Source organism: Populus euphratica, unplaced genomic scaffold, assembly GCF_000495115.2.
Source record: "Populus euphratica unplaced genomic scaffold, PopEup_1.0 scaffold61.1, whole genome shotgun sequence".
In the NCBI taxonomy this organism is placed as follows: Eukaryota; Viridiplantae; Streptophyta; class Magnoliopsida; order Malpighiales; family Salicaceae; genus Populus; species Populus euphratica.
In genome coordinates, this window is record NW_011499941.1 from 333,902 (window position 1) to 478,080 (window position 144,179).

The 144,179-nt window shown below is 31.0% G+C and overlaps 13 protein-coding genes and 1 long non-coding RNA gene across 23 annotated transcripts; 7 read left to right on the forward strand and 7 right to left on the reverse strand.

Moving 5' to 3' along the window:
- Positions 1-3,222: 3,222 nt before the first annotated feature.
- Positions 3,223-14,795, reverse strand: LOC105137010 (E3 SUMO-protein ligase SIZ1-like). 5 transcript variants are annotated; one of them, XM_011042568.1, is made up of 18 exons: positions 14,479-14,795; positions 14,237-14,380; positions 13,246-13,326; positions 12,875-12,917; positions 11,912-11,984; positions 11,541-11,703; positions 10,542-10,675; positions 9,404-9,472; positions 8,153-8,240; positions 7,997-8,072; positions 7,618-7,691; positions 7,308-7,415; positions 6,485-6,646; positions 5,529-5,633; positions 5,336-5,416; positions 5,044-5,254; positions 4,042-4,947; positions 3,223-3,901 (listed from the first exon to the last, which is right to left on the reverse strand). In XM_011042568.1, the coding sequence occupies exons 2-18, from the start codon at positions 14,258-14,260 to the stop codon at positions 3,741-3,743; spliced, it is 2,559 nt and encodes an 852-aa protein (XP_011040870.1). In that variant the 5' UTR covers positions 14,261-14,380; positions 14,479-14,795; the 3' UTR covers positions 3,223-3,740. The 5 variants fall into 5 exon arrangements, with proteins under 5 accessions (XP_011040870.1, XP_011040869.1, XP_011040867.1 ...); XM_011042567.1 differs by having other exon boundaries at positions 3,223-3,682; positions 3,810-3,901; positions 4,042-5,254; positions 14,479-14,793; XM_011042565.1 differs by having other exon boundaries at positions 4,042-5,254; positions 14,588-14,793.
- Positions 14,796-23,950: 9,155 nt separating this feature from the next.
- Positions 23,951-24,925, forward strand: LOC105137014 (proline-rich receptor-like protein kinase PERK2). Its single transcript, XM_011042571.1, has one exon. The coding sequence runs from the start codon at positions 24,234-24,236 to the stop codon at positions 24,738-24,740; it is 507 nt and encodes a 168-aa protein (XP_011040873.1). The 5' UTR covers positions 23,951-24,233; the 3' UTR covers positions 24,741-24,925.
- Positions 24,926-25,823: 898 nt separating this feature from the next.
- Positions 25,824-28,025, reverse strand: LOC105137012 (4-hydroxy-3-methylbut-2-en-1-yl diphosphate synthase, chloroplastic-like). The gene is made up of 8 exons (XM_011042570.1): positions 27,937-28,025; positions 27,638-27,782; positions 27,381-27,517; positions 26,930-27,007; positions 26,688-26,847; positions 26,476-26,574; positions 26,269-26,373; positions 25,824-26,029 (listed from the first exon to the last, which is right to left on the reverse strand). The coding sequence occupies exons 2-8, from the start codon at positions 27,698-27,700 to the stop codon at positions 25,928-25,930; spliced, it is 744 nt and encodes a 247-aa protein (XP_011040872.1). The 5' UTR covers positions 27,701-27,782; positions 27,937-28,025; the 3' UTR covers positions 25,824-25,927.
- Positions 28,026-28,768: 743 nt separating this feature from the next.
- LOC105137011 (fasciclin-like arabinogalactan protein 12) lies at positions 28,769-29,783 on the reverse strand. The gene has a single exon (XM_011042569.1). The coding sequence runs from the start codon at positions 29,693-29,695 to the stop codon at positions 28,961-28,963; it is 735 nt and encodes a 244-aa protein (XP_011040871.1). The 5' UTR covers positions 29,696-29,783; the 3' UTR covers positions 28,769-28,960.
- A 3,364-nt stretch (positions 29,784-33,147) lies between these two features.
- On the forward strand, positions 33,148-34,738 carry LOC105137015 (uncharacterized). The gene is made up of 3 exons (XR_844454.1): positions 33,148-33,246; positions 34,339-34,347; positions 34,722-34,738. It is a non-coding gene; the product is annotated as an uncharacterized LOC105137015 (long non-coding RNA).
- Positions 34,739-35,898: 1,160 nt separating this feature from the next.
- Positions 35,899-36,936, reverse strand: LOC105137016 (fasciclin-like arabinogalactan protein 12). Its single transcript, XM_011042572.1, has one exon. It carries the CDS (start codon positions 36,870-36,872, stop codon positions 36,060-36,062), a length of 813 nt encoding a protein of 270 aa, XP_011040874.1. The 5' UTR covers positions 36,873-36,936; the 3' UTR covers positions 35,899-36,059.
- Positions 36,937-41,491: 4,555 nt separating this feature from the next.
- On the reverse strand, positions 41,492-44,282 carry LOC105137017 (zinc finger, C3HC4 type family protein). The gene is made up of 3 exons (XM_011042574.1): positions 44,141-44,282; positions 43,949-44,056; positions 41,492-41,860 (listed from the first exon to the last, which is right to left on the reverse strand). The coding sequence occupies exons 1-3, from the start codon at positions 44,159-44,161 to the stop codon at positions 41,744-41,746; spliced, it is 246 nt and encodes an 81-aa protein (XP_011040876.1). The 5' UTR covers positions 44,162-44,282; the 3' UTR covers positions 41,492-41,743.
- A 6,599-nt stretch (positions 44,283-50,881) lies between these two features.
- Positions 50,882-59,740, forward strand: LOC105137018 (serine/threonine-protein kinase GRIK1-like). 3 transcript variants are annotated; one of them, XM_011042576.1, is made up of 12 exons: positions 50,882-51,239; positions 51,329-51,717; positions 51,917-51,991; positions 52,078-52,122; positions 52,552-52,626; positions 55,565-55,652; positions 55,813-55,937; positions 56,956-57,051; positions 58,755-58,821; positions 58,920-59,035; positions 59,131-59,209; positions 59,337-59,740. In XM_011042576.1, exons 2-12 carry the CDS (start codon positions 51,394-51,396, stop codon positions 59,489-59,491), a joined length of 1,245 nt encoding a protein of 414 aa, XP_011040878.1. In that variant the 5' UTR covers positions 50,882-51,239; positions 51,329-51,393; the 3' UTR covers positions 59,492-59,740. The 3 variants fall into 3 exon arrangements, with proteins under 3 accessions (XP_011040878.1, XP_011040877.1, XP_011040879.1); XM_011042575.1 differs by having other exon boundaries at positions 50,882-51,717; XM_011042577.1 differs by lacking the exon at positions 56,956-57,051 and having other exon boundaries at positions 50,882-51,717.
- Positions 59,741-68,297: 8,557 nt separating this feature from the next.
- LOC105137019 (uncharacterized) lies at positions 68,298-69,133 on the reverse strand. Its single transcript, XM_011042578.1, has one exon. It carries the CDS (start codon positions 68,885-68,887, stop codon positions 68,471-68,473), a length of 417 nt encoding a protein of 138 aa, XP_011040880.1. The 5' UTR covers positions 68,888-69,133; the 3' UTR covers positions 68,298-68,470.
- A 9,133-nt stretch (positions 69,134-78,266) lies between these two features.
- Positions 78,267-79,174, forward strand: LOC105137020 (uncharacterized). The gene has a single exon (XM_011042579.1). The coding sequence runs from the start codon at positions 78,365-78,367 to the stop codon at positions 78,914-78,916; it is 552 nt and encodes a 183-aa protein (XP_011040881.1). The 5' UTR covers positions 78,267-78,364; the 3' UTR covers positions 78,917-79,174.
- Positions 79,175-80,782: 1,608 nt separating this feature from the next.
- On the forward strand, positions 80,783-97,292 carry LOC105137021 (protein SAND). Of its 2 annotated transcripts, XM_011042580.1 has the most exons (14): positions 80,783-81,581; positions 91,073-91,152; positions 91,282-91,353; positions 91,472-91,511; positions 91,965-92,066; positions 92,190-92,311; positions 93,586-93,718; positions 93,868-93,959; positions 94,274-94,355; positions 94,539-94,603; positions 95,407-95,709; positions 95,806-95,897; positions 96,344-96,408; positions 96,916-97,292. In XM_011042580.1, exons 1-14 carry the CDS (start codon positions 81,147-81,149, stop codon positions 97,009-97,011), a joined length of 1,779 nt encoding a protein of 592 aa, XP_011040882.1. In that variant the 5' UTR covers positions 80,783-81,146; the 3' UTR covers positions 97,012-97,292. The 2 variants fall into 2 exon arrangements, with proteins under 2 accessions (XP_011040882.1, XP_011040883.1); XM_011042581.1 differs by lacking the exons at positions 96,344-96,408; positions 96,916-97,292 and having other exon boundaries at positions 95,407-95,741; positions 95,806-95,896.
- A 7,819-nt stretch (positions 97,293-105,111) lies between these two features.
- On the forward strand, positions 105,112-113,685 carry LOC105137023 (homeobox-leucine zipper protein REVOLUTA-like). The gene is given in 19 exon segments (XM_011042582.1): positions 105,112-106,114; positions 106,629-106,788; positions 107,384-107,466; positions 107,580-107,670; positions 107,781-107,876; positions 107,996-108,109; positions 108,195-108,278; positions 108,402-108,503; positions 108,505-108,555; positions 108,627-108,701; positions 109,121-109,227; positions 109,369-109,552; positions 110,387-110,575; positions 111,108-111,188; positions 111,618-111,752; positions 111,943-112,277; positions 112,469-112,574; positions 112,750-112,899; positions 113,356-113,685. Coding segments are annotated over 19 exon segments (2,532 nt in total). The 5' UTR covers positions 105,112-105,875; the 3' UTR covers positions 113,506-113,685.
- Positions 113,686-119,904: 6,219 nt separating this feature from the next.
- Positions 119,905-122,837, reverse strand: LOC105137024 (CASP-like protein 5A2). Its single transcript, XM_011042583.1, has 3 exons — positions 122,136-122,837; positions 121,357-121,489; positions 119,905-120,332 (listed from the first exon to the last, which is right to left on the reverse strand). The coding sequence occupies exons 1-3, from the start codon at positions 122,348-122,350 to the stop codon at positions 120,141-120,143; spliced, it is 540 nt and encodes a 179-aa protein (XP_011040885.1). The 5' UTR covers positions 122,351-122,837; the 3' UTR covers positions 119,905-120,140.
- Positions 122,838-134,267: 11,430 nt separating this feature from the next.
- On the forward strand, positions 134,268-143,481 carry LOC105137025 (serine/threonine-protein phosphatase 6 regulatory subunit 3). Of its 3 annotated transcripts, none has more exons than XM_011042587.1 (19): positions 134,268-134,698; positions 135,378-135,481; positions 135,640-135,726; positions 135,828-135,903; positions 136,003-136,077; positions 136,181-136,234; positions 137,367-137,426; positions 137,522-137,638; positions 137,839-137,933; positions 138,027-138,235; positions 138,594-138,691; positions 138,856-138,959; positions 139,108-139,273; positions 139,515-139,637; positions 140,246-140,328; positions 140,723-140,864; positions 141,644-141,673; positions 141,856-141,926; positions 142,373-143,481. In XM_011042587.1, exons 1-19 carry the CDS (start codon positions 134,660-134,662, stop codon positions 143,163-143,165), a joined length of 2,526 nt encoding a protein of 841 aa, XP_011040889.1. In that variant the 5' UTR covers positions 134,268-134,659; the 3' UTR covers positions 143,166-143,481. The 3 variants fall into 3 exon arrangements, with proteins under 3 accessions (XP_011040889.1, XP_011040886.1, XP_011040887.1); XM_011042584.1 differs by having other exon boundaries at positions 134,269-134,698; positions 142,370-143,481; XM_011042585.1 differs by having other exon boundaries at positions 134,269-134,698; positions 139,108-139,268; positions 139,513-139,637; positions 142,370-143,481.
- The last annotated feature ends 698 nt before the right edge of the window (positions 143,482-144,179 follow it).

Sequence of the window (144,179 nt, forward strand, 5' to 3'; positions counted from 1 at the left end):
CTTTGAAGTATTCCATTTTTTTCTGGGATGATGCAATAGGAGGACACGCTCTTTGTGAGGCATATTGCTCTTGCTAACTAGATGTCTTACTTGTGCTCCCTGGCAAGCAATACTTCCCATTGTCCTTAAAATACTCGTTTGGAAGCATTTAGACGCTTTAGCACTTGCCTAAGTCTGTATTTATTTTGCTGCTGATTCTCATCAATGTTTCCAATATTAACTATCTAGCATAATAGCATTGTCACAGGTAGAGTACACTTCATTTGTTAATTGGCAATGTATTTCTTACAATTCAAACCACCTAAGTTTTATTATTTTTTACATGAGTAAAGTAAATGTTCTGTTCCTTCTCTTTCATTAGGGTGGGTTTAGGCGTCCTCGCAGATATTCTCAATTGAGTAGAATCCTTTGATTTTCGGTTCTGGTAGAGAATTCTTGAAAATGTATCACTTAAGAATTGTTATTGGTTCTGATCAACTCTTCTGCTTGCACGTTTCCTTGTCAGCTAAGATTTGCTTTCAGTGCACGAAGAAACAAATACTTGCTTGAGGATTGAAAGCATAGGGACAAACTATTTGATTTATATTAAATGCTATGATTTTAAAATTTATTCATTTTTTCACGCTTCTGAAAACTCCTTAGGACCAAACTTGCTAATGAAAATGTTGTATGAACTCAGTGGTATGATTCCAATACGAGAATGTGCTAATTTTTCATTATGCTGCTCCTTACTGTGCTTTACTGCTTATGTTTTTACTTTTTTCCCAGATTGCTTCCAGGTGTGTCTTCTTTATCTATAGTCAATGGTCGGGGTGTTTCGTTTCCAGGCCCTCACATCTCTGCCACCCTTGGTTATTGCTTCATCAAATCTACTCAAGTGGGAGTTTTGGACTTCTATCCTTTGCTTGGTTTGGTTTCTAAGCACCCCACTTTGTTGTTTGACAATTGTTTCTTTTAAAACATTGCTCGCTTTTCTTTTTTTCCCCATCTCTGTAGTTTTTTTTTTTCAGTGCAAAACAACTTCTTTTTTTTTGTTTCAACAGTAAAGAATGAGGTGTTACCAACGGTTGAGATCCTTTCTTGCTGTTTGTAATATGATTGCACAACAATAGAGATTAATAGCCTGCCTGGGGTGATTGTTGCCATGACTTGAAGGATATCTTGGAATATAATCCACCCTTGTGCTTGTGGATTACATGCACGTGTAAACGTATTTGGATTTTGCCAATTGATATCTTCTGTATTTGTTGCTATCGTTGCTTTATCATTATCCTATTTGCCTATAAAACTGAACACAGCGAGTCTATGATGATATTTTTATTTGAAAGAATCGAACATTTTAAAAGAGTTCTTGTTTACTTGGCATAGTTTAGCCATTATGTGCAAAATGGTTAATGGTATATTTGGTCCCTATGTTTCTTGCTTTTACTGGTGTGGTCCTTTTAAATAATTTTTATAGAAAAGATGCTTTTTATTGTAGTCAGGGTTCAACTTTTCCTCTCTTATCATTGTCTGAGCCTCCTCTTCTTTTTTTTTTAATCTTTTTTTCTATAGTAAATTTCTTGAGAAGTTTGAAAAAGCCCCTTGTTCATATTGGCTTATATCATCATTGTCTAGGTTGTTTTCATTTACTTCCTTACTGTAAATGACACAAGCTCAAAACAAATGAATCAATGATCTCACCACAAGCTGAGCCCTTTCAGGCTTCAGGCTGTTATTACTCAAAGGAGTATAAATGAATTTTGGCAATTTAAGGAGCTAGGAAACCTCCACAAATACACACGGCAGAATTAGGATTCAAATGATATCCTTTATTTCCAATACTCTAGTCTTTTATTGACTTTTAACAATCTTATAATAAATAATAACTAACTCTCTTAACTAGCCTTTAATAGAAAATAACTAATCCTTTTAACTAGCTTTTAATAGAAATTAAATGATTCATTGTTTCGAAATAATAAATTATACAACAAGATTTAGAGTCATTGAACAGTAGTTTTTTAACTTTTCATAAACTTTTAAATAGTAAAAATAATATTTTTTTTACTTTTATAATAATAAAAATATATATAAGGTTATTGGACAAGGGTTTTTTATGTTTTTCCCTTCCCTATGTATAGTTAAACTATGTATCTGACAAAGATGAAAACAAGGTTTTCACTTTTGGGTATTTTTATTCTTTTACATGGGTTTTTTTAGGTAATTATCAATAATGGGGTGTTTTTGTATTTTTATGTTAACTTTTTTAAATAAAAAAATTGTTGGTGTGTGTTAATCACGTCAATTAATGAGTGGTATTTTTATCTTTTAGACAATACATAAACACTAACCGGTGATCAAACATGACCTTTCATTATCTTTTTTATGTATCATCGTGTCTTTTTCCACATAGTTTTGTGTGTAATAATGTACAGTGATTTTTTTTTTTACTTTCCTCTTTCTTGCCATATAAAATAAATGATTTTTCTGTTTGTTTTTTGTTTTTTCATTTTAATCTTTATTCTCTTAATTTCTTGTTTCATTTTTATTCTTAAATAAAATTTGGTAAATATAAATATTAGTCTAACGAACCTAAAATAAATAAATAACCTTAAGTTTAAAAAATTTACATGTATATTAAGCTAATTATATACTAAATAATTATAAATTATATCATTCAAGTTCAGGTTATAGACCCAACTAGTATCAAAACATTGACAAGTCCGAGTATCAAAAATCCATACCCAGCCTGGTCTGGATAGTTATTTTCAATTTAGATTTAAATATGAATAGGTCAAAACTCAACCCATAGATATTTATTATGATTTGTATTGTTATCCGCTTATCTCCACCATTCATAAGAACCAACCAGACCAAACCATTCGACATTTTGCTTTGTAACAACCTTGGTCCCATCAAAATTCAGGCACACTACGTGCGTTATGCAACTGTAGCATTTACATAAAAGATTTAAAAATTATATAAATTAAAAAATAACCTTTTAATTATATTTTTTTAAAACATGTATTTAAATAAATTATGCTTAGTTAAACATGTTGAAAAATAGATTTTCACATACAAGATAAATAATAAGCAAGTTTTTTCTATGGTTAGATAAAGAAACAAAAACTTCCACAATACATAATACATGTAATATTAGATAAAAATTAGAAGCTACCACAGTATCTGCCCGTCTCCAGCTACGGGTTAGCCAGCAGCTATCGAAAGATGAAAGAGGAAAGAAATCAGGAATTCACCAATTTGAGATCTTGTATTATTTCTATAAATAACTGAATCTGTGCGGTATTTACAGGTTATTTGGCTCTCGTCATTAAACAAGGACCAAGAAAGATTTACTAAATGGCAAACCCCGATCATCCAAGGGTTTGAACCAACGGATTTAATTGGACTTTCAGATTCAATTGATTACTGTACAATTTACCAGCACCTTGAATAAAGCCTTTTTGAAAATTGGCAAGGAGCTTCTGCAAAATAATCAAACATCAGAAACCATGGTGCGCTGCACCAAATTTACAAGATACAGGAGCCCACAGCTCGTCAATTGCAGAACATCTTCACCCCCACGCCAGCCCCCACCGTATGTGAGACTTCATTTGTATGCCGGCAGTCAATTCTCTTCAGATTCTACATACAGGTCTTCAACTTGAAAATCAACATTTCACCCCAGAAAAGGTCTCCTGTCCTAAAAAAATTTCAAATAAAAGCAGCAATTATCTCGGCAAAAAAGGATTCACCTCCCTTCATTCAGAGTCCGAGTCAATAGAAACATTGAAGTCCGAGTCAATAGAAAGATTCAATCGTTGTCTTACAGAACGTTTTTGGCGACGAAATGAGAAGGGGCTGTCTGATCTTTGTCGACTTGCCTTCTCTGATCTGCCATCATTTATACCATGCGAAGAAGCTGCAGAAGTGGGTACAATCAGTTGAAAAACTTAAGAGGAACGTTCAAGCTTAGAAAATGAACATGGGTGTAAGACTTGCACGCTTTCCTCCACAAGAATAAACTAATAATGATAAAGCTTTAAGAAAAAGGAAACAAACCAGTGCCAGCCAAAGAATCCAGAGAAGATGGCATCTGCTGTCTTGAATTCAGTCCATTAGTCGGAGGAACCAAATCACCATGATTGCTGGTAGCACTACCACCAAGCCTAAGAGAGATCCAATCTTCAGAACGGACACCATTTGACACATCAACTTGATCCCTCATATCAGAGTGCATTGATGCATCTGAAGGCCCGGTTGGAAGGAAGATTTGAAGACTGGGATCTTCTCCACCAAAAGCCAAGGGATTATCAAGCAAGCCATCATTCACATCCATGTCTGATCGACCAATAGAAGAGTCCGGGATTAAACATGTAGATCCCATGACAGTTTCAGGAGCTAATGCATAGCCATTCATTGACAAGGGGCAGTTAACAGAACCATGTGGCAAATCAACTAAGGCATCGGAGACATCTGAATTAAATAATTGGAATCCTGGGCCTGCTTGGTTTCCAGAAGGCAGTGACCAGAGGGGCATCCCATATTCGTCATTAGCATTGAAAAGACCCAAGCACGAGTTTCCACCAGTCACAAGTGTAGGATCTTCTGGAAAAGGATCTGCAATTCCAGGAGAGGGCACAGAAAAAGCAGCATCGCCATCATTTTGATTACTCTTGTAGACAGGTCTAGAGGAGATTAGTATATCATTATCGTCATCTGAATCACTAAGAACAATGACTTCTGCATTCCCTAGTGGTACAGGTAAATTTTGGTCAGTGAATCCATATGTCGTATATGCATTCAAAGATAAAGAATCAAGCTCCATTCCATTGTTTGTGAAATCATAATTTCCACCAGCATCTTGATTCACGCTTTGATCTTCCCCGTCACGACCACTAACAGTGGCACTGCTGCTCATAGGAATAACTTTCTGTTCATGGTGTTCAAAGTTTTCTTGAAATCTACCTGAAGAAAAGTTGTTCATATCTTCAGGTTTGCTAACTTCCCAAATGCCATTGCGGTTCTTTCTGATTCCAAGTTTCAAACCAGTACCAGCATTACCTTCTGAAATACCTTCCTGTCTAGTCTGCTTCACTATTTCCACTTTTGGTTTGATTTCTCCACCATCAGGGAAACAAGGAGTACTATCAGGATTGTGCCATTGTGCAAGTTCTCCAACATCCCTACGCTCAGCTTCAGTTTTTGTTTTCACACGCCAGGAACCATCAGGCTTCACCTCAATCTCTGTTATGTCTTCTGAGTAATGTGTCATCTATACCACAAGAACATAATTTTTAATACATGAAGACCCTAAAACTAAGGATTTGGATGAATAGAAAAGGATAAGTGAAACCTTAGATGTGATGCGATTGAAATATGGGTCAATGATTATATTCTCCAGGGAGTAGTTCTTGAGACAGATGGGGCACTGCCACTGCAAAGAGAGCAATAGTAGCACAGATATATAAAACAGATATAACAGGAACCTCCAACCCCATAAAATAAGGTATATATATTTAGAAAAAAAAGATTAGCTGCTTGCTTGCCTTCCGAGAACGCTGGTTCAGCTCCACAAAAACTTCCAGGTCAAAACAGCCCAAGTGTGCACAAGGTTTGAATCTTCCTGCGACCTTCATTCTTGAACCACTCATCTACACATGGAAATCAATTTTAGCGACTAAGCTACTGAATTCATGACAGGACTAACTCAATCCTAGTTTCTTGAAGCTCGCTAAAAATAAAATAAAAATGAAGAATGCTACAATTTAATAAAGCAATTTGAATAATGAGGAAACAATAAACTTTGTTTAGAAAGAAAGCATTGAGTATGTGAGCCACTGGTGCCATTGAACATCTTCAAAAGTGGGACATCCCTAAGAACATAATATCACTAGAGAAAGCGAATTGCATTCAATAATAGGTTCAACATAACCCATATACAAGATAAGTTCTGGAATGGATGTCACAAGCATAACAGCAAAACTCCACATTATAGGTATTTTACTTCCATGAAACATATTGTTGAACATACAAGAAATATTCTAGACTCCAAAACCAAACTCTGGGAACATTATTTTCCTGTCATCCCAGCAGCAATTATCATAAACAGCATGCTTAAGGAAAAGAACTGCATGATCCTTTCCACTGTAGTTTTTGTCACTCCTGTACAGCCATCCCAAACCCTACTAAATGCCTTTATGGTAAATAATACCCTGCCTGCTTGTAGTAACCAAATACTCTCCATGAAAAAAAACAGACAACGACCAATTCCACACACCCAACCCCACCAAGCATTGCAACAAAAGGTGGCTGCATCCCCTATTATCAAGATACAGACATCAGGCAATCAAATTTAGGATACATCAATTCCCAACTACAGCAGAAGGGACCAATATTCAAGATGATGATTATCTGATATTCACCCTGCATAGAACATAGTGCAGTGCAACATGCATGCAAGGAATTATGGACTCGCAACTCGTATTATGTTGATGTAACATACAGGACAACGAAGATTGACACCAAAAGAATCTGCAACAACTTCCAGGTCACTGTCGCTATCAGCAGTGTCTGTTGCAGTCCCCCCACCAACACAACGACAAACACGAGCAAGTGCATCTTCAAAACGCTCACCTTCTGATTCCTTAGGGATCAAGTTGAGTACCTAAAATAAAAAACAGATTATGAAGCATAGAAAGATGATTCCTCAGGCAGAGCAAGAGATGACACATGCTTTTATTGTAGCTCATTATATACAAACGCAAAAATATGTGAACCACAGCCACAAAATTTAGTTGTATTAAACTGACAAGTAACAAAATTGAAATACGCATACACATGTACAGACACATACATATGAGTGCATTATATGCATGTGGGATACATTTATATCTGAATGCATGTATACATATATGCAGCACAAGAAATGACAGTAGAAATAGCATATACACCAACGATGTCTAATCAGTACAACTAACTGTAGTGATTTTTTGATGCATTTCCAACAAGATAAAAAATGACTATTTGTTATCAAGCATAAAATATCTGAAATTTAATGTGTATATTTACCAAGCTTCAAATCAGTTTTTTTTTTTTTCAGAGAGGGAGAGCTGCCAGCAGCCTTTATTTGTGTCATTTCAGGGGAAAAAATGCCTATCAGGATATCAAATTACAAAAGTCCATCTATCTTATAAAATATCTAACATTTATAAATACAGTATTTCAAAATGCTTGAGCCACCTAATTATTTTCCCAATCAACATAAATAAAGAAATAAAAAGTAATGATACCAATTTCAAAATATGATTAAAATTGATTAAATTCACCTGTTGAACTGTTCGACGCTTTACAATTCTAACTCCTAAGCAGAAGATTCGAGCATCACATCCGCTTAACGAAATCTTATTGATTCCATCTTTTACAAATGGTGTGACCTAGTTAAAGAACCCATAAATATAAAATCAGAAAGCAGTCTCAAAGTACAAATCCAACTGAGTCTGCAGATGAGCAATAAAATGATTGAAAAGAGAGGATGTGCCATCACAAAGAACAATATCTATCTAGGAGATAAATTGCATGTGATAAAGGGTATTGATAACTACAAAGAAAATTTGTGTTGTAGAGTCAGAGACTCACAATTGGACCATCATCACGACCATTAGCACCTAGCAATTGCGAGCCAGGTCTATTAATAGCACGAACAGCCAAGCCTGCACATCATACATAATTTTAAGACTTAATATGCAAACACCATTGCCAGAAACTGTGGACCAAAAGAAACATCATAATACATATTTCACAACAGCATAAACATGTGGCGCAAGAGCAAATGTAAAAATGGCTTTTCTAACAATTTTTGTTGGGGGAAAAAGGAAGTTTTTTTCTTTTCTTTTCTTTTCTTTTTTTGGGGAGGGGAGGGGGGGTTCACATAAATGCTTCTAAACAGCTACTGATTTCAACATAAGAAATAAGAGAGACATCAACCGATTAGTGGAAGTAAAATTCAACTTCATACCATTGACCTGGAGATCTGTATCCTGCGGCCATTGCATCCTAAAGGGAACTTTGTCATTCAAAAGCATACACCAGGCCTAGATAGTAACAACATTACCAACAGACCATTAGCACATCAATAACTTACTAAAATATGAAACTTTATGCAGCCACCAACCTGAACATCATATTCTTGTTTTGCCAACAGATCCTTGTCTGCCCTAGTGAGCTGAAATGGCTTCTCCACAACCAGCACTGGCTTTGAACTGGAAAATGTTGAATATTAACGTATCAAATCAGGCACAATTATACAAGAATGAGGTCTTCATAGCAGGTTGACCTCCTTAATTCAAGAAAGTTGAGAACAGCCAACTACTCCAACAAGTAAAGTACTATTATTATGGTGCATCTAGCATGCGCGTAGTGTATCATCACATCAAAAAGGTAGCAGCACTGCTCTAATAAAAAAAGGTCTGGCCCAGGAAACAACCATAAGCACAGAACTTGCCGCATCAACAATCTTTTGTAGATACAAACTTTATCAACCAAACACTTATTATTACCAGCATAATACACCAAATATCTCCTCTCTTCCGCATAACTAAACAGAAGCAAAAACTATATCCTCCAGATATTTATATCCTTCCCAATCCCAAAATTAAAAGGGGTAAAAACCACTTCAAGTCATCTAAAATCTTTTTTTCCCGTGTAACCTGATCACAAGTTGTTCCTGGTAAGTCGCATTCACATGCGAAGAGGTGCTCAAGCTCTTAGAAGTTAGAAGAACTTGAACCTGGTCTTTCCCTACAACCTGGGTCATGGAAGGAACCAATGCTATCATATGTTTGTCTCACAAGCAGGTGCCACGAGGAAGACCATGACTTTCTTGCAATTTACATAAAATTGAGGGCTTGTTTGGAAGACTTGTAGAGATTGCTTTTCAAAGTGTTTTTCGCTTAAAAATGTATCAAATTAATGTTTTTTTTCATTTTTTAAAATTCATTTTTGACATCAGCACATCAAAACTATCCAAGAACACAAAAAAAAAAACTTTTTAGAAGAAAATTTTTTCAAAATTTCATGAAACTATGGTTGCACCACTGCCCCAAACAGGCACTGATATACATACATACATATACGACACCATGATACAGAACATAAATTGTGTTTCAATAATATTCATTGCTAGGGATTCAGCAACCAAACAGTTTAGTGATGAAATCAGGCTCACAAAATAAAAGCATTTGAACGTAATCTCCACATGTTGAATTTACCAAGACAAACAGTAAATGCAAGCTCCAATCATTTTATTGAATATCTTTTCAACAAATTATGTGAACATCAGGTAGTAATTACCTCCAACCCAAACACAAGTGTTAGCACGTCAAATCATTAGTAAGATATAGGATGGCATGTATCATTGACTTACCCATCAGCTGGAACATTTGTAGCAACCAGCTTCACAGGATATAGAGGATGTGCAACTGTAACCCAAAAGCTGAAGATGGAGACAGCCATTAAAAAAAACCTCCAAAAACATTACATAAAAATGCTAAATAGCAGAATTGTAAAGGGATGGATTAATCAGGTCACCAAACAAACAACGATCAACGATTAACAAAAACACATAGATATATTTCAAACAATACCAAGATACATGACAGCGAGAAACCTCATTAAGCTCCAGTTCTTGAATGTCAACCCGCATGCTGGAAGGGGAGACAAGGGCACACACGAGGCGCGCATGCACACAGCATTAATTTGTCTCTTTGGCCCAACAAGGCATTAAACCGCCATTCTTTAAAAGATTTATAGAGGACACCCGTAACACTATCCCAATTACGCTAGACAAATAGCACACTCATCAGGATACTTGTGTTCTGCATAGAACTATCACACTTTTCATGATAATATAGGCAAACATATCATATGTTTTACCAAATCCTTTTCTTTGTCAAAATCTACATCCAAGGTTCTCCACGGACATAAAATCTTATTTCTTCCTACTTCAATCCTTCTTAATTCTAGCCTCTCATTTCCAACTATATGCTATTCACTACTTTTCCCATACCACTTTAGCCCTCACCATCCCTTAACTATGATCAATTTATCCTATCTAATAGCTCATAAGACCAAACAATATACAAAGTAGCTTGTTCTCTTATCCCAGGTTGATGGCATCTCCAACTTGCTTAGAATATCACCATAATTCTCACTTACCTTAGAGGCCTCACCACTCATCTATCCAGACAAATTTATTTCCCGCACTTGGCTAACATTTTTATGCACCAAGGTAGGGAAGCACACTTTGCTTTAAACCAAATTAAAGAATTATGTTGCCAACAAGAATCATTGTGATAGTAAAACAAGTTCAGAAAAATCATGAAAGCATTTAATGGTTTGATGCATAAAACTCAAAAGTTAAATTGTAGCTGAAATGTGATATTACATTGCCAACAAGAAAAAGCATGGAGTCAAAAAAGGTAATCTTGGAGAAGGAAGGGGAACCATTTCATTCCACACATAAAACAGGAAGCAAAAGAGGATAGAATTTATATGATACATACGGGTCAGCCCTGCTTAGTCGACAAATCTCACAATAGAACACATCAGGAAGAACTTGTGGGATGCCCTCCATGGGCTTTTCTGGAATTATAACACAACCAATGTGTTGCCAGAAGTGACATTTCAAATCTTCACACTGTCAATTACAAGAAAATAAAAATTAATGGGGGCAAGGCAGATTGGAAAAGCTTTTAGGATAGAATTAAGTGCAATAGTGAAGAAAAGGGGGGAAAGAAAACAGCTTATGTATCCAAAGAGCAGTGAAGAAAAGGGGGAAAAGAAAACAGCTTATGTATCCATTATTAATGCATGCTTCTTCTTCAAAAATGAATAGAAATAGCACAAAAGAGTAGCAAATCCTGCCATTGTCTACACATGCATAGATGAGAAATATTAAGGTTTCTGCAAATGATGCCTTAGCACTTCCTTTAAACAAAATATTTGCCGATAATTAATGTGATGCACTGAAAACATATATAACAACACCATTCTGCCTCAGCAGTCAGCACTGATTGTGAAAGGTTATTGGAAAAGAATGGTGTAAATATACTTTGGAGCTCAACATAATGTAATAACTCAACAGAAAAATCACACACGGAGAATTAAAGATTCTTTAGAAGCAATCAATTATGTTTGAATTTTGGTGAATAAAATTGTCAAAGGAGCTTGCTATACTGCAATTATTAATTTCCAGTAATTAGAAATGCAAACATAAAAATCCATGGGGATGGTATAGGTATAAGAATGAAGTATAGAGATTAGGCTACATAAAGGATGACATCAATTTAGATCCCACAGTAGCACATCCAATTAAGCAAGAAAGCGATTCATTACATGGAACCTGCAATCCGTATGCTTAAAATGCAGAGCCTTGGTTTTAATAAAACTTAGACCATGCCTCAGATGCTTAAGAAGTAAAAGAACTTCCAGCAAATCATCCATCGGGCATACACTACAGCTTATAAAGAATGGAAATTTACTAGAGAGAAGGATCTTGTAACCTTAATCATTGACTCTGTCTCCAATGAGCTTCCACATGGACAGCGAACTTTTGTATCTGAGTGAGATGGATCATCCATTTCACCATTAAACTTTGAATTACTGCAATCAGAAGCAACCTGTCCCCGTGATGCTAAATCAGTGGCCCCGGACACTTGCATTTTCCTGGAGATGAGATCAGAAGGTGTAAGTCAACAAACAGCATAAAAGCAAGACCTCCAAGGGCATTAATGGTTGTCCAGAAAGAAAAAAGTTTGCTAGAGGGCTTCATGAAGCATGCAAATACCAAAAAAAATATTAACAAGTTAAACAGAAAAGAGAAGACAAGATCTAACTGCAGACTCTAATCATGGAGTTGCAAGCAATGATGAACCTGTAAGTGTCATCGACTAGCTTTGCCACCTCTTCCTTTCCAATGGCACTCTTCTTTGCCCATAACTTGGAAACTACAGATAAAATAAAAACTCAAGTTTATTATTCCAAAACTATCACAAAGTCAAAGCCATGCACGAGAAAGAGTTTGAACATGTTGATCATCAACTGGATGCTCAAAAACCCATTAGAAACTCTATGATTATCAACCATTCATATCCACACACAATCATCAAGAACAAAAAAAAAGAGAGGGAGGGAGGGGGAGAAGATCCCATGAAATTGAAATCTGAGACGGACCATTGATGGGGATTTGGGATCACACCTCTCACATAAAAAAGTTAATGAAAATGAAAGAAAATCATAGCTATGGATATTAGATCCACACCATCAATAAAAACAGTTACCTAAATTTGGGGGAATAATAATCGGAGAAATCTCATTGCTCAACCCCAAAAATTCAAATTGAGAGTTATTTGCACATTATTTCCATTTAACATGTATCAATAAATTCCTAGAGTTCGCAAAACATCCATTAAAGCCTGCTGAATTAAGATTATGTGACACCAGAGTTATGAGCATTCCATTTTATTCAGCATGAAGAAGTTATTGGCAGAGATCGAATCCAAGAATCCCCTAGTGGTGGTATTACAAGTTTCCTAGCTGGTAGTCCCCATTAATTATGTAGCATATGTAAAAGATAACTATACGCGTATCACACAGATAGAGATAATAAACATTGCAAAAAACAAAAACAGAGAATCAAACACTAAAATCAAAAGCATTGAGTTGGTAGCAGGGGAAAAAGCAATGATGATAGAATACAAAGATAAAATATTTCTCAAATGGCCTTCAATAAAGGGTTTCATGTCTCTAGAAACCTGTGAGATAGAGTCTACATGTTCAAAATTATAAAAACTGTCTCTATTACAAACAACAATATTGCAAAGTGGGAGTAATTTACCTTGTTCTTCAGAGAGAATAGCTAATATCCGGTCAACAAGGTCCTGCAAATTTAAAATTATACACAATCATATACACGAGTCATAAGCAGTACATACCACATACAGTCAAAGGCATATAGAGTTTATGAAGAAATCATTATTTCGCGGGCAATGAGAACACAAAACCATCACGTGCACCCAAAGGCAAGGGATGGTCTTGTGAATCTTAAGACAGCATATAGACACAATTATTCTATTTTTTCACAGTCCAATTCAATATACTGATCATCAATACAACAGAAGCTTAATGTTTATCCAGTACCATTACGTAATGGCAATTTCAAGCATCATATACGAGAAAATTAAGCCAAAGACAAGATGCGCCATTTACCTGCTTCTTCCCCTGCTTTGAAAGACCTAACTGAGTCAGGACATCCTTGAGCTCTTTAATTCGAAAAAATGCCAATTTATCCTAGAGAGAGAGAGTAAAAAAAAGTGTTTCATAATCTCTTCGCTAAAACAACACGGAAAAAGACAGAAACTGCTTGATTACAGGATATTCTGATGCCTAAACAGCATGAGAAGGGAGCAGAGCCACAAAGAAAGACCAATGACTCCAATTCTGAGTTCAATAGTATAGGGGGCAAACTCTTATTAATTTACTCAATGACTCCAGTGATAGGAAGGACCATTGCAAGGTGCATTGATGGAGTAGCAAGTTTTTAGGCCAAAACAAAATTATATAGAATTAATATTAGAGACTTTTTGAAACAGAGTAGCACCTTTTGGAATTAATATTAGAGAATTTTAGCATAGAGAAAGCCTCTTGCAAATGAAGTGGTTTCCCTAACTTCTATAGGAAATATCATTTCATACACAGGCCACACGGAGTCTTGGACTGACAACCACAAAAACAAAGGTTCAAGTTGTGAGGGCTGCAACCTGATATTCAAAAGCACATGAGAGGTGATTTGAAGATGCAGCCCAAATCAATCAATAATATTCAGTAGAAATCATTTCAAACTTGCTTTGCTTTTGTAACAATGATGCGAGGAAGTGATATATAGATAAAGCACCCACTTGATAAATTCAAATGTGATTTCCATTATCAGACGGGCGAAGAATTAGAGCCATTTCAGCATATACCAACAAATCTAGGAGTTGCACCACCGTAAGGTATGTTTAGTGGTAGGCACATGGAAATTAATAAATAAAAATTAAGTTAATTCAACCATGACTAATGGACAAATATCATTCCTCTTCTGCTAACTGATATTTACCATTTACACTAGTACTGGTAGAAGAAACCAAATCAAAACCAACGACAGCACAGTAAAGTCAATTTCAATAGAACAAATGAATTTGTAGAGCTGCTAAATTACCTTGCAACTAGCAACTAAATCCATCTTTCAACGTCCAAAAAACCAAAATTAGACCGCGGATTAGTAGATAAGCAAAGCAAGCACACCACCTTGTACAGTCACGGAACAGCGATCGATCTATTGAAAAATAAACCTACCACGCAACTTGAATAATCGGAATTATCAATCTTAGATGCATCATCATTTAATTACAAAAACGAACAGAGTAGAAAATCAAATCAAATCAAATAAAAAACACTTACGTATTTTGATGATAAAATTCAGTAAAAACGATACAGACTGGGGATGTACTAGGGTTTCAAACGCGTTTTGCTTGTTTCGAGAAGGAAAAAACAACACACCAACACCTACCTTCTAATTACAAAAGGTCCCGGACCTATCGGCGATTATCAAATCCGGTTTTTTTAACGGGAACGCGTCCGGGTTTCGTTTCTCTACTTTTCGCGTTTTGCTCTGCCTGCGTGTCGTGCGATGATGCACGCCCTTACGTTGTCTCTCTCTCTCTCTCACACGTGCGAATTTCTAGAGGGGAATGGTTACCATTAACAAATAACAAACCCTTGATCATCTGCGGGCTCTTGACATTTCACTGTTCACGTTACTGTTAGGAGTCAATTTTTTCCTTCTAGATTTCTTTCCGTATACAGTTCATTCACTTAACCTTATACCTTTTGATTTCATCGCCGACGCAGTTCTATATACTGATGTTTATTTTAATTTGTATGATCTCGTTACCTTATATTTTATTAAATATTTCTACGTCAAATTAAAAATCAGTTTTACAAAATTAAATTTTAAATTGTTCTTAAATAGTTTTCAATTCCATGTTTCACACATTTAGTTTTTTTTATTTTTATATTTTAATCCTGAAATTTTATTTATTTCTCATTTCAATCTATAAACATTGAAGGAAACAGAAAATCATGGAGAAAAAAGAAGAGCAAAAACTTTCAAGTGACCACATTTTACCCATCAATAACTATGATTTTGATATCTTTAATATTTTAAAAAAATAACTTAATGAAGATGATCTGCCTTCAATGATGTCTAATAATGTAGATCAGTGTTTGATAATTGTTTTATTTGATTTAATTTTAAATTATTAGTTTGATTAAAATATATTTTATGGTTATAAATGAGGTTTCAAAGCCCCGTGTCATGTTTTATTTTTGTATTTTTTAGTTAAAAATCATAAAAATTTACGCTTTTAGGATAAAAAACTTGGACCTGATTTTTTATTTACTGAGCAAGCAACGTGTTATCCATTCAATTTTAAAAAACAAAGGTGGATAACGTATCCACCCTCTAAGAAACATAGGAGCGCGGGATTGGGATTTTTATTTATAGACATTTGGCCTTTTTTGTAATGTAAACACCTATTAAAAAAATAAAATGAAAATAAAAAAAATAAATTTTATGTAAGGTGTAGAAATTTAAATATACATTTGTGCAAACACGAAACAATCACAATGACAAATGGTAAGTGAAAATATTTGCGATTAAAAATTTATTTAAGAGAGTGGCATTTTTGTAAATAAAACAAAAACAACCCCTCCCTCTTTTAAATAATGAGCCAGCTACAACTAAAAGAAAAGAGGGAGATTTATTTATTTCTTATTATTTTTTCTTTCGCTCTTTCCAATTAAAAGGTCTAAGTTGTTTCATAAAGGTGTTGAGCTCGAATTTAACCAACCAAATAAGTTCAAAAGAAATAGAGTGATATGAACAATGGAGATAGAGAGAGAAAAGGTGAAGAAATCTTTGAAAGAGATTGCAAAAGGAACTGGACAAACTTAATTAATTGATGGAGGTAAAGTATCTTTCTTGATTTGATTTTATTTATGTTGTTAAATTTTCATAAGGATTGAAAATCCCTAGTAATATATAAATAAGAGTGTGTGTTGAAATAGTGTTAGGAGAGATTTTGCATATTGATAAATTTATATTGGTTTAAATAATGAGATTAAGGGTGGAAATGAAAGGGAAAAAAAATCAAATGAAATGAGGTAAATTGTGTGCTTGCGTGGCTGGCCAAGGATAAAGGAAAATAGTAGGGTTGTGACATAAGCTAGATGATGTTAACATTATTGATTTAATTGTGTTATTAGAAATGTTTGGTTGGGTTATGGTGTTTTATAAATTGTTAAGAATATGTCAGCAAAGACTTATTTCAGTGAGATTGCAAGAATGAATAGTGTAAGTACAAATTTATATAGGTAAATTGGAATTTAATTTACAAGGAGTATATGAGTGTAAATATGTATGTTAGATTGTAAGAAAAGTTAGTGTAAATGTTTAAATGAATGCTTAAATTCAAGAAAAGATTAATTAAAAAAATTGAAAATTTGACTAGTGAGAAGTTGGTGTTATTAGGGTTCATTTAGAGTGGAGTTGATATTTTTTGGAGCACATGTCTCAAGAGCTTCAAGTAAGGAATTGTCCCTACTCCTTAAATAATTTTATTTTTTCAAATTGATGAAAGGTTATAATTTATGATTAATTATTGGTTTTAAAACAATGCAAGTCCTCCAACATGATAGTAGATTCTAAGAATTGAATTGCATCATGGCAAGAAAATACAATTTGAGAATTGAATTGTCTTTAGGGAAAAAAATAAAATTTGAGAATTGAATTGCCTTCTGGGCAAGATAATAAATTCAAGAGTGAATTTCTTTTAGGAGGGGATAATAAATTTCAAGAATTGGTTTGCTTATAAGATAAGACGAGGAAATTGAAGAATTGATTTATCTTTAGAGGCAGGATAAAGTATTTAGAGATTTGAATTGTTTGTTGACGAGATAATATACTATAAGGATTTATCCATTTTTAAGGTAAGACATTAAAATCCTAAGAATCCAGTCGTTTGCTGGAAGACTATTGAGAATGTTGTGAAGATCAATAATATATGTTGTTAAACTAAGGATATAGTCATATAAATTAAATCTAACATTTTCTAAAACAATGATTATTTTTATGTTTGAAGGAAACCAAGGGTATCAAGTAGAAATAAAAATTGCATATTGTGAATGGTAAGGAATGATAAATTTGATAGTCGATATAAAGGCTGGAGATCTAAGAGATTAAAATGTTCCAAACATGTAATTATAATAGTATATGCATACTTATATTTTGTAATTTAATTATATTTTACAAATACTTCACATGCATCCCTTAATAGTACTTGGATCATCAAATCTTTATTTTCTTCTGTATTATATGAATTGTATAGGATGTGTATTATGAAAATATTGAGAATTAAAAATATATTTTGATGAGACATGAGCCTAAGGCCACCTTGAATGATTTGAAAGGAATACAAATACTGTTTTTTTTTTTTATAGGATTTAATATAGAAACCAAAATTATTTTGGTAGTGTTTCAAGTAGAAAAAATACTACAAAAATCTTTTTAGAAATAAATAAATTTAGCAATTATATAATTTTTTGCATGATGATTAGTTCGTATAATAAACTAATATGGTTATCTTTACATACTACTCCTATTTTTTATTTTTTTAAAATTGATGTTTCTTTAAACTGAGAATATAAATTAAGGGTCGTTCTACATAATGATCTTTATATTTTTTTTTATTTACTAATAAGATTCTCTTTAGATAAATTTATGATAATAATATTTAAATAATTATCCAATTATTCTATTTTTTCAAGTAATATTAATTCTTGTTATGATAATATTACCAATTTCTTTTTGAGTAGTTATCTATAAACCTAATATATAAAAATTTCTACAAACTTTACTTATGAATATTCAACAAGATTGAAATATTCATTTTATTGCTTTTTTTATTGTATTTTTTTTATTTTTTTCTCAAATTTTTTTATATTTTTTATACATTTATATTAAATTTATCAAATCATGATTTTTTATTAAAACTTTCTTTTATGATAATAAGAATTTTTTATTTAAATAACAATACTTCAAATAAAAAAATATATGTTTTTGTCAATAAAACATTTGAATAAAGGAACAGGTTTTTGGTCAAAGAGATACATTTTTTTTCTTAACTAAGATTATTTAATTTTTTAAATAATTTTTTTATTTGCTTTCAATTTTTATTCAATAAAAAACATAACTGCATTTTTTTTTTGTAAAAAAAGAGGAGAATTTAGCCTAAAAATCACATTTTTTCTATGGAATTGAAATCATTATTTTTCTTAATTACATAAATCTATTGTTATTGTCAAATAATTAAATGAAAAGAAATTTTAAAAACACTCAACAACACGAGATAAAATATATGCATATGCATTTATATTTTTCCCCTTGTAAAAAATATCAACTTTATATTTTATTTTTAAATTAATGCTAATAATTTTTTATAATTTATTTATTTATTTATTTTATTGAGAATAGATATCAACTTGAAGATAGATATCAACGTTTCAACTGTCAACTGAAATTTTTCATTATATTGGAAAATATATTCACAACACGAGTGCATTCTTTTCTTACATTAACAATTAACTTCAAATTATACCCACAGGCCACAGCATGGTATGATTACTGTAGATAATACTAAATATTGCAATATTGCGTCCTGCGCATCATTATTGTCCCAACTAGTATTCCCTATAAGTATCAGTTCTCAAGAAGGTTCACAATTCAGCAGGGAGGTTGGTCCCATATATATATATAATTTTTAAAAAATATTATTTTAAATATTTTAAAATAAAAAATATTTTAAAAAATAACTTACACCATCTTTGTTTTAAATCGCAACGCACCATAATCATCAACATGTAAAACAGTCCACAGCTCTTCGTATTATTTTTTGAAAGGAACAAGAGCCTTCTCTTCCATCTATCAAGGGCAACCAAGATAAACAAAACCCCCAGTTCATCAAAACCAATGCAACTACTGAAAGTCAAATCATAATGGCCAGTTGCATGCTAGCTAGTTGTTGGGCTCATCTAAGTTCTTATGCATTAGCAAATCTGAAAGGGAAAACCAAAGACGCGTGCGGGGGACAATCCAAGATTCTTGTAAATATTTATTACAAGCCAACATGAAGGCAGTGATAGTGACAAGCATTATAAGAATATGCAGCGACAATCAAGCGAAGCAGAGGAGAAGTTGCACTAGTTGTTGGTAATTCAGTCACGTAGGGTTATGAATAACAACAGTCGTTAAGAGTTTAATTGATGAATTAGAACATGTGTAATATCCGGGAAATAGTTATAAAAACAAAACAAATAATAATTAAAAGAATAATAATCAAATCTTATATACAAACTAAATGAAATAAAATAGTGAGGGAAAAAATTAAAAATAAATAAAAAAATAAAACAATAGCAATCAAGAGAATTAGGACTAAATTAGATAAAAAAATTATATGAAATAAAATATTGAGAGATGAAATTGGAAAAAAACAATAAAATGATTTTAAAAATCACAATCAAAAGAATAAGGACTAAATTGATACAAACACTAAATGAAATAAAATACTAAGGGACAGAATTGAAAATAAAAAACAACTTAAAAAAATTATTACAAATATAAAAATATAAAAAATAAATTCCAAACTAATAAAAATAGAAATAGAAATGACACATCTAATTTTTAAAAGGGTTAACACAAAACCTATAGCAAGGAGAGAGAAAGTGGAGAGAAAAAAAAGGTTCATCAAAGCTCAACCACTGTGTTGTCGTATATATGGTCTTGACCATCAAAAAAAGTATTTCATGACGCTTTTAATACATTGTCATAAAAAGTGGTGTTTAACCCTTAAAAGACAGTGCATATGTTGTTCAAAGAATGAGTGTCTCATATTTACTAGTGTAGGCATTACATGCCTCCTAAAACTTTTACTTTCACAGTTATATTTATATTTTTTAAAATATTAAATTGCTCCTTATTTACATTGATTATAACTAAATAATCATGATAAAAATATAACAAATCCACTGGATGTCGATTTTAGATTCATGCTATCAAAATGTTGAAAGATTGAAAACTTCCTAGACCTTGTTTGTATTTAAATTATTTTATTATGCATCTGAAATATAAAAAGACTAATTTATTCTTAATCAATATGATAATGACGTAGCTTATATGGAAAAAATTGTATTATCCATAGTAACGAATTAACTGATTTTGTTTAAGAAGGGTATAATGATCATTTTATTATTCCAATATATAATAACACGTGTTTTGGTGTAATACGAATGACTAATGGCTTTTAGTTTTTTTTTTAATTTAATCTCTTGAGAATAAAGATAAATAAACAAAAAAATCATTATAAGTTCTAAAATAATAAATTTATCTCCAAAATGCAGACACACACATGCATATTAAAATCTACAAGTGAGAATCTTATGCATGCTTCATTTATAAATTTTTAGTGTATGAACTATTTAACTTGTAATATCATTAGTTTTATTAAAATTAAAATAAAAGAGAGGGAATTTGTTTTCAAATTTTATTTTGTGTACATGACATGTCACACTTCTTAAATTAAAAAACGAAAGAAAATGATGTAATGGAAGGGCCATATTTTTAATGGGTGAACTATGGTGTATTTTTTTTTTTTTTTGCACAATAACATTATTTAAGTAAAAATTTAGCAAAATAATACTTGCTAATTTTTTTTGAAAAGTAGTATAATTTGAAAAAAGACGTGATTTTAAATCATGTCTTTATTTAATGACATGATTTTGAATCATTTTTACATAACAAAATCAACATTTAGAATCGCATGTTTGATTATTATAAAAACCTAGCTTCTTCTTCTTTTTCTTTCTATAGTCGACACTCATCACCCGTCAAAACCTAAAACACTCAGCCTCTCCTGCTTCAAATTATCAAGAACAACTACCTATCATTTACCAAAACACTGAAATTTTCTTTCCCTCGTCTCCTCTATCTTTTCTAGTGTTTTTTCAACAAACTCTGTTAGCCTAATATCCTCATTTAGTCTTTCTGCCATAACCATTGATCGAACCACCATAAGTTATCGATAAATTACTATATTTCTCATAATTTTATGGGTGTCATTTTTAAATTATGATATTCTTATTTTTTATTTAATATTGTTTGTGTAGTGTTTGATAATTGAATATTTTGTTTTAATTGAGATAATTTAGAGTTTGATTCAAGCAATTAGGTATGTTTTTATGCAATTGATGTTATTTATGAAATCAATTAGGTTCAAATTAGATAAATTAAGGTTTGTAAAATAAAGAAATTAGGGTTTGTATTGAGTTTTGAGATAAATTGAAATGATTGGATATTTTGTTTGAATTGAGATAATTTAGATTTTAATTTATACGATTAGGTATGTTTTCATGCAAGCAGTGTTATGAATGTCAAAATAATGACAATTAGGTTTTGCATTAGGTTTTGGGATAAATTATTGTAATTGAATATTTTATTAGAGTTGAGATAATTAAGCTAATTTAGGTTTTAATTGATGCAATTGAGTATGGTTTCCATGCAATTGATGTTATGAATGTCGATATATGAACAATAATGGTCTTACTCATCTGTTTTTAGAATGTTGAGTTGATTGCCCGAGTCGTATAATGCTATTGGTATAGATACAAGCAACACATCGCATGCTATTAATTAACGGGATAAACATGATAATTATAATTGGATGACCCATAATCTCCATTACATAGTGCAGTGGGATGCACGAAGAGATGCAATCTTTATAGAGGTGCAATCTATTATTTCATATGATGAATTCATAGAGTGTTATTGGTGTATAATGCTACATTTTATCACACCAAACTCGGTGCAAGTTCCTTTATGTGAGAATATGGAGTATGAGTCATTTGAACCATAGATGCAAAATGTTATAAGTACTTCATACATTTTATAATTAATATGTGAAGTTAAATGTGTTTTATTTATGAATTAATAACTATATTTGCTGAAAATCTAGTTGACAATTTTTTATGAGATGGTTGAGAAACTGTTAGTGATCTTTGTGAGATTAAGATAACACTCTTGCTCGTTATTATGCATCTCGTTAGTTTAACTCATATCGCACTACATTTCAGATACTTGGAGAGATAATGTTATGTCGGTGTATGAGATGAATCAAACACTAGAAAGTCATGTTATTGATAAAGTTGACCCATTAGCTCATCATTGTAGACATAGACAAACTAGGATATATGTACAATAGAATTATGTTGTGTTATTTTCTTAGACTCTGTTTATTTTTGTATTTCAAAAGTATTTTTTAAAAATTTAATTTAATTTAATTTTTCTTTGTTTCAATTTTTTTTTGTTTCCAGATTATTTTGATGCACTAATGTTAAAAATATTTTTTTAAATAAAATTATTTCATTACATTTCTAAATAAAAAATACTTTAAAAAACGACTATTAACAAAATACCAAATGAACTCTTAGTTACGCATTTGTATTTCATTATTTTTTTATAATTGTTTTGGACTTGTCAAGGCGAGATTTTAATATTGTCTTTTATATTATGATATTTTAAATTTATTTTTGACAAGTAGATATAATATAAAATCATAAATTTATAAGTGAGCATACAATCAGGGACAACAAGTTGTTTATAATTGCCAAAAAAAAATTATAAATTAATTAATATGATGACATTTACAAATGAATAAATATGACATATTGTAATGCTATGTTATTACAAAGATCAATTAACTAATATTATAATGAACAAATGAAAACAACGTTAACATATTACATGAATGTAAATAAATTTTAATGTGGTTTTTTATGATTTTTTAAACCTAATAATATGTTGTCCATTTTTATTCCTTGTATTTTTGGGTTTGAATTTCGTATTAGTAGTGTTTAAGAATTACAGGTTTGTATTTAGAGTTTAAGGTTTAGATTTAAAAATTTCAGATGTAAGGTTAGAGATTATCTGTCTAAATTTTTGAATTAAGAGTTTACAATTTATTGTTAGAAATTATGACTTTAAAGTTTGAGTTTAAGAATTTATAGTTTAAAACTAGGAATTATGGATTTTAGGTTTGGATTCAAGAATTTAGGGTTTATGATTACAAGTTATAATTCTGGGGTATGAATTTATAAGTTTAGAGTTTAGATTCAAAAGTTTGGAAAGATTATAAGTTTAGAAGAGATTTGAAATTAGAGTTAGTATTTATAGTTAAGGATTAGGAATTTGAGATTTATATTTAAAATTAATTTAGAGTTATAATAGTTTAAGTTATGTATTTGAAATTAAGATAGTTTAAAGTTTATATTTTAGATTAAATTATAGTTAATTCAAGGTTATACCAGGTTAGAGCATATTTAAAATTTTAAATAAAAGTGTGAATCTCAAATGCCATTGGTATGTTTAAAAGCTTGTCTAGGAATGTGATGTTTAGGAGTGTAATTATAATTATTTTTTAAATAATTTTTTATGATAATATAGATTAGTAATTTTTTTTATTTTTAAATTTTTTTTTATTATTTATATATAAAAATGATTTTAAAACATATTAATTTAAAATAAATAAATAAAATTTAATTTTTTTTTAAAATATTTTTAAAATATAAAAACAATCAATCCGTAAATCGCGCAAATGAGTTTTCTCCGCAAATGACGCAAACGAGTTTCGTGCCTTTGACTTGTAAATTTTGCTGTTTCCTAGTACTTTTTTCCGCAATGCTAATTTACCAATTTTTTTTTGGCCTGGGTGTGTAATAAAAAGGAAATATGCCTGGACTATACGATAAAAGGAAGAACTTAAAAAACAAATTAAAGTACAAGGACAAGATTAAAAACAATTAAAAAGTAGAGGGAGGTACAAAGGATTTGAGCTCTTTACAGTTTACACCCACACGAACTCGACTCCACTTCCTTGAGGCTTGAGGTTGAGGATCTCTCTCTCTCTCTCTCGTCTCAAAAACCATCACCTTGAACTTCCTTACCCTATCTGATAGATACACATTTACTGCTACACTTCACACACACACGTACCTAAAGTCAGTATCCCTCTCTCTCTCTCTCTGAGTCTCGCCGTTTGGATTCAATTATGGCTACTACCACCGCCATTAGAAGAACACCAATTGTTTACGCCCTTTTAGCCTTCTTGTTGTTACGATTCTCCTCCTCCACGGATACCCCTCCTGAACAATCACCATCTCCATCTCCTCAGCAATCCGATTCACCATTACTATCTCCTCCTCCTCTTCTTCCACCCCCCCCTCTCTCACCAGAAACCGGATCTCCCTCACCGACGACATTGGCATCCCCACCAGCATCACCTCCTTCAGATCTGACGGTTCATGTGCCCGCACCGGCTGAGAATGTTCCAGATCCGTCGGTGGCGAGCGATATAAATGTGAAAGCAGGAAGTGGGAGTGAAGACGATGAAGAAGAAGAGTCCGAGGGAATGAGTGGAGGGAAGAAGGCGGGGATAGCAGCAGCAGTTATAGGGGCAGCTTGTTTGGTTGGACTTGGAGGATTGGTTTATAAGAAGAGACAGGATAATATTCGAAGGTCTGCTTATGGTTATGCTGCTAGAAGAGAGCTTCTTTGAATTTTATTTTATTTTATTTTTTTCACTCAAGATTTCTGCATACGACGACGATTCCATTTTAATCATTATTTAGGTGACCAAGTTAATGCGATATATTTCTTTGTTTTCTTTTCCAACAAAAAAAAAATCAAATATAAAATTAGCAGTGAAAAATGTAATGTTCCGCAAATTATTTTGGAGGTTAATGTTTTTGCAGTATACTCCTACTATATTGGTTTGGATAGATTGCGTATGTTTGATTTTAGTCTGGAAGATAATGATAATTAAAAAGCGCAGAAGAAAAATTAAACTGAAGGGAAAAAAATGCATTTTTTAAATATATTAATGCAAAAAAAAAAAATATTTTTTAAAAATATACAATGATCAAAATTCCAAATATATATATTTCGTTCACTTCCCTTTTCTTATTAATTTGAATGGAAAATACGCTTCAAAAAGAAAAGTAAAAAGATTTATTTTCCCCTCTCCTTTCGTTTATAGTCATAATTTTAGCATAAAAAATTAAGCGTAATCTCATCTCCATTTTCATTATACACTCTAGATTTACAATTTTTATTTTACCGTAATTAAAAATAAAAATTTGATAAATTATATTTTATTAACTTATAAAGTTTAAATTATTAGATATTATTTAATAAAAATTAAATATAAAATAATAAAATTCTTTTCAAGCAGTTTAAGAATTTAAGATAGTGTTTTAAAAAAATTATATAAATTATATTTTAGAATTTTATTTAGTATAGATTATTAAATTGGATATCAAAGTTTTATTCATTAAGTTTATTTTATTTAATAAAAATTAAATATAAAATAATATAAATATTAAAATGTAAAGATTTTCACTTAAAGAACTCCATTCTATTTAATAAAAAATAAATAAAAGATAAAACAAATCCATATTAGAAATATGATAAAGCATTATATAAATTATATTATAAAACCTTATTAAAAAGGTTGAGTTATTGATTGGATGTAATAGAAAGATTTAATAACTGATATGCTTACTATACTGAGGAATCATGTAATTGTTGAGAGAGTATGCAGTACAGATTGAGGATGGGATACAACATAAATAATAAATTACATTGACAGGTATATTTTCCGATGTAGTGATTGACTGTTGTGCTGTATCATGGATTTCTGCCTTTGTTTATTCTAAGATTGTGGAACTGGAACTATCTATCAGTTTACCCTTCAGCAGGAGGATCTACCCAGCAGCCATTATCTTTAATCAGCTGGATCAAGGCGCCAGTGGCATGCTCCATTTCAATTCCACGCTTTACCACCGTCTGACACAACAGATTCCAACTTACCATCAATGTCACCCACCCATCAATCACTCGTTGAAGATGATAAACAATAAACATGGACATACTTCCTAAATCTCTCTGTAATCTCTCTGTGAGCATGTCTACTCGAAATTCATCCTCATATCCTAACATAAATCGGCTAAGGACTAATAGGAGAGCCTAAACAGTCACTGAAACATAAACTATAGAGCATTATTAGCACGAACAATATTCATTACCTTTCCAACATAAAGGTCAATCTTTCCAGGGGCACCACCGACGTACCCAAAATCTGCATCAGCCATCTCCCCAGGGCCATTCACAATGCAACCCATGATTGCGATCTATGACAGGAAATGTATGAAGACAAATTACATTTTTTACTGGGAAATGACAAGGCTAAATGAATTAAATCGAACAATAATGCAAAAGTATTAGGGGATCACCGAGACACCAGGCAAATGTGATGTCTTTTCCCGTATTTCTGCACTTATCTCTTGAAGATCAAACAAAGTTCTTCCGCATGAAGGGCATGAGACATATTCCTGATGAGGTTTCAGCAATTCTAGTAATCAATGAAGACCTTAATCTGTGTAAGTGTGTCAACTCGTGTTTTTTATGTTTTTTTTTTTTTTCATTTTGAAAACAAACTTCATACCGTCTTTGTATTTCTCATCCTGCAACCTTGTAGTAAGTTGAAAGATGTATTCCTGAGAAAATCAAAATCCTGGTCTGGGGCTTCTACTAGGACACCATCTCCTAGACCATCTACTAAAAAAGCTCCAGCATCTGTACCAGCACCAATGACCAGCTCATCCCTGCAAAGAGAAGAAAATAGTATAAGCTAAAACAACTGATACATGCATCGCATTCAATGAATATTACATGTTTCATGATCACCTGCGAACCCCTTTTGGAAACTGAATATGGTGAATCACAGGGACACTCAAAGCCTTGTCTGCAAGATACTCAAATAATCTGCAGCCAAGATAGAGTTCGAACTGTCAAGACTAAGGGAGTGTTCACAAGACAGCGAAAAACCCTGTTGCAGATAGGAAATAACACGAAAAACAAATGAACAATTAATAGAGGACTCATTTTTATCATGTTGAGTCACTAGGTACACCCTAGGCATTAGCATGGATCTACTCAGCAGCATAGTTAACACTCCTGCCATAAATGCCTAACAGGCCATGGTAGCTGAAGCTTGACACAATCAACAACAAAATGGTTTGAAAAAGAAAGACTTTTCTCAGGCATACATTATCTACATGTGGATGTACTGATGGTTTGGTATTACCTTTTCAATTAAAGACCATATTATAAAAATTCAAGTGAGCAGCGGAAATACCTCCTTGCTGCATGCACTCTGCCAATCTTATCCTCTGAAAGGGGTAGAACATGAAGAATCATTGTGGCATCAACATGTTTGAGAATTTCCAATTCTTCACAGGGCCCATCGCCACGTAAAGACAACCAAGCGTGTACCTGAGAGGTAAAAATTGAATGGCTCAAAGTTCTCAATAAAATTCAGCACAGAAAATAGAAGAAATGAAGACATTGAGCATAAGGACCCAACATAATATGGCAATTTTTGAAAAGTTGTACCTTCTGGCAAAAGCTTGTAAGCACCAGTAGACAGCTCCTTAAGGTTGACAAGAAACATGGCATTGGGTAATGGCTTCTTTAGCTGCTCTGATAAAGGAGCTATTACTCCCATACTAACTTCTATCAACCTTTTGAGAGCTAGCCGCTAGTCATGATACAGAGTATAAACATCTAGTTATCCTGATTCTTTAGTAAATTTGTCTAATTCTGAAATGAGGCATAACAAATCAACGATGAGATTTTGGGGCGGGGGTTGTTTTTCCCAATCAAATGAAGCAAGAGACAGTTAGGATTCTTACAGCATCGTTATCATCCACTGGTGGGAGCTCTCTCAAAAATATTGAGTTAACTGTTGCCAGATCCTTAGATGCAATTCTTTTTCTTAGTATTTTTAATTATTTTAATATGTTGATGTTAAAAATAAAAAAATATAAAAAAATATTTTTATATATTTTTATAAAAAATACTTTTAAAAAACACCATATACATTAATAACAAACACACGTAAGTAGGATTAAAAATATAAACTTGTTGTTAGCATTGTTAATTGACAACTTTTTTTTAACCAATTTTTTTCTCAGTAATAATAATAATAATTAACAAAAGTTAATTAAAAAGGGAAAAAAAATGTTTATTATGAGATGATTCTTATTTATTAAAATAGTGTAATGATTATCCATATTTAAAACACACTAGTATGCTTAAACATTATGTTTTTTGATATAATAAAAAAATTAACCCTGCGGGTGATGGATGGCGGTGCATTTAGCTAGTAAAACAACTAAAAGGGGTTACATATTTTTTTACTTCTATCACGTTAGTATTTGGTTTGTTGGTCACTATCATTAAAACTATTTTGGGTAATCTCAAGAAAAGAAATAAAAACAATTTTTCTACCATATATATACATATATGGAATCTTTACGTACGTGACGCATGTAATTGATGCAGGACAGCCATTAATAAAAAACTCACCAAACCAATGCCAACTTATGATCGTGCTTTGCAACCAAACACATTTCAGTTTTTTATGAGCGCGCGCATTGGCAAATGATTTCAGTTTTTCCACTTTCTTTTTGTGTCTTAAATATGTTACAGATCAATTGTCAAGATATAGAAGTAGTAGGAATGGAGTTTGTGTGCATGTGTGAAAGAGTGGCGATTCGGGAATTCAATCTTAAATTTTTAATGACAAACTCGAATCACAAAAATGACAATTATTGGAAAGGTGTCACCATGTTGATGATCGGCACAGGCATACGTTCAAATTCAGGTCGACCTATCAGCAATGTCTCACTCCCACACATACAATTAATTGATGTGTCACAAGGTAAACACCAGAGCTGCCATATGTATGCCAACCCCAAAGAGTACAAGATTATGATGCAAAACAACAATTACCCCGTCAGAAGCATCCTTGGGAGCAACAGGAGACTCTGCAACAGGCTTTGCTGGTGCTGGAGCTGGAGGAGCCGGTGGAAAAAGATCTTTAGGAACTAGCACTCTGTCAACCTCATAAATAGCAACCTGTTTGTCCGTGTATATAGTATTTGATATGCTTGTTTTGGTTAGCCCTGAACTTATTTTCACTGAATTATCACTGGTGCTTATCGTGAGCGGGAACTTACTATCTGATCCTGCCAGTGTTTTTACAGGGTTACTTAGAGTCTGGAAATCGGAAGTTGAAAGAAATCTCGGTAGTATGTGAAATTGCACAAACTCGAGCTTTTCTCTATCGTTTAAGGAGCCTACAGCTCCAGCAACTTGGCTTGAAAATGCATTATCATTTGGTGCAAAGATGGTTATGCCATCGGTTGAGCTGTTAAGCTGGGAGAATAACTGGGTATCCACATGGGTAGCTTTCATCAGGCGGACAAAGGATAAGAAGCGGCCAGCTTTTAAGAGGATGCTGATGGTGTCCGTCGGGACAGCTGTGGGTGGCGGTGGCACTGGTGCCTTTGTCGGAGTCGCTATTGGTGACTGGGCTGATGATTGGCAAAACGTTTTGCTGCAATTATGGAGGAAGAGGAGTGACAATAATAAAATAAATTGTTGCATCTTTGGACAGCGGTGCTGTGGCCTGTGCTGTATAAGAAGAAGAAAATATATATGAAAATAGAAGAGTATATATTATAATTGATGTTTTGTTTCTTCGAGGGTTTGAATTGCAAAGAGCTAGGGAGGGTGTTCTATATATATAGTAGCAAGCTAGCCAAGAAAAGGCGTTGTATGCTCTTTAGTTTAAAGCCAGTAGCTAATCTTTGTCAAGAAAAGGTGCGAGGTATCCACTTGCTAAAACCTTTGCTAGTTATACATTATCTAATTACTTTGAGAGGTGACGAATCCTAATATCAAAACATATTAATAATGACGATCAATTGCTATACATTACCTAATCTCTGTAAGCAACTGGTTTGCTTGCGAAGGCAGCAAAACCATGATGATGTTTACAGGGGGTGTAATGCGAAACAAAACGGCTCTGAGGTCTGTCTGCATCAAAAAGAAACTCTTAACTTTAGCTGCTGGGAAGAGAAATGGTAAATTTAATTTAATTTTTTTAAGTTTTAAGGATTATCTGAAATTTAGGTATATATATATATTATTCAAAGATTAGATATTTTTCTCAATTTTGAATAATTACATTAAAGCTGAGTTGTCGTAAATAAATTATTTAAGTGTTCGGCTTTTAATCATAATCCACGTAAGTTATTAATAAGAAATTTCATAAATCTTTTTAGAAAAAAGATTTTTATACTTTAAAGTGCTAACTTTTTTCTTTTGTGTCTTAGCTATTTTTGTATTGTACTTATTTTCTCATTGAAAATGAGATGCATAACATTTTATTTATAGAAAAACCTAAAAATTTTATAAATAATAAAATATTATTTTTTCTCTTGAATAATATCATATATATTATTTCAGGATAATTTTAGAAAATTATTCAATCACATCCCTACTTGATCTTTCTAGGTCTAGAATTGTAATCCCTTGTGTCAATTACAATATAATCCTTAATTTCTAAAACTTATTTACAATTAAGTCACATTTGATTAATCATCTCATTTTAATTTTTAACTAGTGATTCTTATTTGTGTGACCCATTTTATTTTCTAATAAGTTAACCCAAATATAAATTATAATATTAAATAAATTAAATAATTTAATAATTGATTGATATATATTTTAAGATCAAGTACAATGTCTAACAGTCTGTCATGATCATCAAAATATAAAAAAATTTATAAGTGATTTGATTTGACACTTCAATAACCAACTTCTCCATGTAATTATTATTCCTTTATCATGAATATTTTTATTTAAATATTATAACATAGATCATGTCTGCTTTGTTAGATTATATTAGTTCTTAATATAATAATTATCAATTATTTAAATAAAATTTTAAAACTCCTTTTAATACTCATTTCATATCAGTCAAGGATTTTACAATGCTTTTCTAGAACAAATAAAATATTTTTTTTAATTTACCTAGTGTGATGCACCATCTCTTAATTATCCAAATATCTTCATATTATTTATGTTACACCAAATATCTATCCATTTGTTACTCTTGATTAAGATGAAAAAGTTCATGTTGCTTAGGAAGTAACAAGTGATATCCTATTAGTTATTTCTTGTATTCACCTTTTAAAAATAATTGATACAACTAGGAGAGAAAAATTTTAAGTGGATATATTTCTATAATTTTTTATGGGTCATGGAGTAATGAGTTTTATTTTTCCTTTTTTCTTCATGTTCATCTATTTCTTTAAAGAGAGCTAGAGAGTAATTAATAGGATATCAATAGTTATTCTCTAAGCACCATAAATTTTATTAATGAGGACATCATTTAATCAGAATCAAATTATAATCCATTCCTTAGTCACCACGTCCATAGTGAATAAATATCCCTTTATACTAAGTCCTTAGTTACCTTCTTCAGGAACTAAATACGCAATTTATGTTATATCCTTAGCTACTAAAATTTTATAGCGACTAAGTATCAAAACCATATTATAATCATAGTTGCCATTACTATAGTTGTTAAGTAATATCGTAAAATGATAATACTAACAAAATTTACAAAATATAAAAGTGATACTAATATAGTTTTATCAAATAACAATAATAAACTGTATTTGAATCATAAACCAAAAACTCAAAACAAAACCTAACTAAAACTAAAACTTAAAATATCCAATAAGTCTTAAACAATAACTAATGGGCTGCCCATTAACCCAATTTAAAAATAGAATCCAAACTAAAATTAACAAGTTCAAAATTAATGAAAAATAATTAAAAAAAAACAAAAAACCTAAATACTAACATAATTCAACATGAAACAACTTAAATAGCCCAAAATAAATGCCTTCCTTGTTTTAAAACCCTTTATAGCTTAAATTAGTACCCTAAAAGGTCAAAGATTGTTCTAGCCACCTTTAATTTCCCAAATAGACAAGGAAAAATCATGTTTTAATTTCTGAATTAATTTCTTAATAATTCAGAATCCTTGTAAAATATAAAAAAATAATAACAAAAAATGTTTCATTTTTCTTACCGTCTTTATTGCTCTACCACATGGAAACTCCTAAAACATAAGCATATAAACATTATCATCAGCCCCCCTTTTTTTTTATGTAGTTAGGATATTTAAGAAATCCTTATAATAAAAAGAATTTAAAACAGTAATTACTCCTTACTAAACTAAGAATATTGGCTGCCAAAACCCATATAAATAATTAAGCCTTATAACTAACTCAATAGAATGCCCAAACATGCCTTCCAAACTGTCACCATGCAAACTTAATGAGCCTTGAACCAAACTAAAGCTAGGCTGGCTTGATTGGGCTGAGAACATCATCAATTTTGTTGGGCCGAATGGAGCTTTAATTTGTACCATATTACATTGATTACAATGATTACAAGGGTAAGGTGATAATTGCATTCCACTATGCAAAACACTATTTTAAAATTAAGTTAATCAGCTAAAACGATTAACATTTCAAACATGCTTCAAAACATAGTTAATAGTGGTGGATGAACTTGCCACGTTATATTTAGGTCAATTCAAATGATCAATTTCATAGGGAAATATTTCTTCATGTGAGAAATCAATAAATATAAGGTTATTTACTTTAAAAATAAATGTCCAATAAAAATAGTTATTGTTGTCATACAAATAAAAATAAGCTAAAATTAATTGTAAATAGCATGATAGACCAATAAATTCATTAAAAAAAACTAAAACTGCTAAGCCTTTCACTGTAGCAATCCACAATGAAAGACTGAGTTGTTTTTTTTTTTTGAGCTGCTTTTTTATTTAAAAAATTGTTTATTTTTTTTTTTTTGTTTTTTATGCCTTTCAATTTGTTTTTCTTTTTTTTTAATATTTTTTTTAATTTAGTTTGTTAATGTTAATTTTTTTATTTAGTTATCAAACTTTCATGACACTGATCCCGAGTTTAAAAGGTTAACTTGATTTAACGAGTTAACTCAGATTTTTTTTTAATTAATTTTTTTTGTTTACTTTAGTTTGTTAATGTTAAATTTCTTTTTATTTAGTTATTAGACTTTCATGACACATATTTCAAGTTTCACGGGTTAACCCGGTTAATTTTGGGTTAACCCGTCCATTTTTTTTCTTTTGTTAATGTTATTTTTTTTATTTAATTATTAGATTTTTATTACACGAATCTCGGGTTTAACGGATTAACCTGGTTTAACAAGTTAACCCAGAAGTTTTTTCTGTTTTTTCTTTTTAATTAATTTTCTTTGTTCAGTTTAGTTTGTTAATATTAAATTTTTTTATATTTAGTTATCAAACTTTCATGATACATATCTCAAGTTTTACGAATTAACCTTGTTTTACATGTTAAACCTGTTATATGGGTTAACCCATCCATTCTTTTTTCTTTTGTTAATACTAAAAAAAATTTTATTTAGTTATCAGACTTTCATAACATGAATCCTGGGTAAACAAGTTAACCTGGTTTAACAAGGTAATCAAAAGTTTTTTTTTTCTTTTTTTTAATTAATTTTTTTCGTTTAGTTTAGTTTGTTAATGTTAAATTTTTTTCTATTTAATTATCAGACTTTCATGACACATATTCCGAGTTTGACAGGTTAACTAAGTTAATTCTAGGTTAACCAGTTTATTTTTTTTCTATTTAATTATCATACTTTCATGACGTGAATTCTAGGTTTGATGAGTTAACCTGATTTGAAGGGTTAAACCAGTTAATTTAGATTTTTTTTCTTTTTATTCATTAGTTTTTTCCTCTTATTTTTTTATTTTTAATTAATATTTTTTGTTTAGTTTAGTTCATCAATATTAAATTTTTTTCTATTTAGTTATCAATTGATGCCTTTAATTTTTTCATTTTTTCATTTTTATGTCTTTGACTCTGGACTGCACAGTGCAGTCCACAGTAAAAAGTCTAATGCGTTTTTTTTTTAATTTTTAAAAAAATTTTGGTTTGTTTATGTTAAATTTTTTTCTATCTTGTTATAAGATTTTCAAGACATGGATCTCATGTTTAACAAGTTAGCCCAGTTAATTCATATTTTTTTTTCATTAGTTTTTTCTCTGTATAGGTTTTTTCTTCTTTGTTTTTCACTTTTTAACTAAATTTTTTAAATTTATTTTGTTGATATTAAATTCTTTCTATTTAATTATCAGACTTTCATGGCACAGATCTCAGGTTTGACGGGTTACCTAGTTAATTTAGATTTTTTTTTTATTTTTCTTCATTTGATTTTTTCTTCCTATAGGTTTTTTTTCTTTTTATCCAATTAGTTTTTTTATTTTTATTTTTTAATTTTACTTTGTTGCCTTTTTTATGCCATTGACAGACTATAATGAAAACCGATGCCTTTTGTTTTTTTGTTTTCATTTTTAATTAATTATTTTTGTTTATTAATGTTAAAAATTTTTATATTTAGTTATCAAACTTTCATGAAATGGATCTCGGGTTTAACAGGTTAGCCTAGTTAATTCTGGGCTAACACGTCAATTCTTTTTTATTTAGTTACCAAACTTTCACGACATAAATCTAATGTTTGATGGGTTAACTTGGTTTGAAAGGTTAACCCAGTTAATTCATATTTTTTTCCTTCTTCTTCATTAGTTATTTTCTTCATGTTGATTTTTTTTTCTATGTTTTTTTTCCCTAATCTATTTAATTATCACACTTTTATAATATGACTTTGCAACTAGACCCACATCCAAGGTTATTGGGTTTGATATTGCAGTGAAACACACTTAAACTTGAATCATGCAAGTTTATTATTATTATTAATATAATAAATATTACTCTTATGTCAGGCGTTGTAGCCAAACCTAAAACTCTTAAATATAGCTTTGTAAAAAGATTAAATATTTTTAAATTTTAATTTTTTTTATATTTTTTATATAAAAAAATTAACTTACAATATTACGCTAGTCATCTAACTAGTTATAGACTAAAATCAATAGGTTCAATGTAGGTCAGAAGGAAGGAAAGAAAAGGCAGTGATCGGCTAAGAGAACGATCAACCACAGGCAAATAGTCCATGTAATCAACCAAGATGAAGTAATCAACCATAAAGAAAAGACTCAAGTGATTGGCTATAATATCTAAACCCATATAAAACATGTAGAAAGTTAGTGTACATAATAGGCTGTGATATATGCATTAATAAAAAAAAAAAAGAGATAAGCTTTAGTTAGAATATACTCTTTTTTTTCAATATTTTTTCCAATACTTCTATATTTTTGTTGTTTAATGTGATATTTTAATAAATAAAAAATATCACTCATTTAGATTTTCTTTCCATAGGTTTTAGTAATATTTTTCTTTTCTTTTGAAGAAAAAACTCCAAGGTCGAGAAGAGAGAGTCGTGTATTGATAAATAGATTGTCCGTGATTTTAACTTACATGAGATTAAAAAATCGTACTTTATGTTTTCTTGACTTTCCCTTTAAACGAATTTCAAATCTTCTAAAACTTCACTATGCCTCTTTTCTATCTTTATTTTCAATTTGAGATATTCTATATGAAAAAAAAAACCTCAAACTTCTAAAATCCGAATGCTGGGATTTGCTTGATGTTATTTGACTTTGAAACACACCACAGCACATGAATTTCGTTTTCTTTTTTCTTTCTTTTTAGCTTAATGAAATTCTCAAAATACTTACTCGTATAAAACATGATAGTAAAATTAAGGGAGAATATGAGCAAAATTAAATCCATTCTTAGTTCATTAATCGCAAACTTGAATGTTACAAATTAATGTTACTGACAGGAAATTGTCAATTATTCAAAAAGCAGTACTGATCACCATAGATCTTTATCACCAGCACCATTGCAAACTCCATGAAATCATAGTATAGTAATAAAAACAAGAAAAGGGATCCATGTTACCCCTCTCGGGGGTATATATCTCATGAAAAGATTGCAGCAACCATACAGCTGACTGCAAGGAGCAAGGCATTATTATGCAGAATAAGTGGTGTTAGAGCACCAGAAATATCCTTAGGAGCGGTAGGACTTTCTACATCGGGAGCTGCCTTCCTTGGCTTTCCCAGTTCGGGTGCAGGAGCAGGAGCAGGAGCAGGAGGCTTAGGAGCAAAAATGTCCAAAGGAAATAGCACCTTTTCAATTTGATAAATAGCAAGCTGGTTATCAGTGTACACGGTGCCGGATATGCTCGTATTTGTCAGCCCTGTAGTTATGTTCACGAAATTCCCTGTGGTGGTAACATTCAGTGTTACCCTGGGACCGGTTCCCGCCTGTGTCCTTACAGGATTACTGACAGTCTGGAATTGGGAAGATGGTATAAATGCAGGTAGTACATGAAACTTCACCAACTCAGTCTTGTCTTCATCGTTCAGAGAGTTTAGAAAGCCTGCTTTGAGGCTTGAAAATGCGCTGTCACTTGGTGCAAAGATTGTTATTCCATTGTTTGTCTTGTTCAGCTCCTTGTTTAACTCAGTGTCTTCTGTTGTAGCTTGCATTAGGCGGACGAAGAGAGTGAAGTGGCCAGCCTTTTGCAGGATTTTAATGACGTCAACGGGGCCAGGTGATGTTGCTACCTGTGCAGATGGTGCCTGTGAAGGGGCCGTAGGGGGTGCCTTCACTGGGGTCGCAGGTGGTGGCATTACCGGGGCTGCCGCCGGTGACTGACCTAACGTTTTTGTACAATGGAGAAAGAAAAGGATAAGAGAGAATAATAAGCTTAAAGATTGTTGCCTCATCCTACACTCCTTGGGAAGAATGCGAAAATGTTCCAAATCTTAATTGGATTGCTACAAGCAAAAATGTTTGATGGTGTGATTTAAGGAGGACGTAGAGGGTTGGTTTTAATATTGGTGGAGAGAGAATCAAGTTAGGTGTAGTGTATAATGTCAGTTACACAATCACAGAAACTAGTTATCCTTATGCTAAAGGTACAGAGCATCACTTCGAGAGAGAGTACTGGCAGCTTGTAGTTAGCATGACAAATCAGGAAAACTAAGAGGATGTTTCAAGCAGGTGTGCAGACAAACAATTTAAACATGAATCTAGACGGAGATTGTCTTGTCCGTGTCAAACAGGAACCATAGCTATATTATTCACATAATCTTATGGCCATGATTTAATTAATTACCTGAAGAAAGTGCACACTTCACTTCATTTTACCTAATCAACAATTTGCTTGCTCAAAAATTTCAAGGGTAATCGTTACTAACGTTAGACACATGCATGGAAGAGTGTAACAATGGAAGAAAATTTAAACACAGTCTGATATTGGAGTGCGTGTCGAAAATGAATGAGAAACAAAAAAAAAACTATGTTGTTCTCACAAGTAAAAACTATGTCAATCCTCATGGGTAAAAGGGTTTTGCATCATAGATTTAGGAAATATATTCATGCACAAATCATTTAATGATAAATGGATTCCACAATGATCGTGACGCATACAGTGCATGCAGGTTCCTTTTTTAAGATTCTGAAATTAACAATTATATAAATATCTAGTAATCATTATATTAATATTCACAAGACTTGAATTGAAAAAGAAAAAAAAACTTTATGATCTCAATCTTTTATCATTATACCTGCTAAATCAAGTTTTTATTTATATATATATTGACATACTTTTCGGTAGACCTTTTGTCACTTTTGAAAACGAAGCTGCTCCTCAACGTACATATATTAAAATTAAATTGGAAGAGAAGAAGTATAGAAAAGAAGGGAAAAAACTTGAAAACAAAAAAATAACCTTACATTAAAAAAAATTCTGGAAGGATTTCAATGAATTTGTTTCTAAGAAAATAAAAAGAACAAAATTAAAACAAAGACTGACTTGGATACTAATTGATTCGAAGTCAAGATCAATACTCAATACTTCTTGACTTGCGCCTAGGATAATATTTAAGACTTCTAAATTTTTATATAGCTTAATTTAATATTGAAATTTTATTTGGAACGGATTCTTATTTTATCATGTGTAGCTTTACTGTATATTTGATAATGTGATATAAAATATTTTTTCTCAAAAAAAAATAAATTTAATATCTTTTTAAACCAAAAACACTTACAAAATATTTTAAAAAATATGAAAATAAAATGCAATACAGACTCTTACTTAATTATGTGTAGCTTTATTGTATATTTAATAATAAATTTAATATTTTTTTAAACCAAAAATAATTAAAAAGTATTTAATATCACGCTCTCATCGGATCATGAATTTAGTATACCAACTAAATTTAAGTTTTTCCATCCCTTTTTTAAAATTATTTTTTTTAAGTCACCCTTTGATATTTTATTTATTTGTTATTTAGCTTATATATGTATATATATGGATTATGAGGCTTTCTTATTCTTATTTAGTTTTTTGTTATTAAATAATATCACTGAGATTTTTTTAAAAATATTTATAGAGTATTTTTTTGTTATATTGATAAGTATTTATTTTTTTATTAGTTATTATCATTATTTTTTAATTTTTTATTGTTACTGACTTTTTTAAAAATTATATTATTAAATTTACCAAATTTATTTAAACTATTTGAATCAATAACTTAAATTTCAAATTTTTTTTATTCTATTGAAAATAGTATTATTATCTGGGCATTATTTTATACTAAAAAAAAAATTAACCCCATACATAATCAGCATCAGCCCAAGTAGTATGAATACACAGCAATTGATATAAACACGATTTCATCTCATTGGCAACAAGTCGGAGGACGAGGTATAGAAAAAGTTGGATAAATTGCATGTTTTATATTCTGACAATTTTTAATATTTTCCCGTTATTTTGTTTTAAATTTATTAGGTTCCTTAATATAAAAATTCATTTAGTATAGTCTCTCCATTGTAATTCTATCAACTTTCCGTTAAATGTGAACGTGTGTCAAAAATATAAAAAATTTTGCTCAAATTTTATTTAAAAAGAAATGAAATTAAAAACAAATTGGAAAAATTATAATTAATATAAAAATTAAAAAAAATTTAGAGCATGATAAAATATTTAGATATTATAAAATTAAATGACCCGTCTAAGAGTTTGAATATTGATAAAAATATCTTGCACGTTTTAAAAAATATTTTTTTTATTTCCCATGTTTTCTTAATATTTTTAAAATCATCCTCTTAAATAAAGAGAAAAATTTTGAGTAAAAAAAAAAATTGTAGCTTATAAAGACGGTTTTTCATATACATTAATGGGTTATTTAATTTACCCTTAAAAGTTTTATACAAATTAACTATAGAAAGACTAGCAAATAAAAAAACTATTTTTTAAAAATAAATATTAGAAAAGAATAATAATGTTTTTACCATATTTATATAATAGAATGCTTAACTGTATTTCCTAATTCCTGTACTAATCAATCGAGGCTCAAGAAAACATAGTTAATGGTAGTTATTTGTTTAAGAAAATTTAGTGAAAAGTAACATTAAAAAAAATATTTTTTTTTCCAAAAATATGTGTAACATATATTTTCTTAATTTACCAAGATTGTATGGTGGAGTCCAATAATGAAAGTGAGACTAATTTTAGTATAATTCAAAATTATTTATTATTTCAAAAAATTATTGACTATTACTGTTAAATATTTGTTTTTTATATATGAAAAGCTTAGTTATTTTATATGAATTTATAAAAGCTTAGTTTTTAATTTTAAAAGTTTAGCATTCTTGAATTTTTAAATTATCATAAGGATACAAGATTAAATTATTTCATATCCAATTGTGTTACAAGAATATCTTAGATTTAATTTAATTATTGATGATTGAAATTATATATTATGTGTACATGTTTTTTTTGTTTTAAATTTATTGCTAGTTGCATGTCTGATTAATTTAAGTAGCAGAAGCCCGCATTTGATTATTTGTTACTTGAAAAGCTTAAGTCTTGATTAAATTAATTCTTTATAATTATTTAATTATTATGAATCAATTGCACTTATTTTGATCCCAATGTTGTTATTATATGTTTATGATTAATTAATGTATGGATACTAAGTTAACTAAAAAGTAAAGATATGTAGAAAAAACAGTTGTTTTTTATTGTTGATTTATTAATTATCACGAACTAGATTAGAAAACATAATTATATTTAATTATTGATGTTTAATTAAGAATCATCTGTAGGTTAAAAAAACTTTTAGAGAGAGAAGGCATGAAGAGAGATTAGTAAGGGAAATACGTTGCTTTATAAGTCTGCCATCCACTGTTGGATCCGTTTGGGTTCTCAGTATGTTGTGTGCCCAGTTATACTCTACAAATTGACCTTTCAGATTTTGCTAATTTGTTGCAATTTAAGATATCTCACCGCCATACTATTTCCAGAAAACTGAGTTCAGGAGAACTATAGCCTCTAGTTTGGTTCTCGTTTGTTCCCCTCGGATCGGTTTCAGATTTCTTAAGGGGGTTTGCCTAGGTGTCTTCTTCTTTTTTTTCCCTGAACGGTGGACATCAGATTTGAACAGCCCTAACAAATTATGTTCTCCTGGGACCACATTCTATCAGTTTTAGACATGATTACCAGTTACCTGGAAACCGATTGACTAGTTTAGCAAACCCAGAAATTAGTCAACTGGTTTACCATAGCTGCTGAAAAAGCCTCCAGCACCATTGCCACCACCATAGCTATCAGTAAGAGTGAAAAATATAACTTTATATAACTATATTATGATATTTTTTATATATATATATATATTTTATTTTCTAATTATCTAATCCTAATTGGAATAGATTTTAGATTTACATATCATAATATATATTATATTACATGTAATTTTTCATACACAAGTTCAGCATCTTGGTTCATTCGGGAATGCTCCTAGCACATCAAGTATTCTCTGGGCTTGGCTTTTTTTAGTGGCTTTCACCTTTAACAACACTGCTGCAAGGCATATAGTGTATACACTAATAGGTAAATCCACAGCCAAGAACAGAACAAGTAAAACAGTTCTATCAAATTTGAAATCTTTATCACAATGAACGATTCACTTATTTGATCTACCATGAAACCAGATCGAAAGGAAGAGAGTATTTCCTGTGAACCAGATCTTATGGAGAAGCACTAGATTCTCCATGCAGACACTCATATCAAGGGACATCCAGGTTTTGAAGGTGGAATAGGGTGCGATTGGGAAGGGTTTTTACCGGTTTGCCATGTCCCAGAAACAATACCTTGTGGACTTCAGTATAAAAATTCTCTGTCAGACTAGGTCTAAGCAAACAGCCCCCTAAAAATTATACAGACTAAAGCAATGGATACACTTAATATCAAAAAGGATAGTAACAGTCTCATGTTGAGATCCTAGAGCAAATCAGCAGGTTCAGATTACATCGAGGATAAAGAGAAAATTCCAAAATATTACAAGAAAATAAGCCATGCCATGCAGCTTGTTTAAAATTCCAAAATATTACAAAAAAATAAGCCAGGCCATGCAGCTTGTTTAGAATTCCAAAATATTACAAGAAAATAAGTGAGGTAATATATTATTTGAGTTTCAATCATGGTCAGCCTCAGAACACGTCCCATAAAATGATTTAGAACTATTGCATGTACATGGCTCAAAACTTGATATAAATGTTCAATCAATAGCAATGAAACTAATCCAAAGTCTTAATGCCTACGTGAATTAAGGGAAGCAACCAGAGGTCCAAATGTCTGGTCCACAGCTTTGTTCCAAGCAAGTTCGAACTCTGAACGAAATTGCTTTCCAAATATGGGCTCTCCCAACTGTCAGAAAATCAAAGTTAAGACTATTAGAAATTTATGAACACAAAGGTTTGACTTTTCAAAGGGAATACGTTTGAATTGAGCTTTTATGATCGCTAAAATGTTTAATGGTCAAAAGTTTCCATTATCATATGGGAAGGAAGACCACACCAGATATGAAAACACAGAAGTATCCATGGCAGGTTACAACATATGAAAGCACAGATCTCTTCTAGTAGATAAATTTTCAATCACAGTTCAGTGAAAAACTCTGTTAAGAGACAAGTGTGCCATATGACTAAAGACAGAGTCGAAGAAAACATCTTCAATCAATGGCATGGGTACAATTGTTGTCTATTGATGATGAAAGAGGTCTGTAAATCATTTTAAACACCAAATGTGACAGAAATACCAGACTCTAATGCCATTTGTGACCCCCAGAATCCTTGTATCTCACTTGACAAGGAGCTCAATCACATCAGCAAAACACCTCACACATCTAGATAATTATCTCCCTCAACATGTTGGTAAGAGCCAAAGATTTTCTTAAAAAATCATTACCGTTAGAAAAAACAAATTGGCAAAATACCACAGATTAAAAAGTCGAGGTTGGAAAAAGCATTGTCCAAAGGCGATGGGTGGCTCACTTGCCTTTGAATGTCATGAGCAGCCCACTGCAATCACTATTGATGACCTTTTTAGCGACGACGAATTCATTCGTCGACATTTTTCCATGGGTACCAAGGTGTCATCATCAAAGCTTTAATGCTTCATAACTCCATTCTTTCCATTTATTTTCTCTCACTTTGGAATTAATGTCAACCTATTTTAACCATTTCTTTTCCAAAAGCAACTATTTAAAATATTGTTATTCTCAACCGTGATATTTACCAAACTGTGTTATTTGCCAAAACTTTTCTATCTATATTATTTTGCCAATATTTTTTCCAAACTATGATAGAAAGAAAATTTACTCAGGGACAGGATGTCAACTTTTGACAAATTTAAGCTTGCAGATGGCGCTTTGGGTTCATATAGACAGCTCAGCCCTGAAATTGTCATGATGGTTCCAAGGAACACAATTACTAAAATCTAATTAAATTTCTTCCCACTTTTAGTTCACAGAAGGAGATGACAGAAAAATTGACATTTTTGGGCCATGGGAAAAAGCTTATTTCTCCATGAGCTAGTCTACTTAATATAAAGCAACGATGAGAAACGAGTGAAATGTTGAGTTTGTCATATGGGCAATAAATTTTAAAGAGACATCTGATTGGTTCCATGAGTTGATTGAACATCTCAAAAACCTGAGAAGCAACAAAAAATACTCCAGTAATGAGCAACCTTCCCTTCTAAACGAAACAAGCTGAAATTCCAATCAGGTTATATATAAAAGGTGCGATGATACACAAGATCTGTAGGTCTTAATAATTTCTGTTTATGCACTGAAATGCCTTCCTTGGCACAGCTCAATGCTGGGTTCTTAGTTAGTGTGTTTGAAGGTCCAAAATGCACAGTAGTAATTCTAAAGTATCAATAAGGACCATATTTCAATTCTAGCAACCAAAAGTCTCGTGCATCATAGAACTGAAATCCAGATTTTGATGACGATATGCATATAATAAAAATGCACTCGTAACAGATTATTATGTTATTTATGTAAGTATCAAACCCTCCGTAATCCAACTAATAAAATGAAAACAAACAAAGTCTCTTCTGGCATTAATATTACCAAACAACTTTGTGTTGCATCAGACAATTCTAGATGGTCTTATTGTCTGTGTAAACTACTAACCTATCTCTTGAAGAGAATGATTGGGGAGGACCAGATGTGGAAGTATTTCAGACACTTCAACAAGCCCATCTCATTAATAAATTTAACAGAAGAAATTGTATGTCCTAATCCAGATAACTCTCTCATTTTGCAACTCATTTAAAGACACACTGCCCCTCCCTCCCATGAATGGAAATAATAAGGAATTGGGTTATCCAATTTCTCAGAGATTGATTATTCACATAAACAAGATTATTGATAAAAATAAAATTCAAGCAAATGGCGAAAGAATCTACTAGGGTTTCCATTTTCAAGAAAATAATTTCTAAAACAACCTGGGATTGAGGATGTTCGGGTGAAATGGATTGGTAGATGCGCTTTCGTTGCTCATAAACAATGAAACCCGCAAACGCAGCTCCCAATGCGGCGCCCAGCAGACGCTCCTGCCAATCCCCAACAACAACAATATATTATTATATGAGCATAACAATTTGTTTATTTAGAAGAAAGAAAGAGTGGATGATTACTTGAGCTAGGATGCTGATCATGGCGATGCTGTATTGTAGTAATGATTTGTTAGATTTTGATTTTGCAGAAAGAAAGAATGGGTTGTCTGCCCTGTTCTGCTTGTTCGGGTCGACAAAAACACAACACAGAAGCTGCACCCCCTATCCCATTGACTTGTACACTATGGGCCTTGTTTTGCTTTGAATACTTGGTCCAGCCTCCTTCCCACAACTATGGAAATAATGTTTCCCTTCTTTTCTTTCTTTTTTCCTTTTTTCCCCTCCTCTTTTATCTTACTTGAAGATAGATGAATATCGTGTAATTAAGATTTTGTTTGTTTTTTATTTTAAAAATATCTTTATTTTATTTTTTTACTTTATATAAAAAAAATTTATTTTAAAATATTTTAAAAAACAATTATTATCACGGGTTTTAAATCTACTTCACCCTACAAGTTATATAACAAAATTTAGAATGTAAAAACAAAATATTCAGGTTACATAATTCTTTTAATAATGTCATTAAATTTAGTCTAGTGTCACAAGTTTCAAATAAAATTTTGTAAAAGTTACTACAATGTGAACTAATTAATTTGACATATTCAAAAATAACTAAATAATTAGTAAAAACTTGATTTGGCTTTAAAAAAAAATTAAGATGATATTTCTTTTTTAAAATATAATATTGAGTCGGCAACTTGTTGGATTGACATGAGTTTCAAAACTTAATTCTCCAAACCTGCAACCTAATTCTTGGACTCTATTAGATTTAATAACTTTATTTTTTAAAATTATTTTTTATTTAATTATGTGATAGAAAAAATAAATATTCACAAAATCAAGCACTGGCTCAACATCAAAAAATTTATTAGAAACTATGATAACCTCATTGAAAGAAAAATAAAATAATTATAAAGTTTAATTCTCAATCAACACAAGTTAACTTACCAAACTCATGGTCTAGATTATGGAATTAAAAGGGTTTAATAACTCTGTTTTTTTGAAATATTTTTTTATTTAATTATATAATAATAAAAATAGACGCTTATAAAATTAAACATCAATCAAATATTGGAATGTTTTTTTAAGACCATAATAAATAAATAAATTATGAAGCCCAATTAAAAATTAACCAAGTGTTAAAGAAATAAATTGAAACAAAAATTTAAAAATTGAACAGAGGAAAAATAAAAGACTAGGCCCTAGGTGCCTAGGCTATTTATATTTTAAAGGTTGGATGACCTATTGTCCACTTTTTATTTAAAAAAATAAATAAAAAAAGATGCATAATTTCTGTAACAAATGATTCGTTGTTTATTACCTAAAATCTACCCATGACAATAATAGCTAGAATGTTGAAGGAATTCATGGGGTTTTTTTTCTTCTAATAATCTATTTTTCAACTCATTTTCGGCCATGTTTGTTTCTCGGAAAATAATTTCCGGAAAACCACTTTTCAAACTTTCCTGTGTTTATTTGTCATTAGGAAAGTTGGTCAACAGAAAACATTTTTCGGTCAACAAAAAACACTTTCCAGTCAACAAAAAACACTTTCCGGTCAACGAAAAATACTTTCTGGTCAACGAAAATATTTTTTAGTCAAAAAAATTGACTTGGTTTTCAAGAAAGTGTTTTTTTTTTAGCTGTGTTTGTTTTCCGGAAAGTGGTTTCCGGGAAAACATTTTCCAAACTTTCTTATGTTTGTTTTTCAAAAAGTGATTTCTGGGAAGTCACTTTCCAAACTTTCTTGTGTTTGTTTGTTGTTAGAAAAGTTGGTAAACGAAAAACACTTTCCAGTCAAAGGAAAATTTGACTTGATTTTCAGGAAAATGTTTTCCTGAAAAATTTGGGAGGAAAACACTTTTCGGAAGTTGTAAAAATTTAAAAATATCATTATTTGCTGATTATATCAAATTTGATCCTCAAACTTTTGATTGCTATATATATTTTGTTTTGAATATTTATTTTTCAATTTCATTTTTCATTTTCCATAATACTACCAAACATTGGAAAATACTTTACTTTTCAGGAATTCATTTTCTCCGGAATTCACTTTCTAAAAGGAAACAACTTTCCTGCAAACAACTTCCCTGGCTCCGTTTGTTTGCAGGAAAGTTGTTCCTTTTGGAAAGTGAATTCCGAGAGATATGGTATAGAGCGATGATTCCAACTTTACAGGTCAAAGGTTTCATTCTCATCCATGGAGAACTCCTTCCTTTTCTTTATATAAAACTAGATATGAGTTGTTGGCGGACTTAACGAGTCCGAATCCCTAGTATGGACACAAGAATAGTCTTGATTCGGCGTTAACATAGCCAAAAAATGGTGGAATTGCTACGCGCAGCTATGGATATTGTGATAATTTAATTTTAGATCTTTAAAAAGTTCTTTTATATTTTACATTTTTTTATTTAAAAAACATTATAAATTGCAAATCCAAAACTAATTTTGCAACACAAATAAATTAGTTTTTGAATTGCAACAAGTCAAAATACTAAAAATATAATTAAATTATAATATTATTAACTAGATAAGTCGAAGAATGATTTAACGAAAGTAAAATTAAATTTGAAAATCAATTTAACAAAATTTAAAAGAATTAATTAACTTCAAGGGATCATAGGTCAATCAGGCTAGTCAATCAGGTTTTGTTAAATTTTTATTTATCTTAATTTTTAATTTTATCCGGATAAGTTCAACCATCAAATTAGTTAGATCTCAAGTTAATCTACCAAACCGGTCCTAATTAAAGATTCATGGGTGTGACCATAGGGAGTTCTAGAATTTAAAGGGATATTGATGGGATGTTGTCTTGGTAATTAGAGAAGAGGCTTTCATTAAAAAAAAGATGGATGTTGGTAGGAACCTGCACGCAAAGAAAATGACATTGCAATGTCGACTTGTTGTAATTCAAAATGGGATCTTCAATCTTTTTGGCTTATGGTGGACCTAAGAAGAGTTTCTAGTAGATGAATGATGGGTCAAGGTAAATGAAAAAGAATAATGATAAATATTGAAGAATTTAATGAATAACATTATTAAATAGGCTAAGGAAATGAAGGGCTGTAGCCAAGCGGGTAAATAGAATAACTTGAAGCGATCGATAATGGCAACGTAAACTCTCTTTCTCGTATAATAGATATAACTAGTTTATTAGCTATCACTACGCTGGGGTTTCAAACAAAAAAATTTAAAGTGCAAAAAAATAATGTACAAGTATTTGTAAAGTGTCTTCTTGACAAAGAAATAGATTTTAATCATGAATTGAAATATATTTTTATCTAATATTAACTTGCGAATCCGTAGGGGTAACCTTAAAAATAATAAATTCAAAAATCAATAAAAATATAATTTAATTAAAAAAATTTAGTGAATTAAAATTAACCAAGCAAACTTGCAACATAAGTCATGTACATCATTATATTAAATGGATATTATATTTTAAAAATTATTTTTTATTTAATTATATAACAATAAAGTATATAATTTTTTTTATAAAATATTTTTTTAAAGTAAAAAAACCGTGATAAGCACATGACATCGAGATAATAAAAGTAGATCATTGATAACAAATGATGAAATTGCATTATTTTAGTTTTGAGTTAAATAAAAAAATAAATTATTGATAACAAATAATAAAATTATTTAAAAAAAAAATAAGGGGTAGAAAAGTACTAAACAAAAAACAAGAAAAAAAAAATAATAATTTACCTATTGTGATTAACAGGTAAATCTATAACTTAACTCATGGACTTAATTAAGTTCAATGATTTTTTGATCATTTATTTTTACTCAAACATAAAATAATAAAAAATAAAAACTAAAAGGAGCTTAGATGCATAGGCCACTGGCCTATCATAGCTGGAAATTAAATAAAAATAATCTAAATAAAAATAATCCAAGTGTGTAGGCTTTTCGGCCTAGCCTGCATAGACAGGCTTATCTTTACTTTTTGTAATTTTTTAAAAAGGCAAATATTAAAAAAAAATATAATAGACAATGCACTGTTTGCTTTCTACAGAATCCAACGACTAGATGTTGCTAGAAAAACATGGTCTTGATTTTTTTGACTAAAAATATATTTTAAACTTATTTTTAATCTAAAAAACCTAGAATCCACCTTAAAAATACTTTGATAAACTTATCAATGGCTTCAAAAAATCAAAATCAACCCGAATATAAAAATGTCCCTGCGATTAGATCTGCCTCCTCAGACAAGTAAAAGGAAAAAAACATCTAAATAAAACTACTCTCATGAAATGGAACCCATTGTCATTGATTTGAACCTATTTTACCTGCTATTTTTACTATGGTCTCATGACTTTTAATCCAACCTTTTTTTAAAAAAAAAATATATAATTATATATTGATTTGGACTCAAAATATCTCAATTATATAAAAAAATAATAATTAAGAACTAAACTAAAATTCTTTTAAAAAAGCACGACATGTGAGGGAATAAATAATGAAAAATGCTACGGTGGTTTCTAGATATGGCTTAGTTTCTTTTAAGAAGTGTAATCGAATTCTGGCATTAGGGGAGAGTAAAAAAAACTGAAAAACCAATTAAACCAAGATAATTAAAAAAATCGAATCATGAAAAAAATCTATTAGAAAAATTAAAAAACAATTTATTTAGTTCGGTTTTGGTTTTAAAATGCTGAAACTGAATAAACCAAGCCGTCGCTGCCCTACTCCATCTTGTTCATCTCTCTATCAGAATCTAGGAAAACCTTCTTCGGATCTTAGCCAGCTAGCCCCCCCCCACACCCCGCTCTCCACATATGCATAGGCGCACACACCTACTCGAAAAACCTTGCAGACTCCTTCTCGACTATTTTTTTCTTTATCAAACTCGAATACACTAACTTTTTGACTCAAATGAGCCATGACTCACTTGTAGGGAGCCTTTTCAATTGCTATTGAAGCTTTAATGGGAAAGAAGACAAGCTTGTAACCCCAACAAGTTGATGAAGCTAGTTACTATTAAATGGAATACTCCAAGCACAACAAAGAAGAGATGTTGTGGCAGCAAAAAAAAAAGGCAGTCCTCTACGTGCAAAAGCTTATGCCATGGTTGATGTGTTAAGGAACTTAATTTATGGCATTGTATCTGCTTTTCATGATAAGATGCTCATGAGCACCAAAGCAGGTCTTTTTGAAAAGGATTGTGTTACTAAAAGCAAACCTTTTTTTTTTGAAAACTATGAGCTACTTATATAGAAATTACATCATTTCTTAAATTTCTAAGCTAGCGAATCGAATTGAAAAAGTTTGGAAAGGAAAAAACTGAACCGAATTGAAAGTGGAAGATTCAAACCGATTTTCATTTTTGATTCGATTTAAAAACTTGAAAACAAATAATTTTAATTTAATTATTTATTTTGATTCAAAACCTGATTGAACAAAAAATACTCAGCTCCACCTAACACCTTAGCTCCACCTTACACCATGTTAGAGTCTTTTGCTTTTAAACAACTAATTCTTAGCTTAAATGTTTTTTCAATTGTCACTCTTACTTTCAACAAATAGATAAGTTCAATCATTGTCTTAACTCACCTCTAAATTATTTGTCCAGATGGATTCTTTTTAACATAAAATAAAATAACTCACATTTAGAAAGAAAAAAATGATGAGTAATGACAAAATAAATTATCTGTCCTTAAACAAGTTCAGATTTAGATATAAACTACTTACACTTGGAAACAAGAAAGGAAAATGATCCGAACATTCATGATTAAAAAAAAAAAAAGGAGTGAAGTTGTCTTATCTAAAATTGACATTTTGCATTGTTCTGTTTATTGAAACTTGAAAATGTGGTTGTTGTTATTTTTTAAAATAGTTTTAATTTAGAAATATATTAAAATAATATTTTTTTTTTATTTTTAAAAATTATTTTTGAAATTAATATTTCAAAATAATTTAAAAATATCAAAAATATTAATTTGAAGTAAAAAATAAAAAAAAATATTTTTTTTTTAAAATATTTTTAAAATACAAAAATAAATAAGTTACAATTCCTTTGGCAATTATTTAATGGACCGGTGACCAAAAACAAAGAGGATGGTCCTTCGCGTGTTTAATGAGAAGTAACTCGTACTTGTGCCGCTTTGGAATATACATGACCAGTAGAGAATGCCTGAAAGACTTTGTATGTTATGCTGTAATTGTTATTTTTTAAGTTGTTTTTTATTTAAAATATATTAAAATAATATTTTTTATTTTTTAAATTAATATATTAAAATAATATTAAAATATTAATTTAAAATAAAAATTCAAAAATAGTTTTAAAACATAAAAAGAAACAGAACCAAAACCAATAAAAAAAAATTTACAAAACAAGAGTGCAAAGGAAAAAAAAAAACAAAACAGAACATCAACAACAACGACCAATCTAACTCAATACACTACCCTTTCAAGTTTCAAGCTTATTGAAACTGTAGCGTGTAGTTGTAGGGGGGTAATCTTTTACTCTATGGAGGAAACTCATAAGCAACGATTAGGAGAAATTTATTTATTTATTTTAAAAAATAGTAAGAAACTTGTAAAAACAATCATGGAGAACTTCTAAAATGTGTTTACAAAGATAGTACAAAAATGAAAAATTAGCTTTTCAATTTTATTAAATGAAAAGATATTCTGTTTAAATAAAAAGTTTTAATTTTAATTTTTCTAATTTTTAATTTTTGAAAAAGATTGAAACTGAAATATTATTAGAAATAGATTATAAGATTCAGTGCAGTCGGGACATGCTTTAAAAAAACAGAAAATTGACAAAGGAAACATCCTATTTTTGTCTCCAACAGCCTAAAACATCACTTTCAGCTCCTTCAGTCTCTCTCTCTTTCTCTCTATCTGGTGTTTTTTTTTATATTTAATGCGGTAAATATTAGTATTATTAATCTTCACCAAATCAGTGTTTCAAACCCCAAATCCCATCTTCTTCGACCCGAAATTAGGGTTTTGTATTAAAAAATTCCTTAGTGATGCTGTGTTCGATAGTGAGAAATAAACACAAGTTTTGTCTGTGTTTTTATTGTTAATTATTTTATTGGAGAAAATGTCAACTTTGTTGAGTGTAATCAAAATCAGGAGGATGTTTGGTTGGTTATTGAATAATGTTAGTATAAGCTATCTTTTGGTATCCTTTGGAAGAATACCAAATCTGATCTGAAATTTATTTCCAGCTTCTCAATTCTTATCTTACAGGTTCTGAAACTTGTTTTTTCTGATGAGAATCAAAGTTTCGTAAGAGCTATTCCTTTGCTAGAGCAATGGATTGTTGTAGCTGTTTTGGTTTCCTCAGGAAGCCCAAGCAAAGACCCATGCCCATTTCTAGCGGCGGGAGGAGTTATAATCACAACAATATCAATAATCTCTCCCAGGAACTTTTGTTAAATGGTGAAATTGATGATAATGATGATGGGGAGGATGATGCTTCTTTTAATGGTGATATTACTGGCACTAGTTATTGTGATAATGCTGAGGTGCCCAATGGTGCCAAGCGCTCTGAAGAGATTTTAAGACTTAGGGAGCTGAATGGATTGGTTTGCAGGCAATATCCTGTCAAGGAAACCCATCTACTTGTTCCCTCTGAGGTAATCATATTTCATTTGAATTTGCTTTTTATTTATTTTGCACCAATTCCCTCTTTTTCCCCACCTTGCTTAATGTGGAATTGCTTATAATCTTGTGACTGTGCATGCATGTGTAGCTTGTAGGTGTTATTACCGCGCATATGACTTGCATTTCCAAGACACGGTTCTTGCTTCATTGCTTCCTTAAAATGCTTTTCAGGATGAAAATGGTAATAAGATGGTCAATGAATATGTTCGCGAGTATAAGATTGGTGCTGGTAGCTATGGTAAAGTGGTAAGCATAATGTGGGGAGGCATTCTTTTTTCCCAAATTGGTTTAGAAAGTAGTTTGTTAGCTTTTTAACCTTGTTTTTGCAACAGGTTTTGTATCGAAGCAGTATAGATGGAAAGCATTATGCAATTAAGGTAGTGTTTTTGTTTGAATCTGAACCTGTTTTTTATGGTGGATAAAGTAGTAACAACTATTTATAAAAGCAGTAGTCATGTCTTTTCTTTTGTTAAATTTTGAAAAATTAGTGGTTTTTTTTTTTTGTTAAATTGCGGAAAATTTTCTTTTCTTTTCTTTATTTATTTTTAAGTAAGAAGGTGAGCTTAACTCTCGGTTAATGATGGTTACCAATGACTTTGAGAGAGGGGGGAGAGAGGGAGAGAGATACAGCAGGTCAGGTCTTTTCTAATGAAATTTGGATAAGTTTGTGTTTTTTATTGTTAAATTGTGGAAAATTTTCCTTTCTATTCTTTTGAAGTACGAAAGTGAGCTTAGCTCTGAGTTAATGATGGTATGCAACACCTCTTATTTCTCATGGATATATGTATTTTTTCTGCTAATTGCAGGCCTTTCATAAGTCTCATTTGTTGAAGCTGCGGGTTGCTCCTTCAGAGACTGCAATGTCTGATGTACTTCGTGAGGTATTTTCTTACTCGGTTTGTGGTCTCTGGTGTTATTAGAATTTGCATTACCAAAATATCAACCTTTGGGGAAAACGCTTTGGCTTTATCCTAACAAAATTATAGGTTAGGGAGGGAGGGTTGCATCACCTTACTTACCAGACTCATGATAGTATTTACAAAGGTGGTTATTGTAATTTGCACAATAGGTTCCATAAGGCTCTTTATTCTGCATGTAGTCATGTGTTAAAACATATGAAGACCCCCTGAACTATCAACTATTTGGATCGGCACTCATTATTTTTTTTATTTGATTTTAATACCTGAACCATGAGTTGTTTATATTGGGACCCCTCTGTAAGGTTCCGACCACCATTAGCAGCTAGACCACTACCAAATGAAAGGTTTGTTTATTGTGTACATTCTACCAATCTTAAACCCAATTTTCATCGGATTTGAATTTTTTTATACTTGATGTTGCATCACCTTACTTACCAGGTTCATGTTAGTATTTAAAATGGTGTGGTTATTGTAATCTGCACAGTAGGTTGCATAAGGCTCTTTATTTTGCTTGTAATCATGGGCTAAAAACATATAAAGACCCCAGAACTATTGACTGTTTGATTTGGAACTCATAATTTTTTTTTCTTTGATTTTAATACCTGAACCATGAGGTGTTTGGATAGGGGCCTCTTTTTTAGGTTCCAATCACCATTGGCAGCAAGACCACTACCAAATAAAAAAGTTTGGTTTATCAAGTACATTACCAATCTTAAACCTAATTTTCATTGGATTTGAATGTTTTTGATACTTAGGAATTTCTGATAAAAAATTTAAAACTCAAATTCTTGACTTTGATTGGAGTTTAGAAATGGTTTTTGATATTTAAATATTGTTTGTGAGGTTGAAAGGATTATTCGTGTGATTTTTTCGAATGATTTGGTGGTCAAAACAGTGGAGATTCGGTGTTAAACGGTGACAAAGGGAGTCCTAATCCAAACACATTACAGCATGTATTAAAACCAAATTAATAGATATACATATGTCAAACAAAATGGTCAATGATTTAGCCTGTAGTCATGATTGAATCTCGAAGGTTGCAACATGTTTAATTATTACTACTTGATAGTTGACACTCTTAAAGGATGCCTAGCAAAGATATGTAATAAGGAAAAATAATTAACTAATGGAGACTTCAATGGTCATGTGTGAATCATTAACAATGGCATGGAGTGTGCCCAATAGATTCAAGAATGTGAATGATGAAGGCCATGCTATTTTAGAGTTTGTTTTGGCTTATGATGCAGGGATAACATATTTATCTTCTCTTCAATCAACCCAACCCTGTTATATATATTCTTGGCAAACACTTGCTTTACAAAGAGGGAACTTCAATTGGTTGCCTATTCTAACAACCCTTTTTCAAACATGTTTAAAAGCATGGAATTTAATTGGATCGAATTCGATGCAACAAATTATTTTGTTTTGAGCCTCAAAAAGTATTAATTTGAAATCCATACTTTAAGTAATCATCGAACTTTACTCTAAGGTGTGAATGGTTGGAAGTTATTTTAACTGAAGTTATGGACGATTTGGTGGATCTATGCTTTTTCTCATGATATTTTGATAAAAGGTGGGCTATTTGGAAATTCTACTAGATCCCACATAATCAATTCAACTTGTTCTCTCTTCAGAATCTATTCCATGCATAAATGCAATTGATCTAGTTTGTGTCCAAAGAAGCTGCAACCAAGAGACCTTTTTTTCAATTGCATGTACAATTGCTTGTACATTTTGCAATCAGTGTAAGGTTATCCTATGGGAGGGCGCTCCTCGCACAATATAGATTAGTAGTTGTGGATGTGTGTTGTTGTAAACAATGACATGGATAAGAAAGAGTCTATGAGTTACACCTAGAGAATAGAAAAACCTAAGCTTCACATTTAAGGTTTTGTAGGAGTCACATCTAAGGGGAGATTGAGTCACAAAATCAAAACCAGACTGCTGTAATTTAATTCATCGACTGTCATTAGAATACATAATCCTTATATAGACATGCTAGTACTCCTAGTCTAACAAGGACTTATTTCCTAAGTAAGAAATCTATTTAGAATAGAAAAGGCCCAATAAAGCTAATTACTTTGATAGAATGCTAAATATATAACATAAAACCTAGACCTAGACAATTTTTCCAGAATTTCTGGAAATTACAAAACTACCTTGTCAACAAAAAACACATTAACTTCTCTTTGTTGTCTGCATCAAAATGAGTACATCCATGAGAAGTTGGAGGTGGTACCTGATTGAGGATAGTTATTTGACATGGTTTGTCTACTCCAATGTTGACCTATGATGCCCTAGTGAGGAAGAGCAATCAAATTGAACTATTGAGAAAGGCGAGGGTGGTGGACAAAAGAGGTTGAAGTGATGAGAAATGATCCACCATCACAACAGCTTACAAAAAGCTAACAGTACTAGATGTAGCCATTTGATTTAACATTCCATTTTTATTTTTCTAATAGCCTAGTGCTTATCATATTTTTAGGACACCAGGAATGAAGAATCCTAGTATTAGCCATTGACAGTGCAGTATTGGCAAGACAGTTAGCAGAAGAAGAATTGCAGCATGTGCATATAATAAATCCACATGATTGAATGTTAGTTGGAGTTGGTTAGTGACAGCTATCAAGTTATTTAATCTGTTAGTCCGTTTGTACTGTGAAAGCTTAGAGGGGGAGTAATGATTGAATTGCCATTTCTGTAATTGCAGAAGTATTTCTCTCTTTACCTCCTATTCTTTTTATCTTCTCGAACCCCATTCTTGTACTTGTTAAGGAAGATCCTTAACACATATCTGGTTGTTCCTTTGCACGTCTATGCTATTAATTGATCTGCTTAGCTATTTGACATGAAGCACTGTCGAATGAAGTAAAATAAATTATTTCCTTTTTCCTTGCAGGTTCTAATCATGAAAATGGTTGACCATCCTAACATTGTCAATCTCATCGAGGTGATTGATGACCCAACTACAGACCACTTCTACATGGGTATTACATAACTACATTCTTTTTTGTTAACGTTTCCATTTGATTATGCTCGTTATCAGTGTGCTCAATTTCACAATCTTGATTTTGTGTTAAATAAATGTTTATGAAGAAGTAGGATGATATCTTTTTAATTGACTGGAAATGTCTTTTCTTTTCTCAGTTCTGGAATATGTGGATGGAAAACGAGTGTGGGATGGATCTGGTCCTCCTGGTGGAATTGGAGAAGATACTGCTAGAAAGTACCTGAGGGATGTTGTATCTGGGCTTATGTATCTTCATGCCCATGTATGAACTTGATAGCTCACTTTTTTTGGATATTTTTATCAGTATAGGTTTAACTGATTATTCACTGGTCTACTTTATTTTGTGGGTGCATGACTATTAGAATCATTTTTTGTGTTTTGCTCTTCCACTTTTCAGTGTTTCTTATCAAGTAGTTCATTACCAAACGGGCTAGCTTGTGTTCAGACATGTGTGATTTTTCATGTAGCACTATTTAGAATAAAAGCAATTGACATAGAAAAATTGAAAATAATGGTTTAAAGCTCACTGGTATCTCTGTAACTCCCTCTCCCTACTTGTTTGAAGGCTAGAAAGACAGTATGGTTGCTAGTACTACAAGCTTGACGTCATTTAAAGATCTGGTCTCTAAAATTGTTTGTCAATGTCCTACTCATCAAAAAAAGAAAAAGAAAAACAATGTACTGCTAGTCTTGGTGATTATGCAGAATTGTTGCATTCGTATTTGATAGTTGATCTAAGTCTAGATTGTTTCAAATATTTTTTTTGAAACTTCAAACTGCTTCTTGTTAGCTTATCTGTATCCGTAATCTGACTTGCTCACTACTAATAGTTTGAAGATAGTGACTTCAATAAGTAATTTTAGCCAAGACCAACCTTTGAACGATTGTCTTGTTTGTTCCTGTTATATTAATAACACGCTATTTGGGTTCTAGATCTAGTCTTGATCTCCTTTTGATTTGAGCATTCACAGTTAACTGTTTTCATTTCACTGGAACTCTGATGTAATTAAATAGCAACTTTCTTCAGAAAAAAAAAATTGACTGGAAAGTGAGAGGAGAGTCCATGCAGACATTTCCAATGTTTTACTCTTGAACTTGGTTATATGAATGAGTATTTATGGAAGCTATGTGAATTAGCTTAGAAGTTTCTTTGTTTTCTATCAAGATGTTTTGTGGAAGCTGTGTTTGCATTTCCTTTCCGTAGACAAATATCTCTCCCATGGACAGATATGGATTGCTGCATATAATGAACTGTTCTTGTCTTTTCTTCTAAAAAACAGAATATAGTGCATGGAGATATTAAACCTGATAATCTGTTGGTTACTCACTCTGGTACAGTGAAGATAGGAGATTTCAGCATCAGTCAGGTAGTTGAGGTAATGAAATTGCTTCATGGCAGGTTTAGTTCCAGTTAGTTACTTTCATGGAAGAAGAGCTGGTGACAAAATTCTAAGATTTTAAAGTTCAATGTAAAAAGTTCTCTTTTAATGTTATTGTTGTTAATTTTATTTGTTATCTGCTGTGGAGATTATGTTTTTGGGAAACTGAAAAATATATGGAAAATGACACTGACTCACGGGAAAAACATATTCATACACCATTGTAAAAGTACATTTTGGTCCCAAAAGTCTAAGCATATGCAAGAAAGTTCTAAAGTAGTTTAAAATTTAAAATTTCTTTTTTATTATCTTTTGTCCTTTCAGTCTTTCAAGAATGTTGCAAGTCTTAATTATAGCTAGGTCTTTTAATTTTAGGAATGACAATGTATTGGTCCTAAGTGTATTTTTTTTAGTTATAGAGTGAAAATAATTAACCCAAAAATTAAATAAAATATCAACAAATAAGTTACCCAAAAACTACAAGTTCAAGTACTTTTCTGACATAGCAGATGTAAGGTACCTAATGGATCATCAAATCACCATTCTCATTTAATATTTAATATTGTGCAAGCATAATATATCAAAGTACTGAAACATTAGGACTAAATTGGGCTAGAATTAAATGAATATATTGTAAATTTATTAGGGCACTTTTTGAAAAAAAAAATAATTTAGACTATTTTGTATATGTGAAATATTTTGGGAATACATTTTATTGTTTAATTTATTTTCAGGATTGTTTCATATTTGTTAACAGTTTATTTGTGTAAATTATTAGTTTGAGGACTGTTTTGTAATCGGTATTGTAGATTAGAACTAATTTGCAATTGTCAAATAAAAACAAGATAGATGAAAAGGTGGAAATCTGACAGTTCACATTCATTGTATTATGAGTGTGACCATCATGTCAAATCACGTTCCAAAATATGTAAAGGAAAGATTTAAAATAGTTGGCCTTAATGAATGTTTTAAATATCATTTCTATCCTGAACTGTCAGATGTCTGTGCTCGCATTTGCTTGTTTTAATCCCCCTTTCCTCTTCTTGCTTGCTGGGGCACTTTCTGAAGTTCAACTTGTGAAGATGTTGATTAGCTTTTCAGCTGCTTTGTATATCCTAAGATCCTTATGGTGCTTTACTAAAATCACATGAGTTTTTATTTGTATCTAAAGTAGAAAGTAGTTAAATTTATAACTTACAGGGATCTTTTAACATTTAACCTTTAATAGCTACTGTCTTGCGAATTAGATTACATGCATCACTACTATTAGACCACAGGACTCATCTGGAGACCAATTTCATGCTCTCGTTATAGGAATTAGCACGCATCAAGCACAGAGATATGTATTTGGAGTTTTTAATCTTGGATGTTTGAGTTTGGAAGTTGTGCTGCAAGTTGTGTTCCAGCTGGCTTGATCATTGGATTGCTGTATTATGGAGCTGCAGTTTTTCCTACATATGAGCTGATTCTGATTAGCTCATTTGTTGACTTTGGCTCTACACAAGTAGTTTTGGTCATGCAGAAAGAATGAGTACTATCTGGTTTGTGCATATATTCTGGTCCAGCACCTTATTATAGCAAAATTTTTGCTTGCTCTATGCAGACGAGAAATACATATTTTGATATCACAACATTTTCCAGTCTTTTTCTCCATATTGGAAGCTTTTTGGTTCTTACAAGTTTCTGATATGGTTCCCCAGGATGATAATGATGAGCTTCGCAGATCTCCTGGGACTCCTGTTTTCACTGCACCAGAGTGCTGTGTGTGTAGGTGTTTTTATGAGCTGAGAAATCTGTAATGCTTAAGCTAATAGGACATGGGATCTGCTTAAAATCATGCCTGGATTTGACTTCTGACACAACAGGTCTAACCTACCATGGCAAAGCTGCGGACACATGGGCAGTGGGAGTAACTTTGTACTGTATGATACTTGGGCAATACCCATTTCTTGGAGAAACGCTTCACGATACATATGACAAGGCAAGCAAATGAACTTAAATTTCCCTTTTATGCGAGTTTTCTTATTTAAGCCTCTGCTTTTTAAATTTCTAAACAAGTGTTTTCCTCTTTCCCAGATTGTCAACAACCCCTTGGTGCTCCCTGATGAATTGAACGCACAGCTGAAGGACTTACTTGAGGGACTTCTTTGCAAAGGTATGTAAAATCTACTTGTTGTCAGCATTGGCTGTAGACTTTGCAAGATCCTCTACTGGACAAGCATGTTTCCTTTTATTTGTATCCCTCATATGTCCTGTTTTGACTTGAAAATTGTGTTATTAAGACCCAGCTCGGAGGATTACCCTCGCTGCTGTCACAAATCATACCTGGGTTATTGGGGATGAAGGACCAATTCCTCAGTATTTGTGTTGGTGCAAGCATAGTAGCATGCAGAGGGAAGGGAACCGTCTGATGGGAGCAACGACAGCACACGCATAAACCTTACTGAATGAAATGGTAGTGATTTCGATGCTAACATGACTCTTACTGACAAAATTGTTTAATGTATAGTAGAAACTCCAGTTTCTCCTTTCCTTTTGGTTTATCTTTTTCAACTCTCTGTATGGGATAAAGGATGTGAGCAGGTGGTTGGGCTCTTGAAGTAAATAAAAAAGAAAAAGAGTATGGGTGGGACAAACTGTCAGAATTTAATCTCTCCATCTTGAAATAAATAAATAAATTTGTTTATACATAGTAATGTGTTGTTAGGTATAATGGATGATTATTGATATTTAAAAATAAATATAATTGTGTTTTTATAATTGAATAATTATAATATTAAATAGGACCTGCTTGCCTTGTTTTTTCTTTATTTATTTTTTTCATCTAATTTCTCTTTAATGTAATTTGAGGTTTCTTATATAATTATATAAATATTATGTAATTTTTAAATTTAGAAATTTAGATAGAAAAATCTATTTTGTAATCCAAGACAAAGAAAGAACGATAAAAAAACTATAATCATAGTGCTTGCAAAATACTTATAAAAATTTGTTTCAACTATTTAGGTTTTGACAAACTAATTTCCTTTAATAACTTAAGAAAGTTAATTTTGATATGTTATAATAGTACTTGCAAAATACTTATAAAAATTTGTTTCAACTATTTAGGTTTTGACAAACTAATTTCCTTTAATAACTTAAGAAAGTTAATTTTGATATGTTATAATCATCTAATTAGAATAACATGTTAAAAAAACATGTTTATATATAATTGTTATATATGATATATCATTAATGTCATGAAATGAGATTTAATTAAAATAATAAATTTCTGATTAATATAGTGAATACATGTTGAGAATATGATTTGTTGCTTGATTTTGTTGAGTTATTTAAAGTTAACGTTAATCAAATATATTTAATGTTATAAAATTAGATCATATTTAATTAATTTATATGATTCAAATAAGTTATCATGATCATATAAGATTAAAGATAGTAATGAAACATATATGATATTTTTAAATAAAGAATTGTTACCTAACTCATGTACGAGTCACATAAAAATATGATTAATAAGTTATGTTATCTATTTAATTTAATTTATTTTGATTTATTGAGTTACTTGAGGTCATATAATTAAATGGGATCCTAACTCATTATGAATTAATAGTGAGGATTATTAATTTGCAAGAATATAATTGGTGATCAAATTATAATTAAAGATTTTATCTAAATTTGATTATAAATATTTATGAATGAAACTAACACTTGCTATCTTTATAAAAATATGTTGATAGATTACCATGAGTAAAAATAAATATATCTTTTATTAGCATACTCGATGCTAATAAATTAAGTAAACCAGACTTCTTAGACTAGTATTAAAATATAAGAATTGTTCTTAAACAAGAAATAAGATTATATGTTCTTGAAAATTCAATTTCTTTTATCCTCAATCAGAACACTGATAATAAAGTTCAGACTAATTATTAATGTTTTATTGATGATGATGATCATGCTACATGTATGATGTTAGTCATTATATCACTTCAACTTTAAACACAACATGGAAAAATGAATGCTCATATAATAATTATACATCTAAAGAGTTGTTTGATGAAACTAGTAGGACTAGAAAGTATGAGAACTCTAAAGAATTTTTAAGATCTAAATTGATAGAGGGTTCCTCGATGAACACTTATGTGTTAAGAAGATTGACTATTTTAAGAAATTGAGTTAATTAAGCTTTATCATAAATCATGAGTTAAGTGTTGAATCCGTCTTACAATTCAAACGTAAAAGCTTACAGTGGGCATCAAGAACGAAAAGGAGACTTGTCATTATTGTGGAAAGGAAAGCCACCATATGATAAACTACAAAGATTATCTTGCAATCATGAAGGCTGAGCAACTTATTGAAGCTTCTACTTCAAACATGCTTAATTTACTAAATAAAATAAGAATAGACCTATATGTAAGTAATAAAGTAATTGTTGTTACATTAACTTTGTCAAGTGGATTGATACTAGAACCTGATAATTGTTATTTTATTCTAGCACTTTCAAGAAATATTATATCCATGTTTGAATTGATTTATATTTATTATTAAAAGTAAATGTTGTTTCTTCTATAATAATGATATTTATTATGGATATGATATTTACATAAATGATTTGTATATGCCTTATCTCGAGATGCCCAAGTTCAATAAAAATAGCAAGAATAACAGATCAAATAATCAATATACATATTATTTATGGCATTGTAGACTATCTCATATTAACAAAACAAGAATCACTAAGTTATATAAAAAATGATATTTGATCATTTTGATTGAGAATCATATGAACTATGTAAAACTTATTTATTGGGTAAAATGACCAAATCACCCCTTTTTTAAATTAAAAATGTGAAAGATTTAATGAATTATTAGGTCTAATATATACAAATATATATAGACCAATAATGATTTGTGCCAGATGGACATACATGTTTCATAATTGATAACCGTATTGAATATTATCAAGTGTATTTGATGAAAATCTGAATTATTTGGAAGGTTCAAATAATTCAAATACAAAGTTGAAAAATAAAATGAAAATAATATTAATATACTTTAATCGGATCAAGATGGTGAGTACTTCAACTAAAATTTCAAGATTATCTAAAACAAATGAGATTCTCTCATAATGGACATCTTCTGAAAGGAGAAATTGCATCTTATTAGATACAGTGCAATCCATGATGAGCTATATAGACCTTCCACCTTCTTTCTAAGGATATGCCCTATAAACTACTACTTACCTTTCAAAAAGGGTTTTATCTAAATCTATTGATAAAACTTTATATAAAATATGAAAGGGTAAGAGACTAATTTTATTACACTTAAATATTTAAGATGTGATGCTTATATAAAGCGTATTATATCTGAAAAGTTAAGAATTAAGTCAGATAAACATAAGTCTATGAGATATCAAAAGGAAATTATTGAATATTATTTATATCATCATGTTAAGAAAAAAATGTTTGTCTCGAAACATGTTACCTTTCTAGAGAAAAAAAGGCTGTTCATTAAAGGACCAGTAATAAAATAGAACTTGAAAAAGTTCAAGAACCATAAACTTATATCCAAATAGAACCTGAGTCTGAAGCACTAATATTAAATATTCACTCTAAAACTTAATAAACATTATAACTCTATAGATTTGGTAGCATACATCATGCACTAATAAGATATAAACTTCTTATAGAAGCTGAAAATGATGAGTTGCTCATACTTGATGAGCCTACCAATTAAATGGAACCAATATTTGATATTAATTCTAAAAATTGGCTTGAGGAAATGAATTCATGTACACCAACTAGGAATGAACCGTGGTTGATCCACTTGAAATTATAAAACTCATTGGATGTAACTGGGTCTTTAAGAGAATGACTAATATGGAAGGCAATGTACAAATGTATAAAGCTAAAATAGGTTGTTGCCGATAACTATGTTAAAATCAATTAGGATTTTGCTTATTATAGCTACATATCATGATTATGAGATTTTACAAATAAATGTCAAAGTTGTATTCCTAAATGGGAACCTTCAAGAAGATGTGTCTATGACACCGCTTAAAAGTTTTGAATATAAAAAATTTGCTAATAAATTATGCAAGTTATACAAATCCATTTATGAATTTAAGTAAGCTTCAAGGTGTTATGCCCTACATACTAATGCTTACCTTTTAAAAAGGATTCCATCAAAATCTATTGATAAAACTTTATATAAGATATGAAATGGTAAGAGACCAATCTTATCATGCTTTAAGATGTGATGCTTATATGAAGCGTATTATATTTGAAAAGTTAAGAGCTAAGTTAGATGAATATAAGTTTATGGGGGTATCAAAAAGAAAATATTGGATATTATTTATATCATCCTGTTAAGAAAAAAAATGTTTGTCTTGAAACATGTTACATCTCTAGAGAAAGAATTTGTTCTTTAAAGGAGTAGGAAAATAAAACTTGAAAAAGTTCAAGAACCATAAACTTATATTCAAATGGAACCCGAGTATGAGGCGATAATATTGGATGTTCACCCTAAAACTCAATAAACATAAGAATTCTATAGATTTGGTAGTATAAGTCATATACTAATAAGATATAAATTTCTCATAAATGCTGAAAATAACAAGTTGTTCATACTTGATGAGCCTACCAATTATATAAAACCAATATCTGATATTAATTATAAGAAATGACTTGAAGTCATGAAATCTAAAATGAATTTTATGTACACCAACCATATATGCATAATGGTAGATCCACTTGAAGGGATAAAATCATTAGATATAAATTGATCTTTAAGATAATGACTGATATAGAAGGCAATCTAGACTAGTTTTCAAAGATTATAAATAAAACTAAATATTTTGAATTTGATGAAACCTTATTGTTGTTAAGTATTTAAAATCCATAAGGATTTTTCTTGTTATAGCTACAGACCATGATTATATGATTTGAGAAATAAATATCAAAGTTGTAAACCTGACAGAAAACCTTCAAGAAGATTTCTTCGATAAACTAAGAAATTTATCGATAAATTATGCAAGCTATAAAAATTCATTTATAAACTTAAGTAAGCTTCAAGGTGTTGAAATATCTATTTTAATGAGATAATCAAATAATTTGATTTTATATAAAAAAAATATGGATAAGACTTGTGTCTATAAAAAGATTAGTAAGAGTAGAGTGGTTTTTTTAATATTACATGTAAACATCATATTATTAATAAGAAATGACATTTCTAATCCAGGTGAGAATTACTAGAAGATAGTTAAAAATATTTTTAAATACTTAAGATGAATTAAGAATGCTTTTCTGATATATGAAGTATATGAACTAGTAATTAATAGTTATTTGGATACTAGTTTTCAATAAGATATTGAAAATAGAAAATCTAGTCTAGTTTTATTTCACTCTAAATAATGATGTTGAGTTGGAAGAGTTCTAAATAAGAGATCAAAGTAGATTTTACAAATAAAGTTAAGTACACCTTTATATTTAAGGGGACAAAAAAGGTTGTTTGGATAAAAAAATCATTAATAAGCTAGGTGTAGTTCCTAGCATTGCTGATCTAGTAGCCCTGTATAGTGATAATAATAGAGTTATTGCACAAATAAAGGAATCAAGGTCTCATCAATGATATAAAAAAAATATACCTAGACAATTCCAATTGATTAGAGAATTATAAAAAGAAAAGATGTAAAGATAGAAAGAATATATATTGAAGAGAACCTTCTAGATCCTTTTATTAAGCCACCATCCCAGTAAAAGCATTATCGTCAAGTAAAGCAATATGATATTTCATACATAAGTGATTGACATTAGTGCAAGTGAAAGATTGTTAGTGTATATGCTATGAAACCAATCAGTTGGTTACATGTGACATCGACTTTATTTATGTAAACATATTTAGTTTTAATAAAAGCTTGATTTATCTTTAATATTCATCAAATATCTAATTAATGAATCTAATATTTGATTAATGAATCTAGAGAAAAGATAAAGTTATTTGGACAAAAATATTTTACAAAGAAAATTAAAAAGTTGTTATAATGATAGGATTTTTATTGCATCAAAGCATTGTTTCTAAGTATTTCTGGTTAATACTTTATTAAGATTGAATATTAATTAGAGTTGTTAAGACAATTATATATTATATTATTTCTTTTATGAAAAAAAGCAATTGATCTCATAAACTAAGGTATAATGAATATCTAGAACTAATATGTTGGTGCTTGTTAGATGATATGTACACTAAACTGACATGTATGAAAATTTCATATAGAGAGATCATATGTGTTTATGGAAAGACTCACTTGATAGTTGTGTAAGTGATCCTTATACTTAAGATCACCGAGTTATCTATATATAAAATGTTATGCTTTGTTCCTACTACACATTATCCTAATTAAAGGTCATAAATGAGCAGATATTAGGTACAACATGAACTATATTAAGATATTTAAGTAATTAAGAGATGATTCATCACTTTTAGTTTATTAGAGAAAATATTTTATTTGTTCTTGAATAGTATTGATAGTAAATTTTTGCACAATGCAAAATAAAATTTGAATAGAGTTTTAAATCTTATTTAAATAATTAATAACTATAGTGTTGAGAAAAAAACATGATTTTACATAGCAAACACACTCCATGATATAATTTCTAAATCAAAATATTATTGATGAAGAAATAATAATTACACCAAGAAACTAGTAACTGAAAGTTTAAGTCAAACCACTTATGATTTTCTAATATTCTAGAGATAAAGACAAGTTTTTAGATATTATACTTGATCTTCAAATATAAATCACCTAATTATTGCATTGATAATAAATTGAATTATTTAATTTATTTAATCCTATTTTATTTAGAATTATGTTTTATATATGGGTTATTAGCGAATCTAATCAGTCAGATCTACAAGAACCATTGATCAGAAATTAAAATGAAATGATTAATCAAGTATGACATAATTATAAATAAGTTTTATAAATTAAAAATTAGAATATAATTAATATAGAGGATTACAATTCTAGACTTAATAAAAAATCAAGCAGGTACTTGATTGCATAAATTTCTAAAATTATCTTAAAATAATATCTGTGATATTATCTAAGAGGCAAATTGATATTTTTTTTATTTATAAAGTTTTTTTTATTTTTCTATAATTAGGAAGTTATACCTCTTATTTTTTATAAATAGAGTAGAATCCATAGATACATAAAACACAAAAAAAAGGAGAGGTAGCAATTGAAGATATAACAACCATTCTCTCCTAAAAGGTTTAAAAGATTTCTTATTGGGGATTTATATGGATTATTATTAGAGGTTGAACACTTAGAAAACCTATGATTTATGACAACCTAACCTTGAAGAAAATATTCAAAGCAAAAAAATAAAAAAACATCTGATATTCAACTAATCTTTGCATAAACTCTAAACAATTTTAGATTTATCTAACGGGATTTTGGGACTCCTAAAATGTTTTTAAAATTTACTTTTTATGTTGCGTGAATGTGTTTTAAGAAACTTGATACTAAGAACCTCCTGGCCTATGAATTGACATATTCTTTTCCCACAAACTTTAGTTGCTATAATTTAAACTATGCACTGAGTTATTATATGTTTCCTCAAACTTTCTCTAGAAAATAATGTTAATACAATTTAGATTAGAAAACTCCCAAACAGACTCTTTGCTTTGCCCAGGTTTTAAATTAAATCTCATGAAAATTAATTAGGTGTGATTTTATCGACTATACAAGTCCAAAAAAAATCAATGAAAAACAAAAAAAAAATCATCTTATATTAGTCAACTTGTGAAATCTATAACTTGGTTATGAACTTTATTTGACCAAACTAATGTTTTACTTTATTATATGATTATATGATGAAAATAATATAAAAAGTTATTTATTATTAACTTATTACTTAATTACTTAATGATAAAATTAAATTAAAATTCTATATTAAATAATATAATTGAAAAAAAAATAAACGTAAAAATAAGTAAAAAACTCTAATAGAACCTCTCACAATAAAACTCAAGCATGTGGATCATAAACATTTCAGTAGAAATTGTACTCGTGACCGATCATGTTGGAGTGCTTCAACCAACCAAGTTACAACATAAAATTATTATAAAATAACTAAAAAATATATTAACATTGTTGACTTTCATGTAATCATTAAACCAACTCCATAACCATCTAGGTGGTGGCAAAGTGGTAAGGACTTGGGATCAAGAGGTTTGCTCCTTCTGTGGTCTCAGGTTCGAGTCCTTGGTTGCTCATATGATGGCCACTGAAGGCTTATATGGTCGTTAATTTCAGGGCTCGTGGGATTAATCGTGGTGCGCGTAAGCTGGTCCGGACACCCACGTTAATCTAAGAAAACAAAAAAAACTCCATATGTTTTAGGTGGCTTGGTAATTGTTAATGGGACTCTGCACTCTTGCATTCAACTGCACGCGATGTGTATGGAGTTTCACCAGCTGGGTTTCCTGCCAAACCTCTTCTGTGCTGTCCTGTTAACTTGTAATTATACCCAAATGGATCTTCATCTTCTGCAAATAAATGAAGTGGAAGGTAATGACGCTATATGAGATAATGGTTCTTGATTTATAATACTGAATCCATTCTGATCATTATCACAAATAAATGAAAGAAATCAAATGCGTGTAATTCATGCCCCTCAAAATGTGGTGTTCATCCTATCAGCTGTTACACATCTATTCTAACTAAAATTTAGTTATATACGGTAAAGAAATTTGATGTAATATAATGAAAACGGAAATTTGGTAGTGCATGCTTTTTTTCAAGTACTCTGAACAGGAAAAAAAATGAAGGAAATTGTTAAGTGTACATGTGGGTAAACCTTACTTGACCTATAGGAGTCATGATCAACAGGGAGATCTTGTAAAGATTTATTTGTATATTTTCTCCGGAATGGATTATCCAGTCAGATCGTCGAACGATATAGGCAACCATTCCTGTGGATTCATAGAGTTTTATTTTGTTTTTTGTTTTTTGATTTGCTATCCTTATGGTTGCGATGGCAGCATACCCTTTTTCAAGGTGTTTTCATGGTTTCGTTCATGCTTGACTCTGAATTACTTCTCTCTAACCCAACACTTTAAAATTCTGGATCCTGTGAGTGGACTTTTTACGGCTTGGATTGGATGTTATCTTCCCAACCGCACTCATATCATCCGAAGTTGGAAACGAACAACGTTACACACAGACACTAAAAAGATTGAAATGATTAACAACTTGATGACTAGTTATAATTGTAAAATACCACGCAATAATCACTAATGACACAGTAGATATACACTCGATGCCCAAAATCAGAGAGAGAGAGAGAGAGAGAGAGAGAGAGAGAGTTGGTAAGAGTCATTTAGACTTAATTAGGGGATGGCCACATCAAGCGTTAGGTTGATCAGAATTGGCTCGATTTATGTTGGCTTTGCGTGTGAACGTTACATAGTAGACTCCCATAATGAGAAGCACTGCAAATGCCAAACCAAGTATAACGCCAGCAATACCACCAGCCCCCAGCTGATTTCCTCCTCTCTGGGATGTTGAGATTTTACCTTGTGTTTGATCAGTATCTTCTAACTCAGCTGCTAGGGGAAACGGTGAACAACTAGACGATGCAGCGCATGGGTTCTCGGTATTCGGTTCTCGTGTTTTGGGATGGAAGAACTCAACCGCTGAAGGTGAGAAAGCCACGGGTTTCTCATAAACAAGGCCGTGAGGAGCTCTATCCTGGGCTCTGGCGATGAATAGAATGGTTAAGGAGGAGAGGCAGAACAGAAAGAAAGAAGCTTTGGAGACCATACTGTATTGTTTTGTTTGCTTTGAGTATCCAATTCTGAGTCGAAAGTGAAGCAGCTGTGGCCTCTAGCTGAGTGGAAATTGTAGTGTGCTTCGAACAGGCATTTATAAGGTCATTTGAAGGGGTTGTTGCTTGGTATTGAATTTTCGGTGATGAAGATCAACCGGAGAAAGGAGGGAACAAAATGATTTGTGATTATTCCAATCCTTTCCTGGAGTAATATTGCCCTTGTCAGTGTCTACATGTAATCTGTCACAAGCTTGGTCTGTGCATGAGTTGTTGTTCTTGGCGACGTGGCTTTCAAAATCATGTTACTTTGAGTGCCTTTTAATACAAGAACTTAGGAGAGCAGGACAAGCGACGGAAGTCATGATTTCTTTAATTAATTCCTGAAAACTACTCTGATTTTCTTGATATTTAAACATGATAATATTTAGCCTTTATAATTTTAAAAATTATATTTTATATACTGGATCAATATAAGATTTAAATCTCGATAAAAAAAAAAAACTCTTCTATGTAATATTAACTCAATTACTCAAACGATTTGTTAACAAGTCATTATTGCTTTTTTCAAAATTTTCTTTATGTCAGTAGTACTGTTCACATCAATCCTTATTTTGTTAATATATAATTAACTTTGGTTAACTTTTATGCAATATGTAATTATATGCCGACAAAAAGCTCGTTTAACATTAAAAATCCAAAATTTCCTCTGCATTTTACCACGTGTACGCCATTGAACAAAAAGAAGAGAAACAGAGTTCGGCAGCTCATAATGGCACCCCCACCACCAGTTCAAAATTCTACTCCAAAGCCTCCATAGCACAAAGAATTCAAGGAATAGATGAATTATTGTTTCCTCGTGGGAGTGGGAAAAGGGACAAAAGTTTTCTGAAGCAGGAATTACATGTCTCTTGCAAAGAAAATCGCGAGTACATGAGCTGCCACGGACTGCAAGCCGAAGAAAAGATTCCACCTCTGGAGGCGCAATGGAAAGCCACAGGCACTGATTTTGTCACATTAGTATCTTGAGTATAAATGAATGAGCTCTCTAGCAGATTTGACAGAGAAAACACCTATAAGATTGACCGAAGCCAAAGCGAATAGCCGAAGTGGAAAAAGCAGAGCACTTGAATTTGGAAATGAGCTCCAGATATGCTCAAGCTTTCTGGAAGATCTTGCAGACCCAGGACGCATCCTCATGGAGGTAGGCACTGCAATTTAAATTCCCAGGGAACAATGTTCGCTTTAAATATCTGCAAATGTACATAGGCTTGCAAGGGTTTTCATAGACGGGACATCTTCTGGCCCCATACGCAGCTGAAAAGGAATTCAATATCTGGCAAGATTTGATGCATAATCATCCCGTTAAATCAGATTTTATCAAGGAACTATAAAGACAAATGGCATGTAAATCATTATTCAACTTATGCATAAGGGGAGTCTATGATGACAAAGTTATATTTAATTTGTAAAGGTTTTTTAATTATTAATTAAATATAATGATAATTATGCAATATTTTTAAATTTCTTCTTTAATTGAGTTTACGTAAGTAAATTATTATAAACAGTTGTATATAAAGTATAATTTTTAAAATATAAAAAATGCTATCATATTTAAATGTAAGGAGAGTTGAGGTAATTTTATATAATAATAATAAATATACACACATATACAATGGATGTTGATGCCATGTTAATATATATATATATATATATATATATATATATATAAGATTGTAAAGTAGTATTTCTATTTTTGAGCTCCTGATATTTTTTTTAAGTTTAAATAACAATAATAATAAAAAAAAACAATAATAATAATAATAATAATAACTTATTACAAGTACAGATATCATAATTATTAAACTCAACTCATAAGTTGATCCGGTTAAGAGGTCAAGTTCAAAGTCAACTTGAGAAAAATTAAAAAACATTTCAAGCATATATGTGTGTGTTTCATGAAACATTTTATGGGATGCACACTATAAAAAAAAAAAATATATGAAGACAAGTATTTACAGACTAACCATTTGAAACTCGACCAAAACATCAGGTCCTGGATTAACTTGCCAGGCCTCGACTGGGTTTTATATCTATAGCAACACCTCTTTCTATCATTATACCTTAATTCTATCCATTTTATGTTTTGTGTAAGTGATAAAGTTGCAAAAAACTTCTAACATGATTAAGCTTTCATTAGTAGAGTTATAAGGTGGTAATTGCTATACAAAACAAATGTGATACCAGGATTAGGGATTCTCTTATGCTTAACTTAATAAATGTAGGAGGAATATGTAATGAAAATGTGTATATAGAGTAATAAAAAAAATATAACATTAAATATGCTTGGGTGAGTTTGTTTTTGCCTTCCTTCTTAATTGATAACTTGTGATATTTATAGCTACTAAAGATCATATAAGTTCACTTCATGGAGAGAGAAATATAATGGGGAGGATCTATTTTCTTATAAAGTATTTAGCTAGTGTGTCATATTTTTTATTGGTTAATAGATTGGTGCTTGAAAATGAGTTAGTTAAAAAAGTAATAGACTATAAAAGTTGGTATAGAGTTATTGGTGGACAAGTTGACATAATAAAGTTTAAAAGATGTTGTTTATTGGTACGAGAGTGTGGCCTAGGTATAGGGTTTGATTAGGCTAGAACTAGAAAGGAAAATGATAGAAGGGAGGAAATGAAAACCAAGTCTGCTTGCAGGGAGACACGTATAGGCCTGTTATTAAATAACAAGCTTTTTTTATGTATATAGATGCATATGTATGTATTATCATTTTCCCCTTGAGTCTTGTAAATAGACATGTTTGAAAGACTTTAATTAGCAAAAATCAGGGGGAAAAACCTTAGTGAATAAATATTACCTTCATAGGCTATGCTTGTATGAAAGTGTTATTTGCTTTTATTATGTTTCATGTATAACATCTATTCATGTAAATCTTTGTTGGTGTTTGGAAACCAGAGAAGGACCCTTGATCCTTTTCAAGATAAGTTAATAAAAATTAGTTAAATATACAAGATCAAAGGCTAAAAAGATTAAAGATGTATTTAATAGACTTATCAAGGATATTTAGGCTAAGTCAAGCTTTCATACTTCACCAAGAAACGATCATAATTTAATTAATATGATCTATGAAAGAGTTGTCTTTCTCTTTACAATGTTTACGATAGAAAATCTTGTAAAGGACTTTAAATAGTAAGCTTGTATAAAAGAAAAGATGAAAGATTATGGATTTACTAAATTAAGAAACAGTCAATCCTTCCAAAAATGTCAAAAGTGATGGCTTCAAAAGGCACTCAAAAGAAAATAGATAGGGTTAAAAATTGCATTATATAGGATGCGAGGGCTTGCACACTCTGAAGGAAATAAATAAAGCTAAAAAACACATTATCTGGTAGGTGAGGGCTAGAAAACACACTCAGAATGAAAGAGATAAGGATAAAAAAAAAACATATTACCTGGTAGGTAAGGGCTATAAAACACCTTAAGAAAGAAAGAAATAAGGCTAAAAGGTGCATTATCTAAAGGTGTTAAAAATAAAGACTTCTTGATGACAGGGTTAGAACTGAGAATTATTTTTCTGAAGTGGACCTTTTTCTAATTTTTCTTTGAATTATCTATACTAGATTTCTTTTTATTTGTTGGGAGCCTTTTTAAGCTTAGAAACTTGTTAAGTCCTCTTTGTTGGAGTCTTGTTGGACTTTTCTTTTGCTTAAACCTTGTTGGGTCTTCGATTGTTAGGAGCCTTGATAGGCTTAGAACCTTGATGAGTTTTTTTTTTTTTTTTATCAAAACCTTACTAGGTTTTTAATCATTAGGAGTCTTGCTAGACAATAACCATGTCGAATGATACACCCCAATTTATGGTATTCTTCTACTATTATCTACTTATTTATTTTGAGGGAGAAGCAGTGTTCCATTATTCTCACTTCTCTGAAGGAGTTTATCAAATCATATATTGCTAATGCCCATTTCAAATAACTCCCCAGGTAATCTAGTCATTTACATCATTTATTCAAACACACTTATATGATAACATTTTCCAAGTATCATAGTCATCTTTTAAAGGAAAACACAAAATTTTTAGTTATGGAAGATTGCCCCTCAAGTGTAGCATTATTCCTAACCACCGATCGAGTTCATTAAATCATAGACTATCTTTGAACAAAATTTCCCTTGGTTGATTTAGACTTTTATTATTAACAAAATTTTCTTTTTAGCTATCCTCCTCATCTTTAATTTTAGTTACTTGTTATATATTTGCTTGGGTGTCAAAGGTACAAGAGTTATAGGCCTTTCACCCATCTTAAAAGAATATCTATTTGTCAACCCATTATGCGCAGCTCTCCTATCATACTATTATGGTCTACCAAACAACAAATGACTAGCTTGGATTTGCAAAATGCCATATAACACCTCAACATAATATTTACCAATAGAAAAGACAACAAAAATCTATTTATTTACCTTTACCTCACAATTATCATTCAACCATTGTAATTTATAAGGTATGATATGTTTGGTATTGTGCAAGTTCAATTTTTCTACCAATTTAGTAACAATTATATTAGTATAACTACCACCATCTATAATTAAGCTAAATATCATATTATGAACATTACATCTTGTATGAAATATTTTCTCCCTTTGATCTTCTAAATCATCCACTTTGACATACATATTCAGTGCTCTTTTTATCACAAATATATCTCCCTCGACTAGATACTCAACACAAACATCATTAACATCCTCCAATGATGTCATCTTCTCCTCTTCATCCTCCTCATCGATCTTAACTTTATTATTGGTTTTCATAATCATAACTCTTTTGTTTGGACATGTGAAGCAACATGACCAAAACTCAAATAACAAAAGCATTTAATATCATGGTTATAAGAAGTAAAAGTATCATTGTTACCTTTAATAGTAGTCAATATATCTTTATTCTCTCTAAGGTATTTAGACTTACCCTCATCATTCGGTTATAATGGATTAACCTTGGTGTTATCATTACAGTTAGAAGTAAACTCTTTATTTTTCTCAATGTTATCCTGAATCATAACAAGTTTCATTTCATTGAAGTACTTATCAGCACACTTTATACCTTAGCTCAAACTCTGCAGTCTTTAATTAACTCTCTATAATAATAGTTAAGAATAAGTCTCTTTCTCATAATAGGTTTCATCTCATTCCAAGTCTTAATTTTCCACTTATAAATCCTCCTACAATTTATCACTTATTGATCCCACCATATAATGGCATAAAAAGTAAAAGCAATCACAACGAGCTTGATTTTCTAGAGCTTTGGATAATTATGACACTAAAAAATCCACTATACCTTCTTCTCCCATTGTAAATAAATATTTGGATCATTCTTCCCCTAGAAAGTTGATATTTTTGCAACTTAATTGTACCTAAATTTCTACCAAACTTAACATTATGGTCACGATACTTATAATTACCCCTCTAGCTGAAATTATCGTCATATTTATCCCATCTATATCAATAATTCCACTACTATCCAAACTAATCCTCATGCCTATGAACACGCTATTAAAATCAACATCAATCATGTACATATTATCAACCACAAACTTATTAACATTGGTGTTAATTCACTTTACAGAATTAAAAAAAAAAGAGGTAAATGGTTTGATTTTATAGATTTAGGTTACGAAAGCTAAGCTCAAGACTAATGCAAATTTACAAACCTAAATATTTGAAAAATCTAAAAGGTTACCACCAATTAGGAGTTTGTCCCTATTACTATCTATATTTAAAAAAAAATAGAGAGATTAAAATAATATTAAATGAATTATTAGAGTCAAGAACTATTAGATCCAATTAAAGGCCATTTTCATCACTCATTTTATTAGTAAGAAAATCAAATGATTCGTGAAAAATATGTATTAACTATCGAGCTCTCAACAAGAAAACTATTAAGGATAAATTCCATATCTTAATGATGAAAGGGTTATTGAATGAGTTGTGTAGATTTAATTACTTTTCTAAGTTATACTTGATATCAGGATACCACCAAATTAAGATAAGATCAAAGAACATCCCAAATATAACTTTCAAGATATAGCATTATAAGTTCTTTGTCATGCTTTTTTAATTGACTAATGCCCTATCTATATTTCAAGCCTTAATAAATGATGTATTTAAACCTTTACTTTAGGAATCTTTTTAGTTTTTTTTAATTTTTTTATGACTTTTAGTTTACAATAAAATAGAAGATGATCATTTTGATCACTTAAATGCCATCTAGGCTATTATCTATATACAAGTTATATACAAAATATTAAAATATAAGTCTGTTTGTACAAAAGTAGAATACGTGGACCATATAATATTAGAGAAAGGGGTAAAAACTTAGCCAAAAAAGATAGAGACCATGGTTTAGTGGTACAGACCTAAAACTAAATATTTAAAAGACTTTAAGGCTTAACTAGTTATTATAGGAGATTCATCAGGATTGTGTATCCATAGCAAGCCTATGAACTAGGTTTTTATTTAATATGAAAGCTTTTAATTGAGATGAGTTGGCTAACAAGTCCTTTATGAGCTTCAAAAGGGTAGTTTTTAATCTGTTTGTGCTAACCTTACTTGATTTCATTAAACCCTTTATAATTGAGTGTAAAATTATTTATAATAGATAAAAATATCCTAAATAATAATGGAAAAATAATAAAATAGTTCTAAAAAAACAAAAAAAAAACCTTATATCAACTAGAAAACTTATACAACTCTTGAATAATAACTTTTGGACCTTATAACAAGGCCTCATTGATATCCAATTACCATGAAATCTTAACTATATATAAAACAAGATCTCTGAGATTTTTTGGCAACATTTCAACATAATAAAATAATTGGATTGAAAGTTATTTTTATCAATATAAAACTATATATTAGAAAATATAAGTCCAATACTGCTTCTAATGTCCTTCAATGATAAGAAAACATTACTTATGAGAAAATCCACAAAACAAAAAAAAAAACACAAGTTGCTGACATGAAAAACCTTCCTAAAATAATTTCAATTGTTGCCACTTGTATTTTCCTTGTAGAAAATAAATCCTTGCTGAATAAGAAGTCCACAAATCATTAAAAAAGAAATATCAAAACTTGAACAACAACTTTTAGCCTAACTTCAAACACATTATTATCTCTTGTCTTGGTGAATTACTGGTCATATTTCATATCAATGAAAAATTTTCATCTAACTAGAATTGCAACAAAGTTCCACATATAGTTTCAGATATGACCCAAACAGTACATAATATTTAGTTTGACAAATTTACAACATGTTAACCTAAATATACAAAATCAACCTAATCAGTTCATTTTGAATCTTTTTAGTTTTAGATCTTGTAAAAAATCCACTTAGTATCTCTAATAAATTTTTTAGTGATGCTTGTTAAATTATATTAGAAAAAAAATTATTTACTTTTAATTAAATCTAATTTATTTTTAATTCAATAAAACTTTTCAATTTCATTATTAATCAATTTTAAAACTAGCTATAAATCTTCAAATAAAAATATCAATTTCAGTTTTCAAGTATGTTTCTTTCTCTTTCCCAACTTTCTTTTTCATCCAATAAGCAAACATTTATATGCAGCTCAATTTCATTAAAAAAAAAGAAAAGAAAACAAATACATCCCATTAAAATTCAGTTGTCAAGTATCGCTAAGACATAAACAAAAACTGAAATTTCTTATCTGTGAGTGCTTGTTTTAAGTCATCGGATTATGTTACCTAAAAGAGTGGCATCAATTTGAAAAGACACTACACTTCACAAGGGGTGTCGATGGGATTAGGAATAGTTCTGGTTAATCAAAGAACAATTTTTGGACTTAGGATCCACTTTGATGCCAGAAGCTTCCATGTCTATGTCGTCTTCTTGAAGCCCCTTCTGAGCATGTCGATCGTTCTTTTTCAACTCACAAAATCATAATAATACGAGAATAAAAGTTCGTGGCCTGAGTGAAGTCCATGGTGGTGACGACGGATGGTCGTTGCAGTGGATTGTCGTGGGGCTTGGTGATTGTCCATGATAAGGACATCAACACGGCCCGGGCCCCCGCCATCACTTCTTCCTCTCCCCTGCCGTGAAAGTTCGATATTTTCTTTTTTTTTCTTTCTACCCGTTTCCTTCGACTCTGTTAGAAAATAGAGTGCAAACCGTTTTCTCTAAATATTTTTAAAAAATTTATTAAAAATTTATTATTTATATATTTTAATTTTTTTATATGTTATTTTTAAAATAAAAAATATTATTTTAATACATTTTAATATAAAAACATTTTAAAAAATATTCACAACTACATTTCTAAATATATTTAAATTAGAAAATGATCTAAAAATTTGTCTCTATGTTTTGAATTAAAGAGAGAAAAAATAAATTTGAGTTATAAATATACATTAATATTTTTATCTTTTAATTAAAATTTAAAATTAGTTGTTGACTTGATATGTAAAATATAATTTTTTGAATGTGAAAAGGAAAATATTATCATGTTTATTTAAAGCTTAACATGTTTAAGTTTACTTTTTTTTTTTAATTATAATTAATGTATTTGTTTTTTAAAAAAACACGTTTAATGCATTTCCGTTGAAAGATAAATCAAACTAGCAGTAGCATTTAACAAACTTGTTTTCTGTGGTTCTCTCTTGATTTATTTTTGCTTTTCTTTGACTTAAAAACTAATGGTAATAAAAAATGAAAAGCATTCATGATACTCAAGTTTAATAGGTGATGTCCATTTGAATCTATTTAAAAATAAATAAATAAAGAAAAAAATAAAATTCAGGATCCATAAAAAAATAATAAAAATATTTTCACTTAGACCTTATCTTTTTTAATTATAACTATTTTTCGTGTAAAACAAGCATGAATAGCTACTCTATAAATAAGATAAAATTTTCTTGATAAAATATGGATAGAAAAACAAAACCCAAGTTAAAATTATAATAAAAATTGTAAAAAAAATATGAAATTCATTTTTTATCACCTAAGGAATACTATTTACTTAGTAATAAAAGTGAGTAATAAAAGTGATTACAAACTGCTAAAAGATTTTAGAAACATAGAAAATTATTATTTATATTACTATTAAAACGATTTTAGAAACATTAAAAATTATTATCTAGAAACATAGAAAGGGTATCCTGTAATTTTAGAAGAAGAAACAAAGATATAGAGAAGCATAGAAAATAAAAGAGATATCGTTTGGAAACTATTTTTATTAAAATTTCAATTATTATTTATACTACTGTTAAAAATTATTTTTTAAAATTATTTTTAAATAAAAAATAATTTAAAAAACATCTTATACTATATAAAATCCCCCTCTCTCCCTCTCTCTCTCTCTCTCCCTCCCTGTCCATTATTCAACCAAACTTTACAAAAGCAGATCAATATCCCCTAACCCCAACTCCTCCATTCTTTCGAAATGGCCACCAGCAATAGCTATTTTGCCAGACAAAAGTACCGATTCCTTTCAACTGACCTCAACCACCATGCGCAACTCTCTCACGACTCACCTTTCGAACTCGACGAGTCCGACATCTACCACCACACCACTACTCTCTCTATCTCGCCCGACTTCCGCAAGCCAGTCCTCAGTCCGCGACTCGTCAAGAAGTCAACTCCCGCCGCTGCTGCCTGTAGACCGACAGATTCCAGGGAAAAAACAGGCGGAAAACCGTCGTCGCTGCCGGTGAATATACCGGACTGGTCGAGGATATTGAAGAACGAGTACCGAAGGGGATCTGCCGTTGTTGATGATCGTGGTGATGTTGATGATGATGAAGATGACGTCGACGGTGATGATTGTTTTGATCGCGGAGTGAGGGTCCCACCTCACGAGTTATTGGTGAGGCAGATGGCTAGGTCAAGGATCGCATCCTTCTCGGTTCATGAAGGGATAGGGAGGACTTTGAAAGGGAGGGATCTTAGTAGGGTCAGAAATGCAATCTGGGAAAAAACTGGCTTCCAAGACTGAAAAGAGAGGGGGGGAAACAAATTTGAGGTCGTTTCGAGAAAATAACAACGGGGATTTTCATTTTTACACAGAGAGAGAAAGGAATTTCTTACGTTAGAATACGGATGTGATAGATGGAATTGCTCCATTTTTGAATACTCAATTGTAGTGTCTTGTTTTTTGGAGGTCTTCGGTGTGGTAGTTTTTATTTCCTGTCGTGTGCTAACTTCTTCGAGATTGAAAACGAAACTGGAATGAAGAATTGAGATGTTTTTTGTTTTAGGCAATTTTTTTGTGTTTAATTTTTATTTGAACGTTTTGATATATTTTCTTTTGGCCGCCGGGATGTTTATTTTCAGTGTTTCGTCAGTTGAAATTGCCCGGGGAGGGAGCTGGGGACGTTTTGGGAATATTTGGGGTTGGTGAGAAAACCACAGGCAACCACGAGCTGGTCCTTATCCTCGAACATTATATTATATTATTATACAATAAACTTAAAGAAAACAATGAAATGATAAGGTGTTTGAGAGAGTTGTTGATTTTTTTTAAGTGATTTTTATTTTAAAATATATTAAAATAATATTTTTATTTTTTAAAAATAAAAAATATTATTGATATCAATATTTTAAAATGATATAAAAATATAAAACATATTAATTTAAAATAAAATAAAATAAATTTTTTTTAATTTTTTTTTTAAAATGTAAAAATAAATAGTATTTAAGTTGATGCTTTTCTTTTTTTTTCTCAAATAATTATTCATTTTTATTATTTAATTATTTTTCAACGTGGTTCTTCCTTAGTTCTAGATTTTTTTTTTAATTTAGTTTGTCTAGTTCTGAAATAATTCTTTGTTTAGAATATTTAAAAAACTGTTTAATTTTATTTTTTTATAATTTATTTTAATTTATATACTACATCAATAAAAAACCAACTATCGAATAACATCTAAAAAAAATAATTATGAAAGGTTTATAAAAAAAATAATAAAAAATGGTTATGATTTAAAAAAATAAAATCAAAGGTATATAATAAAAAATATTTTAAATTATTTTATAGTTAATCTATTTAAAAAGACTAAAATGTAAAATATAAAATAAAATAAAATAATAAAATAGGCCAAGTAAACGCATGAGTCTAGCATCTGCCCATCAAAAATAGATATGGTCCATGTGCCAAGCTATTTAACTTTTTTTTTATATATATATATATTAAAGGAATGAAAACATGTCGTCTACAATGCTAACATTTGATTGCCAGAGAGCTGTAAAAAAATCATGACATGGTTATTTTATGCATAAAATTTTGATTTTCAATTTATTTTTAATTTAAAATATTTAAAAATATCATAAAAACCTTAATAAATTAATTTATAACCTCAAATAATTTTAAAATTGATTCAAAAACCCAAAATAAATTCAAATAAAAAACTTTCTTGGGTTCAAATTTAACATTTTTCAAGCAACATCATGATCTAAATTAGTATTAGTCAAGGCTTTCTCTCTCTCATTAAAACTTAGTAATTTTCTCTCTTATTTTACAAACCAAGAAGTAAAAAATAAAAAAAATTAAAGTTTCAAACAAAAAAAATTAAAAATATAAAAGATCAAAAATTTATTATTAAAAAAGTTGAGCAATAAAAGCAAACTTTTCATGTCAATTTTTGAAACAGCTACTTATTTTCTTTTTCTTTTTTTAATTTATTTTGATCACCCGTTCTTAAATCTTGCCACATTTCATCAAATTCGCTTAAATTGGCTATCAAATTAGTACTACAAGGGTAAAATAAAAAAATAAAAAAAAAGTCTAGAGTTGAGAAAAACAGAGCATTATTTGCAATCCACGTTAACCCGTGATAATATCAGAGCTTTTCTATGGTTACATCGTTTTTAAGATTACAATAACGCCATTTTTTGGTTTTATCAGAGAATGATCCCGTTCAGGGTGGAGAAGACCCGAGACAAGTAATGTTGGACCCAGGTAGTCCACCTACTGGTCAGAACCTCGTCTCTCTTGTCCCTCGCTCGCGCACCAACGACACTGAATTGCAGAGACATTGAATCAAACCAAAAGAAAGTAAGAAAGACTGGTAGAGGAGCTCAGCTACCAAACAAGCCACACACCCAAAAAGAAAAAAAGAAAAAAAAAATCCATCTCCAGTCTCCTCTCCCTCTTTGGGCAAACAAATATATTTTCTTGTCAAAGCCCCAAGTTTAACTAAAGCCAACTCGCAATTACTGAAATTCCAAATATGTCCACATCCGATTCCACCAGCTCCTCTTACGCTAACGATCCCAGCCCTAACCCTTTTGATAACCAATTCAAATCCCTAAAACGCGAACAAGGATCCGATAGCACCATCATACAAAAGGACGACGCTATAGCACAGGAAGAAGGAGAGCACGAATCGCTGAGTGAAAGCAGCAATAATCACCAAGAAACGAGCCATGATCAAGATGACAGAATTGACGGTGGCGACGTCACCAGTGTTGTGTGGAGGCGGACGAACTCTGAGGTGGAAGTGGACGGGCCTTCCAGCCCTAGCAGCAGTGGATACGCTGGCGAGAGAGGGAGCAGTGGCGCTAGTGATGATGATGAGATACACGAGGTTGCAAATGATGGTGGCATCGATGGGGTTTTTGATTCACAAGCTGCCTGGTTGCCTGGTAAACGACATGTCAATGAGGTACTCTTTTGGTTTTTTACTCTTTGCATTAATATCTGATGATAATTTGAATTTGAATTTATGATAGCTGATTTTTAACTGATTGAACTATGCTTCAGTTCCACGCCTTAAACTGCTAGAATTTTTAAAATTTGATTTGTGAACCTGTTGAAAAAAGAAAAGAAAAATTAGTTATGGGAATTACCAGTTTTTGACATCGAGTATAAGTTTTGTTTTCTATGCATAAGTTTGCACTGACATTGTGGTTAACAGAGTCTCATAATTAAGACTACTGGTCTTTGTTTCTTGACCTCTTTGCATGGCCTGTGTGGAGGCAAAAAATTTAGTCTCCGTTAGGGATGGATATTTTTTTACGTTCAGGTAGATTTGTCGGTCAGTGGTGCTGGCTGCTGGGTGACCTTTGCTTTGCTTTTTTTGTTAGTTTTTACATTTCTAGTTATGGGAAAAAGCATCATAGATACCTTTAAATTTTGGTGATGACATGTAGACCAAAAATCAGTTTTGCGGCCTTTCTTTTTACAAGTCAGTATTGCAAAAAAAAAAAAAAATCATCTTCAAAATATATGTTTTTGCTTGCTTTGCTTAAGATAACAGAAGATTTTATTCAGGAAAAAAAGAAAATGTGCAAATTAGTTTTTGCTTAAGTTGTTTGCCAAACTTGACTGAGTTTGTTCAGCAATGTTCTTTAAAACGAATGCATTTGAAACCATGTAACCTAAATTTGAGGATTCTCTTGTGTTTTAAAATAGTGGGAATATGTTCTAATAGAAGAAGAAATAGAACAGGAACCAAGGGCCACTGAATTTCACTCACCATTGTGATGCAGGACAGCCTAGGGGACTATTCTGGATCTGAAATTAGGGCTGTTTTAGAGGCTGTGAATAGTGATCTTTTGATGGTTAATAATATAGGATTGAATGGACCTAAACGTGTGTATTTTTAGGAATTCAATGGAGGTTAATGTGATGATTGGAACATAGAACTTAAGTTGCTGAAAATTGTAGAAACTATTAGTCATGCAAACGGTTCATTTTTTTTTTTTGGTGGAAAATATTTTCCTATATTAAGAATATTTTTTCCTGAAAAATGAGTTCTTTTTTTGTTGTTTGGATGCATTAAGGAAAATATTATTTTCATTAATGGTAGTAAGATGGGAAAAGCTATGATGCTCGTGATAGAAATAGCGATGATAGTGGTGGTAGTTATGATGGTAGCATTTGTTGTGGTGGTTGTCGTAGTAATAGTATTGGTGGTAGTTGTACAATAGTGGTTTTTGTGGTAGTAGTAATGTTAATGGTGTACATGGAGATGGTGATAGTGGCAATGACAATGACAACAACGATGACTAGTGGTTGTGGTTGGTGGTGTGGCCTACGATGGTGGGGTAGGGTGGTGGTGCAAGTGGTTAAGTGATGTGTATTATAGGTTAGTAGTACCAAGAAGGTATTTTTCCTTCCTTCATGAGGTTAAGTTTTGTTCTTCATATTGGAATTATTGATCCGTTGACTTATCTTTTAATTTTTGTTTCGCTATGGAAATTGGAGGAAAAATTTTATTCGTCACAAATATACCGTAATAGGGTTTCTAGGAGTCACACTTACAGGATAGAAAAACGTAAGCTTCGCACCTAGAGTTCTTAAGAGTCACACCTAAGAGAAGATTGAGTCACAATCAAAAGCAAAGTGCTGTAATTTTATTCATCAAATGTGATTAAGAAATTGATCACATAACCATTATATAAACATGCTAGTACTCCTAATCCAACTAGGTTTTGAAGATATAGAATATTATCAAGAAATCAGTATATTGACTTGAATCAAAATAGTTTCTATAAAGTTTCTATTTAAAAGAGAATACAAGGAATGACGTTAGTAACCAAATCAAATCACACAAGGAATGATGTTAGTAACCAAATCAAATCATATATTCTAATTAGAAGTGACTCTTAATTTATAGGAGTTGACTAATACTACCAAATTTATAGACAACCTTAATATATATATATATATATATATGTATGTATGTATGTATGTGTGTGTGTATATATATATATTATATGTATGTATGTATGTATGTATGTATTTTATTTTACAATACTCCCCTTCAAGTTGGCTTGAAGATATCTTCCATTGTCAGTTTGCTGATTAAGTAGTCAAATTGTTTCTTGTGAAGTCCCTTTGTAAGTATATCAACAACTTGCATGGTGGTTGGAAAATATGACTTGCAAATCATTCCATTGCTGATCTTTTTTTTTTTTTGATAAAGTGCTTGTTAACTTCCACATGCTTTGTTCTATCATGAAAAACCGAATTATGAGCAATTGAGATGGCTACCTTATTCTCACAATGTGATGAGTTAAGAATCTTCAAGTCTTCTAAAAACCTTTTAATCCATATAATTTTACAAATCCTATGTGCATTTGCTCTAAACTTAGCTTTTACACTACTTTCCACAACACTATGGTTTTTGATTTGCCAAGTAACTAAATTCCCTCCAACATAGATATAATAACCAAAAGTTGATATTCTATCGGTTGCACCTCCAGTCAATGTATACTTCTAAATGTAAATGTTCATGTATTTTAAACAACAGACCTCAAGATTCTATTAACAAAATCAAACCGCTCCATGCGAATGCATGAATTGACTGATCATACTTACAACAAAGGCTATGTTCGATTGTGTAGGGGCCAAATAAATTAATATGCCATAAGTCTTTGGTATTGCTCTTGATTCACCACTTTTTTAGTGTTGGCAAGATGGAGCTTCAAGCTGGCTTCAATTAGTGTTTTAACTGCTTTCCATCGCAACAACTAATTTAAGTAGATATTTACGTTGATCGACAAATATACTTTTCTTAGATCTAGCAAAATTCATTCCAAGAAAATATTTTAAAGCATCGAAATCCCTAATCTCAAAATTATCAACAAGTTTCTTCTTAAGTCTTTTTAGCTTGACATTGTCATCACTTGTCAGGAATATGTCATCCATATAAACAATCAATATAGCATTTTTACCTGTTTTTGAATGTTTATAAAACATGGTATGATCTGCTTGACTTTGACATAACCATGATGTCATATAGCCTTTCCAAAGTGCTTAAACCATGCTTTAGGAGATTGCTTGGGGCCATATAAAGACTTTTTTAGTCTATAGGCTTTGTGTGTGTCAATTCCCTCTTTAAACTGTGGTGGTATGCTCATAAAGACTTCCTTTTCGAAGTCTCCATTTAGAAAAGCATTTTTAATGTCTAACTGATGTAAGAGCTAGTTGAAATTGAAACTCACTGCGAAGGATGATAACACCCAAATTAAGTTTATTTTGATTGCTAGAGCAAATGTATCTTGATAGTCATTGACATTTGTTTGTGTTAATTGTTTTGCTACAACCCTTACCTTGTACCTTTATATGCTTCCATTACTTTTGCATTTAATCATAAACATCCTTTTGCACCCTACTTTCTTATTTTTCCTTGGCAAGTCAACTGCTTTCTAAGTGCCATTTTTTTTTGGAGCATTCATTTCTTCCATGACTAATAACTTCTAATTCAGATTACCTAGAGCTTCTTGAATATTTCCTGGAATAAACAATTGAGACATCTTATAAACAATTGAGATATCTTAAAGGTAAAAGCTCTATGATTATTAGAAAGGTTTTGATAAGATAAATATTTAGCAATGGGACGGCTAGTATATGATCAGACTCCTTTCTAATAGCTATGGAAATGTCATGGTCTATAGGCTCATTTAGAAGGAACAATAAAAGTAGAAATAGAAATAGGAATACCTGGAATATTCTTGGGACCGTCTCTTGGTGAATTTGGTTGATCTTGTGTTGGGATGAGAGGTAGGTATTTACTTTTCTCATCAGTTCTTCTTCAAGTATAAACTTGAAGCTTGGTATTTGGATTGGTTTGTTCTGTTTGTAGTACTTCTCCTATTTGCAATACACTTACACTTGACAATGATTTACTTGTATTTTCATTTGCTTCAGTATCATGAACATTATGTTCCTAAGATCGTGATGTTGAAAAAATAGTAATATCCATAATTGTATTGGGTAATGGAACATACATGCCCCTAAAATCGTCATCTTTTAGTTGTTTCTCCCCTCAAATATGATTCTTGGTAAAGTAAGGTTGATTTCTATAAAAGAAACATCAATACTTACATGAAATTTTCTAGTTTGAGGATTGTAACATTTGTATTCTCTTTTGTTTGAGGTTTATATGATGAAAACACATTTTTTAGCTCTAGGATCAAGTTTAGATTTGAATTTGTTTAGTATGTGAACAAAGATTGTGCGACCAAAAACTTTTATTACCAAATTAGATAGTATTCGTGTATCAGGAAAAGATTTTTTTAGGCAATATTAAATAAGATGTCATAAAAAAAACTTCACCCCATAAATATTTTGGAATATTCATAGAAAACATTATGGCGTGAGCTACTTCTAGTAAATGCTTATTTTTTCTCTCAACAATTTCATTTTGTTGAGCGTTACGACATGTAGACTGATGTTGAAACTCCCTTGCCTTAAATTTTTTTCCCAAACACTCATTAAAGTATTTTGTTCCATTACCAAAATGAAGTATGTTAATCCTTTATATGATATTGGTTTTCTATCATTTGGTAAAAATCTTTAAACGTTGTTACTACCTTATATTTTTCCTTTATCAAATAAATTTAAGATAATCTTGTATGATCATCTATAAACGCAACGAATTATATTTTTCTAGATACAATAGTGATCTTTGAAGGGCCTTACACATCACTATGAATTAAATAAATTAATTTTAAAGCATGGAAGGGTTTTGAAGGATATATAGCATGTTGGTTTTTTTAATAAATGACAACTTTCACATTGAAAAGATAAACAGTTTAATTTTTTAAACTCAAGAAATAAATGATTAAGATAGAAATTTGGGATGTCGGTCTAAGATGCCAAAGCATTATTTGTTCATGAATAGAACTTGTACTACTAAAGCCTTGAGCTTTTTTATTATCGAAGAAGTTGTCATTAAGGTGGTAAAGTTCATTGATCATCCTAGCACTACTAATCATCTTCCCTGAGCTCCGACTCTGAAATATACAAATAAAATCATAAAAAATAACAAGCAGTTACAATCTTTGGTTAGTTTACTCATAGACATAAGATTGTGGGCAATTTTAGGAACATAAAGGACAAATTTATGATTTATTCTAAAAAATTGTTATCAACCCTTTCCCTGTATAAGGTGAGAAACTATCATCTATAAATTTGATTTTCTCATTAGCAAGACATGTTAATTAATTTGTAAATGAATGGAAATGACTAGTCATATGATTCGATGCATCCGAATCAATGATCCAAGAAGCAAAATTTTAACAACGAGATAAAGCATGGGGATGACTGCCTATTTAACCAAAGAAACACTAGGAATACCATATGGTGAATTGGACTTTAGTAGTTTCATAATTTGGTCCATCTGCTCTTTACTAAAAGGCTTTTCTTAGCTTCATTTGCTGCAGGAACCACATTGTTGGGTTTGTCATCAGGTCTGCTGCTTTTCCAAGTAGGTGGCTTTCCATGAAGTTTCTTATAGGTTTCCTGTGCATGGCATGACTTAACATAGTAGTCACACTACGTGCAAGATTTGTATTGTTTTGCAATAATCTTGCTCGCATTTACATCAGCGGCAAGTAATGCAGAGTTATCAATAGGATCTCTAGGACAGTTGCCTGTTTTCCAAGCATGACCACCCTGCGTCTCTCTTCTCTTTTAACTTTTGAAAATACCTTGCCAATGAGAGGTAGAGATTTTCTGCGTATTATTCTCCCACTTCATCAAAACTCAATATTGAGTCCAACTAGGAATTTATAAATCTGAAGTCCTTTGTTTTCTTGTAATGGTTGTAGTATGTAGATTTCCATTCATAATCATTGAATAGATCAAGTTCTTGCCACAACTGCTCAATGTATTGAAGTATTTGATGACATTGTTCTCTACTTGTTGTATATCACCAAGTTTTAGAGTCAAGCCGTAAACATGGGACTAATTACCCAAATCAAAATACATATGGTAAACATTATCCCAGAGTTCCTTTGCCATTGAATAACACATATAGTTGGATTTGATGTCTTCATCCATGGATTTCACAAGTTACATCATAACCATGGAGTTTTTAGCATCCCCGGTAGCATATGTTGGGTCCTCCCTTGCTGGTGCCTTCATGTCGCTAGCAAGATAACCTATATTCCCTCGCCCCCAAATATACTTGCACATAGACTAAGACCAGTGCAAAGAGCTGCCACCATTAAGATGGATGGTGGTGATCTAGATTGAGTGTGCCTTGTTATTAGAGGATTGGGTAGCAACAAGTTTTGTTTCATACGTGGTGAACAAGAGCAACAAAGGGATTGAAAAAAATTATAGGGTTTTTATAAAGAGTCAGTGACCTACTCTGATATTATAAAGACAATTTTCTCTGGAATGAGTATATCAACTTGAATTAAATAGTCTATACAAGGCTCCTATTTAAAAGAGAATAGAAGACATGAAATCAAGAATCAAATCAAATCATAAATCTTAATTAGGAGTGATTCGTAATTTATAGAAGTTAATTAATACTATCCAATTTATAGACAATCTAATACAAAATTTTCTATTTTACAATAGTTTTATTTTCTTATATAAGAAATCTATTTAGAATAGGAAAAAGCTAATAAAGCTAATTACTTTAGACCTAATAGAATACAAAATAGATAATCATCTAGATCACATCAACAAGCACTAATTGTTGTGCAAGGAAGTTTAATAGAAAGTTCAGGAAAAGGTGAAAAGTGTCTCCTTTTGTCCTGCAACTTTAAGAATCTTTTCATGCTTGTGTGCTATTATAGTTGCATAATTCCCGAGAGAAGAGAAAGGGTGAAACAAACCCTTATAAGCTAGTCCCGTAATAATTTTGATCTGGTGCTTTTCTATTGAGATCTCAGCAATGGAAAAGATGTGTGATTGAAAACTAAACTCTAGGACAATCTTGGTTGCATACACAAAGCCTTAGGATAGGTCTTTGACACCTTGTCCTCCCTAGGCCAGTTGCACATGCATTTGTGATGCATGAGTTTTTTAATAATTGGGTAAAATTATAGACTATCCAAAAGTTTGAAAACATGACACAAATGCCCTCCACTTCTAAGAAAGCATTATATAAACCCCTTTTTATCCAAAATGCTCTTAATTATTATTAAAAAAAGTAGTTAATTAAGAAATTTCAAAATTAGAGAGAACATAAAGAAAGTGCATATGGATATTGTTTTGGTAAGGTGAAGAACTGTCTGTAATGCTTTCTCAGATGCCCAATATTAGATTCATTCTCCAATTTGTATAAATCATGGCTTTTATTTATTAATATATTTTAATTTAACTATACTTTTTAAGAAAACAATTAAGGACATTTTAGGTACAAAAGAAGGCTTTTATCAAAATCTCAAACTTTTGGGTTGTCTTTGTAATTTCATATTACCTCAAGGTGGTGATTGTAATTTACCCTTAATAATTCTTTTATATTAGTTTTGGTTTTCTTATTTAATTTAAGCATCTTTGTATTAATAGGAGTTTTAGTTGTTACATGAAATGTGACATTATGAGGGTTTTACTAAAATAAATAGGTTGCTAAGGTTATTTTATAGACATTCTTTTTTATTTATCAATATATTCGAACTTTAGAGGTTTCTTAAGAACCTAAGCCCGAAGTCATCTTGTTTAAACTTAATTTTTATTCTAGTTTTAGCTGTTATTATTATGTAATTTATGTTTTCTACCATTTTCACACTATCAAAATGGTAACGAAGCTAAAAGATCCTTCATTTGTGTTGGGATTTCAATCCTTTGACTATGATAGGGCATGTTAGAGGTTGTAGAAGGAGTAATAAGATCATTATGCTATTCATTCTTTGCAACCAATAATATGAACTAGTGGGAACCTCAATAGAGATTTTAGAAGTCGACCACAACCCCTTAAACATATTAGAAAGTATTCATAAAGAGGAAACATTTTTCATAAAGCTAGCGCCATAAACCCTTCACTACGAGGAGGCGGATTGGAAGAATGGAAAGGCACTACTCTTCAATCAAGGAGGAGAATCAAGAAGCAATAAGTAGCAAATAGTCTTGTTGTTGAGAACAAAGTAGTTATAGATTGGAATTCTTCGCCGACCTATGATGAAAAAAATGTGGATTGGGACTTTCCTCCTATCTATGATATTTATTATGATGATGAGTATAATGATAATTCTAACAACAATAAAAGTAGTAATAGAGATTATTTCAACAACGACACCGTCATTCAAAAGCTAGATGCTAAGAGAACACAAGTTGCTCAACAAAAGAAACTCTTGATTTAGGCTTAGTTGATCTTTTTTATTACAAGTTTGATATCATCATAAAGGTAGAATTGTTCAAGGAATATATGGATGCAACAAATGTTGCTGATGCAAGTTTAAGCCTTGCAATTTGGTCCTCTAGAAATCTATGGAAGAACTTTGAGTTACCAATAGATGCTTCTTATGCAACCTTGATTATAGAGGAAATAATTCTAATTGTTATTGGCTTGAAGCAAAGAAAGAAAAGGGGTTGTAGAATCGTGGTTGGACATCCACAAGATTGAGGCAAGAGCAAGTTCAACTCAAGGACAAGTTCCTCCAACCCAAGGAGAATGATGAAGGAGTTTTTTTTAATAATTTCCTTCTTAGTTTTGTTTTTATTTTATTTGATTCAGGAGTCTTTAAATTAGCAAGGGTTTTAGTTGTCTTGTGATTAGCATGTGACATTACTAGGGTTTGACTAATATAAATAGGCTGCTAAAGGTCATTTTATATATGTTCTTTATTTATTTTAGAGGTTTCTTATGAACCCTAAACCCTAATTATCTTGTTCAAACTTCAATTCTATCCTTGTTTAGCCATTATTCTTCTGTAATTTCAGTTTTCTGCTGTTTTCCTCTACCGGTAGATGTTTCTTATGCACCTTTATCATGGAGGAGCTAATTCTAATATCTTGAATTATTATGCCTATTCTTCCTGCATCAATTTTCCTATGTTTTCATCTTCAAATTGAAGTTTCAATATTATTTTAGCCTTATATGAGTCTTCTGAAAAGCCAGTCTTGTGCATTGTGCCAATATGGCAATTATTTATTAAATCAAGGAGAGATTACTTTTAGTATCATGGTACAAAGACAAATGATTTGTAGAGGAAAGAAACAAAGTACCTATCATAAGAAAAGTAGAAGATAGAAAGTAGATAATAGGAGCCTTAGGGACACATGCATGTACTGTGCATTATTTGAATCTTGTTTATCAGACACCAGTGATCGACATTGGAATCATTCAATGGTTAAGCATATTTCGGAATTTTCAACCATTTATGCTTGCTGTTTTTACCTACCATTGTACATGATAAAAAGAGGACTTGTGCAATATTACATCCTGTTTGATTAATAAATGAAGTGCAGGATGATGCTTCCATATCATGGAGGAAAAGGAAGAAGCACTTTTTTATGTTGAGTCATTCTGGAAAACCAATATATTCCAGGTTTGTTCCAAATGTTCACATCAGGAAATATACACAGTTCTTATTCATAGTGATGCAAACAACAATAGTGTAATCTATCTTTTGTTTTAATGCTTGCTTTCTTGATCAAATTCTCTTATTTACCTCCAGATATGGAGATGAACACAAGCTAGCAGGATTTTCAGCTACACTGCAGGCCATAATTTCATTCGTGGAGAATGGGTACATAGATGAGCTTGTGAACTCTCATTTTTTGCCATGAACATCCTTTGAATTGCTATTAATCTGAAGGCAATTCTATTGAGGGCTTTAATAGATTTATTCATTATTTGTCTTTCAGGGGGGATCGTATCAAATTGGTTAGGGCAGGAAAACACCAGGTTTGCTTATATTTTATCATGTGGCCTTAAAAAATTATTCTTATTCTTCATGTTCTAATCAATCCTTTGTTCTTTGCGACCTGGATTATAAAGTAGCACAATTTTTGTTCTCGTGTTATTTTAATTTGGGTAAGCTCATTCAATTTTTTTTTTCCCAATTATTAAGAAAAATAAAAGAAGCCCCTTAATTTTTGGAGATGATTTCAAATAGCTCCAAGTTGAGATGTTACTCCAAGGTTTTCATAGCAGTTTCTATAATCATGCTGGTGTTTTGTGGAAGTATCTTCTCGAAGCTCATTGGTTAGTGAAAAAAGGAAGAGGATCTAATGCAAATGAACCTATTTTATTACTTTTATCTTCCTTTTGGAGTAATAGGATTTCTAATTAGGAGCATGAGAGAGATCTACTGAATCGACCGACTTGCAAACTCTGAATGTTTCATTTTGGGTTCAGGTGGTTTTTCTCGTCAAAGGACCAATTTACCTGGTTTGCATTAGCTGCACGGAGGAGCCATATGAATCGTTGAAGGGGCAATTAGAACTTATTTATGGTCAGGTAGCAATTAATTCCACTACTTCAATGTGTTACCTTTTTTATTATTTTCTGACATTTTCTTAAATAGATCAAAAACTCTCCTGATCTTCATATTTTCACATGTTTTCCTCGAAATGGATGCAGATGATACTCATTTTAACGAAGTCAGTAAATAGATGTTTTGAGAAAAATCCAAAGTTTGATATGACGCCATTGCTTGGAGGAACAGATGTTGTCTTCTCATCTCTCATCCATTCATTAAGTTGGTTCGTTCTCTACTCTTTCCGCATGGCTTCTTTAGCTGCTGTTGGAAAATAAAAAAAAATCTCTGCTTCGTATGGTTGGAGTACTTTTTTTCCTTGGCTTGTTGATTTTGCGAGGGCCTATCCCGTGGATGCAAATTTATTAATTAAGACTTCTCTATTTTTATCCCCATAACCTAAAGAAAAAACACATTGTTGTACATTTTAATGATTAACATGACAAAAATGCAAATCATTCTCTTGTACTTTGTAATCCAAGAAATGTGATAGAGACAAAATATCATCCTTATAAAACTAGTATATATTATACCTACCCAAAAAACTTTGTTAAGAAGAACTAAGTTTGCTAAGTTTAAATAACCTATACTCAAAAGGTATGATTTGTACTTGTTTTGTTCTTTATACTAAATTGACAAATTCTAACATCTATTAATTATTACCATTAAGTAGCTAACAATGAGATTCAGTGGCCTATGGGTTGGGTTTTTAATATATCTATATCCACATCCAGAACCAAGACCAATATCAATACCCCACCCATTACCCCAAATGTAAGGAAATCGGATATCCATACCTAACTCATCGGATTTCAAATACCCGTTACCCCAGCACTATTTATTATCTAATGTGAAAATAAAAAGTGTGTGTGTGTGTGTGTGTGTGTATTTTGGGTGTGTGTTGTATGGTAAAACTGCAAATATCTTTTACATATGTATGCCAATATATTTCAGGTCAGATTCGGATTGGGTTTCAAGTTAGTTTTTAGCAATATTTATACCCTATCCATTACCTAACAAGCATGGATTTCAGGTATCTATGTCTGATATGAAACAACACTATCCTAAAAGAAAACACCCATTTAAGTCGGTTCAGGTGGATTTCCATCGGGTTCAGTTGCCGTCCCTGGTTACTAGCTATGCAGCATTCTTAGTTGAGCTATCCTCTCTATTTTAGTTTGGCAATTTTGCTATATGTAAACTATGATGGAGGTTCTGTTCACCACTAGTTTTCCTTGGTATATGCATGCTTATGGTCATATTTCTTGAGGTTCTCTGATTTCTCTTGTTATTGACCATCAGTGTGTTGAAATTCTTATGCACCTTTTCTTCCCCTTTACAAGATTGTAATTGTCTGATATTTTCTTATTTTTTCTATTGATGAATTATTTAACTGATGTTTTCATTTCCTCTTGTTAAATGAGATACAAAGCGCACGTCTTTATACCTCTATTTTAAACTGGAGGGTCCTGATGGGGTTTTTGTTGTTTCTCTTGTCAGGAATCCAGCAACTTTTCTTCATGCATACACTTGTCTTCCCCTTGCTTATGCAACGAGGCAAGCTGCAGGTGCTATATTGCAAGATGTTGCTGATTCTGGTGTCCTCTTTGCAATATTAATGTGCAAACACAAAGTTAATACCTTCTCTTTTCCCCCATTGTTCTTGTTTCCCCCCTTTTTTTTGGCTTTCAGAAACATCAATCTCTAAAAAACTGCATTTATTTTCCAGTTTGAAATTCCTTTAGATGCTACAGCTGTTTATGACTTGGGGCTTAATTTCAGGTCGTAAGTCTTGTTGGTGCTCAAAAAGCTTCACTTCATCCTGATGACATGCTGTTACTTTCCAACTTTATAATGTCTTCTGAATCATTTAGGCAAGTAAAATTGACTTTCGTTGTTTCATAGTCCTCTCATTGTTAAGAAATCCTTTAGTTAATACATGGTCTTGCAAGTTCCAGCTTTGCTAGGCTATTCTCATTTTCATTGCCATTACAAATGTGCTCTATTTCCTGATGGATGATTGAGCTTAATACTGCTTAATTTTTAGAAAATGCAAGAGTCGCTGCCAAAAAAAGAGGCATAGTTATCTTCTTCATTAATGCTTGTTATTGTTGTCTTAACCTGAAGATGGAATTTCTGAATTCTCTTTTGAAACTGTGGCCTGACATATTCTTTTGACTTTATGCAGGACATCTGAATCTTTCTCGCCAATTTGCCTGCCAAGATATAATCCAATGGCCTTTTTGTATGCTTATGTCCATTATCTTGAAGTGAGTGAAACATGGTTTAGATGAATTTCTGTTTGAGCAAATTCATCATACTCTTGTTTTTCTGGACAGTGATTGTAGAAGACTATCGATGACTGCAATTGTTTGATCCACATTAATAGTGTTTTTATAGTCCTAATTGTATAGCAATTGATGGGAATTGACATGAACTTAATTTTGTGGCAGGTTGACACATACTTGATGCTGCTTACCACTAGTCCAGGTTCCTTTTTTCATCTTAAGGATTGCAGGTAAGATGATTGCCAATTTACTCAATGACTTGTCTATTTTTGTATTGAGAGAAGTGGAGGTGACCTTATTCTGTTATCTGAGTCATGAGAATTGTTGAGAACAGGAAAAAATGATAGATGGTTTGTCTCCCAAAGAGGAAATATATGGAGATGCATGTTTGCTAACTTTTTGTTTTTTTTTTTTTTTGTTTCACATGATCAAAATCTATGTGATATGGAATAATAGCCTAAAATGTAACCTTCTTTTGGACAAGAAAAGTCAACTGATGCATCTTTCAATAAATTCCCAAAGCATCAACTTAAGTGATAACCAGAACAGCTTCTTATTGTCTCCTAAAGACTGAACCTTTATAATACATATTTTCATCATAAATTACACGTTTGCATTTACTCATACTAAAATAAATAAAAATAATTTTGGCTAATGTTTTTTAGTTAATACTAGCTGAAAAGCACATTGCTCATGCTCATTGCAAGTAGAGCCTTAAGGAAACAAGTAATCCCACTAGTGTCAAGTCATTACTATTGTCATCACTTTTTTTAATTTTCTTACCATAAAAATTATGTTGAGATCAATAAAATTTCGCTTCTTATTCATAACTTCATATTTCCAACAATGTTAGGAAATTATTTTATGGGGCATGGAAGGGGTTGAGAATTCGAAATTACCTTGCATTTTCTATCTGAATTTCAGTATGAAATTGGTTTTTCTTCCCCACATGCTTTTTAATGAAATGAGTGAATGATTCTTTTTATTTCTCTTCCATTCTATTTGGGACTCTAAAATTTGACAAATTTTATAGGATTCGTATTGAAATGGTTCTTCTGAAGTCAAATGTTCTTAGTGAAGTTCAGAGATCCATGCTGGATGGTGGGATACATGTTGAGGATTTGCCTGGCGATCCATTTCCTCGTTCTGGATCTGTTTCTCCTCGTTTAGGGCAGCATCAACAGCCAACCGATTCTCCTGGGAGATTCAGGGAACCATCTGTTGGGATTGGTGGTCCTGCCGGACTTTGGCATTTCATATATCGCAGCATCTATCTGGATCAATACATATCTTCTGAGTTTTCAGCACCAATTAACAGTCCAGGACAGCAGAAAAGGTAAAGCTGTGGAACCTTGGGACCTTTTAGAGGTGAGCACTATTCGAAAATTCCGAGTTACCCAAATTAGTTTAAAACTAAAATCCTGTTTTGCAGATTGTACAGAGCTTACCAGAAACTGTATGCTTCAATGCACGATAATGGAAATGAGCCCCACAAAACTCAGTTTAGAAGAGATGAAAACTATGGTAAATTATTTTTTTTAAATTTCGATCATATCAAATAATCACAAAGTACAAAATTTCAATGTGTGTATTTAAATGCTCCATAGTTTATGAAGCCATGGAAGATCCATTAGTAAGCATTTCTCTGTACTAAACTCATATGAAGAATATGTTTCCTCATCTTGTTAGACTAGCTTTTGTATATGCATTTTGCATAGATATTCTTTCAAGTTGACAGTGGTTGTTGGGCCAAGACATTTATTATAGGCACATAACTTAGAATTGGAAAAATAATGCTACGTATCTTGCAAAGTCAAGTTTTATTGTTGTTCTGTTTGTTATTTTGTTAAGCAAATCTCATTTTTCACTATCTGGAATTCTACACCATAATCATGCTCCTTGATGTTTGTTTCAATTTTTAATTGTTTAAAATCCTTTCATGGTGAAATTGTGTCTATTTTGTGTGACAGTTCTTCTCTGTTGGGTCACCCCAGATTTTGAACTTTATGCGGCATTCGATCCACTTGCAGACAAGGTTTGACATTTGCTGAAGTTCTTGGCTTATGCGTTCTAAAAATGAAGTGAATAAACCATCATGTTCATCGAGGCAAGAAACCTTAGGCCCATGCAGCCACATAGCTAAGGCTAGCTTTATACTCCGCTATCAAACAAGATTTTTCTTGGGCATATCAGATAACCTTCTGGGATCACTAATTGTGAAAGGCTAAAGGCCGAGCTTATTATTATTTTGACGTCTTCTTTTGATGTCCTCATAGTGTGGAGGGTGACCTATTCTCCAACTCCAAATAAATTGCATGTTCTCCTCTCTTTTTTTTCACTAATATATATTCTTGTTTCATCTAAAATATCCAATATACACTATCTCAATTATGTTGCCTTCTCATTTGATGAGACTAAATCTTTCTGCTGGCTGCGCTTCTTAAAATAACTCTACAAATGGATTGCATGATCCTTCTTGGTATCTTTTTGGCATATAGTTTACATTTGATGCTGAACTTCTTTTATTGTATTCAATTTGCAGGGTTTGGCAATAAAGACTTGCAACAGGGTCTGTCAATGGGTGAAAGATGTTGAAAATGAGATTTTTTTGCTGGGAGCAAGCACATTTTCATGGTGATATCGCAACAAAGCATGTATACTAGGGTTTGTTCATTCAATAAAAATCCACATTTAGTTTTTTCAATCTCACGCTAATTTAAGCGTGCCAATAGCTTACCAACATTTTGTTTTTTTTTTAAAAAAAAAAACCTTTTATAGGTTTGCTTGCATCCAATCGTAGAGTAGTCATTGCAATCCTTATTAGATTTTGTTCTCGGCAACTCGTGCAATATTAATTTTGATTTATTATCAAACTGGGTGCAAGTTGGGAGGCCAAAACTTCCTCTCTTCTTCTTACAACGTAGGCTTCCAAGCATTGTTTTCTTTGTTCTTGTTCTACCAAGGAGATTAATTGTGAACGTTCGGACATGATTATGAATCTGCCACTTGGTGGTACGGCTGCACAAAGTAATTTGGAATGTCTATTATTGTTTTCCTTGACCTGCTTGTCACAGACGAGTGACTCCACCGTTTGCATCATACGTTATATTTGCTTTGCCCTGCTTTCTGATGATTGTTAGGTTTGCAGAACATGCGCAGATTGCAGCATAAAACCGCTATGATTGGGAGCCTTATGAGTTATGGCTGAAGACTTGCGCGCCCGTCAATCTTCCCTCATGCTATTGGCATGGACTGTTTTTTTTTTTTTCATAAATAATGCTAATTTGTGATAAATGAGAGCAAAAATTAAATTAGAGCAATAAAAAATTCTATATTTTTCCTAGTTTTATTTATCAATAATTAGAGCAAAGCACCCTTTCAGTATAGTTTAAACTTTAAACTAGATAGATGATAAATGTTATATACTGCATGTCGTGTGAGAGTTTTTCTAATGTAAAAAAAAAAAGGAAGAAAAATTCAAGAAATGATAAATTGAGTCAATCTTGAATAGAGTCAAGTTACATGACCTGAGATAAGCCCACAAAAAAAAATGAAAAAAAAATTATAAAGCTAAAAAATCCATAGTAAATTTTGGTTGATTTAACTAACTGAATATTAATATCGGGATAAAAAAATAAATTAAAAAAAATCTTGTAAAAAAAATCAAAGTTAAATATAAAAAAAAAACATAGAAAAAAATCTCAGGATAATTTAGCTAACTTGTGACCTGTGATAAGGATTAAATTTGATGTAAAAATTAAAAGTAAAATTTCTAATTATCAAAATTTTAAAAAAATCAAAATAATGATGATTAACTCAGTATACAAATTAAATAAAAAATAATAATTAAGGACTAAATTAAAAATAAATTAAATTAAAAAAGATAAGAAAATAGAAATAAAAAGAAAAGTTGGATATAAAATTATATCAAATAAAAAATTGAGGAAAAAATTGAAAAATAAATGAAGAAAAGGATAAGAAAACAATAATCAAGAGATTAAGAATCAAACTGAATATAAAAATTTAATTAAATACTTAAAAATAAAATTGAAAAATAAATAAACTATTAAAAAATATTAAAAGCAAAATAAATAGCAATTAAAAAAATAAAAATCAAATCGAATATAAAAAATAAATAAAACAAAACTGGTGTTTTTTCTAAGAGAAGAGAGAAAAAAAGAAGGTAAAGAAGAAAGTCCATTCAAGCCACACAATTAGTCCACCATCGACATGCGCCCATCCAGTAACACGTCCTCGGTGTGCCGCTTCAAATATCATTGTGGAAGATGAAATTTGGCTAACAGAGAAGCCCATGTGCTTTCAAAGGGCATATGCTCCTTCTATTTGTTGGTGTATGTATTGTACGCATTATTTTTTTTTTATTATTTTTTAAAAGACTAAACTGATATTTACTCAACTTGATAATAACAAAAAAAATCATGAGAAAAAGACTAAAAAGCTCCTAAACAACAGCTATAGGATTTTTTTTCTTAAAAGGAAAAATAGTATTGTGCTTTTGAAATTAAAAATTCAAAAAATCCCCTAAAGTCATTTAAAATTTGCTTTTGAGAGTATTTGAGTCCTCACACACAAAGCAAAAATACTTATCTATTCCATTCATTCTTGTAATAACAAATATATCCCACGAAAAAGATCATAGGAGCTCCCAAACCAAGTTATTTAATTTTGTTAATAAATGGCAAAATCATCTAAATTGTGCAAGTTCACAATGAACTGTGAGGGATTCCATAAAATATTAATGAAGTTTAGTTTCTTATACACACATCTAGTAGTTTCTTCTCTCTTTTTTTTCCTTAATTTATTTTCTGTTAGTTTACTAGTGATATTCTAAACCATTACCTAAGAACCTGAACTTTAACATGAAAATCATGCTAAACACTTTTGTAAACATGAACATGAACTTGAAAATTAAAAACCTAAAAATTCGGTTAACCTAGATTCAAGTTCAATTTTTTGGTTAACGTTAACCTATTCCTCAACATTTACATCCTTTCAAAAAAAAAAATTGAAAGTCATTTAGTAAGAGGTTCAGAGTCCCATTAATTATTGCTCTTCACATCATACAATATTTATAATTAATTTATGAAAATCTAAATTTATAATAATTTCTTATATGGCTAATGAAATAACGTATGATTGTATAAGTAAGGGATAACAAATCATTGATATGTATGTAGGAAATTATATGAAGTAAAGTGCAACCTCTATGTAACGTTCATGTGCCTTAATCTTTATACTTAGGTATTATTTATTAAATTTGATTTACGAAAATTTGATTATATTAACAAATATCATCTTGTTATAATATATATATATATATATATATATATATATATTGTTACATTTTGTTTATAGTTAATTGCTGCTTAATTTAATTACAGTAAGAGTGATTTGAAATAGTAATATCATAGCTTCGAATGTCATTAATCCTTATTCAGTAATTAGTATATTCTTATAAATTATCCATTGAAGATCTCTTTTTGTATTTAGTTACTTCGTAATTGATATCAAAATACTAAGGTAATTTAATAAAATAGGATATACCGTAGTTACTCAAGAGGAAGACAAGTTGTACAGTGTTTAATACAGACTTTGAAGAGGACAAGTGTTAGTTTTGAGATGAGGTACGAATCCTTTTCCTGTCCCAAAAAGGTGTCCTGAAGGCAAAACTCATGGGTAAAAATAATCACTTCTCAGATTTTCATCTAATCCATTTGCACTTGTTTATTTTTTAATTTGGTAGGCTAAAAAAACTTGTCCAAGTTTACATATATTTTATTAAAATGAATATTTATATATAGAAACTTAATTAAAAAAAAAACTTTTTAGAGACTAAACTCCGCATATTATACAATTAAAGGATCAAAAAAATTAATCCTAAAAGGTGTAATTCAATTAGCCAAACTCTGAATTTGCTCTTTAAAAATATCATCCGTTTGAGTTTTACAAATTTTATATCCACTAAAAGTTTATATGATCGTTAATTTCAGAGTTCGTTGGATTAGTTGAAATACACACAAGCTAGTTCAGACACACACTTTAATCTAAAAAATAAAAGGACCAAAAAATTTCAAATTAGGACTGAAAAATTAAAAAGAAAATATGGACTAAAATAGATGTTTAAAACTTTAAGGACCAACATAAACTTCTGTAAAAACCTTATTTAATTTCGTTCTGTCTACTTTGCATCGAACCGAGACAATAACATGTAATGACTCAATTATTTATTGTCCGGATCAGTAAAGTCCAACACATTCCATTCTCAGTTGTTCTAACTTATCTAGATTATCAGATTAGTAACACTGAATCCTTTACATAAACTAAATAAGAAAATAAAAATTTCACGTATGCATAAATTAATAAATGTTAGTAATATTTAACAAAAATAACACCTATCTCTTCAAAGAACTTCAACCGTTTTTTTACAAAATTCCATCCACATAAAATTGATCATTTTGTCTCCGAATACTCTACAAATTTTGTCACTGATTGTTTTAGTAAAGTGTCCTTCTCAAATTGTTGAGTTTGGATGTTTATCTATTCAACTTTAATAAAATTGGATACAATTCTAAAAAGAAAAAAAAATTCATTAATATTTTAAAAAATCGGCATAATGATTAATAAAAAGGAATGTCTACTAATGAAATACATAATCATGTATATTAAAGTTTTAAATTTGTTTTATTAACATAGATATTTAGGATAATTTATATATACCTTGATTAATTTTATAAGTTTTGAAATTAACGATCATGTAAATTTCTAGTTATCATTATATTAACAATTATAAGACTCAAATTTAAAATTATAGAAGGAAAAAATTATTTAGTTGCAAGATTTTATTATTGAGTAACCTACTCAATAGTTTTAAAATAATTTTTTTGTAATTTTAGATTTTATGGTGTTAATTTTTTCTTTATTTATTTCTAAAACATACTTCAAGTTCCAAAATAATGCAGTTGTATTTGTTTAAATTATATATATACGCACACAGATGATATTGATTGAAATAATTATATGGTTTTCTATTTTGTTCAAAGGCCATATCCGATTTTAAAGCAGATCTCTCAAATATCACCAACGCTTACTTGAGGCACATCGATTTACATAGAAGGAGTCAATAAATGTTTTATTTTGATTGATTTAATTTTTTTTCCTTAATTATTATCGAATATTTTTTTCAACTGAAAGATCCTTAAATAGGACAGTCTTTTGAATTTGTGTTTGCACAAATGTTGTGGGTTTTTAGTGTCTTGGATTTCAGTTAATTAAAGTTATCAGATTTTTTAGAAAAAGTCTACAAGGCAGTCTAACTTTTGTTACTTTTTGTCTTTTTGAATTTAATTAAAATACTCCAATATTGGGGTCAAATAATAAAACAATAAAGTTTGGGTAGCGATTGAATTACACAGTACTAAAGATTCAGAATGTGTGAGATAATAATTTAAAGTATTTTTATTAAAAAATATTTTAAAATAAAAAAATTTTATTTTTAAAAATTATTTTTAATATTTGCATATTAAAATAAAAAAAAATAAAAAAAAATTATTTTAAAACAAAATAATAAATTTAAAATTTGAGGAAACATGATTTACATTGTATTTCCAAACACAATTTTAATTAAAAAACTATCTATAATTAGTTTAAAAGGATTGTAAATCTCTCTTAAATACATGAAAAATAAAAAAGTCTAATATGATATGCTATAATGCTTGCAATTTAAATTAATCCTTTATGAAAAAAAATTTATAAATTTTCTATTTGAATAAGTTGAAGCATTTTAATTTAAGGTCTACTAAGTAATTTATATAGACTAATTTATCTATCTATCAAAGGTTTCTACTTAATATATGATTTTTCTTTGATTCTTTGGATATATTCCAATTTTAAAGATGTTCTATAAAAGCTATTTGGTATTCTTCCCTGTTAAAATCTTGGATAATTTTAGGATCAAAGAAATATGGATGCATACAGGTATTAGTACTTCAAGGTCTTCATATAGAAAATGATGTAACTAATCTAGACATTATTAAAAAGGATAATTAAAAAAGAAAACTAAAACAACCAAGAGAGAAAAATCCAGAAATAAATTGACAACAAATATTTGAAAAGAGTAAATAGTAATGAATTTTATCAAGGCACATCCAACAATGGGAACGCCGCCCGGGACCACCAAACGCCTAACCTCGGCTACCATGGTTGACCACAACTTACCACCACCGCGACATATACTTCGACAAGGGCTGCGGTGGTTGCAAGTTGAGCTCTTTTTCCTTCCTAATTTACTAAATAAAGTTTTTGACTTTTGGCTTAATTCAAACACAGTTCCACCATTGGAACAGAAGATCCCGTCCTCAAATGATCCATTTTTTTAGTGAGAAGTGACACTACTTTGTAAAAGCCTAAACTTATTTATCATTTGGTCTTCAAAAGCTAAGTGCGATGGCTTTTATCATATATAAATCTCATATGGGAGGACTGTCTTCCATCTAGCCAAACCTACCTCCGGTGGTTCATCAATTGTAGTGTGGTTGTCAAGATATCTGCCATCAGATTGAACTTTCATGCCCTGCTATCAAATATTCACTCGCAGCAATGCTCCTCCAAGTAAAGCTAGGTTGTTGTTCAATCCTATCTCCCATAAAGCTAGTTATAGGGTAGTGCTTGTTAGGTTTTCCCAAATGCACACATGAAATTGAAACGATAAATTGAAAATTAATATCTTGATTGTGCATGGTGTGTACTATCAAAGTTATTGTGTTTCTTGAGTTTGAGGCTAAATATTAAATTTTATAGCCTTGAGCTCTTATTTATTTGAATGTTTGTTTGTGGTTTTTGAATTTTATTAAATTTTATTTTTTCCCATTACTTTTTCAAGAACAAATCTTTTTTCTAGAAATATAGCATATTTTAAGGTAAATATTTTTTCTCCATGATATGAAAAAAATAATATCCAACATACTCTTTTGAATATCATACAAACTTATAATTATCTAACTTAATTTCTTATTTTTTCAAATACTATACGCTTCAGATAAATATTGTATTCTCAAATCTTTAAGTATGATAAGTTTAGTTTTTTACTATTTCATATCTCATAAGAAGTCTCATCAATAGATTTTAATTAAATTCTATTTAAAAAGTAAATAGTAGTTTACAAGGCAAAATGATTAACACTTAAAAGTGTATTTTTATCAAGGTTTTATATTATTATTTTGCATTTGAAGTATTAATAACTCTTTAACTAGAGCATGTTTTATAATAATATAACTAATGATATAAAATACTTTTAATTTATGGTAAATGTTCATTTTAAATGCAAATCTATCACATAAATCAAGGGATTGATTAATGAATTTAACTATTTAAATTAAGAAGACGGAGAGATCTAAGATTAGAAAAGAAATGTTGATTCAGTCCAAACTGGAACACCATTTAGTTATTGGATCATAACTGGAGCTGGAGAACTTGAATTTAGGTCTGCTATACATGAATGAAAAACTAAGACACGGGCCTAAAACGTTCATAAGAGTCTAATATTCATAAAGATCATTTTCAAGTTCAAATTATAGCAACAACGAAGAAATCCAAATCTGTCCTGCAGCTCAGACACTGTTCAGCATTCAACCCATATCTCGAGTTCTAAAAGTCTAAGGGCACAGATTTTTCTTTTGCTAAAAAGCTGAGACAATTTCCTAAAACTTTCATGAGAAAATCTATTCCAATTATGATATTAACAATGACATTTTATTCAGACAAGAAGATAAGGATAATCACCAACTCAAGATGTAGCTACCCTCTCAACAATTAGTTAATAAATAAATAGTTTCTCATTTTGGCCTATAAAAGAAGATATTAATCATACATTTTAAATATCTTGGTTTTTAGATCAAGATCATTTTTTTACTTGCTTTCTTTCCCTATAGCTTTAATATTCTAGTTTTATTTCATGTTATAGTTTCATTATTTTATTTATACATTTCATTTTTTTTACTATATTTATATAATTATGTTCTCATTTTATTTATTTATGTTTCTATTCTTCATGATGTTTAGTTAATTTTAACACGTTAAAGTAAAAAGATTTCATTAATGGTGTTAAAATATATATGATATAAACTTAATATTAATTTTAATGCTTATATTTTAAAAAAATTATTATTGATATATTTTATTATTTTTATCTTATTAATTTTTAATATCTTATCTTTTATTTTTTAACATATTCTTTAAATTATTTTTTCTTGTTAATTTTTTCAATGGTCTAGTTAATTTTACTATGTTAATATAAAAACATTATTATATCATTTAATAAAAGCAACACATTTAAATGGGATAGATACGTAAACATTTCGACTTAGAGAATGTAAATGCGTTAAAATTATATTATATTATAAAAAATATTTCAGCATATTAAAATAATAAAAATATTATATTTTTAAAAATAAAAATTTCAAAACTCACTGTTGACATTGCTAAACGGTGCCAAAGAATAGAAAGAAACCATAGTAATATTTAAGAGTTATTTGAGAATGTGGTATTGTTAAAGTTAAAAATATTTTTAAGTTAAAAATATTTTAAATAATATTTTTTTATTTTTTTTAAAAATATTTTTAATATTAATTTATGATTTGAAAATATAGAAATATTTTTAAATATTTTAGAAAAATATATTTTGAAGCGCATTCACAGATAATGACAGCACGCAACGGAGGCCAAGTTAATTTGTGGGGATGTGTGCAAAATGAAACTGCTCCTTCTCTCGCTTTCCTTTCCATTTCCTTTCCTTGCCTTTTCTCCTTTACCGTTTCAAGCTCTGACTTAGATCACTCACTGTCAGACACGCACACACTAATAAAATCCCTTCAAGTCTCTAGCAAGTAGCAAGGTTTCGTTCGGGTTAGGGTTGCTTTGTTTTTCTTCATTTCTGTAATTTTCATAGCAGCAGCTGCTCTCTAATGTCAAACCCCCTGGGACTGGGAGAGCTCTCCTTCTTGAGGGAGCCCTTTGTTCTTGTTTTCTTTCTTATTGTCTAAAACTTCTTTGATGTGATCACTGTGACACTGATTTGAGATCAAATAATCTGAAGTTTGGATTTTTGCTCTCTTTCAAAGCTGCTGGTTTGGTGGTTTTTTTTTTTTTTTTAAAAAAAGCAGTAGTTGGGGTCTTTTCTTGAAACTAAAAACAAACGCAGAGGATTCTCACAAAATTACACACTCAGATTATGTGTCTGTTCATGGTATTACATATGTATTGTTCTTAAACTCTGCAAAAGAAGAAGAAGAAGAATTCCATCTTTCTTTTTGTTTGAGTTTCAAGATTCTTCTTTGTTAAGCTCAAATCATACTGTTCTTTTCCTTTCTCCTTTTGTTATGTCTTGCAAAGAGGAAGAGAACCAAAGAATCTTAACCCCCATAAAGAAAGCAGACACCTCCTGATTCCTTTATTTATCTGTGTTTGATTATTTATTTTGTGGTGGAAATGGCCATGGAAGTGGCCCCTCTGCACCGAGAGAGCAGCAGTAGTGGGAGCATGAACAAGCACCTTACTGATGATGGGAAGTATGTTCGGTACACAGCAGAGCAAGTGGAGGCTCTTGAAAGAGTTTACGCGGAGTGCCCTAAGCCCAGCTCTTTGCGTAGGCAACAATTGATTAGAGAGTGCCCCATTTTAGCTAACATTGAGCCGAAGCAGATCAAAGTCTGGTTTCAAAATCGCAGGTTAAGATAAAAAGAAACTAAAATTTCTTAAATAATTTACTTTGACTTTTATTTTGATTCAATTTTTGGGGGATCAGGTCTTAGAGGGACTGGATTAACAGCATTTAATAAAGAAGTTTTACACTCTGACATTAAATGCATTGATGCCAAATAATTAAGTTTCATTAAGTATCAGATTGGTAAATTAAAGAGTACTACCAGGGTAGCTTTTTTTTTTAAAAAAAAAATTAGATGGGAGAAACACTACATCTTTTCTGCAATTTGAATTTTGTTTGTTTGCAAGCTTCTTTCCTTTTGCTTTTAGTGTAAACCTTCCTCTATTGGGTCATGATTTCACACTGGATTTATGTGCTTCCATTCATAGGATGCATTAGTTTGTATGGGTTGCTCCAATATGGGTTTTTGATTAGTTGAAGTTGGGATGCGTATAAAGAGATCACAGTCTTAATTTCTTCTGGGGATGAAGGGGTTTCCTGGGACAGTGAGAGAAGTTGGGTCCTGTTTGGATGTGCAGGTGTAGAGAGAAGCAGAGAAAAGAGTCCTCAAGACTCCAGACTGTGAACAGGAAATTGACAGCAATGAATAAACTTTTGATGGAGGAGAATGATCGCCTTCAAAAACAGGTGTCACAGCTGGTGTGCGAAAATGGTTTCATGCAGCAACAACTGCAAACTGTAAGTCTCTGATCGTGGTCTTTTATTTATAAATTGTTGTTTCCATTCATTCGTTACGATGATCCGTGTTGCAAATTGGGTAGTGCTGGGGATGATCTTGGAATATACGTTTGGCATGATGACCCAAAGTAACTTTAACCAACACTTCTGGGTGATTTCAACTTTGATGGTTTTGCCATGTGTCCCAGATTTTGCGGTGTAGAAGGTGCATTTTATCTGTGTTAATGATGTTGTTCTAATCTATGTATGATTTTTGTTACAGCCTGAGGCCCTAGCATTAACTCTAGTCTAAACAAAGCCAACTTCCAGGGGAAGGAAAATTATAGTAACTACATATCATTATTAGCATTATGTACTTTTCCTCATGCCAGCTAGTAATTTTAAACTTATTATGTGCCTCTATTTTCTTGTCACATTTTCTTCCCATGTTTGGTCATGCTCCGCTTGGTGCTTAATTAGTTGTAGCACCAATAGCATGTTTTTGCTGTTTTGTAAATATAGCTCTAACTGAGCTCCATGAATTAAGCATTTGATGCAATCTTATTTGCTTTCCTTCATTCTTGGACATGATTTATTGAAGTTGATATTGGTACAGGCACCAACAGCAAATGATGCAAGCTGTGACTCTGTGGTCGCTACTCCACAACATTCACTAAGAGATGCCAATAACCCTGCTGGGTAATCACAGTTACCTGGATCTCTTATCCATTTTGTTTGTTTGTGGTTAGCTGAATGCTTGTTTGTCGGCGTGCCATCCAACTAATATCGTGGTTTTTTTTTTTTCCTTTCAGACTCCTCTCAATAGCAGAGGAGACCTTGTCAGAGTTCCTTGCAAAGGCCACAGGAACTGCTGTCGAGTGGGTCCAGATGCCTGGAATGAAGGTTTTTTTTTATATATAAATATGTGCGCGCGTGCGCCACTGGTCTTTTAGTTGATAGATGTTCTTTATACACCTTTTCTATCTGAATGAATCATTTAAATTTGTTGGCAGCCTGGTCCGGATTCGATTGGGATTTTTTCCATTTCACAAAGGCGCAGTGGAGTGGCAGCAAGAGCCTGCAGTCTTGTAAGTTTAGAGCCTAAAAAGGTATTCACACTCATATCTGTAAATAATTTAAGTTGTTTCTTGACATTGATTGCTGGCTGCTTGTTTTAACGTGGTATATATATGCTATATGATTTTTTGTTTTTCAAAATATATGACAGATTGCAGAGATCCTTAAAGATCGTCCATCTTGGTTCCGTGATTGTCGGAACCTTGAAGTTTTCACTATGTTTCCTGCTGGAAATGGTGGAACAATTGAACTAGTGTACAGTCAGGTAATCAAGAATGGATAAAGGCTTGATTTCCTCTGCTATTCTTTATGGATTTTACCAGAGCAGCTAAGATTTGAAATTGGTTTAGATATATGCTCCAACTACTCTTGCTCCAGCACGGGATATGTGGACTCTGAGATACACTACAAGTTTAGAGAATGGCAGCCTTGTGGTACACATCTTCTATAGTTCAGCTCATTTGTATAGATTAATTCTTGATTGACAATTCAGCTTTAGTGTCAAGATCAACGCTGTATTCAGCTTTAGATGTCTCATTTGTACGTCTTATATTAAGGTCTGTGAGAGATCACTTTCTGGTTATGGTGCTGGCCCCAATGCAGCTGCCGCTGCCCAGTTTGTGAGGGCTGAAATGCTTCCTAGTGGCGATTTGATAAGGCCCATGTGAAGGAGGGTCAATTATCCACATCGTGGATCACCTGAATCTTCAGGTACAGTTTTAGACAGTTGGCATTACATGTCTCTTCATAAGTCAGAGGTAATTCTTTCATATTTTTTCCAGGCATGGAGCGTGCCTGAGGTGCTTCGACCACTTTATGAATCATCAAAAGCAGTGGCACAGAAAATGACCATTGCGGTGAGTGGGTTCTTACTGCAACCATCTTGATAAAGCAGTATCGGAAGGACTCAATTATCTCTGCTTTTTATTTATTTACTATTATAATAGGACTTACCCTCAATAAGAATTCTTATCTGATCAATTTTTTGCATGGGATGCAGGATGCAATAATTTGAGTTTGTTTTAAATTGTTACTTGATTTGGTTGAGATGCCTTATATGCCTGTGAAATTGGAGGCTATTGCTCTACTAGTAAAAAATTAGGAACGTTTTTCTTTTCCTTTCTTTTTCAAATGTGGGCATAGTTCCTCTCTTGTCAAATGTTATTATATTGATATTTGGAGTGTTTATTTATTGGTCCGCTGTGTATGGAGTTATGGCTTTCATGGATAAGACAAGTTTCAACTCTACAGTACTGATTATCTGGTTGCTTTCAAGGCACTGCGTTATGTCAGGCAAGTAGCTCATGAAACCAGTGGTGAGGTGGTGCATGGTTTGGGCAGGCAACCAGCTGTTCTGAGAACCTTTAACCAAAGATTAAGCAGGTACTATGACAGTGTCTGTCAATTTAAGTGGTTTTCTTGCAAAGACATTCATGTGGACCAAATCAATGTGTATTTGATCATTCAAGGTGTGCATATGGTTGGTTTAATTGTATATTTGTGTTCCATGTCAACTTCATGTAGAGGTTTCAATGATGCCATCAATGGGTTTAATGATGATGGCTGGTCACTGATGAATGCGGATGGAGCTGAGGATGTAATAATTGCAGTTAACTCAACCAAGAATTTGATTGGTGCTAATAATTCTGCTCATTCTCTTTCGTTCTTGGGAGGGATTCTTTGTGCAAAAGCTTCCATGCTACTGCAAGTGAGTTTTGAAACTATGATCACAAATTTTCTATTGCCTATTGAAACAACAAAGAAATATTTTGAGGGTAATTGTTAACTACATTCTTCTGCATTTCCAGCAAACCCTGAATAAGCAAGCTTGTTTACATTTCCATTTTGACTGTTAATTGCAACTGTTTAATAAAGTACATTTTCTGATCAATTTAGTATTTTGCCATGACTTTGACGTTGCTTATAGTTTTCATCATATTTACTTTCACCTTTCTATTTGTTCTTACTTCTGAAATCTGGATTTACAACAGAATTATTTTCAGGATATTCACCTGATGCTCTGTGGCTTTTTAATCTTCTTGCTATGTATGGACACTCTTTGAAGATCAAAATTTCCTTGTCAAAAGATGCCAAATTTTGGTTTACTGGTTTTTGAAAAAGAGGAAATCTTAGTTTGCCGTATGGAGTTAAAAAGTTGGAGGGAAATTGTTAAAAGAGAACATTTAAGGGTGAAGTGTTTGCTAGGAATTGAAAAAATTAGGACTAATATTGGGTCTCAATTTAAATCAAATCATGAAGTTTTATCTTTAAAAAAATCAAATAATATTATTTGTAGTTTGAAATTGGATGTGGAATAAAAAAAGAATAAATATTAAATTAAAAAAAGAGAGGAAAAATCATGAAAACCAAAAAAATTTCCTCCAAAATTTCTCTACCTCTCTCCAAACCTTGAAATTTTCCTCCCCCCAAATTAATACCAAACAAAAGTAAAGGGGATGAAAAGTTTGTGTGATTAAAAATTAAGAATTAGTGCAACATGTCTTTGGATAAAACTGATTTCTTCTTTGTTTTTATCTGCTAGAATGTGCATCCTGCTGTGCTGGTCTGTTTCCTAAGGGAGCATCATGCTGAGTGGGCTGATTTCAGTGTTGATGCCTATTCTGCTGCATTGTGGAAAGCTGGTTCATATGCATATCCAGGAATGAGGCCCATGAGGTTTACTGGGAGCCAAATCACCATGCCACTGGGCCACACAATTGAACAAGAAGAGGCATGTTATCTGATGCAATCATTTCATCATCATGCTAGATTGCTGGTATATTGAATAAAAAGGAATGTGCAATTGCTTAAAAAATGGGATGTTTTATCCTAATCATATTGCATTTGATTCCCTGTGGGTTTTTCCTTTCATTTTTTTTTTTCATATTGAAAAGTATTAATAATGAGAGGTGTTAAGCTTTTTATCATCCTAGCATCAAGCTATTTTTCAGGACCTCCCCTACAGTATCTTCACTGCAGTAGAGTTTAATCACCTCCTTAACATATTCAGTGTTCAAATTGGCGTGATGGGTACTGAGCATTTGCTTTTTGTGTCTATGGTTGCTTCCTCTTTCATAACCTCCCATCCTAGTCCTCTGTGGGATTTCAAAAACATTGTCATGGTTTGATAGGCGAGTCTTCTGTTCATACAAAAATGTTGTGCCTGCTAAATAAAGATCTTATCCTGCAATGAGTGCAATTATTTGTGCTGCACAACAAACATTTTCAAGTACTTTTGCTCCTAACTGAAACTTTTGCTCCAGTTGCTTGAAGTTATTCGACTTGAAGGCCATTCTTTTGCACAAGAAGATGCTTTTGTTTCACAGGACATCCATCTCCTACAGGTGCTGCTTTTAGCATCTTTATTTATTTTCCTTTTTCAACCTGCTATAGCATGTAGTAGTTTGAATTTTTTGTTTAAATGAGTGTCAAGGAGTTTTGGGGTTGCTATAGTTGCAATCTGCGCCCCATTTTTGACATGGCTAACCTTGACTTGTTCAACTTGGGTAAGGTAGCATGGTTGATGGGCCTACTTGGTTCATAGTTAGGATGTTTGTGTAATTTATACCATGTTCCAGGGTCCGATCGGTTTCCCATTTACTCCCTATTTACTATATCTTACAGAATACTGAGAATTTCTTTTGCACTAAGGTTCGCTTATGCTGTACTTACAGCTGCCTAAGAGAGGCTTGATTATGCTCTTTAACAAGACATGTATATACTAATAAGAACTGGCTGCATGTGCTTTAATGGGTTTCCCTTGTTTTGGGCAGATATGTAGTGGAATTGATGAGAATGCTGTTGGAGCCTGTTCTGAACTAGTTTTTGCTCCAATTGATGAAATGTTTCCTGATGATGCTCCACTGCTACCTTCTGGTTTCCGCATCATTCCTCTGGAATCAAAAGCAGTTAAGTATGAGTGCATTTCACTGTAATTTTTCCTTTCCATTGGCTCAACTGGACAAGATACTCATTCGCTAAATATGTTGCTTCTTAAGTAAACATATTTGTCTCAGTTGTGTTTTACCTTGTGTTTACTCAAGGCCTTGTGAAAGTTGCATGACATTTTTTTTTTAATATGCCAATGTTGTTATACAGAAGGATACACAGGAGGTAGTGACTACAAATTGTACTCTGGATCTAACATCAAGTCTTGAAGCGGGGCTGGCGATAAACCACGCTGCAGTGGATGGCTCATCGTGTCATAGTTTGCGATCAGTGTTGACTATTGCCTTCCAGTTCCCTTTTGAGAGCAATCTACAGGATAATGTTGCCACCATGGCACGTCAGTATGTACGTAGTGTGATTTCATCTGTCCAGAGGGTTGCCATGGCCATATCTCCATCAGGATTGAGTCCAGTTTTGGGACCAAAGCTATCTGCAGGATCTCCTGAAGCTCTAACCTTGGCTCACTGGATCTGCCAAAGTCACAGGCAAGTTCTGCTTAAGTTTTCATCATGGTTTAGTGACTATATTATATTAATATTAATATTAATATTAATATTAATACTAGTGAAGTGCTAATTGCCGAGTTGCTCATTATTCTTCTATAGCATCTTGTAGTGCATCTTCTATGATAATTTGAGCTTGATAGAACTTCATGATCTTTTCTTTTCTTGCTTAGTTACCATTTAGGAGCAGAATTACTGAGATCTGATTCTGTGGGTGGCGATTCTGTCCTGAAACATCTATGGCATCATCCAGATGCAATTTTATGTTGTTCATTGAAGGTACATTTACATCCAATTGGATAGCACAGTATATCTGTCAAATATTTAGTTGAAGTGCTTCTGAAAATTGCACATTCTACACCAGTGCTCCGCTACTGAGGAGATCATTCAATCTTCAGTGTCTGAGATAACATCAGAGATTTTTCATGTATCTGTGTTTTTTTTTGTTTTGCAGTCGCTGCCAGTTTTCATCTTTGCCAATCAGGCAGGGCTTGACATGCTGGAGACAACTCTAGTGGCTCTACAAGATATCACACTCGATAGGATATTCAGTGAATCTGGACGCAAGGCATTGTATACAGAATTTGCAAAGTTAATGCAGCAGGTAAGTTTTACATGGAAATACGTTCTGTTTGTTCTCTTGACCAAATGTTTGTCTACATGTTGAGGAACATCGGATGTTTGCTGTCAAGTTAGGTTCTTCACTAGAATTTCCCTCATCATTATAAGGCATTGTAAAGATCTGCAAAATTATAGGTGCTCTTTCTTGTGATTTTGAACTTAAATTCTATGGATTGATTTAAGATAATGTGCGGTTTTGTTTCTGTGTATTCCCCAAATGTTCATAAGCAAAGAAAGCAGGGATTCCTAAGATGTAGTTGAGCATCATGGTTAGATTAATGAGATCATTGCTGCAGTAAATATGGATCCTGTGCCTTTTTTCTTCCATTATATTTGGCCTCAGCCAGTCTCCATGTTACCTTCACTGGGAAAAAGTGAAAAATAAATTGTTTTACTTGCAAATCCTGATCAATGAAACTTGTCCTTTTTCCCTGATCAGGGATTTGCATGCCTGCCTGCTGGAATCTGCATGTCAACAATGGGGCGTAATGTTTCATATGAGCAAGCTGTTGCTTGGAAAGTGCTATCTGCAGAAGAGAACGTTGTTCATTGCATTGCTTTCTCGTTTGTAAACTGGTCTTTTTTGTGAACTCCACAGTTCATTTATCCAACTATGCAGTCGAATACGAGAACAACGGTATGGTAGAGATTTTTGAAAATGAAAAGAGGAGTTTTATAGTAAATATCTAAACCCAGCTGCAGGTTTTTGCCTTGTCCATGTAAATAAATATATCTTCTCCTTTGCAATTTCACTGGAGCTTTTCTTGCACTTTCCAGGAATGTCTTAAAGATGTCATTTCTATGTTTTGCTAGGTAAAACCTCGAAATTGCACTGCTGTTAGTCTGGTACTCGATTGGACTTCTCTTTGCTATCAATATTGGGATTTCCGAGGGCTTTAAATGCTAGTTGTGCAGCTTCTGCTACTGAACCTTGGTGCATTTTTAAAAGTCTGTTCACACTCTTCTTGGCTCTCGGGGGATTCAATCCAAGATTCATGTTTGTATTTGACTTTTGCGGTTCCAAAATGTGAATATAAAGAAATTAAGATGGACAAACGCCAGATGATGTGTGATATTTTAATAGGAATTGTTTTTAAAAGTGTTTTTTATTTTTTAGAAACGTATAAAAATGATATTTTTTATTTTTAAAAAATTATTTTTAATATTAATATATTAAAATAATCTGAAATTATATAAAAAAAATTATTTTTAAAACCCAGGAAATGTTATGTTTTTAAATTATAAATTTTTTATATACTATGTTTTGAAATCATAATGGCTAACAAATTGGTTATTAGAAAGTTTCATGGCCAAATCACCTCAACCAATGAATGAAATGCCTAAAAAAGACTACTAGCCACATGTCTTGTTTTTTTTAATATATTTCCACATAAAAACTACATTTTGCTTTTTATATATTGTAACATAAAACTTGAAGAGGCTCTTCTAAGATTTTATGGTGAATTACATTATAATTATAATTTTTGTCTTGTTTTTGTGGCTTGTAAATAAATTTTATAATAAAAAATTCATATTGAATTTTGGGTGAATTGCATAAAAACTCCAATTTTTGTCATATTTTAATGTCTTGCAATTAAATCTTATAATTAAAAACTTGCATGAATTTAAGTTTAAGGTGAATTGCATAATAACTTCAATTCCATCCGTTATTTGGTTTGCCAATCTTACAGTTAATAACTTCATTCATCATACTTTAAATCATAGAACTCAACAACATTCAAATTAAAATTAAATTCAACAAACAATTATCTTGTCTTCGTTTACATATTGACAAGTAAGATTTTGATTTTCAATTCTAGTACTCCAAAAATTATAGTATTTCAAATTATATTTAAAAACAATTCTCAATCTTAACTCAACCAACCTAAATAAAAAAAAGCAATTCTCAATCTTAACTCAACCAACCTAAATAAAAAAAATATATATATAATTTTTTTTCACAAATATACTGAAAAAAACTAAAACTAAATTGCAAACTCATAATTAATAAAATAACACAACAAAAAACATAGAATGCATATATAGTGAATGAGCATGACTACCTTAATTATGACATCATCAACAATTAATATCTTTTTAAAGTTTGTAAATATATTCGGACAAACAGTGGATCATCATGATACCGAGATGTATTATTTATTTATTTTTAGATTATTATGACATATAAATGTATCATTTTTTTTTATCAAGATTACAAAACATATAGGTGACCTCTTAACACTCCCATAACAATAACAACAAGCTAACGTAATATTCATCAAATATATATATTAAATTAAAGGTTCTATAAACAAAGAAAAACCATAATGAAAAAAACAAAAAGGCTCTTGGATGCTAACTTAAGATTTTTTTTATTTAAAAGGTAATTAAATTATTTTACTATGTTTAAAAAAAATACAAAGACTAAAAATGCCCTTCACGCAAGTTTAGTATTTTCTTTGTTTTTAAGGGAAAATAAGTTATTTATTATGCCAAAAAAATACAATAAAACTGATTTTTTTAAAATATATTTGGAAATGACCAATGAATGGGTCATGTAAAACAGACCATTTTACCATTAATAGTAAGGTTTGTTGTTTTTAAAGGGTAAAAAAGTTATTTCACTATTTCAACCCATAATGAACTATGTGTCTTTATGCATAATGAAAAATAATGGCTTTTTTTATTTTTATTTTTCTAATTAGATTGATGCATGTGCTATGCTTCGGGCCAAATACAAAAAAAAAATTAATGTAAAAGAATAAAAAAATAAAAAAATTATGATCTGAGTTATGAGTCCTTTTAGGTGCAATAAATTGATTTTATTTAATTATATAAAAAACAATAAAAGTAAACAAACCAAATTAAACTAAAAAAAATAATCATGATGACCTGCATAAAAAAAATCACTTGCAAAAAAAAACACATGAAGCTTATTTCCTAGCAAATTTAATATTGAAGAATGAAGCTACAAAAAAAAAAAGTTATAAAAGAACAACGAAAAAACCATAGTCTTTATTCAACCCGGGTTTTGATGAAAGCAAATAGATCAAATTAAACAAGAAAAAATAAATCATGATGACCCACATGAAAACAAATCTTTAAGATATGTATTATATTTCACTTATTTTTTAAAATTTATCTGACACATGTCATTTTACTATTTTATTTTTTAAAAAATAAATTGTAGCCTATATTAATTTCTTTAAGATATATATTATATTTCACTTATTTTGACTTATATGTCCAGGCCTGGGACTATAGCTTTTCTTAAGCCAACCTAGATTAAATACTTCATATACATACTATATTTCACTTATTTGGTAATGGGAATTAATAAGTATCATCAAAAGATTTATTACAAATGTTAATTGAGCCTGTTACAATGTCTAAAGTTAAAAAGTTTAATTAGAAAAAAATTGATTGGACTAATACTAGAAATTTGAGTTAAAAAATCACAAATCTATTAAACTTGATCTTTATATACTATATAGATTATATATAAAGCTACAATTAAAATTTTATTGTTATTTAATTCGAATAAAAACTATATGTTTTAGACCTTCTATCTTTCTATCTATATATTGTAAGTAAATAAAGTAATTATTTCATACAAAAAAGAATGAATTATTTGAAGTTATGTTTGAAATTTGCCAGCAAATAATGAAAGTAACAAAAGAAATGTTTTACATATGATTTATGGATTCTTACTAAGCAAATATTTAATTACACATGAAGTTTTTATTTTGAAAAAAAATTTAACTTTTCAAGAAGATCAATTATGCACCAATCTTTATTATTTACCTACTTGGTTGAGGTTTTTTATTTTATTTAAATTTTTATTATTATTTTTTAATATTGTTTAGGATGTTTTGCCTAATATAAATAAAGTTATTTAACTTGTATTTGAGTTTGTTTTAGTTTTTTTAGAGATTTAATTTATTTTAAAATAATATTATATATACGCGAGGTTTCTCAAACTTTAGGTCATTTTTTTTTATGTACTTCTTGTTTCATCCAATAACTTAAATGTCTGAAATCAAGTAATTATTGTATTTGTTTTTTTTAATCAATTCTTCTTTCTTTTCTTTGTTTTTGTTAGTTTTGGCTCAGTATAATGTATTATGGTTTTTAGGTTATCAAAGTCTTTCTTGCATTTATTTTTATTTTTGTATTTGTTATTTTTTTTGTTGTCGTATTCACTTTTGTTTTTGTTTTTGCTATCATTTTCATTAAATTCTGAATACTGAACCCTTACCTTCTTTAAGTAAAGTCTACGACATGATCATCCATGAAGAAAGACAACAAACAGTAGCGGGGTCTCAAATTCCTGTCCTTGGAGCCACTGCCCTCGCTGCCAACACAAAAGGCAGCACAAGTTTCAGTAGAGGCAATAGTACAGCCACTGTACGGGGCACACACAAACTGACTGCTACCAGCTGAAAGGGTTTCTTCCAAGTTGGACATCACGATGCCGTACTGATCAGGAGAGACCAAGCAAACCTGCAACCCGAGAGCCAACCACTCATGCTGTGACCTCAATCGATTCTGTCCAGCCCGCCAGCACACCTAACACAAATGATGGCCACAATGTTTCACCTATTTCTGGTCTTCCCACGAACCAATACAACCGGCTCATATGTTTTCTGAATGGAGGATCCCTTAGTCTTGCCAATTATGATGGTAAGTCTAACAGTATGTGGGTCATAGACAATGGTGCCTATTACCATATGGTTGGTTCTCATGATCTTCTTGATCACAGATTTGCCATTTTAAATCATGCCTCAGTCGGTATACTAAAAGGTCATAAATCACTTGTTACTCATATAGGGGACAGTACCATAAATCCTCATCTAAAGCTTCAGGATGTTCTTTGTGTCTCTGGCTTCTCTTGTAACTTATTGTCTGTTGGAAAGATAACCTGAGATTTAAATTGTGTGGTCCTTTTCTTTGATGATTTTTGTGTCTCTCAGGACCTTCAAACGAGGAGCTTGATTGGAATGGGTAGATTGCAATATATTCAGCGTTTAGGCCATGTTTCTTTTTCTCATCTCAAACAAACTCCACTTTTGAATAATGTTATTTTTCAAGATTTTATCTATAATGGGTGCCGCAAATCTAAACAACTCGTCTGCCTATGCCTACTAGTTCTGATAAAATCTTGAGATGTTTATCTTTAATTCATTGCGATGTCTGATGCCATTATCAAACACCATCTTCTTACGCCTTTTGAAAGATGTAATTTTATTCCATTTTCACTTATATGGCTAAGTCTATAGTTCCATAATTCTACCTGATATTCAGCTTTAGTAGCAGCACTGGTAATCATTTGATGTCGAGGTTATATACAAAGGTCCTAGTTTTCTTTCCTCATGCCAAAACTATTGCTTCTTCCACATGTCCCTTATAAAATTTATAGAATGGCCATTTTTATCAAGTTTTTCTGTAGAGATCAGGTTCTTCTTTATTGTAAACTCCATACAAAGCCATTAGATGATTTTATTTCCACATCTCTTATGCCTATAATGTTCATTATATCTCTTGGTACGGAGTAGTGTGGAATGAGGCTCTTGAGTGTAGCACCCAATAATCAATAGGGATGTAAACAAAAGGTAAGAATGCTTCATATACATCCTCCATTATTGTATTGGCAGATTTATTCTCATCATTCTTCTTCTAATGGTTACAATTCATTTGATCATGACATATCCTGCCACTACCAATATTCTACTTGTTCTCTCTAGCGTATTCCTCTTAGCCTCCCCTTCACAATAAGCTATTAAATACACATTTTGAAAGACTTTGAATTCTAGGCAGAGATCAAACATGCATTGTTTTTTCTACCGCTTGTTAGCTAGGATCTTTGATTGTTTCTTAAACACAGCACATTGTTTAACGTAATTCGATAATTTGCACACATCCATAGAGCTGTTGATTTCATTAGCCCAAAAAAAACCACTATACTCAATTCAAACTTCTTTCACACCCGTAGCTCTCCTACTCTCTTTTTCTTTGTGCGTTGTCAGCTCTCATAACCCCTTTTATTTATTAACGGTAGTCTAAAAAACGTGGCTTTCCCCACGCCTTTATTTTCTTTAAACTTATATATTATAATTATAATAATATAATAATAATAACATACAGCTGTCTTTTTTTTCATTTTTATTTTTTTTCTGTTTTTATGTCTTTATAAGCTTCTTTTGTTTGCTTTTTTTTTGTGTTTTTTTAATGAATTTTTTTAATTTAATTTACTAATATTAATTTTTTATTTAATTATTATATTTTTATGATACAAATTTCAAAGTTGACGAATTTCTTAGAATTCTTACTTTTCTTCTTTTTAATTAATTTTTTTAATTTAGTTTAATTTATTAATGTTAATTTTTTTTATTTAATTATCATATTTTCATGCACTTATCCCGGATTTAACGAATTAACCCTCTAATTTTTTTTCTATTTACTATTTAATTATCAAACTTTCATGACACAAATTTTAAATTTAAAGTATTAATCCAATTAATTCAGATTTTTTTTTATTCATTAATTTTTTTTTTCTATTAGTTTTTTCATTACTATTATTTTAATATCATAAATACTTCTTTTAAATCAAGCATTATAGTTAAACCCAAAATTTATAAATATAGCTTCACAAAAAAATCTAACACATTTAAATCTTAGGTTTTTTTTCATATATATTTTTTATAAAAAAAAAAAATAACCCTCAGTATTGAGCTGTAACAGCTAAAATGAGGGACAAACCTCCTCATTTCAGTCAATAATGGCAGCCATGCTTGTCACCATTCACGACATTTAGGTCACTTAACTGGCTGCAATCTCAATCTTGACCTTCCTCATGCAGCCATATTAGACATGGCTGGTTTATACCATTTGTGTCCACACACAAGAAGCACCACCTTCAGGTTTTTACATGTAGTTTGTGAGCTTCCACTCTTGGATGTGTCGTTACAGGTATCTCCTCGCGAATGTCTACACCAAAGTCATCCAATCAAATCCATTTCCTAAGTAAGCAAATATACAGCACCCCATATATTTACGTTGCGTTCCAATTTACAACAAAATCGCATGCAATGAGAAATGCATCCATCCTTCTTTCAAGACACATATGCAACAAACATTAAACAAGACTGTCTTGTATTTCAGTTGGTACCACAACATGGCCAGTGTTGTCAATTAATTTTTTAATTCATAAAAGTTGTTTTTTCTTCATCGTGATGCCAGTGACCAAAAGTTCAAGAGAAAAGATGGCAATGCAGAGAAACAGCTGATGAATGCCATGGCTGTAGCAGTTTCGAACTGCAAACAATGGTTATCATCACAGCTGTCGAGATCATTGTCGATAAGGACTGTGATACCAGCAGAAGCACAAGCTGCAGCAAATGTGAACATGGAAGCTATCTGCATGGAAATGACCCAAAATTGAGAACATAATTTACATGTAAATAGAATAACTTGCAAGATGGCATGGCGACGATGACTGAAGTGAAGTCAAGAAGGATAAAAAATGAACACGATGTACAAGTAATCAACAGCATCGTTTTAGTGGAAGGGAGTTTCACTACAACCCTTCTGTTCTCCAGTTCAATGTTCATTTTTGGAATGATCATCATGAACAAATTTCACAAAAGGAAACCTTATGAAAATGTCTGACAAAACTTATGAGACTATCCAAACACAACTAAAAGTCAAAGGCCATAAAATATGGTGTTTATGCTCTCTGTACAGGATTGATGATATTTTCAACAATCCCAGAGTAGCATGAATCCAAAAGCTTTGAGTAGACACCATAACAACTATAGTTACAGCACTTGAACTTGAGAGATATTATAACGAACAATATCTTCTACCCATTTCACTAGGAGAGATTAGTCAAGAATATTTAGTCCAAGTATATTCAAATATGATTACATTCTGCATTCCAGGATGAAATGATTTGCTTAATTTTTCCTCTAATTATGGCCCAATGCAGACTCTGCTTCTTAATGCTAATACAATAGACTGGTGACAATGAAAATGTTAGTTTACATAGAAAAGGCAAGCAATGGTAACTGTAGCTTAAGCTCATGCAAGCTGAAGATCAAAAGGAAAAGGAAGGAAAACAAGGGGGTGGTAGTGGAATAATCAACAAATCCAGAAGATTGGATGGATGAATAGAAAAAGAAAGCCTTCAAATCTACAAGTGAAAAACCAAATAGTTCAAATTACTTCCTGGATACCAAATCTTATGGATGCAGAAGACTGGCCACGAGCACAAGCAAAATGCCTATATCCTTGGGAGTAGTATATTGCTGAGATAAGACTTGCAGTCATATATATCTTTAGGAGGGTAAAGATATGTGCTCCCAACAACACAGGAGAACAAGGATGGCCCAGACATAGACTGTTAAGATCCAGTTTTGCATTAAAGACATTGTCATCTTACCCCATCCCCAACGGCAAAAGAGATGACAATCCTGTAATTCTGCAATGAGCGCATCACCAGAAGGGCATAAATATCAACAATAGCCAAGCAAAGGCTCCACAAGCACTGCAAGCTCGCGGCCACAACAAGGTAGCTGATATTGCACATCAGAAAAGAAAAGAAAAGAATTGATGTTATCAAAAATTAAGATGATGGTTAGCATAAAAATTTGACATTCCATCATGATTCATATTAGTGATAGTGTAGCAAAATTCAGCAGCATGATTGCACAGAGAAGACATTGAAAGCACAACCAACTAAGTCCTTGGGCTAAAACAACTCGTTCATCAACAATGAAATCTTATCAATAGTTTATCCAGAACATGTCAAACAGACTTACTCAGTATTTCCGTACTGCTGATCACATTGAAATACAGACAAGGAAAGCTAATGCAAAACAAGGAAGGATACTCTAAATCATATGCTCTTTAGAGAGGTATGCCTCTTTATGATGTACCAATGCAACTACCCTGCATAAATTTCAACGACCCATACAAATCAATCAAAATGCTAAAAACAACATGCATAAATTTTATCTTCTTTTTTTTTTTCTGGCATCATAATTACTTGCTACGGCATTTGAAACATTCACCCTCCCTGCTTTATCATAGCAGCAGCAACGGAATACTAAACTTAGGGTTTTGAATCTGAACTATTCCTATAATTCTCTTAAATAAACATGAAAGCAGAATCAAGCAATTGATAAGAAAGAATAAGAAGAAGGCAAGCAATTTAATTACGTAAATGCAGTGACAGAAGCGAAGTCACTGGTGGAGGCCATCACAGAAAGAGCCGCAACAGCAAATATAAACTGAGAGAGACGCAAAGCAAGGCCGCCTTTGGTGCCTGGCATCCCTTGTATGTCTTTCATCCGCACTCTCGGCGCGTTATTGTTTCCGCCATCCGTCGCCGTCGGATCTTCCACCGGATGTACCGATGCATGGCTCACACTCATCTCTGCTCCTCCTCCTCCTCCTCCTCCTCCACCACCACCACCACCTACTTGTTCAATTCATTGCATTAATAATAGTAAAAATCTGTATCAACAACTGCTAGTTGTCAATTCTTACTAGTTCGATTATTATTAATAATATAATAGTTAGCATCAACACACAGAAAACAAAGCAATAAAATCTCCTATCTTCAATTCTAAATCCGATTACTATTTCTGAGAATTTCTTTTGTTTTTATGACAAAAGTCAGATATTTCTTTCATCTCTCTCCTCCCATATTATTTTGGTGATTCTACCAAAAAAACCAAGTTATTTTTAATTTTTGTGAATTGTTAATTAATAAACTAAAATAACTAAAAAGTCTTCTTTTAGCTCATTTACTTTACTTCAGCATTACAATACAAGTTAGAGTTAAAATTAAAATTAAAAAAAAAAAAGAACTAAATTTTCAGGCGAATTCAATGTTTCTTCTATTGGATGTAGAGAATTGCTATTGGATGTAGAGAGCAATTCATTACACCTTCGCACTGTATTAAGCTTGTTTTCTCTTCTCTTCTCTTTTTTTTTAATATTTTTATTAAAATATATATTTATACTTATTTATATATTTATCTTAACTAATTTTATAAATTTTAAAATAATAATTATATAAGTTTTCAATAACTATAAAAATATTTAAATACATAACGATTAAAAAATAAATTCAAAACTTTACCAATTAAGTTACTCATTAAAAAAAAATTAATTTTTTTAGATTAATATAAATATATACATCTTAATTAATTTTATTTTATGAATCTTTAAATTAACAACTCTAATAACTTTAAATTTATTTATATAACTCAAACAGTTAATTTTTATATAGCAAACTCAACAACTAATTAGTTTAATTACCAACCTTATAATTTTTCTTATGGATTGTAGTTTGATTGGCAGGTGTGGCCCAGTTTCATTCTTATGTTGAGCCAATTGGAGGCAGCAGGCATCGTTATTCATCTAATTCACTTCATCTTTGGGTTGTCTCATTCGGCGTGGGAGAGCTATTGGATAGGAGCGGGATTTGATGGCTGGTTGGTTTTGGACATCCATGCTTAATTATCAATTCTTTGATCTCGTCATGTACTACTGTAGCAAAGTTGGCGTGCTTACCTAGATGGTTCTGTTTTTGTTTTTATCTGCATAAGCTGAAGCTAAATATAGTAACAAATTAAAACAAACATAAAAATTTTAATAAATAAAAAAAACTACAAATATGAACTTCAAGGTTATAAGATTTATTTATCTAGAATAATAATTTTTCATTCCTTCTCTTTATAAAGTTTACAAACCTTTAAATAGATTCAAAACCCTATCTCAACTAGAAAATAAAATAAAAATTTAAAATTATAAAAAAAAAAGTGTGAAATCAAAGAATAAAAAGAAAATCATAAAAACTATCAAAACCAAGAGAAAACAAGATTTTTAAAATCTAAAAATTTAACTATTGGAATATGAATTTCATAGTTATTCTAATAAAAATGATATCTAGAAACTCCTATAAAGATTTAGATTGTTATTAAGACTAGATGTGTCCCACTGGTCTATAAATATATCTGTCAGGTCATACATATAATCTATTTGAGATATATTTTTATTTAGTTATGGCTAACTCACACTTAACTACTCAAAATCACTTCTTATTGAAGCTCAACTATGTGTTATGATTTAATTTAATTTTATTTGTTTTCGTAAATAGATAATTAGAGTTATGGGTTCTGAGAATGTTTATGGAATTGTGACATACTTAAAAAGGTTGAATGGAGAGGCGTTCATGATTGGATCGGGTGATTGTTTGTTGTCCAAGTAGGTAAAGTAATTCTACGGGGATGGTGGGTTGATTATTTTAGATTTTCTCTGGAGAATTATGATTTTGTCATGGCATGTTTTTCCTGCCATGTTTCCTTTTTACACCTTTGTTTTTTTGAACTTCCCTTTCCAACTTGTTTGGTTATTCTCTGTTTTGTTTGATTTCTGGCACAAGACTTGTTTTTTTCTCAACGTCTTTTACCTAGGGTTGTTTGTCCTAATGGTTCGTCGCTTTTCCTTTTTATCCTTTTAGTCTTAGCATTGCTATTGTTGATAGATCATTTTCATCTTCTGGTTTTTTTTTGTGTGTTTGTCTTTAAAATTGGATTCTAACCTTTTCCATTAATCTTTTTACCTTGGCATTTACGTCTCCTTACAGTTGTTATTGCTTCTCTCACTCCAACTCTTTTAATCAATGTTATTTCCTGCTGACACTATTCAATTACCTCCTCCTTTTATTGCTCCTTTTGGTGCTATTATGCTTGGTGAGCATAAATAACATTAATTTTAACTTTTTCTTGTTATATTCTTTCAATTTTTTAAGTTTTGTTTTTTCTTTTTGGTTTGGATTGTTTCTTTAATTTGCCATGCTTTTGATCCACGCTTCGTGCTATACAATAATGTTTTACGTGTTTAAGTTTCAAACACCATGCTTTAAATCTTAAATGTTTTGTTTGTTAATCTTTGTTAACGTATGCTAGTTGTTGTTTTCGAGTTTTAAAACCACTTCAAGTTCTTAAAACCACAACAATAAAAATGCACATTTTTTTCTTTTTTCTTTTTCAATTCTTCCATATTCTTCCCCCTTTTGAGACCTTCATTTAATTTGCTTAATGAAATGTTCCCTTTTTTTCTTTAGATTTTGTCCATCTATTTATTTTTGCAAGTATGTATATGAGGAATGACAACCATGCTTATCAACGTATGCTTTCATGACTTTTTAGCGATACTTGGTAGGGACTTTTTGAAAGGTTTCATTTGGGAGGAAAACAAGCCAAATCCCTTATTTATATAGTATGTGTCTTATTTGTTTGTAGTTGCTTTTTGATGCTAGTATGCAATTCATTAAAAAGCCAAAATGTTGCTAAGCTTTTTGTTTGGATTATCGTTGAGTTCATGATCATGAATTCAACAAGTGATTCTTTTGCTTTCATGGCCTGCTTTATTGTTTTTTTTTCTTAACTCGTTAGTTCATTGTGTTGGAGCAATACATCAATGCCTTAGGGATGATCTGATGACCAGAAGAAAAGCATAAAGCTAGAAAAAAACAAAAATTAATTTTTCATTGTTAACGATTGCGTCTTTCATTGGCCTTTCTCGATGAATGACAAAAATATTTAAATTACAACAAGCTTTTAATTTGTTTCAAATATTTTTAAAAAATTGTTGTTTTAATTCTTTTTTACTTTATAATCAAGTTTTTAAATATTATATTTTACAACTTAAAATTTAAAGACAGTAGCACTTTATATCCCTAGGATTTAGCTATTATTATATTTAAAATAATAATTAAAAAGCCATGAAACGTAAAAATAATAAAAATGACAGTATAAAATTAAAAACAAATGTAGAAAGAGAGAATAAAAAATAAATAAATAACATTTCTCTCCTAGATAATTCTTTCCTTTCCCTTTCCAATAACTTGCTTTTAACACTATTTGTAGTACCCACCCACCTCCTCTTTTCTTTTTTCTTTCCAACCTTAATTTATCTCTCTCCCTCTTTCTCTTCATTTCAAAACTCACATATCATACATTCACTTATTCTTTCTCCTTCTCCCTCTTTTCACTTCACTTCACTATTATTACCCCTTCTTTGTAAAGTAATGCTCTACTCAAGGTTAATAGTTCACTATCACTACCCCTTCTTTATAAAGTAATGCTCTACTCAAGGTTAATAGTGCTATTACTATATTTGGGTTGTTTGGTTTTGCTTTTTTTATGAGAAATTAAGCACTTCTTTTAGGTTTTCAAACTATTTTTTAAAGTTAAATTCAAGTGTTGACAGGATTATATTATGTGGGCTACGTAGCTTTTTTTTTTCATGGGAGAAATTCAGCATTGTTTTGGGTTTTGGACAAGAATTCATTTTTGATGGTTTTAAGCTTAATTAATTGTTATATTTCTCAAATTAGGTTTTTAATTGTTTTACTAACGTGAATTTCAAGTGTTGAAATGGTTTGTTTCACTAAAAGGTAAATTACTTAATTTAAATGAAAGGGGAATGAATTATGTGGGATTGAGAGTGATAACCTAGAATAAATTATAATTTCATTCCTTAATCAGCTCAATGTTGAAGGATTAAATTAAAAAAAAATCAATTTAGAAAATAACATAAAAAATACCCTGAATCAATCCGTCAAACCCATAACCTAAGTCATCAGATTGAGTTAACCTTATAGGAAAAAAAAAATAAGATAATGACCTAATTTAACATAGTTTAACCTGTCAAATTTATGATTGATCATGAGATTAAAAAGCTCCATAAAGTACAAATCAAAATAAATTATAAAACTCAATTTTCAATCGCTATTGTCATGGATAATGTTGAACGATGAAGTTTGTAAAAATTCTAATTAAGAAAATGACATAAAGAACTAGTCAAGTCCATTCAGGTTAACCCATTAAGCACTATTACTAGGTCATGAGACCGAGATGACCTCTTAGAAAGTAAATAAAAAATGACCCAATTTAACTGGGGTTAAAATGCCAAAGCTTGTGGCTTTGATCATGAGACCAAGATATCTCTATGAAAAATAAATAAAAAGATTATGAAACTCAATCCCTAGTCGACTTAGTGTTGAACAATGAAGTTGAAAAAAATGACATGAACAATGATTCAAGTCAACTCGGATTAACTTGTTAAACATTATTCCTGAGTCATGATAATAAAATAACATAATAGTAAAGAAAAAAAATCATGAAGTCTATTTCCCTATCAATCTAGTATTAAATGATGAAATTAAAAAAAAAAGTTAATTAAGAAAAAGAAAAAAATTGAGTCAACCGGATTAACCCGCCAAACCCGTGATTCATGTCATAAAAGTATAATAAATCAATAAAAAAATTAATATTAAAAGGAAAAATAAAAAAAGATATTGATTAAAAAATCAAGGAAGAAAAGGGAAACAAAGAAGAAGATGCAAAGAACTATTCAAATGAATAATATTTTATAAGGAGGGATACAATAAAATCCCCTTCTCTTTTAGTTTATAGACAATTAATTAATAATTTTAAAGTAGTGGATTGCTCATGTCGTGATGTTCTTATTACTAGCGATCTTGGTTGTCGAAATACACTTTTCAATGGAAAAATAGAATTATTCAGAGGAGATTTTTTATAAGTTCTGCATATTTTCCTATGAGGCACTATGGAAGAGATTATCATGATTATTATAAGCATCTATTTGCTCAAGCAAAAATCCATAAGTTTTACTCTGAAATAGAGTAGGTGCCTTTCATCTAGTAGCTTAATTTATATTTAAAAGTAACTCTTTACACCTTTGCTGAATGGATTCTCTTGATTGGTGATGATAAATGTTGCACGTGTACACTAGGCACTATGGTGTCAACATCAAATGGTCGTCACATAGTATTTAGTTTAGGGTCACTAGGAGATCCAAATGGACTGATCTTATATAAAATTCTAAGATAAGAAACTAGTTGTGGCTAAAAAGGTATTAGCGTCCCTAACGTTTTTTACTTAAGATAAACTATATTGTGTGGTCTAGATATGACTTGAAGGTATTGATTGATTTTTAACCGATGGTCCGTCTGTAGCTTAGAATAAAAATTTATTCTCATGAATAAATATGGTGTTTTGAATTCATTATGGGCTGGTATGCCTACATAAATTCTTGTAGAAAGAATCCATGTATGTGCCCTGACATGGTTTACCTATATTGGAAGGCAAAAGAGTTTTTCACAACTCGTATATTATGAAGAAAAAATATTCCCAATTAAAATTAGTGAATACCCAAAATAATCATGAGAATTTTCTAGTCAACTTATGGTATTGAAATGCCAGTCTATTTACAGGTCCAACATTTATACCAGAATGTTGACCATTAATTCTCATGAATTAAAATTTTTAGGGGTTATTGAAATATTGGTCACATCTTCATGGATTCAATATACTGATTATTAAATTTTAAAGTGCGTGCAAAGATATTTGTTTTGATTTTTTTTTTGTGTGTGTGTATATAATGTTAAATCATATCATATGTTCTTATATTATTTTTTTAAGAAAAATATGATATTTATCTTTTGAGAGACTTCGCCTAATGCACACCAAATAAAATATATTTCTATATTTTTGAAATGAGAAAAACATTTCAAGAATTTTGAAATATTTTTAGATTAAAAAAAACAAGTATTTTAATACATGGTTAGTATCTTATATTGTCAGTATACAACCTTTATATTAAATAAAATTATTGAAAAAATATGCAATAGACCCATAAATAATTTTAAATTAGTCCTTAAAATTTTTTGAAATTTTTTAAAATTTATTTAAGATATGTTTGTCAAACAAACACTTTTATTTAAAACAAAACTATTAAAATAGACCTAAGGATATGTTTATCAAACAACTCCTTAGGCCAAAAATTCCTCAACAAAAAAAAGTAATCAACCAAACAAGGCCAAGGTGCCTACCCAAAAAAAAAAAACAAATCGGGTTGATTTGAAAACACTAGTTCAACCCTGAACTGAATCAAAAACTAGAGTTTGACCCGAGACCCTTGGTTTGACCATAAACCAAACCAAAAACCATCAGTTTAACTTGAAAAACAAACCAAAACTTAAACCAGAAACCAAAATTGAATCAAATTAAAAAATATATAAAAACTCAAAAATTATCTGTCAAAACATATTAAAACCAAGAAAAAACAAAGAATATTGATGAACATTCAAACTAAATTTAGTAATATATATCTCAATCCAAATGAGTTTTCAAGCAATCAAAGGCAAGGTTTTATTCATAATCATACATGGACCAAGAATCAAACATCCATTTATTTCAATTATCAAAGAATCAACATGATATTGTCAAAATGGAATTCAATTTAAAACCAAGACCCTATGATTAAAAATCTGTAAAAAAATTATGGTTGATGCTTGAAGACCCTATATTATCTATTAAACAACTCATATCAACATGCATAAACCAAAATCAAAGCAAATCAAAACAAAATCTAAAACTAGTACTCAAGACAATATTCTTCGGATGAACATGAAGAACATTCAACGACGAAAACCCAAAAATATTTAGGCTGCTGCAAAACCTAGAAACACTCATTTTAATCTTTAAACTTCCAGCTGTTTACCTTAACAAACCACATTATCATATTCATATATTTTTTTAATCTAAACAAACAACATGAAACTACAAATCATGAAAAACTGCATGAAATTTATGGGGTTTTCAAGGTTTCTTTCATGGATTCAATCAAAGATTGATAAAAGTTTAGTCCTCTTATCAAAATAAGAGGGTCATGAATAAAATTTAACAACCAAAAGCTCTTATACTAGGCTGGTTTTGCAATGGTAGTTTTGATTTTTTGGTGGATTTGCTAAACTTTAAGAGTAAGAGGTCATTTTTTGTCTTTTGATCTTGAGATAGAGGTTTTAAGTCTCTTGATAAGAATCTTTTTAGAGGTTTTAAGTGTAAGCACATGAAAAAATAAATGTTAAAACATATTAGGTTTATATTCAGTAAAAAAATACTTTTTCAAACCATAATCAAAACACAATAGGCTTATACTCGTTTTATTTAATACTATACTTACAATAAGTTTAAAAATAAATTTGGAGAAGCTTCATTCTAACTTTATAAATTAAAATTTCTCAATATTACTTTTTGAGTTTTCTAAAAACTCCACATTACCCTAAGCTTTAAACAACCTACTTTTTAAATTTGATTTTTGAGTGTTTTTTTAAGGTTTCTAATGGCTGAGTGTTTTTTTTTTAAGGTTTCTAATGGCATTTATGTCATACTGTAACATATATGTGGACATGAGAAGAAAAATGAAGAAAAGTAAGAAAAAAATTGAACTTTTTTCGTTAATTAGTTAGTAATAAAGGACAAAATTGAAACCTCTTAAAACTATAAAGGTGAAATAGTAAAATTTTAAACTAAAGGAGTAGAATTGAAATATTGATAATAATTTTTCGTTAATTAGTTATTGTAATTATGTTTATCTGTATTGTTGCTAAGAAAAAAAAAAAACCAACAATAGATCTCATAGCCGTGAAAAATCATTAACCTGGATTTGTACAGTCTTTACAGCATTTCTTTTACTTGGCATCAATATTTGATTTTTATTATCGATTGAAATTGAATTAAAGAAATTATATCCTAAAACAAAATAAAAAAGCGATATATATATATAATGTTCTATACTTTTATGGATATTGAATTAAAATCCTTGATTAATATTGATTTTTAGAGTGTATGCTACTGGATCACATTATTTTATAATTCTATTAAGAAAAAGGACCTAATTAAAAATAATAAGGGTGCAAATGAATATAATTTAACTTTTAAATTATCACAGATTATTGAATAACTTAAGCAACCTTGATATGGATTGATCTTAGAATTAGAGATGGTTTTCTTGATTTGTTTTGCTATTATATGTTAGTAGAAAATATTCAATTAGTGTGAGCTTTCAATTGGTTGAAGTATAAATAATTAACAATAAACCTTAGCTAAGAAAACGTGGTTGAAAGTTTTTAATTAAAAATATTTTATCACATTTTCTTCTTTTTCTTTTTTTAACTTGGTATCAGTGTTTTTATTTTTATTTTTAATTTATATACTTGACAGCAAGGGTCCCATAAATAAATAGTAAAATACTATTGTTTAATATTTAAATTTATTAACGCGCTGTTGATTCTTATGTCTTTATCATAAAATACATTGAAAATTGCTTTGGTTTTAATGTTGTATGTAGATAGATAAATTGTGAAGTGATTTGGATCCCTTCATGTTGTTCAAGGAATGGGACATGACCGTTTATTTATTAAATCTCACTATTAATTTTGAATTCAATGATTTAGCTTGAGTCCCGCCGACAAAAAGTTAAATAATTGTTCATACAGGTTATGATTTCAATTTATATAAATCAAAATTTATATAATTATTAATTTTATTATTTATAAAATTAGTTAAAATATATACAAATTGATTTAAATATCTATCTTCATAAAAAAATAATCAAAGTAGATTTTTTTATTTAATCCTTAATTTTTTTTAATGCTCTAAATTCTCATTCACTTTGAATTGCAATTAATCATATCCCTAGGTATTGTAGATCCTCTCGGGTTGAATTTTATTTTGATTTTATATGAAAAATTTAGAATCATTATAAATAAAAAAATAATAACAAATTTATCATTAATAAAAACCAATAACTTTTTTCATATTTTCTATTTAAAATGTGTGTGAATTTACATTTTAATATCTTAATTTTACTTAAAAAAAAAACTCTGTTCTTTGGGATTTTGAATCTTTTGTTAGATCCCGAATTTTATTTGTTTTGTGTTTCAATTTCTAAAATCTCGAGGGAGGAGAGACAAAGCTATTGGAAAAAAAATTGTTAAAAAAATATAACTAACAAAAAAATATATTTTTGTTCTAAAAATACATTAATTACAAAATTATACTACCAATAACATCTTCAACAACATTTAAATTGTCGTATTTATGCTAAAATTCTATTTTTATTATTATATACTTAAATAAAAAATAAATTTGAAGAACACTTCGCATCATCACGAGATCAGAATCATCATGTGCATTGTCTTTCAATTTCTTTGGTCTTTGGTTAGTGTTTATAGCTCTCTTAACAATTTGTTAATTCATATAATTTTATTTTTATTTTATTAAATGCATGGAGTAAATTTTCAATTTAAATTTTTTTCTACGCTATAAAATATGTTCACAATACTAGGATATTTTTCTACTTGATTAGAAATTAACTTAAAATCTATTAGTGTTGATTATTAGCTAGTTTTATTACTAACAAAAGGTAAAAGTAGAGAATGACTGAAATGGCAAGTAGTGCAAAACTTCTTCGCCAAGTCTTAAAAAATCCCCCAATTATGCACTTGTCTAAACTAGTCTTGTTTTTATTTTTATTTTTATTTTTATTTTTTTCACTACAATTCTCCTAAAAGTATATAAAAATGAGAATCATGTCAAACCATAATTGCAAGAACAACATGTCAACTTCGTAATTGAATCAGGTTGATTAAGAGGAAATACATTTTTTTAATAAAAAATATTGTTTTTTTGCCTTCTTAAAATCAAAGGTTGGTTTGCTTTAAATTAATTTAACTCGCCGTCTAGATCTTAAGTAAAATTAATTATGGGTTGGGTGGTATAATTTTAATTTAATGGGGAAATTAGATTTAAAAATAGTGAAACTTTTGCATTTTTGATGGAGAAAAAAAAGAAGATTTAAAAACATCAAAAACTAAAAATTATAGAAATATGGATTTTTTCAGGTTATACCAAAAATTTTATCATCAAACATTAAATATTACTCTAAAAGGTGTAAGTTTTTCATAGTACAAGGTTTTATTATTCATCTTTTCATATATTATCATGGATGAATTGTGCAAATTTATGTTATTTTAATTTAGTTTTTAATTTTTTTTTTGACAGTTTAGTCCTACCAATTGATTTTGATTTCTTATAAAAATACGAGATTAAAAAAAGAGAGATCAAAATAAAAAAGACGCTAAATATAGATGGCATGCCATTCGTTTTGCAAAAGATACACTTTAATTATTGAATTTAAAAAATAATGCAAATTATACATTTAAGTACCTTAATATTTTTTCATTTTAATTTTGGTATAAAAGTTTATTTTTGTTATTTTTAGTCCCTAGTTGAGAGGAGAGAAAGAGGTCACTGAATTACAGCAGTAAAGAGAGAAAGATATCATTAATATCGATTTATGGCATCAAAATGAACTATATTTGTGTCAAATAATTCAATTTGATGATAAGAGTTCATATTAAGTTTTTTGTATCTTTAAAATTTATGAAAAAACATATCTAAACTTGGGTTGATTTTTTAATTCAGGTTAATTTTAATTTTTGGGGTAGTTTTTTAAGGTCATAGATAGATTTATCACGATTCCTACAGTGTTTTATAAGTATTTTAGGTTGAAAAATCTAACTCGGGTTGATTTAAAAAAAAACATTATCATGGACAACATGTCGTTGATCTCAATTGCAAACAAGAAAAATTAAGGATCAGATCATACAGATATATTAGAAAAGGCCTGTGTATAAGCCTAATAAAAAGGCCAGAAGAGCAGCCAAGCCTGACTTGTTAAGCACCGAAGCGCTTCAGCTTTGTTTTTATTTTTTAATTTTTTTAAATCAATGATTATTTTTCTCTAATTTTTTAATTTATATTTAAATCAGTATGCATTCTCTTTTTAATTTTGTTTAGAGATCCTTTTTAAATAATAACTATTTTTTTAGTTATGTATTTAAATTTGAATAGTTTTTTTTAATTCATTTATAATTTTTTTATTTTATGTATGGATTTATTTTTGAAAATTATTTTTTTCATATAATATTTATAGTATGCGCAACCTTACATAATTTTTTTTTATTCGATCAATTTAATTTGTATCCCTATTTCTATTATTATTCTTAAATAAAAATATTATTTTAATAAATACATTTAGTAAACACATAAATGTTTTGTCTTTCAATATTAAATATCTTGATTTACACATGTTTTTTAATTTTTCAAGTTTTATTTTTAGAATGTTTTTTAATTTTTCAAATTTTATTTTTAGATATTGTTAATAATTTATTTATTCATTATAATATTTTTTTTATTTAGTTAATTACATGTATAATATTTATTCATTATAATAGTTTTTTTATTTAGTTAATTACATGTATAAAGTTTTTGATTTAAACTATAAAAATACACTAAAAAATCTTACATCTATAATTTGTTTTATAAAAAATAGAAATATATGATAAATGAAGCTCAGTTCACATAATGATATGCCTTTTCGATATGAGCATCCGCATTTCCACATCTACACATCAACACCCACATGCATGGAATGGAATGCAAATGCATAGGCACAATAACATCATAAATTTTTGGTTTTGTGAAATTCGGACTTCCTCATCTGTACCTCTCTGCCTCCCTTTTCCCACCCTCCACCCTCTCTCTGGAAAAAAAAAAAAAAAAAGTTGCTAGCTCGTAGCTACTTTCTCGCGATATTTTTTTGTCTCAATCTCGATCTCCACGATCTGGCCTTTTTTTTCAATCGAAAATTAGGGTTTCCTTTTCTCTCTATCAACTTCATATCGAGTCTCGTGCTTAACCTAGATTTTACTGGTTCCTTATCTTTTGGGGTTAACAGATCTACAGCGGCTCCTTTAGCTTTTTACGTCTGTTAATTTTCTTTCCACTCGTTTAAACATGTTTTGGAAGCTCACCGCTCTCTCCACCTCCTCTCCTGTAAGTTTATTTTTTAATCTCTAGGGTCTGTAAAGATTGGTGGATATAGCTTTGAAATCGTTGTTATTTGGATCTATAAAACCTAGGAATACGCGACTTCTAAATTGAAATGAATTTCATGGTTTTAACTGGCTTGGACTGATTGAGTTGAGATGGATGTTGTTTTTCATCGTGTAGATTAATGTGATTCCTTGCAATTTATTTGTTAATTCATGTTTAATTAGTGAATGTTTGCGTAGAAACTGTAGTGAATTGTCATGTTTTTGGTATGCAGTGCCCTGTGTTTGCATTTGAACCATTTATTTGTCCGTGACATTTATTAGAAGAATTAATTAATTAATCAACTCTTCTAAAATGTTTTAATTTTAATTGCAGTAGCAGTTAATTCAATCCACATCTAGTGGGTACGTGGCGGCTTCTTAGTAAATGAAAGAAATGATGTTGAAAATTTGTTTAGGTTTTATATTTACTACTATATTTAGCTTTGAATTTTGAATGGGAGGGGGCCGCCTTGCTAAAAGTGCTACTAGGTTTATACTCTCCTTACCATGCTAGATCCGGTGCTGATGATATTAAGTTCTGCGTGCTTGGTAATATTTTTCTAATAAGCAAACATGTTTAGTTGTTTTATTGATATTTGCTATTCTTATTTCTAGTTTACTTATACCAACTTCTGTAGGTGGAGTCATTATTAGACAAAGATAATTTCACGTTGGAAGAGCTTCTTGACGAGGAAGAAATAATCCAAGAATGCAAAGCTTTGAACACCCGACTTATCAATTTGTAATTTTTTTTTCTCCCTTCTTACCATCAATGCTGAAATGCTCTGATTTCTGCACAAGGCCATTCTCTATCATGCATAGTTTACTGTCTCTGTGCTGTTTGAGAGCATATCATAAAGTTGATCCTGGTGGATGCTCAACATAAATTATTGTATGCAGTCTGCGAGATAGAGCCCAAGTGGAGCAGTTGCTCAGATACATTATTGAGGAACCTTCAGAGGATGCTGAAAGCAAACTAGCCTTCAAGTATGTCATTTTAACTAGAGGAAACTGTCTTCTCATGTTGAAATGTCTCTTGCCTTAACTTTTTGTTTTTTTTTCTCTGACAAATTGCTTTTGGGTTTTAGGTTCCCCTTCGTTGCTTGTGAGATATTTACATGTGAAATTGATGTTATTCTTAAAACTTTAGTGGAGGAAGAGGAGGTAGGTTTCATTTTTTTCATTGCACTTTGTTTTAATCTGGAGCTTGTTGCGAGAAATGCTCTTTTACTGATGGTTATCTTTACTTTCATGCTACTTCAGTTGATGAACTTACTCTTCTCGTTCTTGGAACCAAATCGGACTCATAGTGCCTTGCTTGCTGGGTATTTCAGCAAAGTATGTTTTTAGAACTTTGTATCCAGTTTTCACGAGAAGTTGTATCTTTAATATTTTGTTAGGCAAGGATCACATCATTGATGCTATTTGCCTTTTATTCTAGGTTGTTGTTTGCCTCATGTTACGCAAGACAGTTTCACTTATGAACTATGTCCAAGTGAGAATTTTTCTACCTATATCTATGTTGTGGTTTGTTGCAACTTTTACTCTGCTTAATTGTAAAAGAATGTTTGTTTTAATCAATGGAAGTTGTGCCGTGCAATGCCCATCATTTAAATATTCATTATGGGCTGTGACCTGCTATGCGAATATATATTTTCATGGTTAGGTTTTCATGGCATTTGATGGTTTAGAATTCAGTTTAGTAATACAAATTACAGGAATAGATAATGTTTGTGCTAACTGGAGAAAGGATGCAGATGCATATATATCCACATAATATTTATTGGGTCATAATAACAGTCACTTTGTTGTGTAAATAACATACTAGACCTCTCAGATATGTGTTCTCTGCTGCTTGAACATAGCATTTTATCCCAAAGTATAAATGCTGATGCAATATGATGAAGAAATCCATCTCTGACTCTTCAATTGACACTTATGTGTTTCATCTATCATACCAAACTAATCAAGTGGCATCATTACTAACAATTGTAGTTTTTAGGAATTAAAACTGAAGACAGACAAAAGAAGATAGAGGAGTTTTTGAATTGAATTTTAGGAATTCAGATTTGTGAAGTCGATGGTACTTTGTTTAAGGTTTTGAAACTTGTGCTGAGAAGAGAAGTAATAAGAGAAAACAGTGGAGAACAGATACAGAATGAAAAAAAAGAAGTGAACATGGTTATCACATGTTTGGTTATAATGTTCTAAAGAGTCTAGACTAGAATCTTGTCAGTTTAGGTAGTTCTATTGTTCATAGGCTTGGAGTTAAAGTGGCTTTAAGTCCTGGTTCTTTTAGATGGACCACCTTTTATGCACAATTTTCAAATCACTTCATCTCAGTCAATCAATTAATAGAAGTGACATGAAGCATAGGATTTCTGCCTTCTTGCATTCAAAATTTGCTCACTGCATGCCCCCCCCCCCGATTAGTTTCTCATTGTTCAACATGAAAATTTTCTTCACTTAAGTTAGGCAAGATGAGCATTTAAGTGAGGCTTATGGTTTGCTCAGAGATCTGTAAAAATTTGATTGTGTTGGTATTTCAGTTTTACACTTTTTCTTAAAGTATCTGACTATTGTTGGTAGCCTGTTAGAGAAAATATTCATTGTTTGGTTTCTCACAGGCCCATCAGGATGTTTTCCGCCAGCTTGTTGATTTAATTGGAATAACATCCATTATGGAGGTAATTGAGATTCTTATCCTGTAGTGGTTTACATTTCGATAAGTTCTTGCTTGTAATATATTTTGTTGATTTTGGATATTGCTTGTTTGATGTAGGTTTTGGTTAGGCTGGTAGGAGCTGATGACCATGTTTATCCTAATTTTACTGATGTGATGCAATGGTTGGCTGATAGCAATTTGCTAGAAATGATTGTGGACAAATTGAGTCCTTCTGTAAGTGCTGCAATTTTGTCAAGAAAACATCTCTTTTTTTAATATGAACTGGAAAAAAAATCTGAGGATGTAAGGTTTGTGTTGAGGCTTGGCCAGACAACTGAAAATGGAAGAAGAATCTGAAATGATTAGCATGAGACTCTTTACAATGGATGTATTATATATTAAATAGTCTGATAATTTTCTTTTATGTGAACCAGAATCCACCTGAAGTTAATGCTAATGCAGCAGAAACATTATGTGCAATAACTAGAAATGCTCCATCGGCCTTGGCTACTAAACTTTCTAGTCCAAGGTTTGTTGGATTTTGTATCTTGGCTACTAAATCTACTTGTCCTTGTTTATGTTTTAATTTATTTGTTGTTTTTGATGTTTTGGGCAAATGCAGTTTTGTGGCAAGGATATTTGGTCATGCCTTGGAAGATTCACATTCAAAATCTGGTCTTGTCAATTCACTGTCTGTTTGTATATCCTTACTGGATCCAAAAAGATCAGCAATGTCTTCTCCCTTGATGCATTCTTTTCGAAGCCACCATATGTATGAGTCTCCAATCCCTGTAAATCCAGAGACTATTAGTGCAATGTTACCTAAACTTGGTGAGTAAATTTCTATGGTTGTGAGAATGCTCCCCCAACCAAAAAAAAAAAAAAGAAGCAGGAATACAGGGAAGATTTTTCTGAGATTTTCCAGTTGTTTTTTCCTTCTTTCTTTGAGTTTTGGCAGTGCCCACAAACTTTTCAGTTTTCCCTATGCATTTTCATTAATTATATTTTTTGGATACATCCAGTCAAACCAAGATTAGCAAAACCATATTAAGTAGTATAATTTATAATGTAAAAAAGGGTAGAAGAGGCATCTGACAAAAGATGCTTTTATATAATTTTTTTTTGTATCTTTTCCTTGTCAACGCCAGTATTTGTTAAGAATCTTAAGATTACCCATTCCATTTTGCAGGTAACTTGCTTCTGTTATTGAATGTCCGGTCAGATGAGAGGATTTTACCTACAACATATGGAGTACTGAAGCCTCCTCTTGGGAAACATTGTCTTAAGGTTGGTTTCATGTTTTTGCTGTAATCTTCATATGGAACACAATGCAAAACGGAAAATTTCAATAACATGGTTTTGGAAACTGGTGGGCAGCATAAAACCTTTAGTTCAAATTACACTGAAGTATAAACTTGTTTGGAAATTAACTGCTCTCAATTTCAATTTAGATTGTGGAATTCATTGCGGTGCTTCTAAGAGCTGGAAACGAAGCCACTGAGATCGAGTTAGTCAGCTCGGGAACCATCAAAAGAATTCTTAATCTGTTCTTCGAGTAAGTTTCTGCATCATTTTTTAAATGGCGAATTGACGAATCAGTAGATTAATGAAGTTGGTAGCCAGGAACAGTTGTCTTTTTGAAGTTGCTCCAGGTATGGTGTGCTAGGTGATCATTCATGATTCTGATGTTTTAACTGATGCAGGTACCCTTACAATAACGCTTTGCATCATCATGTAGAGAGTATCATAATGTCTTGTTTGGAGACCAAGAGTGATGCTATGGTTGATCATCTTCTTAAAGAGTGTGATTTGATTGGAAAATTTCTCCAAACAGATAAAAACCCTTTAATATCCGGTGATAATAATAAGGTATATGGAGTGTTTTTATGATATTGGAATAATCTTGTATGATAGCAAAATCTTAGCAATGGTAATGATAAGGATTTATTTGCATGTTATCTGCTGAAACAAAGGGGAAAGAGCTGAATACTATATTCCATACTACCCGCTCCACTTGAATTTGGTGGAATGGGAAATTAAATGCAAGTAGTGTCATTTATATTCTGCACTGGCATGTTTTATGTGTTGATAAACATGTTTCCTTATGCAGCCAACGGTTCCTGCTGCTGGAAAACAAGCACCACGTGCAGGAAACCTCGGACACATTACACGAATTTCTAATAAGCTTTTACAGTTGGGAAACATCAGTAGCCGTATTCAGACCTATCTACAGGTGGGTGGTAAGCTGGGATGTACGTTGTGCATTTGTTTCACCGAGTACAAAGTTCCTTAAAAAAGCCCAGTCTTACTGGCATGTGGAACTAGTTATAAAAGTTTGGTTGAAGGTTATGAGTGCTTAAGAACTAGTCTGCCCTCTAAACCATTGCTGAAAGAAAAGTTTGGAGTGACCTTTATCATCTCTGATATAAATCACATCAAGCTTGTTTTGGCTAGAAGCATCCATAACCAGGTGCTATGCTGTGTTTTGTGGCTATTGCTACTTTTGATGATGACATTGTTTTCCACCTTGCTGCTCTTTCCTCCTGCAATTTCGAAGAGTTTTTGCTCTCTTGTGTGGGGACTGGAAATCCTAAATTTGTTCTTTTATAGTTACCTTTCTAAGTAATAGAGTATTTTCAAATATCCTTTTTTATACTTATTACTGAAGTACACAATGTCATGACTCTAATAGTTTTGTTATTTGCTCTTTTCAACTCCTTGTTTCATTTGGTGCATCTTTGCATCCAACATCAATGTAGTAGTGTGATTGAACTGATGTCCCTTCAATGGAATTTTGGTTTAATATCTTTTCTAACAAGTTGTATTTTTATATATCTCCAGGAAAATAGTGAGTGGATGGAATGGCAAGCCACTGTTTTGCAAGAGCGTAATGCAGTTGAAAATGTCTACCGATGGGCTTGCGGGTATGCTCTTGCCTCGTATTGTTTATGCTTTAAAAACAGTGTTTGTAGCTGTGGTATGCTCATTGCTTGATGGGTACTCAAATATGTGATACCTATAGAACTAGATTTTAGTCCAAAACATATTTAAATAATAAGGATATGGTAATGAGGATTTAAATTTATTGGCAATCTGGGCGTTGCACTTATAATTTTCTTTTTTCCCCCTCTAAAAAATCTAACAGTAAGGTGGGTTATCATTTTTCAGTATGAATTATATGTTGAAATTTGCTAGTAACATTTTACTTGATAAGCCTAATTTTCTTCCATATGTGTTTCTGCTGTAAATTACTGCCACTGAAGTTCTCCCTGGAGAGAATGGATTGGTAATCCCACTTCATCCTCTTGTTTTGTACAGCCGCCCAACAGCATTGCAAGATAGGACGCGTGACAGTGATGAGGATGACCTTCATGACCGAGATTATGATGTGGCAGCTCTAGCCAATAATTTAAGTCAGGCTTTTAGATACAAAATATATGGGAACGAGGATAATGAAGAGGTACATAATGGCTTCTCTTTTTGATGACTTTCATTCTCCCATTTTTTTGTCCTGTTATTTATGTTTCTGGACTTTGGCTCTCAACTTGTATCACTCATAAAAACAGGGAGTAATATCTCAATAAGCCCCTTCTAGGATCTGAAATTCAAATGAGTGCCTTATGAATGATTCATTGAAATTTCATCCTTCTAAGGTTATTGCATCAGCACACCGGTCCAATTGATACCAGCAGTTTCCTCCATGTGACACGCTAGCCTGCTTCTCTGCTGCCAGTTGCCATCTCTATCCCCATCTCCACCATTATTTCTTATGCATCTCTAACTCGAGCCATCACATATTTCTACTCACTCTCCCCTGTCTCTCTGAACCCTTTAGTTTCTCATACTCTCCAAAATAACACCAATGTCCCTGCTCTCCTCTCCATCTTCTCTCTAAAACAAGAACTCCAAACTCCATCAATCAATACACTCCCTATCCTTTACAAGAATCAATTATCTATCTTTCACAAAGTCAACTCTCTATTCAAATAAAAAACAAAGAATATGGAAGAGAAGATGTCAGGAGATGACTTGTGCCTTGGTTTAAGAGTATTTATTTTTTTATTTCCAAACTTCATTTTAACAACAGCAATATACTCAATGCAGTATGTATATCATTTCGGGAATTTGTTCAGATAATAAAATCAAAAGAATGATTTTTGAGCTAATGATTCTGAGTGGCTCATTCAAATTTCAACCTACAAGAAATGGTTCTTAAATTTTTTATCATTTTGGTTGCAGGACAATGGGAGCCTTGATCGGGATGATGAGGTAACAGTTTAACTTTATAATACAAGTATGTGTTTGTGGGTGTGTGTGTGTGAATCTTTGTTTCTTTTTTTCTTTTCATTTGTCTTTTCATTTTTTTTTTGGGAGGGGGGTTCATTGGTAGCGACTTTTCTCTATATTGCCTTTTGATATCAAACATGTGTTGTTTTGGTCTTTAATATCAGGATGTCTACTTTGATGACGAGTCTGCTGAAGTTGTTATATCATCCCTTAGGCTCGGCGATGACCAAGGGAGGTAAGGGTTTTAGCCATCAAACTGTTTATATTGAAATATTGGATCTTCTATAAGTTGCAAGTGCACCTGCCTAAATGTTTCATTCATCCTATTTACTGGATACATAATAGAAAAGTTGTTTTAAAACTTTACTAATGTGCAAGTCTCATTGCCCTTGGCCTGAAGTTTTAGAAATGTCTAGTGTGTGCATCTGCCTGCCATTCTTTCACCGGAAAACTCGATTATCAAAGTGTTTTTAAAATGCTATGCCAACTCTTGATGCTTTTGACATGAACCTTTACATCTTTTTGGTTGCTAGCGTAAGCAGTGCATTTGGTATAATTTCTTTAACAAATCATATAATATCAAATCTTGGATGTCAAATTATTAGTATATATATTTGAGAGAATTCTTTTTGGATATGATTAGGAATCTCACTGATTTTTAATTTTTTTTAAATGCAGCAGTCTGTTCACAAATTCAAACTGGTTTGCATTCCAAGATGATAGAATTGCCGATTCACTTGTGAGCACATCGCCTGGAGAGATGATGGATCAGATTAACTTAAATGGAAATGCTAATGGCGGTAACAGCGGTAGTGATGATGAGGTGGTGGTGGGAGAGGAAGATGAGTTGACCGAAAGCAAGGATTCTGTCAATGGCACATCCACTTCCAACACAAACCTCATCGATCAATTTCCTGGGAGTGGTCTGGTTTCACAAAGCAGTGATGCAAATGCCCCTGATACAAGCTTTTTCAAATATGAGACATCAGTCAAAGAAGAATTGTTTGGAGATAGGCCTTTACCTGAATGGGTAGGGTGGGGAGAGTCATCAGATTTGCAAGTAGGGGGATCAACTGTGAATCCATTTGAAGATCATGACAGCTCTGATGACTCTCTTTCCAGCCAAGCGAAAGCAGTAACACCCGGTGCCAGTTCCCCATCAAGTGGGGAATCCATGCTTCCAAATGGCTTATCACCCTCCAAGGATTCTAGTGATGCATCCGTTAGCAGTGATTCAAGTAAAAAATCTCCCACCATGCCTTCTTTGTTTGAAGAGGATGTTGAATTTGTTGGTGTTGAGTTAGAAGGCACTGAAAAGGCAATGGAACAAGCTCTCAAGGAGGGGATAGTTGGTGAAGCAGGGCCTCTGAAGAGGAATATTTCACCGAAGGTTCCAGAGAAGGAGAATTCCGATACTGCTGAGGTCGATAATAAAGAGTTCAATGATGCAAACTATTGGAGGATTGATCAATAGGGTTGCCGTGGTGGAAAGATGATGATCGATCCTGTTGAGGTTTTCTGAACCTGAAAACTTGGATCCTAAAGCCACAGACCCCATTTTTGGATGGCAAGGGATTATGCAGCAGATATATGTACAGTATTTTTGTTTCCAAATGGGGATTGGATGGTAGGTCGTGTTATATGGTTTTACTGCTTGTCTAGTTGTCATTATTGTTAGCTACCTGCTCTAATTGTTTATTATTCAATGTCTTTCTCGTTTCTTCCTGTTACTGACTTGTAGGGTTTTCCTCATCCATCAAAATTTATGTTTTACTCTGGCTAAAGTCTCATTCTTGGTTTCAAGTCGGTTGGCACTAGCCAATCTTGGAATTGGGTGCTTATGCATGTGCTTGATTATTATCAGGAATTTATTTTCCCAGGAGTTTCTAGTCGGAAGGAAGATCAATTCTGAAGTTGTACAACCCCGGAGAGGGTGATGAAGATCATATTTTATAATGTTTATATATATATATATATATATTAAAATAATATTTTTTTTTATTTTTTTAAATTTAATTTTGATAACAAATTAAAACTATTTAAAATAAAAAAAAATATTTTATTTATATATATATAAATAAAATATTTTTTTTTATTTTAAATAGTTTTAATTTGTTATCAAAATTAAATTTAAAAAAATAAAAAAAAATATTTTATTTATATATATATATATAAATAAAATATTTTTTTTTATTTTTTTAAATTTAATTTTGATAACAAATTAAAACTATTTAAAATAAAAAAAAATTAAATTAATTTGAAGTTAAAAAAAATATTCGTAGCCCTGGAACATTTTGCTGCGGCAAATAAATTGACATCTTGATTCGGATTTCGAGGTTATATTACATAAAATAAACCAGGTGATGGAGTGGTATCTTTATTCCCCCCAACCAAATGTGGCAGTATATATGTATATGTATACAGTATGCATACATGGTAAAACCCCGTGCTCTCGTAGTGTTTCGTCACGTGAAACGCGTGCAATTGC

Excerpts from the sequence above, each read along its gene's own strand:
- LOC105137010 (XM_011042565.1), bottom strand. The coding sequence starts at position 14,260 with ATGGATTTAGTTGCTAGTTGCAAG. Across the intron at positions 5,417-5,528 it reads TGAACCAGCGTTCTCGGAAG|TGGCAGTGCCCCATCTGTCT; the intron begins GCAAGCAAGCAG and ends CTCTCTTTGCAG. Across the intron at positions 3,902-4,041 it reads GGATTCTTTGGCTGGCACTG|CTTCTTCGCATGGTATAAAT; the intron begins GTTTGTTTCCTT and ends CCACTTCTGCAG.
- LOC105137014 (XM_011042571.1), top strand. The coding sequence starts at position 24,234 with ATGGCTACTACCACCGCCATTAGAAGAACACCAATTGTTTACGCCCTT.
- LOC105137012 (XM_011042570.1), bottom strand. The coding sequence starts at position 27,700 with ATGCCATGTTTCTTGTCAACCTTAAGGAGCTGTCTACTGGTGCTTACA. Across the intron at positions 27,008-27,380 it reads AGAGTGCATGCAGCAAGGAG|ATTATTTGAGTATCTTGCAG; the intron begins GTATTTCCGCTG and ends TCTTGGCTGCAG. Across the intron at positions 26,848-26,929 it reads TTTCCAAAAGGGGTTCGCAG|GGATGAGCTGGTCATTGGTG; the intron begins GTGATCATGAAA and ends TTCTCTTTGCAG.
- LOC105137011 (XM_011042569.1), bottom strand. The coding sequence starts at position 29,695 with ATGCAACAATTTATTTTATTATTGTCACTCCTCTTCCTCCATAATTGC.
- LOC105137016 (XM_011042572.1), bottom strand. The coding sequence starts at position 36,872 with ATGAGGCAACAATCTTTAAGCTTATTATTCTCTCTTATCCTTTTCTTT.
- LOC105137017 (XM_011042574.1), bottom strand. The coding sequence starts at position 44,161 with ATGATCAGCATCCTAGCTCAA. Across the intron at positions 44,057-44,140 it reads TGATCAGCATCCTAGCTCAA|GAGCGTCTGCTGGGCGCCGC; the intron begins GTAATCATCCAC and ends GGGGATTGGCAG. Across the intron at positions 41,861-43,948 it reads CCGAACATCCTCAATCCCAG|TTGGGAGAGCCCATATTTGG; the intron begins GTTGTTTTAGAA and ends ATTTTCTGACAG.
- LOC105137018 (XM_011042575.1), top strand. The coding sequence starts at position 51,394 with ATGGATTGTTGTAGCTGTTTTGGTTTCCTCAGGAAGCCCAAGCAAAGA. Across the intron at positions 52,123-52,551 it reads GAAAGCATTATGCAATTAAG|GCCTTTCATAAGTCTCATTT; the intron begins GTAGTGTTTTTG and ends TGCTAATTGCAG. Across the intron at positions 59,210-59,336 it reads TGAGGGACTTCTTTGCAAAG|ACCCAGCTCGGAGGATTACC; the intron begins GTATGTAAAATC and ends TGTGTTATTAAG.
- LOC105137019 (XM_011042578.1), bottom strand. The coding sequence starts at position 68,887 with ATGGTCTCCAAAGCTTCTTTCTTTCTGTTCTGCCTCTCCTCCTTAACC.
- LOC105137020 (XM_011042579.1), top strand. The coding sequence starts at position 78,365 with ATGGCCACCAGCAATAGCTATTTTGCCAGACAAAAGTACCGATTCCTT.
- LOC105137021 (XM_011042580.1), top strand. The coding sequence starts at position 81,147 with ATGTCCACATCCGATTCCACCAGCTCCTCTTACGCTAACGATCCCAGC. Across the intron at positions 93,719-93,867 it reads TATTAATGTGCAAACACAAA|GTCGTAAGTCTTGTTGGTGC; the intron begins GTTAATACCTTC and ends GCTTAATTTCAG. Across the intron at positions 94,604-95,406 it reads TTTCATCTTAAGGATTGCAG|GATTCGTATTGAAATGGTTC; the intron begins GTAAGATGATTG and ends CAAATTTTATAG.
- LOC105137024 (XM_011042583.1), bottom strand. The coding sequence starts at position 122,350 with ATGAGTGTGAGCCATGCATCGGTACATCCGGTGGAAGATCCGACGGCG. Across the intron at positions 121,490-122,135 it reads GCTTCTGTCACTGCATTTAC|CTACCTTGTTGTGGCCGCGA; the intron begins GTAATTAAATTG and ends GTGCAATATCAG. Across the intron at positions 120,333-121,356 it reads CTTTTGCCGTTGGGGATGGG|ATAGCTTCCATGTTCACATT; the intron begins GTAAGATGACAA and ends ATTTCCATGCAG.
- LOC105137025 (XM_011042584.1), top strand. The coding sequence starts at position 134,660 with ATGTTTTGGAAGCTCACCGCTCTCTCCACCTCCTCTCCT. Across the intron at positions 138,692-138,855 it reads TTGGGAAACATTGTCTTAAG|ATTGTGGAATTCATTGCGGT; the intron begins GTTGGTTTCATG and ends ATTTCAATTTAG. Across the intron at positions 139,274-139,514 it reads TATCCGGTGATAATAATAAG|CCAACGGTTCCTGCTGCTGG; the intron begins GTATATGGAGTG and ends TTCCTTATGCAG.